The sequence below is a fragment of the Rhinolophus hipposideros genome, assembly GCF_964194185.1.
Source record: "Rhinolophus hipposideros genome assembly, chromosome: 21".
Lineage (NCBI taxonomy): Eukaryota > Metazoa > Chordata > Mammalia > Chiroptera > Rhinolophidae > Rhinolophus > Rhinolophus hipposideros.
The window spans coordinates 36,711,066-36,845,095 of record NC_138067.1 but is presented as its reverse complement, the minus strand read 5'-3'; the positions used below and the strand labels follow the sequence as shown (position 1 = coordinate 36,845,095).

The window sequence follows — 134,030 nt, the reverse complement described above, 5'->3', positions numbered from 1 at the left end:
GTAAAATGACTGAATTTTGGGAAACTCAGGGTAAAGGACCCACCTATTGGGTCTTTATTTTTTAAGCAGCACCCTATCCTGAGAAGAGAGTTTTTGATACTGTTGAAGTATTTCAGTGCAATTAAAGGGATTATTCCTTTGGCTTTGTACATTTTGGTTATTCTAGGTCATTGTAAATTTTTTTTAAATTTCTTTCAATGTCAATAAAATGCTCCCAAATATGACATATTCATATATGTGTTTCTAAATGTTGCTGATATTTTTTAAAAATTACTTTTATTCATCCAAGTTTATCAGAGAGATTAGAGAGGAGCGTGGTTGGAACCCAGCTCCACTGCATCAATATATGCATGTTAGTAATGTCCCCAGGTGATTCATACACATTAAAAGATGACAAGCACTGCATGTATATTGATGCTCAGCTTTGCTCACATTGGAATCATCTGATGAGCTTTAAAAAAATACTGATGCCTAGGTCCTTCTCCCAGAGATACAAGTTTAATGGATTTTGTGTGAGGCTTGGGCATTGGGATTGATAAACATGCTCCAGATAATTCTAATGTGCAGTAAAGGTTGACATGCTAAAACTCACCCCCAACCACCTGACATAATTTATGGGGTGATGGTATTTAAACTACCCAAATCACCTTAATAGGAAACCAGGTTGAGAACCATTTAGCTAAATATTGCTTCTCAAAATGTAATGTACATAAAAATCTCTTGGAGATCCTGGGCCCAATTCTATGAAATTATTCTGCAAGTTTGGGTGGACCCATGAATTTGTATTTTTTAAGTTTTTAAAAATTATAGTTGGCATACAATATTATATCAGTTTCAGGTGTACATCATAGTTATGTGACCCTTATATACCTGACAAAGTGATGACAAAAAGTCACATAACCATCTGTCGCTGTATGAAGTTATATTATTGACTATATTCTCTATGTTGTACATTACATCCCTGTGACTTACTTATTTTATAACTGGAATTTTAACCTCTTAATCCCCTTCACCTTTTTGCCTATCCTATCCCCTCCCATCCTTTAATCATTCTTTGCAGTAGATCTTCTGACAACAAATTCTCTTAGTTTTTCTTCATCTGCTTATGTGTTCATTTCACAATCATGCCTAAAAGATATTTTTTGCTGGTACAGAATTCTGGGTTGACAGTTCTTTCAGAACTTGAAAAACGTGCCACTTTCTTCTGGCCTTCATGTTTTCTGGTAAGAAATCTGTCATTCGAATCATTGTTCCTCTATAGGTAGTGTATCATTTCTAGAATTTTTTCTTGTCTTTAGTTTTCCAAAGTTTGATTGTGATGTTTCTTGGCATGAATTTCTTTGGATCTATACTGATTGGGGTTTCCTCAGTTTCTTGAATCTGTAGGCTTATGTTTATTGTCAAAGTTGGGGATTTTCTGCCATTATTTTTTTTAATGCTTTTTCAACCTCACTCTCCTTTCTTGTAGGACTCAGCATACTTTTCCTGTCTCTTGTTCATATTGGGTAATTTCTCTTGTTCCATGTTCAAGTTCACTAATATTTTCTTCTGTCCTCTCATTCTGCTCCTCAGCACATCCATTGAGTCTTTTATTTTGGTTACTGTATTTTTGCATAATGAAGGAAAAGAGTTCTCAATCCTTTATTAAAATAACTTCTCTAAAACCACAAATAGCCTATTGTACCTCAATCCCTAAGCATAGACTGAGTAACCTGCTCTCCCAATTATATTTTCCAGTTCAAAATATTCCACTTTGTTCTTTAAAATACTTTCAATTACAGTGGACATTAAATATTATAATAGTTTCAGGTGTTAGTGGTTAGACACATAATTTAAAAAGTGATTTCCCTTGACTAGTCTAGTACCCACCTGGCCTATACATAGTTATTACAATATTATTGACTGTATTCCCTATGCAGTACTTTACATCCCCTTGACTATTTCATAACAATCAATTTGTACTTAATCCCTTCATCTTTTTCATCCAGCTCCCCAACTCCCCTCCCATCTGACTACCATCAGTTTGTAATCTGTATAAATCTCATTCTGTTTTCTTTATTTTGTTCTGTAGATTCCACATAAAAGTGTGATCATATAGTATTTGTCTTTCTCTGTTTGACTTATTTCACTTACCATAATATGTTCCAGGTCCATCCATGTTGTCACAAATGGTAAGTTTTTTATTCTTTATTATGGCCGAGTAATAGTCCGTTGTATATATGTACCACATTCTTTATCAGTCATCTGTTGATGGGCACTTAGGTTGCTTCTATATCTTGGCTATTGTAAATAGCCATATCACAGGGGTGCATACATCTTTTTGAATTACTGTTTCAGATTTCTTCAGATAAATACCCAGAAGTGGAATTGCTGGGACATAAGGTAGATCTGTTTTTAATTTTTTTTAAAAACGCCTCCATACTATTTTCCATAGTGGCTCAACCAATTTGCAGTCCACTTTGCACGAGGGTTACCTTTCCCCCACATTCTCACCAACACTTGTTTGTTGATTTATTGATGATGGCCATTTTGACAGGTGTGAGATGATATCTCCTTGGGGTTTTATTTTGCATTTCTCTGAAGGTTAGTGACGTAGAACTTCTTTTCATATGTCTATTGGCTGTCTCTATGTCCTCATTGGAGAATCATCTATTCAGGTCTTCTGCCCATTTTTAAATTGGATTGTTAGTTTTTTTGGTGTTGAGTTGCATGAGTTCTTTATAAATTTTGGATATTAACTCCTTATTTGGATGTATCCTTGGTGAATATCTTTTCCATTCAATAGGTTGTCTTTTGTGTGTGGTTTCCTTTACTATGTAAAAACTTTTTCATTTAATGTAGTCCCATTTGTTTATTTTTTCTTTTGTTTCCCTTGCCCAAGGAGAGAGATCAGAAAAAAATATTTCTAAGAGCAGTATCTAAGAGTTTACTGCCTACGTTTTCTTTTAGGAGTTTTATGGTTATGGTTCTTACAGTTAAGTCTTTAATCCATTTTGAGTTTATTCTTGTATATGGTGTAAGAAGGTGGTCTAGTTTCATTTCTTTGTATGTATCTGTCCAGTTTTCCCAGCACCATTTATATTCTTGCCTCCTTTGTCATCGAGTAAATGACCATATAGGCATAGGTTTCTTTCTGAGTTCTCTATTTTGTTCCATTGACCTGTGTGTCTGTATTTATGCCAGTACCATGCTGTTTTGATCACTATAGCATTGCAGTGTAGTTTGACATCAGGTAGAGTGATATCTCCAACTTTGTTCTTCATTTGCGAGGTTGCTGTGGCTATTTGGGATCTTCTGTGGTTCCATATAAATTTTAGGATTATTTGTTTTAGTGCTGTGAAATATGCCATTGGTATTTTGATAGGGATTGCATTGAATCTACAGATTGCTTTGGGTAGTATGAACATTTTAATGATGTTAATTCCTCCTATGCACAAGCGTGGTATATGCATCCACTTATATCGTCTTCAATTTCTTTCTTCAATGTCTTATAATTTTCCAAATGCAAGTCTTTTATCTTTGGTTAAATTTATTCCTAGGTATTTTTTCATTAAATTGCAAATGGGATTGTTTTATTAATATCTATAATAATTATTAGTGTAGAAAAATGAAGCCAATTTCTGAATATAATTTTGTATCCTGCTACTTTACTGAAATCCTTTCTAAGTTGTAGTTTTTTGGGGGGAATCTTTAGGGTTCTCTCTGTATAATATGTCATCTGCAAATAATAACAGTTTTGCTTCTTCCTTTTCAATTTGGATGCCTTTTATTTTTTTGTTGTCTGCTTGCTATGACTAGGGCATGCAATACAGTGTTGAATAGAAGCAGTGAAAGTGGACATTCTTGTCTTTTTCCTGATCTTAAGGAAAACTCTTTTAGCTTTTCACCATTGAGTATGACATTAGCTGTGGGTTTGTCATGTATGGCTTTTATTATGTTGAAGTATATTCCCACTTTGCTGAGAGTTTTTGTCATAAATGGATGCTGGATTTTGTCAAATGCTCTTTCTGCATCTATTGATAAAATCATGATTTTTATTTTTCATTTTGTTTATGTGGTGTATCACATTAATTGATTTGCAGAGATTGAACTAACCTTGCATCCCAGGAGTAACTCCCACTTGATTGTGGTGTATGATCTTTTTAATATATTGCTGAATTTGGTTTGCTCATATTTTTTTGAGGATTTTTGCATCTATGTTCTACAGGGATATTGACCTACAGTTTGTTGTTGTTTTGAATGTCTTTGTCTGGTTTTGAAATCAGGATACTGGGGGCCTCCTAAAATGAGGTTAGGAGCCTTCCCTCCTCCTGAAATTTTTGGAATAACTTGAAAAGCATGTTAATTCTTTGAATGTTTGGTAAAATTCACCCGTGAAGCCATCTGGGCCAGGACTTTTGTGTGTTGGGAATTTTTTGATTGCTGATTCGATTTCATTAGTAGTAATCATTCTGTTCAGATTTTGTTTCTTCTGATTTAGTCTTGGAAGATTGTATCTTTCTAAGAGTTTATCCATTTCTTCCAGATTGTCCAATTTGTTAGCATATAATTGTATTTTCTTAAAGTCCTTTGTATTTGTGTGGTGTTAGTTGTCACTTCTCTTTCATTTCTGATATTATTGAATTGGATCTTCTGTTTTTCTTTTCTGAAGAGTCTGGTTAAAGGTTTATCAATTTTATCTTTTCAAAGAACAAACTCTTGATTTCATTGATCTTTTGTATTCCTTTTTAGACTCTATTTCACTTATTTTCTCTCCAATCTTATTTCCTTCTTTCTATTCACTTTGGGCTTTGTTTGCTGTTCTTTTTTTAGTTCCCTTACATGTAAAGTTAGATTGTCCATTTGAGATTTTTTTCTTGTTTCTTGAGGTCTTGCTATGAATTTCTCCCTGAGGACTGCTTTTGCTGTGCCCCATAGATTTGGGGTCATTGTGTTTTATTTGTCTCAAGGTATCTTTTAATTTCGTTCTTGATCTCATTGTTAACTCATTCATTGTTTAGTAGCATGTTATTAAGTCTCCATGTGTTTGTGTGTCTTTCAGTTTCTTTTCTTGTAATTGATTTCTAGTTTCATACCACATGGTTAGAGAAGATGCTTGATATGATTTCAGTCTTCTTAAGTTTATTGAGACTTGATTTGTGGCCTAACATGTGGTCGCTCTTGGAAATTGTTCCATGTGCACTTGAATGTATGTCTTGCTGCTTTTTGGTGGAATGCGCTAAAAATATCAATTAAATCCATCTGGTCTAATGTGTCATTTAAGGCTGCAGTTTCCTTGATTTTATGTGTGGAAGTTCTATCCATTGATGTTAATGGGATATTAAATTCCCCTACTATGGCTGTATTATTTTCAATCTCTCACTTTATGTTGGTTAATGTTTGCTTTATGTATTTAGGTGCTCCTGTGTTGGGTGCATAAATGTTGGTGATGGTTATATCCTCCTGTTGGATTGATCCCTTTGTCATTATCAATATCCTTTTTTGTCTCTGATTATAGCCTTTCTTTTAGTTTATTTTGTGTGATATAAATATTGCTACCTCACCTTTGTTTTCTATTTGCATGAAATATCTTTTCCCATTCTTTTACTTTCACTCTGTGTGTATCTTTCAATCTGAGGTGGTTCCCTAGTAGACAGCATGTATATGGGTCTTATTTTCTTATCCATTTAGCTACCCAGTGTCTTTTGATTGGAGCATTTAATCCATTCACATTTAAAGTGATTATTGACAGGTATTGCCTTTTTATTATTCATTATTTATGTTCTTCTCTCCCACCCCCCAAAGTCCATTTAACATTTAATACTGGTTTGGTGGTGATGAATTCCTTAGCTTTTTCTTGTCTGGGAAGCTCTTTATCTTTATCTAGCAGATAAAGATTTTAAATGATAGCTTTATTGAATAGAGTAGTCTTGGTTATAGCTCCTTGATTTTCATTACTTTGACTATTTCATTGCCAATCCCTTCTGGCCTGCAAAGTTTCTGTTGAAAAACCGTCAGTCTTATGGGAGCTCCCTTGTATGTAACTAACTGCCTTTCTCTTGCTGCTTTTAGAATTCTTTCTGTTTACCCTTTGGCATTTTAATGATGATGTATCTTGGTGTGGGCCTCTTTGTGTTCATCTTGTTTTGGGACTCTGTGCTCTTTCTGGGCTTGTATGTCTATTTATTTCATGAGGTTAGGGAAGTTTTCAGTAAAAATATTCCATCATGGCCATCCCATAGTTAAGCCTACTACAAATAAGCCACAGGTTGTGCCTTACAAATTAAAGATAAACCTGCCCTTATTCTTCTTGAAGTTAAGACAAATTTACCATTGTTCTTCTTTCCTCCTTTTCTCAGACCAAGAAACTTTCCATAGAAGCAAGAAAACACATATAAACCCTAGCCCAGAAGATGGGGGGTGGGGTTTCTCTTCCACTAGTGATTAGAGATCAGCACTCTATCTATGGGGTGGCTTTTTGTGTGTGTTTTACTCTCTGCTAAATAAACTTACTTTCACTTTAAACTCTATATTGGCTCACATTTAAATTCTTTCCTATGTGAAGCCAAGAACCTTCTTGGCCTCAAGGCTTGAGTCCCCATTCTGGGGGATTCGTCTTGCCAGCATCAATACCACTACACAACTATTAGAATGCCTAAAATCCAGAACACTGACAACACCAAGTACTGGCGAGAATGTGGAGCAACAGGAGCTCTCATACATTGCTGGTGGAAATGCAAAATGGGACAGCCACTTTAGAAGACATTTTGGCAGTTTCTTATAAAAGTAAATTCGCTCTTACCATACAATCCAGCAATCACTACTTGGCATTTACCCAAATGAGTTGAAAAGCATGTCCACACAAAAAAACTGCACATAAATGTTTATAGCAAGTTTATTCACAATTGTCAAAACTTGAGAAGCAACCAAGATGTCGTTCAGTAGGTGAATGGAGAAATAAACTGCAGTACATCTGGACAATGGAATATTATTCAGGGATAGAAAGAAACAAGCTATGAAGCCATGAAAAGACCTAGAGGAAACTTAAATGTATATTACTAAGTGAAAGAAGCCAATCTGAGAAAGCTATATACTACATGATTCTAACCATGACATCATGAAAAAGGCAAAACTATGGGGACTATAAAAGATCAGTGGTTGCCAAGTTGGAGGTGAGAAAGGAATGAAAAAGTGGAGTACAGAAGATTTTTTAGGGTAGTGAAAACACTGTATGATACTAAAATGGTGGATACATGTCATTATACATTTGTCCAAACCCATAGATTGTACAACACAAAGAGTGAACCCTAATGTAAATTATGGACTTTGCGTGGTTATGATGTGTGTAGGTTTATTAACTGTTACAAATTACCACTCTGATGAAGGATGTTGATAATGGGGAAGGCTATACATATGTGGGGAGAAGGGGTATATAGGAAATCTCTGCACCTTTTAATTTTGCTGTGAACCTACAACTGCTCTAAAAAAATAGTCTTTAAAAAATTTACCTGTGTTTTTTAAAAACATTTTTAATTGTGAAATTTTTCAAATATACAAAGGAGAGCAATAAACAAGAACATAATCATCACCTGTGTTTAATGATCATTCACATAGTGCCATATTTGATTTATGTATATTTTGTTGAACTACTTTAAATTAGATATGATGGCATTTTAGCTCTAAATATTTCAGGTTACATCTCTAAAAATGGCACCTGACAAAATTGCACCACACCTAACTAAATTAATAATAAGTCCTTAAAATAATTTAATATCCAGTCTATATTCAATTGTAACTAATAATTGAACAATTAAATATGATTTAGGGCTGTAGAAAGTTCTATGATATGCATAACTTAGCCATGCATTCATTGTAGGGTACCAGTTTAGAGCAGGATTATTGCAAACACTCTTGCCAGTTCTTATAGTCTTGGGATTCTAGTCCAGGGGTTCTTAACACTTAGGGGTTTGTTACAGACTGAATGTTTCTATGTCCCCAAAATTCCTATGTTGAAATCTAATCCCTAATATGTATTTGGAGTTGAGACTTTTGGGAGGTAATTAGGTTATAAGGATAGAGCCTTCGTGAATGGGATTGGTGCCTTTATAAGGTGAGGAAGGGACCAAGCATGGTTCTCTTTGGACCATGTTGAGGATACAAGAAGTTGCCAGTCTGCAACCTGGAAGAGGGTTCCGCACCAGAACCTAGCCATGTTAGCTGGAGGCTGGAGACTTCCAGCCTCCAGAACACTGAGAAATAAATGTTTAAACTACCCAGTTTATGTTGCTTTGTTAAGCATCACGAGCTAAGACAGGGGTTATATATTTCTTTGGGAATCTAAGTCAAATTTTGGATCTGATCCTTAGAAAAAACATATACTAGGCCCCAATATGCAATACCAAACATACAACTAAGAATTCAGCGGCCCCTGAGAACCTGTCCATGGAATCCCCAAACTTCAAATCAAGGAGATCAACTCATTTGTGACTTGTAACTGTCCACTGGGCAACATGACACCCTGATGAACGGAAAGCTGATAAGGCTGACCCAGAGTTGCTTATACATGGTCATTACCCAAACTTCAACTTTAAACTGGACCGTTTAGGAACAACAAACCCTGTGTTTCATCTCCTGTCAATTCCCTGCCCGGTTGACCCACATCCCTGTGCTAAAGACCACAATCACAAACCTTTTAAATTCCTCCTAAAGCAGATGGCCTGTCAGGTCTCAGCACTATCTCCTCTCTAGCCTTAGAAACTAGGAGGTAGGTAATGTTACTGTATTGTACCATATTGAAGATACATTGGTTAGAAAAAAGGCATCCCAATTTTGGAAATGTTAAAATGCAAAGAGAATGTTTCAGTCTCACAGCCCTACAGACTCAGCTGCTGCTAAACAGCTGCTGCATCTACCACCCTCCAAACTGACCTTCAAATCCTAGGGACCCTTCCCCAGTTTCCTCTAATCTTGAAACTAAAGGGTTAATATCAGATCTAGCAGGGGGCTTTCAAGGCCTTGCTCCATCTCTGGCCTCTCTTTCTGGCTGGCCAGTGCCAGTGCCTCATAGGCTGGTAAATATTCCACAAGACACCACAGGTTGCAAAGCTTTCCAATTCCCTCCAGCACATAGAGTTCTGCATCATCAGGGCTGTGCAGAGCCCTGAGTTCCGTGGATGTGTAGAATAATTTTTGAGTAAAAACATGAAAAGAGGGTGGGGAGGGCAGGGATATAAATAGTGGGAATTAGGCAATTTCAGATCACCCCCTGGAATAGGAGGAATTGAGAACCAATTGCCTAGTGAAGTCTGTTAGACAAAAGCAAACTTTAGACAAAATGTTGAACATGTCGTGAAAAACGAGGAAAATACCAACTCATGTAGGCCATGGCTTTAAGGCTTAACTGGTACAAACTTCTTCCTTCAGCCTACTCCGTTGGGGAGTACAGAGTCCTGGAGGTCTGGAGAAGGAAAAAGGAGACGAGGCTCCGGGTCTGTTTTGCAGCTTCCCAACATACATGATTCCAAACTCATTCTTGCTTCTTTTCTGGCCCCTGATACACATGAAGAGTTTCAGCCTCCCAAAACTCCCCAAAGCTGGAATGGAGTCACTCAGACACCAAGGAGCTGGTTGCATCCCTGTCAAAATGGCTGCATTTTGCCCCAGAACTTGACTTAGGCTCCAGGGGAGTTTTCTCTCCTGGGGGGGGGGGGGGAGGAGGGAGAAGGCAGATAGACACCAGAGATGCTCAAGGATTTTGTTTAAATCACCTTAATAATTCTAATAGCAATAGTGACAATAATTCTAGCAATTAGGTAAGAACTTTGTATATATTGTATACATTGTCAAAAAAGGAAAAACTAAAAATGTAAAGCAACAGTGCAATGTTAAGTATTTTTTCTCACTTTACAGATGATGGAAACAAAGAGGTTAAGGTAGCTCATCCAGTCACGTAGTTTATAAGTGAGAGCCCAGAGTAGAATTTAAGTTTCTCTGACTCCAAAACTAGCCCTCTTTGAGTAAGACAATGCAGCTTTGAGAAGAATATGCTCCAGCTGTCTTCTCTATATGTTATGTGGAGTCCCATTCTCATTACAAGACCAAGTCTGCAATTCAGGAGAATCTCTCTGGGCTTGGAACATTCCAACTGAGAGGCAAATTCCTGTCTAAGGACATTTCCCCATAGAGTCTCTAAGGCTGGTAGGGGAAAGGAAGAAGCAGAAGGGATTCACAGCTGTAGACATCAGAGATCCTAGAAAATGTCGGGCCTGGAGAGCCACTATCATACTCCACAAACAGATACTGACATCTCTGCTTGAGTCCACCTTTAAGCGAGGGACCAGAGGGAAGAGGAATCAGACATGAAGGCTCAGGCCTTCCCTCCACTGAAGCCAGATTTTCAGATATTCACCCTATCCTACTTTGGCAAAGTTAGCCACTATGTGAGGCACAGAAAGAAAATGCTCCTATTCATAAACACAATGGAATCACCGGGTTACTAAGGGTTACCCCAGCGGCAGCCACACAAAAGCGGTCACACACTCACATTGGCACAGTCACAACGGCCACAACAATCTCGCCTTAGTCTCTCTGTTACACACATACACACACACACACACACACACACACACACACACATAGAGGCTCGAAGGTGCAGCCTAGAAGACACACCACCGGACAGATGCACGCAGACCTGACAAATCGGACACGCATGGGTCCTAGCCCGCCCCTGAGCACTAACACGCAGCCCCGGGCAGAGACCGACAGACAGCCCCCCTTTGGCCCACAGAGGCTGGCCCCTCAGGAGCATCATGCCGCACCACCCACTGCTCGGGAATCGACACACACTCGGGGGCCCACACACACATACCCCGCCGCGTCACCCTAAGAAAGGCTGTGACGTCACAATACTGAGTGGGGCCGCATGGTGCCCTGGGGGGCAGGGGAACGGCTGTGATCTCTCCGGCGCGAAGGACTCTGGGGTTGGTAGTTCAGGAGAGAGAAACCCGTGCTTCCAGGGCAGTAACGCTCGAGGGGCGCGCCCGCTACCCCTGAGCCACAGCGCCGCCCCGCCCCTCCCCTCGCTCCAACGGGAGGAACTGGCGCTGAAGTCCCAAACGATTTTCTTGCACTGAGAAGAAGCACTGCGGGGAGTGAGGGGCGGACGGCACCAAAGTCAGGATGAAAGGAATGAGCTCCGTAGAATGGGGGAGGGAGGATTCTAGATCCCCCCTCCCCATTGGCAGAACACGAAGGTGCTGTAGTCAGGAAGCCGCAGAGGTGGGAGGATCTTCCTGGAAAAGGAGCCCTTTTGTGATGATTGTCCAAGGGGACCAACAAGCCAAGGAGCCCGAAGTTCATGTTAATTCTGACAGCTCATTGCGTTATAACCTGGCTTAGAGCTGGAATATAAACTTTCGGAGGTTCCGTTTTCCTGGTATCACTGTTTGTCTCAGACCAAGCAGAGCAGGAGGAAAAGACTTGTGACAGCTGTGGAAACAATGAACATGTCTGTCGTCTTGGAGGAGGCGGAAATCCCATCTCCCAAGTGAGAAACCATGATGCAGGTGCAGTCTTTCATGGGTGCTGGGCTCCTGGAAGATTGATGGAGGGAAGCATCCTGGGGGCTTCCAGCACAGGACCCACCAACCTTTACACCAGGTGCCACACAAGGCAAGTTAATGGCTTCCTATGACCAGCACCCACTATATGCCCAACTTTTCTGTAAGAATTGAGGATATTCAATCTATATCTTGGGACCAGAATAAGCTAAATACTTGGATGGGTGGGAGGGGAAGGAGAGAAACCCATTTTTAGTACAAAGACACAAATAGGTTAAAAGTAAAAAGATGGGGAAAGATATGCTATGCTACGACTTATTAAAAGAAAGCCAGAGTGGGCATATTAATACCAGACAAAGATTTGGGAGCAAAGAATATTACTAGGGACAAAGAAGGTCATTTTGTAAGGATAAGGGGATCAATTAATTCAGAGTACATAACAATCCAAATACTTATGAATTTAATGCAGTAGCTTCAAAACTTACATAAAGCAAAAACTGACATAACCGAAGAAGAGAAACAGACAAATTTATAATTGTAGCCAGAGACATAAAAACCCCTCTCTTGAAATAATTAGTGATAGTAGACTTAAACAAATTAATGCAACAGAAAACGAAATGCATGAATGTACCAAATACATCTGGTAATTTAGTATATGCTAAGGGTGACATTTCAAATAAGGGGGAAAAGATGAATTATTTGTAAATGGTGATAAGAAATCGAGTAGCCATATGGGGTAAAATTAGATTCTTACACAAAAAAAATTTAAATGTAAAAAAATGAAAGCACAAAAGTAAGAGAAATCAGGAAATTTAAAAAATTATCTCAAGATACAGAAGGCCTTTCAAACATGAATCAAAACTCATCAGCCTTAAAAAAAATACTGGTAAGTTAGATGACAATGAAAAAGTCAACAATAAAAATCAATTTTAAATGGCAAAAGAGGACCATAAGTAAATTCAAACACAAATAGTAAACTGGAAAAAAATATTTGGAAATCACATCATAAAGTGCTAATTTTCCTGCAAGATAAGTAAAAGATCACTTTCCAATTGAATATTGAGCGAGAAATACAGTTCAAAGAAAGCAAGCTCAAACTCATTCACAATAAAAAAGCAAATTAAAACTATACTGGCATATCATTTTCCACCTATTATACTGATAAAGATCCAATAGTTTAATGGCTTGACCTAATAGATGAGAAATTTATACCCCCACAACTCAGAATTCATATACTTTTTGAATACACATGTAATAGTTATGAAAATTGATCACATATGAGGCTATAAAGGAAGCCACATTCAATTCCAAAAAATTAATATAAACGTCTGATGACAATGAAATAGCATTAGAAACAATAACAAAAATGACAGCCAAGACTTTGGAGTTAAAGAACACGTAAGGTAAATTACAATACATGTAGAAATGAATAACAATTAAAACACTAAATGTCCAAAATGTAGGACACAACTTATGTAGTAAAGGAAAATGTATAGCTTTATGTTCATTAATCAATAAAAACAAAAAACTAAATTCTCAATTCAAAAATGTAGAGTATGAGGGACACAGCACACTTAAACAAAAAATAATTTATAAAGAGCAGAAATCCATAAAGAATTAGGAGAAATATGAGAAAAGGATCACACCAAGAGATAGGTTTTTTTTTTAAAAGATCAACAATCAGTAAGTTATGTAAACCTATGTCTGATAAAGCTGATAAAAAAGAGCAAAGGTGCAAATAAGCTGATTAGAAAGAGCAAAGATGCAAATAAGAAAATAAGTAGAAAATCCAATGAAGTTACAATAAAAGAATCTTGTGAATGGCTATTGCAAACAAATTTGACAACCTAAAACAAAATGAATACATTTCTAAAAAACAAAATGCCACCATTGGCACAAGAAACAGAAAATCTGAATAAACCTAATAAATTGAAATGGTATAAAAATATCCCCTCAAAAAAAAAAAAAAAGAAAAAGAAAAAAGCCTAAAGCCTGGATGGATTTACAAGTACATTTTAACTAAACTTTTATGAATGGACTTGATGACCTATTTGATAAGAGATGAACAGGGTAAGAAAAAAAACACTTGATAGAAAGGATTCCAAATAACTGAGAAGTATATGGCGATATGCTCCAACTCACTAGTAGTCAACAATAATAATGCAAACTAAAACATGCAAGAAAGAGAGTATCAAGTGTTCACAAGGATGTAGAAAGAGGTGCTGCTGGTGTGAGTGTATAAACAGTTGTAGCCATTCTAGAAAGTAGTCTAATTGTACCTAGTGAAATTGTGCAAAAAACACTTTGTATGATATTCTAGGGTAAATATCCTAATCTAGTTGAGGTGCACAGTGGGACACATACTAAGATGTTCTTTATGGCAGCTAGGAGCTGTATCCATGACCACGGGAGTAAACAAATAAAAAGTAGTAAATACATATGTGTACTATAGATTATTATGCAAATGTTACAAGTGATGAGTAACATTAGAGCCCTGTACACAGAGGAACATGATAGATCTAAAAAATGGTGCTGAGTAAAAAAAAATGACACTTTTATAGCATAATACCATTCATGTCAATTTCAAACACACACCTATAACTTATTTGAAAAAGATATATAGGTATACACACATTTAAGGATGTGTACCAAACATAACTGTGTACATGTCTGTGGAGCCTAGGAATTGGGAATCATGGGGGAAAGAACCAGGAAATGCGTGTTGAACTAAACAATTTTTATAATGTAGTATGAATTGAGGTCCAAAAACCTAAATGCAAATCTACAAAACCAAGAGTCATACCCTTCCTGGTGTCTATCTTAATAGTAGGCAGAGTCCTAGCAACCTCAAATATCCAAACACAGGGAGTTCTTGGAGACTCTGTAACTACTGTTCCCACTCCAGGATCAGAGAAAAGGGCTGGGAACACAGCTGTTTTGGACTCGATACACCAGGAGGCAGGACGTAGGCTGAATTTACAATTCTGTCTCACACAAACAGCTTGCTCTCAGGTATGCAATGCAATGTCCTGCTTGATTTCATCATTAACAATTGCCATATTATCTCAAGTAATCCTCACAGAAACCTGAAAAGCTGGAATTATTTCATATTTTATAGATAACTAAACTGAGCCTGAAAGAAGTATAATTACCTTTTATGGTTTTCCTAATGAAAAGAGCTGATATCCACATGAAGGTCTAACACCTATACTTGTGCTGATAACCAAAAGAACGGATACTTCCACTGCTCCTTTTATAAGAATATGTCAGGAATTACCATGCAAACTACCTTTAAGAAAGCTGAACAGGAAGGTGACTCGTTCCCTAGCCACTAAATTACCCTCACCTCATCACTTCAAGGAATCTGCTTTTCTCCACTATATAATCTATTGTCTCCCTGTCTTGAGGTTTGTGAATAAAGTAGAAATAACTTTGTAGTGTACAGCAAATTAATACACTAAGTAGGAACTTGAAATCTTGTTCTAACAAGGAAATATCTTTTTTTAGATATCTTTCAAAGGGGCCCAATCACAACGGTGCAATTCTGCCCAAAATTCATGTGGAGCCCTAACATTCAAAGATAGTAACTACTAAAAGGGTACATGACTCAGTCGAGATTTTAATTGTATATTACACAAAATTTTGCATTGTTTTGGCTCAGGAAGAGATGTCTGAAATACTTTTAAAAAGAAAGAAAACCTTCTGTAGGAAGAAGAGTACACATGGAATCCTAATGCATCTGAAGAAGTGGATCCACATTTCCTTTTAACTCATTTACATCAATTGAAGCAACTTTAAATGAAAATTAATTTAAGTGGTCATTTCTAAACTTCAGTTATTGAAATAATGCTTCACAAGTCCTGAAACAACTTAAAGTTTTATAAAAGGTAATTAATATATGCTCCTTATTTAAAGCGAGCTCTACCATGAAGTTGGGCCATCTTTTTCTTCTTGGGCAACAGGAATGACAGAAAATAGAAAACATAGTATATAAGGAAAATGCAGTCTTACTTTAGTGTCTTTGGTAGGGCCCCCATGTCTACCTAGGAAGACCTTTTACTGAGAAAAATTATTTCCTTTCTTAAAAGGGAAACTTCTATTTCTGGTTTCATATCCTCTTTCAAATATCTGTGCTTGTTTTCTCCCTTCCTAAATTCTTTGGAAGGTAGCTAACTTCATGTCTTATGGAAAGAAACACTGAGGATGAGTCTGGAACATCCTATTATTGCCAGAAAATAAGGAAGCTTGCAAAGAGGGCAGCGCTGAAGGGAGCAAGGAGTTAGCTTAAAGTGGCCACTCGCTGCTAAGTTCTATTTGAGTATCAAAAATATATACATTGTAATGAATTGAAATGTGTTAAGATTGTAAAAGGCCATGAATTCATAAGACTAAAAAGAAAAATGTTAAAATGCAATACATAAATACATAGGCATAATAAAATGAGAATTTAGTAAGTACAAAGTGTACACACACACACACACACACACGAAATTCCTTTCCATAAGGCATAGAAATGTGTGTGTGTGTGTGTGTGTGTGTGTGTGTGTGTGTGTAGTTAATAGACAGATCTCTTATCTGTCCCAGGTATTTAGTCAAAAGCCAACTTGGAAAGAGAACTTCCCTGCTACACAAGCTAAAAATATCAACCTGGTCCCCTACCTCTTCCTTCATCTTTTTCTCCTTAGAATTTACGCTTTTACATAGTATATATGTTATCTATATACATCTATCTATCTATCTATCTATCTATCTATCTATCTATCTATCTATCTATCTATCTATCTACATTTCTATCGCCTGCCTTCCTCATTAGAAATCAGCTCTATAAAGGCAGGGTGTTTTGTTTTTTTTATTCACTACTTTTATCTCCAATTTCCAGATTAGAACAAAGCCTGGCACACAGTAGGCATTCAATACAAAAATTTTAAGTAAAACATACACAAACACAAACCTTCTGCTTAATGAAGAATAAATTTTAAAAACTCTTAAATATGACAAGCAAAAATTAAATAAACTGTAACAAGGCAGAAAGATATGTTCAGCATAATAACCAAATTTAAAAAAGGAATCCAAAGGTTCATTACCCATTGAGTACAACCAACAAAGTGGAAAGGGTTTCACCAGTATGTTCTAAATTAACTGAACAGACTCAGACCCTCATCTCTTAGGACAGAAAATCTCTAGATGATCCTAATATCTATGTATCAGATATTAATAAACCATGAGTTTTTAATAATGCTAAAAGGTCAAGTCAATATATCACAACAAGACAATGGATTGTATAGTTGCAAATAAGCAAAATTTAGTACCACATTGTGAGGAGAAATACCAGATTGTAAAGTACAAACACCTGTGCTAAAGTCATGGGTGTAAAAGATTTTATCAACATTACAAATGAAGTTTAATTGTAAAAACAGAATCAATGGCTTGGGTTTGTCACCTTGGAGGAAGAAATCAGGTGCATATGTAGATCAAGAATCAGTTAATGAGTAACTCAGACTGTTCAACTATCTGAGTGATCATTCTTTTTCCTTGAGGCCTGGTAAGTTTACTGTAACCTTGGCAGCTTCCCGAAATAAGTTATTACTCAACCCTTAGAAAGTATTAAAATAAGTATTCCTATACGTCCAGAAAATATAAGAAAGAAAAAATAAATGACATGAATTTAGCTTATGATATTAATATATTTTAGGTTAGATGTAATATGTTTGACAGTATTTCATAACTATTACATTTGTTTGGTTCTGTTCAAGGTTTGAAGTATTCAATTACACTAAATCTGTAGTTTGAGTTGTTTAAAGGGAATTTGTCTTAAGACTTAAGAAAAAATAATTTTCAGATTTTGTTAGATATAAATATGAATTGACAAAGAAATTATGAAAGCAGTCATTATTTTGTTCCATGCACATATATAAATCCTTCACTCGTTCCTAATTCATTTGTTCTCATGTTTTTATAGATACTGTCCAAACAATACCAAAGATTCTAACTGGTCCTAACTGTTCAAGGTAGTTATGTTTCCATATCATCAAGGTTTACCTCCCAATATCCACTCATAAAATAGGAATACTGTATACTGCCCCACACCCTCATGTTCCTCCTTACTCTGAAGAATGGTAATGATTTATTCTCTAAAAATTTTAGGGTCCAACTTCTTTATTTTTACCATTAGTTGAAAATGGCTCATTCTGTCTGCCAGCTTGTCTTTATCTGATATCTCTAGTTCCAAAGAAGTTATCCATAAACTTCTTAAAACAAGTTTATAACCCATCCACAAAAGTTCTCATTAACAATTTTATCTTATTATATTCTATCACAAAATATGTTAGAACCCACACTGAAAGCAGAAAATCAACTAATTCTTTTAAAATGAAGAGCCAGTCATTAAACCAATGGATCCATTCTCTTAGTTTGCCATTCTTTCTTTGAAGCCCTATGGTAAGTCACTGCCACAAATGATTTTAATTCTTTATGAGAAAACCTGTTAAGGAGTTTTACTAGGTGAATTTTTAAAAATCTATCCATATTGTGAACACTAAATTAATTTTTAGCAACAAAATGAAGCAACTCTCTGCTTTATGAAGGCTGTATTCAACTTTCATACATTTGTTATATTATAAGGTTTCTCCTTAGGATAATTATGCCATATTAAAAATCAAGGCTTCTTCACATATAGCAAACATAGGGTGTATGAGTCAGGACTCTAATTCCAACAGGTAAAAATCCAATTAACTAAAACAAAAAAAGGAAATTTATTGGACACAAAAATGAAAAATTAAAGGATGGTGTAGATTTCAGGCATGCTGGATCAAGGAAACCAAACAATTTCATCAGATTTCTGTCTCTCATCTCCATTTTCCTGTGTTGGATTTTTCTTGGGAAGGCTTTCCTCATGTAATAGCAAAAACAAAACAACCAACCAAACCAAACAAAACAAACAAAAAAACCCAAGAAACAAAACTGCTGGTGAGTTTTTAATCTTACTAAATCCTTGAAACTTGCAATTCCAGAAAAATAAATCTTACTGCCCATAACAATACCCACACCTTCTCATGGCTCTATTGGTCTAGACAGGACCATTTGCAATCACCTTATTAATCACTAGGTTGAGGGACATAACTGGCCAACCGATGACCAATTCACTGTTCTCCCTGTTCATTAGTTTCATCAGAATCATATGTATTGAGGGTGAGTCTCAAATGAGGGTAGAACAGATCACACAGTAACAGATGTCTACTACTCAGGCTGTTTCAAATAAGGGATGCCCATGAACTAATGGCTTTTCCATAAGTACTATATTCATAGAATTACTAAGCAAAGAATTCACAGATATTTATTTAATAAGGATTGAATGGTGACTGTTTTCTTATCCTTGTTATAATCAGAGAGTTTCTCTATTATGAATTTTCTGATGTCGTCTAAGGGCTGAGGCACAACTAAAATTATTCCCACATTCATTACAGTTATAGAGTTTTTCTCCAACATGAATTCTCTGGTGTAGCCTAAGGGACAAGATCTGATGGAAAGCCTTCCCACATTCATTACATTCATAAGGTTTCTCCCCAGTATGAATTCTCTGATGTTGATTAAGGTATGAGCCACAACTGAACGCCTTCCCACATTTGTTACATTCATAGGGCTTCTCTCCTGCATGACTTCTCTTATGATGAATTAGAACCAAAGCATCACTGAAGGCTTTCCCACATTTACTACATTCAAAAGGTCTCTCTCCAGTATGAATTCTATGATGTCGATTAAGTTGTGAGTCAGTCCTGAAAAACTTCCCACATTTGATGCACTCATAGGGTTTTTCTCCCGTATGAATTCTCTGATGTTGGTTAAGGTGTGAGCGATAGCCAAAGGTCTTCCCACATTCATTACATTTAAAAGGTTTCTCTCCTGTATGAATTCTTTGATGCAGAGTAAGGGCTATGCGTCTGCTGAAGGCTTTTCCACATTGATTACATTCATAGGGTTTCTCTCCAGTGTGAATTCTCTGATGTTGATTAAGATGTGCACTCTGTCTGAAGGCTTTGTTACATTCCTTACATTCATATGGTTTCTCTCCTGTGTGAATTCTCTGATGTTCAACAAGGAAGGCATAACGGCTAAAGGCCTTCCCACATTCATTGCATGCAAAGGGTTTCTCTCCAGTGTGGATTCTCTGATGCTGAGCAAGGTGTGCACTCTGTCTAAAAGCTTTGTTGCATTCCTTACATTCATATGGTTTATCTCCAATGTGAGTTCTCTGATGTTCACTGTGAAAGAAGTCATGGCTAAAGGCCTTCCCACAGTCATTGCATGAATATGATTTCTCTCCACTGTGAATTCTCTGAGGTTGAGTAAAGAATGAGTAACAGCTAAAGGAACCACCACATTCATCGTATCCATGGGGTAATTTTCCAAAATGACTTGTTTGATGTTGAGTAAGTAATGAGTGGAAACTTAAGAGATTTGAAAAATCATTACATTCATAACGTTTTACCTCAGGAGGAATTCCTATATCTTTACTATGGTGTGTACTCTGGTTGAATTCTTCACATTCATTACCTATCAAAGATTCCTTCTCAACATGTTGTCTCTTATGTTCAATTAGGACTGAACTGTGGGGGAACATTTTATCATAAATATCAAATTTATGTACTTGCTGTACTGTGGGAACTCTCTGTTGTGTTAAAAGTACTGACTTCAAGAGAACACTTCTCTCAGAATAATTATATTTATTGTCTGTTTTCACAGAAGAGATTTCCTTAAGACTTGTCACTTGTCTGAAATGCCTCTCTTGATTTCCATGACGCTGCTTAAATTCACCCTCATATTTCCAAGCTTCTCTGAAATTGGAGCATTCAAGGTCATGACTTGTAAGTCTTTTCATTACCATCCTCTGGGAAATTTCCTCTTCATCAATGTACCATGTTGGAGATAATTCCTTAATTTCATACCACGACTCCCAGTCTGAAAAATATCAAGAAAGCAAATGTCTCCTTTTTCCCTTTGCAAGGAAAAAGAAAACTATTATAGAAGAAACTGAAGAATTTAATTGGGAGAATGAGGGAAGAAAATACCTGGTTCTGACATCTCTCAAATACAGTCATATAATATGAACAAAATACAAAAAAAGCACAAAGAATAAAGAGAGCTCATGGAGAAAGGTATGTGTGTTGGTGATGAGGAGGAGGTGATTGGGGAAACACAGTAAATATAAGGCATCAAGATGCAGGCAAAGCAAAATGCCAAGAAGATAAAGAATTGGAGACAACTGATTAGATCACAATCACCGTTTTCCTGCCTCTAATCTTTCAAGTCTCCAGTCCTATCCTGCACTATGCAGTCCTATTCATAAGACTAAAGCTCCAATGAGGGCTGGGATTGATATTTACTTCTTTTTCTTCTTCCTGTTGCATTTAGTGCCTAGTACAATGGCAGCATTTGGTTGAATGAATGCTGAAAGAATGCTCAACAACTTCTAAAATTGTATTAGGGACCAGAGGAAAGAAAATTTTTTTCTCAGTGTCTAGAAGGAATCTGGAGGTCAGCTTTTCTCAACGTTGAGAGAAAAATTATGCCTACAGATACATACTTGATACTTTCAGAAGAGAATACTGGTTGAGATAAAATAGAAAGAAAATTATTGTTTAAAAGAATCTCAAAAGGGGAAAATGAGAAAGTCCTTTTAATGTCACATGACAATAATCAGCTAATATATTCAACTATATAGAACCTACTACTAGAACAACTAGTAGAGGGGAAAAATTCTGAGACACAGATCCTTCTCCCTTTTTAAACTTTAAGGAGAAAAATAAAACTTCTGTGTACGTAAATTCAATATGGCACATAAAGAATGATTAGTTAACATGAGACTGATTATTAGTAGTATAAATGTCAGAAAAACAGATCAAAACTCTCTAGCTTAGTTAAGGAGTAATTCCTGGAGAATGTGAGCTTAATTTTCAAGGCTTTGATAAGACTTCCAAAATATAGTACTTATTTCAGTGATGGAATCATTTTCATGTTTTAATATGCTTAAGGATTATTTTAGAACTCCACATGTTAGCATTTTGGGGTTAATTAGATGCATCTTTTCTATAATTGCTTCCCATCTGTTGTAAACAAAGGTGCCTCCACATTAGATCAGTACAGAATAGAAAAGCAAACAACGTATTATGCATCTCTATCTTTCTTCTTTCTAATACAGCCTTTACTTCAAGGAAAGACCCCACCCCTACCAGTTCCTCCTATACACAGCTGTGGATTTTCTCTTCCTTGGGCCCCTATCTCAACCCAGGCCTGAGAGGGCTTTGCTTATTTATCCTCTGTTATGTCCACACTGTTGTTCTTTCTTTCTGCAGAAGTACAACTACTTCTGTTCCCTCACCCACTCTCCTACGACCTCTTCTGTATCCATCACTCAAGGCCACTACATTCCCTCTTACCAAGAATAAATCTTTTCTCTACTCCAGGCAAACGGCAGCTTTACACAATACCTAATACAATGCTGAGCAAAAGGAGTCTGATGGGAGAAGACTACAGACATTTCCAATATGAGGTTATTCTGAGGTGTCTGCAGCTCCAACCACTCCCTCTTCTCCCCTCCCCCCAAAAAAAGAGATATTCTGGACTTAGGTAGATAACTATTATAGGAAAAGGAACTCCACATGGGTTATTTCCAGGGGAAACTATAGAGCAGGAAATAAGTATAGTATATGTAGAAGGCATATTCACTATGATTGGAGTAGAGAATACTTAGAAGTCAATGGTTTCATGATGACATTCAGCAAAAGAAAAAAGATAATTCTCCCTTATCAGTAACTGAGAGGAAAAGGGAAGTTATGGATTCAGGCAGAATGGAAGAGAGCTAAATGGGCATCCATGCTGCACAGTGGAAACACAGGATTTGGGATCAGACAAAGGTAGATTTGAATCCTAACTATATCTAGCTAGCCATTTACACTAGCTTTAACAAACTGTTTAACCTATCTCTTGAGCCTCAGTTTCCTAGCAAGCAAAATGAGATGACCTTGCAAGTATGGTATAAAAATAAGGAATAATATATTTATAACATACCTAGCAGTGTTTAGCTCATTATAGATATTCGGTGATACTTATCATAAAATATAACACACTAATGTATACTCATTAAGTATTTCTTATTCCTATACCATTAATAGGCTCAGATATTATTACATTTGATTATGTAATAGGTGGATGTGATATCTACCATATCATGGGATTGTGAAATAAGCTGATGGTCAAGTGGCAAGACCAAGATTGAGAGAGGTAAACCCTGTGGGGTTAAAACGTACCCAGGCAATGTGTTAGATATTAGAGATATGTAATTTCCAACTGATTATAATCTGTCAATGGATGGAAGTTATAAATAAAAGTATGATCAACTCTGGAATCCAATCAGAACTACATAGTAAATAGGCTTATGTATAATGTTGGAAGAGGGAAAGGTCTTACTAGACTATGGACTTAAGTTTCCCATATGCTCAACTGGTGAGCGGTAGATAAAATGGTAGATACACTGATGAAGTAAATCATCTCCTGGTATGAAGCCCAGGAGATGTGAGTGGGAAGTCTCAGAAAAAAAGACAACACCTATGGGGGAAGTCGTGTTTTTGTTTTGTTTTGTTTTTAGTGAAGTATAGTTTATACAATATTATATTAGTTTCAGGTATGTACACATAGTGATTCAACATTTATATTTCTTATGATGTGATCACCAAAATAAGTCCAGTAACTAGGAACTATCTGTCATCAAATAATGTTATTAGGATAATATTGACTATTTTCTCTATTTTTTTTAATAACTGGAGATTTGTACCTTATGGGGATATCTTAAGAAGGTGGGAGTTTCCTGCTAATGCCCAGAAATGTGCCAATGAATAACCTGACCAATGACACACAGACTTACAGATCTGATCTCCTTTTGTAAAAGACTGTATAGAGCTATGCTTCCCAATAAGGCAGTCACTAACCACATATGGCAATTTAATTAAAATAAAAAATTTTGAAATTCAGTTTCACAGTCACACCTAGCCATATTTTAAGTGATCAAGAGCAAAACATGGCTAGTGGCTACTGTATTGTAAAGCACAGATATAATTTCTATCACCACAGAATGTTTTATTAGACAGCACTGGATAGAGATCCAGATTAGTATGATAAAGATCGTATGGTTGAATGAAGAAAAGACAGAAAAATAGGGATAGGAGCCAGTTAAAGGGAGAGAGAAACAGAATACAGCTTTGGACAGAGAAAAAGAACCGGCTTCAGAACTATCTTATACATCTCAGAGAATCTCCTGGGTTTCAGACCAGGAGATGATTTACTTCATTAGTATGAGGTTGGACAATTAAGTTCACAAACTCATCCTAGAAAAAGTGCTACATACCTCATTGCAAATATCACTAAGGTGACCTTTGAAGTGCTCCCCTTGGGAAGCTACGCACAAATGTCAGCACTAGTCTGCCCTGCAAAGCAATTTTTTAACTCTCTTTCTGGAATGACCATCAGAGCTGTCATCGTATTACCCTTGACGTCCTGAATGTCATCAAAAAATCTTCCTTTCAATATTTCCTTTATCTTTGGGTAAGGAAAGAAGTCATCGGGGGCCAGATCAGGTGAGTAGGGAGGGTGTTCTAATACAGTTATTTGTTTCCTGGCTAAAAACTCCCTCACAGACAGTGCCATGTGAGCTGGTGCATTGTCGTGATGCAAGAGTCATGAATTGTTGGCAAAAAGTTCAGGTTATCTAACTTTTCCAAGCAGCGTTTTCAGCACTTCCAAATAGTAAACTTGCTTAACTGTTTGTCCAGCTGGTACAAATTCATAATGAATAATCCCTCTGATATCAAAAAAAGGTTAGCAACAGCGGTGCAACAGGTTCGCGAACTTAATTGTCAGACCTTGTATATTTACCATTTTATCTACTGCTCACCAGTTAAGCATATGGGAATCTAGGTCCACAGTCTAGTAAGACCTTTTCCTCTTTCATATGCTGAAGAATATGAAAGTGAAGAAAGGCACCTGGATTTAGTCAAAGTAGAGGGGAAGAAGTCAGATTGCAAATGGTAAGGCAATGGAAGACAATATGAAGTAAAAGCAATGAGTGAAGATTACAATTGGTATATAATTGGAAGACAGAAGGGAGTATGGTATACAGGAACACTAAAAAGGTCCTATAAAATGTTATGAAATTATTTTAAAGAAAATTCAAATAAAAAATATAACTGCACCAAATGAAAAGTATATGTATGTATGCCTGTTTACTCCCAGTTAGTTTATATCAGGTCAATCATAATTCCATGAAGGTTTTATTTCTGAACTTATAAAATTATTTTAAAGAATGTATGGGAAAAATGATCAATAATATAAAAGAAAATTCTGAGGAAAGAAAGAAGTTTCTAGGACCATTAATATGATCTAAGCCTTGCATTTTATACCTTCCTTCCTTAAAATCTCTGTGAAAGGTCTGAACCAGGATGATTTGTAAAATTCTCTATCATTGTGGGGAAATGACAAGAAAAACATACAGAAGCATAAAAAAACTTACAGGAGGCAGAGAAGAACCCAGCAAAGAGGAACATGAAGTGCCCCCTATTGTTACAGCAGCAATAGGAAAGTAATATAGAAATCAAACTGGTACAACCTTTCTGGAGGGAATGCACTTAATCAGCAATCCTACATCTAGGAATCTACGTTGGAAATACAGCCTCAACAATACAAAAATACCTATGTATAAGGCTACTTATTGCAGCATTGTTTGTAATTGTAAATTATTACAAACAAACTGATGTGTAATGTCCACACATCAGAGAGTAGTTGAATATACCTTGATAACATCCAAATAATGGACTATTTTGCAGCTGTTAAAAAAATGAAAAGCCTCCCCATTAACCAATATGGAGTGATTTCCTATATATACAGTTAAGTGAAAAAGCAAATATGCAAAGAGTATCTGTGGTATGCTACTCTTCATGTAGTATACAAGAAGATACAGGAAACTACATATATATCTCCTAGTTTGTGCAAGAGACACATAAAAAGGACAAACTTGAAAATAAAGAGATTGGTAATCTACAAGGGGTAGGTAAGAAACGGGTAGGAAGAAGTAGGGAATACAAACAGGATAGTAGGGATGAGAAGGGAACAACACTTTTCTAAGGATGTATTTTTTGAAGAGCTCTGATTTTATTTTTTATATAGATAGCGACGTTTCAGATACCCAAAAGAAAAATAATTCAAACCAATCAGAGTGTGTGGTAGGAACACAAAATAGAATATAAACAGTAACAAATGAACCTAAAAGAAATAACCTAAGTAACTTTGTAAAATAGTATTTTGACTAAATACTGCAAGACCACAGACAAAGAAAAGAATCAATAATGTAATCTAGTTAGTAAATTTGTTTCTCACAGATAAATAGATTAGAAATTCTGAAATTGCTTTATGTGAATATTAAAATTTAGCAAATAAGTAAATATATTGTTTCTCATTGTCATAAAAAGAAATTACAAATAAGTAAAGGAGGAAGGCTATTAATACAATAAACCCTGTGGAGCAGGACTAGAATCAGGGTATCAATATAAACTGATAGTTTTAATATATATAAAGACAGAGGCAGAAATAAATATAGAAGTGTTTGTGTATGTGTTATTATACATACATTTATTTTCCAGCTCAATCTGTGGTGAGGGCCTAGAAGCAATGGCATCCCAGTAGCATTGAGCCCGACTAACACCCGGACCTTGGTTTCTAAACATCATTTCCCAATAAAACGAACCAGGACTCCTTGGACAAGTGGTTCATTCAAGGCCAGGGTATGGATAACAAGATGAATCTGGGACACCTGGAACCATAAAGGAAGGATGTGCTTAAAAAATGGATGGGGGCATGTCAAAAGGTCAAAGGAACCAACTTGAAGGAGATCCCAATGATCAAAGCTGGAAGAATCTGAGTAACAAAATGATTCATTGGATTTACCTCACAGAAAAAATAAAAATTCATGGTTCCATAAACATAAAGAAATAACTGAGTGTATAACTAAACGGGAGTGAAGGAACTCCCCTACAGAACAACCCTAAGTAATACATGTAAAGAAAAGAGGGAAATGGAAAAATCAACATTAGGTCAAGATTATGGTACTAACTGTTGCACACAAAATTTAATGAGCCAATGGATACTAAAATTAGTGGAAAAAAGTTTTACAAGAAACTGAATTGTTTCAAAGTATCTCCCCCAAGATATTTCTTAATTACAAATAGAAAAACACTAATTGTACAATGGAGAAACAAGGCAGACACCACCTTCACCAAGTAATCAAAGTTAACATCATAAATATAAGACATATATCAATAATATGAATCCCTTGGTATATGCACTGAGAACGATACATTATTTCTGCGGCACTCTTTTCAAAAAATGCACTACCTCAATCTAATCATGAGAAAACATCAGATAAACCCAAATTCAGTGGAAGCAGATATAATGTGCCATTTCTCCAGAGTAAAGCATATTTGAAGACTGGGAACTTCTCCCAGAAGATTAAATCAACAGATCACCTAATGTGTCTAATTGTCTTAAGAGATTTATGTAATTGATGGGGAGTTGGGAATTGAGTAAGGAATATGTATGTAAAAAAAAGAATTTAAAAAAAACAGACAAAATCCCCAGATAATTATTAACTACAGGCAAAATAAAAAGTTGTACAAAAAAAATAATCTTGGTATATGTACAGCATTTCTATGACTAGTACTTAATAGCTATAATAATGTAAACACTAAACTGTGATTCAATCAAAATTATGATTTTGGTGAGACTGAGATGGGGGGATGAGAAGAGAGAGAGAGAGAGAACGCGTGTGTGTGTATGAGTGTGTGTGTGTGCGCGCGCGCGTGTGTTGGCTTCAGGATAAAAAAAATACTAAATTCTTATTTTCTTGGTGAGGAGATACTGGATATGGACTAAACTTGAAGAAACAAGAACTAGCAATATAAACATATTTATTAGAAACATGAAGGAAACACCAAAAGAAACTACAAAAGAAAAGCAAGTGGACCCCTTTAAGGAGAGGGAAACTGGAAAGCAGGGTAAGAGACTGCCTTTTTTCTTTTTTAAGGAATAAGCCTCATAAAACTGCTTGACTCTTTAAACAATGTGCATGTACAACTTTGACAGTAACTTTCATAAAAATAAAAACTCTAAAAAGACATCTATAAATGTATACAATTCAGACTATAAATGGGAAAGAACAGCATGGAATGACAGGGATTCAGGGAATAGGTATAAGTATAATCTAATAGAAATAGGAAGGAAAAGGCCAAGGTGTAGGTGAGGTTTCCTTCTGAACCCAGGGCAGCCTCTTCATGACCACTTTGGCTGACACCTTACAACAGCCCTCCCTGCCTGGTTCCCAGTCACTCACCTGTATATGGATCATCTGACATCTCTCTCTCCACCATCCAAGGTTCCTTCCCTTGCTCCAATAAGGAGATCATGTTGGGCTTAGAAATGGAGAGTCCTGTTTACAGGAGAAGAAAAATGAGAGCAAGACAGACAGATATAATATGCTTTAGCTGTTTCAGGACTCATACTCAATCTCTTGGTCAGTAGGCAAGAAAACATTAGAGGAAGGTCGAGAGAATGGAATGATGCTTGTATGGAAGATAAAGCTTCTTCCATAGCAGTGGCTGTCAAAGTGCTAGAGCAGAAGCACCATCACCTAGGAACTTGTCAGAAATGCATATTCTCAGGCCCTAACCCAGACCTACTGGATTAGAAACCACAGTGGTTCTCAAACTTTCATAGGCATCAGAATCATTTGGAGGGCTCATTAAAACCCAGGCCTATTCTCAGAATTTCTGATTCTGAATGGTCTACAGTGGGACCCCACAATTTGCAATTTAACAAATTCTCATGCCATACTGATGCTGCTATTCCAAACCATCATTCTACAGCAAAGGAAGCTACTGATTTCTAACTCTATAAAACTATTTCAAATCATTTCCTGGAAACAGGAAGTAGAAATTCAGCTAAGCACTTAAGATGCCCTAGATATTCCCAATGGAGGAAGCAAAAACACCCCAGAGGGTAGGTTTTGAATTATGGAGGAAAGACATCCTTACCAAGGCATACCAAGTTCCTGTAGTTCTCCAACATGACATCTCTGTATAAATCCTTCTGAGATGGGTCCAGCCATTCCCACTCTTCTTGGGAAAAATCTAGAGCCACATCCCTAAAGGTCACCAATCCCTGAAATTTAAAAAAAAAAAATCTTGCTTGCCAAGTGCTCCCATATGATCCTAGCAAAAAAATTTTGCCAGAGTTCAAAGCTCTAAGTGGTCCAAGGAAAATAATTATTGGGGAACAACAAGTACATGACCAGGTTTGTCAAATATTTTGAGAGAAAAAGAAAATATCAGAAACAGACTCACCTCTTGAAAATTATACATTTTTTTAAATGAAAGAGAAAGGGCATATACACAGATAAAAAATTAACTTATAACATGAAACATGAGTTTTATAAGATGAAAGTACATGAGCAAAGGCTAATTTTTATGTTACATATACTAAATATCAAGACATTCTTATAGGGAGAATTCCTTTATATTCCCTGAACTGGGATATCAGATGACTCAGAATAATGAAGGAAGGCCTTGAATTGGGCTTTAACAAAATGGTATGGTCTGAGATTTAGACTCTATATGTAAGGAAAAACTTCCAGGAATGTATCTTGAAGAAATAATGAAGTGTATGTGAAGAGTATACAGAATTTTCACTGGAAGGTTATATAAAAAGTCTGAAAAAAAGTACATGTCCAATAATAAGAGTTTAAGCGATGCAACTGAACTATAAGCTGTATGAGAGAAAGGGTATATATTTTATTAGGTCATGTATATCCAGTGTCTATTACAAAACTGTCATATTATAAACACTTAGGAAATATTTGCCACTTGAATAAATGGTGAAGTTTCCTATGATACATCCACACAAAGAGTACTCAACGCTTAAAAATGACAGAGTTCCATTTTGCAGAGAATGGTCTCATTTTTTATTAAAAACAATAAAATATCAAATATGATTTTTCTATATAGTAAAAATATCGATGAATGTGGCTAGAGGAAAAAAAGCACACAACTACATAGTGTTGTGTAACTTCCATGTGCCCCTCGACACTTCTCTGTCAGTTGGGTTAAGCCACATAGAAGATATGGGAGGGAGGTAAGCGAGATACATTTATTTCCCTGGATCCCTCCTTGCAGCACTACCCTGTGTGATCTCTGTCTTTCAGTCACAGGTCACAGTGGCTGTCAGGGGCCCTCTCCACTCAGATATCTCTGTCTCTGGATTCAGGCCTAAACTTAGTAAAGGAGCTCAGCTGTTAGCACTACCCTCTGTAGTTTCTCTACATACAGAGGGGGCCAAAAAAATGTATACACACCTTAAGAAAGGAAAAAACCTATTAAAATTGTAATACTCAATATATGAGTATACCAATAACAAAAGATGAATACAAGTCACGCTTGACTTCTGCAATTACAAGAGATGCTCAAAGTGGTTACCATCAGCGTCCAGACACTTCTGATTGCAGTGAACTACTGCTTGAGCAATGTTGACCAAAGTGTCCACTTGTATACATTTTTTTGGCACACCTGGTACTTTTAAATAGTCCCCTTTTGAGTTTCTTGCCAGAATCCTGACTGATAAACATGTTGATCCAATGTACTTCTAGTACATGGCCAAAAAGCCCACCAAAAGCACCACTATGCAACTCTACTACACTTCCTTAATAGTGCACTCTCCTACTCCCCCATGACTATTTCATACCTTCTCTCTCTCTCTCTCAAATCATCACTAACTCCTTCCCTGTTCTCACTTTGAACTTCCTCATCGTCTAGCCCACCACATGTATTTACTGACTTGTAACTCATTTTTCTGCTTTCCTTCTGTTACTACAGATAAAACTCTAGGCTTCCTGTCTAAGACCAATCCCCCCATTTGTCTATACAAGGACATTGTCACCTCTCTCTCTCGCAAATGTCAGGGAGCTATCAGATATCTTCCTTGTATTACTAGTATTTTCTCACTTTACTGGATTATTCGTATCAATATATAAACTGATGCAATATCTTCCTCTTATAGATACACATATAAATTCCCTTCCATAATCTCACTCTAGCTATTGTCCCATTTCTCTATTCCTCTTAATAACAAAATTCTTCCAGAGTTGTTTAAATCAGTAATGTCCAACAGAAATACCATGTGAGCCAAGTGTGTAATTTAAACTTTTCAGTAGACACATTAAAAAATAAATATAAGTTAATTTAATATTTTTAATTTAACCCAATATAGCTGTTATTTCAATACAAAATTATTAATGCTTTACATTCTTTTTTGTACTGAATCTTCAAAATCTGGTATGTATTTTATATTCATAGCACATCTCAATTCAGAGTAGTCATATGTGGTTACTGGGTAGATTATTGGACAGCACAGGTCTAGACTCATTGTCTCTATTCTTACTTTTTTCACCTTCTGTTGTCTCTGGAATCTACTGCGATGATGCTTTCATACCAACCACTCTAAAAAGTAGCTCTTTTCAAGGGTATCAGTAGCTTCCATGTTACCAAGTCCAGTGGCCAGTTCTCAGTCTTCATCTTCCTTAATCTCTGTCAGACGATTTAACTCAGTTGATTATCACCTCCTTGAAAGATTTTCTACTCTTGACTTCCAGGACCCATACGCTTCTGGTTTTCCTTCCACATTAAGTCCTTCTCAGTCTCTTTTGCTGGTTCCTCCTCTTCTTGTCAGCCCCTAAATGATGAATGCCCTAAACTCAGTCCTTGGACCCCTTTCCTATCTACATTCACTACAATCTCAAGATCATCTCATCTTGTCCTCTGGCTTTAAATACACTAATGCCTCTCAAATTCCTATCTCTAGTCCTGAACTCCAGATATATAATCAACATTCCACTTGGATATCCAACATGTCTCTCAAACTTAATGTACCTAGAACTCAATTCTTGATTCCCATCTCACCCCACCTAGTTTTCACATCTCAGTAAAAGGCATGACCATTTATACAGTTGCCCAGGTCAAAAAAATCTTTGTAGTCATCCATGATTTCTTTCTTCCTCTCACATTTCACAACCAAATCCCTGATCGAATCCCTTATTTTCTATTTCCAATATATACCCAGAATCTCTCCAGCTCCAACGCCACCACCAAGATCCAAACAGCTATCACCTTCCACCTGGATTACTGCAGTACTTTCCTGAATGGCCTTCCTGCTTCCACGCTTACCACCCTTACTTCTCTTTTCCTTTCAAAACAGAAATCAAACATATCCCCAACACTCCAATGGCTCACCTTCTCCCTTAGAACAAAACTCAAAGTTCTGATCATGACTTTCAAGGGCCTATATAACTTGTTCCCCAGCTACTCCTATGACCTCACAGTGCTCATTTGTCTCCAAGGATACTGGCTCATTGTTATTCCTGAAACACATCAAATGTGCTTCCACCATAGTAACTTCATACATGCTATTGCTCCTACTTTTAAAGCTCTTTCCCAGATCTTCACAAAATTTACTCCCTACTTTCACTGAGGTATTTCTTTGCTTAAATACCACTTCCTCAGAGAGGCCATCCTTGATCTTCCTATTTAATAAGGCACTCAGTAATCACTCTATCCTTTGTGTCACTTGCATTCATCTCCAATACAACAAATCATGACCCATCTAAAGAGAAGAGATCTGTTTCATCACACATTTGAGCACAACACTGAGCAAAAGAGATATTAAGTGTTTTCTGGAAGGATTATAAGAACAAATGGTGGAGAGAGAGAAGTGGATAGAGTGCTCACTGGACTGACTATATGTGACTTTCTCTGTAGTTCAAAGTCCTGAAAAAAGAGGTGGAATTTCTGGAAACAAAGTGAAAACATCAACTTACCTGGGAAATGGATTTACAAAGTCCAACAGCCATTCCTCCTTCCTTCAATTTTCTCTTTTGGAGAACAAAGTCCTGAAAAGGGAGAGTTAAGGAAGAAAAAATGGCAGACCAACCCTATGTTGCTGATCTGAGACTTACAAAGACAGAAACCATTGCCCCTTTAGGGTCCCCATTGCCTCAGTCCTACCCCCTCCAAGATCTGAGCAAAAGGCCAAAGCTGATCTTAACTACTTAAATCCTGACTGATAGTAAGAACACATAGCCTGAATGCAACAAAATCTAAAGTCCATCCTATGGTCAAAAAGGCAATTTATGATCTGGGCCTGGCTGCCATGTAGACCTCATTTCCTCCCCTTCTCACCCTTGGTCACCCCACTCCAGGCATCCAGATTTCCTTATAGATCCACAACCACTGTGTGCACTCCTGCAAGGGAGTTGCCTTTGTTTTTCCTTCTGCCTGGACATGGCTCACTCTCTCTCTCCATTCCTATCTGTGCTCAGTTATCAACACATCAGAGGGACTTCCCTCTGAAGAGAACCTCCCTTCCAGTCTCTTATTCCTTATCCTGGTTTACTTTTCTTCTTAGCATTTAACACCACCAAACATGTTATTTATTTTTTCCCCTGTTTACTGTTGTCTTCCTGATCAATAGTGTAAGATCTAAAAGAGCTAGGATTTGTTAGGTTCATTGGTGCGAGAATAATGCCAGAACCATTGCAGGTGCTCAAAAAATATGTGATAAATCTTACCGAGCCTCCTGTAATATATATAGTGATGTTACACATGTTGTACGTATCTTTATCTTATTTAATCTTCACAAAACTGCAAAGGTAGGTGTTATTATCCCCATTTTACCAACAAGTGAAATTGAAGTTCAAAAAACTTAAACAACTAACTCAAACTCATGAGAGTCAAACTGCAGTGTGACTCAAAAGCTGATCCTCTTTCAAAAGACCATAATGTCTGAATGGGAAATATTCAAAACAACCTGAGGAATCAATGCCATATATTTCTTAGAGACGCATCTTCAGAGATGACAAATATTACCATTATTCCTCCACAGAAATGCAGCCTGAGGCAAACGGCCAAATTTTAACACTAAACCAGTAACAAACTCCACAGCCTCAAATATGTTCCTCTCAGGGCCAACATTTCATTCTGAAAACAAGGATAGTTGGGTTTGACCTAGAATTTAGGATACACGACCTCCTAATTCTGGGCTACTGCACTAGCCAACTAAGTCTCTCATAAAGTTATTTTGTTAATGCAATGTAGCTTGAAATTGTCCATAAAAACCTGTGCAACCTGAGAGGAGAATCAAAGTCTTCTCAGCATCTGGGACCCCTATAAAAGAAATGTTTTTTAAATTTCTGTTTGCAAATAGCTATGTATTCCTTGGATAATATTTTCCAAGTTTGAGATGGGCTATCAGTCTCTGAAAGAACGTGATATTAAAGACTTGGGCTTTATATACAGCTCCCAAATGAAGGCTGACTCTCCACTCCTTCATTCACTGTCTGTATGACCTTGGGCAAGTTAATCCATCTCTCAGAACCTTTCTTTCTTCACTGTTAAGATTGCATGAGCCAACTCCTGGCATAGAGAAGTGCCACCCTTGTTCCCACCTAGATTCTACATACACATTTGGAAAGGAAATGAGAACGCTTTTCTTTATTAACTGAGAAAGTCAGAACCAAAAATTTAGCTCATCAGAAAAAGAGCTACGGATCAGCCTCTCTTAGCACCAAATGTGGAAGAGTTTGACAAGAAAAATGCTATAATCTCCAAATCTGGAACCTAAGGAGAGGAAGACTGGGCTTTCCTCTTCCAGAGGCAGCCAGTTTAAGGATGGTCTCACTACCATGTCTTCAGACAGGGTCCTGTGACTCACTAAAGTACTGAAGGAAGAGACCTACATTAAGTTCCCATGTCCCAAAGGTTCCTAATCCAAGACCATGGACAATCCTCTCCAACACCCTCAGAACCCAGGGCCCCCATTTTCCACGTTAGCAATTAAAAGCAAGGACTCTGAAGCCAAACTGCCTGGGTTCAAATCCCAGTTCTGTCGCTTATTAACTGTGTGAACTTGGGCAAGTAATTTTAATTTTCCTGTGCTTCACAATCATACACTGGTCATACATACAAAAATTCTCACCCAATCACACACATATACATGGTCACACAATCACACACATAATGTCACACACATGCACAGTTGCATTAACACAAAGTGGTGATGCTACACAATTACTCCAACAGACAGTCGCACACAATCTCACACAGTTACATATCAAACAAGGTCACATATCCTGTCACAGTTATTCATACAAAATTATACCTGCAGAGATAGATCGTCATGGATACATCAGCACACCTGCTGTCACACACAAACCTTTATATCCACAAGAGGCAAGTGGTCAAACATAATCACACACACACGTCATACCCGCAGTGTCTCACAAACCCATACACAATAATACATAATTATACCTGCAGAGACAAACAGAGACACACAAACAGAGTTTTACACCAGAGACAGACAGTCAGTGGCGCACAATCACACGGCGACACACAAAAATCACTGTCACACCCACAGCCTCTCACATAGTTATATATGGTAACACACAGTCTCCCCAACAACGCCTGCCAGGTCACCATCCCTGTCTACCCGGTCCACCGCAAGCCGGTCCCTGACCGCTGGCTCTCGCGCGCAGTCAGGCCCAACTCACCTCCCAGCGCCGTGGGCTCTGGAAACCCGCCCAACTACCGGAGACCCGCGATGTCGCCTCCCAGAATCCCCAGGGGGTCGGAAAGGGGCGGAGACTGAGGCGCGCGGGACCCCTGAGCACCTCTGGGGGAACATCCAGCTGCAGGGATCTGGACGAGCCTACTCAGCTTTTCTTTCCCACTCCTCGAACCACCAGCCCCAGAAGGCTTTGCGCCGAGGCCTTCTCTGCTGAACTACATTTCCCAGAGGGGCCCAAGGCCCGTCTCTACTTTGTGCTTGCGCTACAGGCGGCTGCGGCTTTAGGTGCGGGTACCTGGAGAGTTGAGTGCGACCCTGGGCGATGCTGGGCACTGAAATGACCTTGGGCGACTGTGTGTGAGGAAACGGTGAAGATGCGCAGGTCTGTAACTGTATGCTTAGATGTGGCGGTTTTTGTGTGACTGTCGCCGCACACTTTTGTGTTTGGGCACCAGGGGGCGAAGGATTCTGTCAGTGCAGTGAGTTTCTGTATTTCATTTTAAATCACGTCCTGTGACTGGGGATCGTAGTGTGACAGATTGTGGGTCTGTCGCGCAAAGAGTGTGAGAGTAGTTGTGGGTGTATGAGACGGATTGTGGCAGCCTTTGGGCATGACCGTTTCTGTAACTGTGTTTTATACCAGAAGTCGCAGTTTACTCCTGACATGCGGTAGAACTTAGTTTCCAGTTTGGCCTTTAGGGCTGAGTCCGTGGGAGAAGTCTTTGTGTGAGACTGTCTCCAGATCTAAGTGTTCTCCGTCCCCCACGCTGTGGGGTCCCCCACGCTCCGTCTCCCCGGCCATGGTCGCGGTCACTGTTATTTTCATTTTTATATCCCTTATCTACTTGCACCTGATGTGATGTATGCACTGAAGGGTAATTAGATCCCATTTGTAATAAGATGTTCATTTGCACCAAGGCTGTTTGTAATGTATCCAGTAGCTCTGGAGTTTCTCTTGTTGCTGCTTCCACCTTTTCACTTTCCAACTTTAATTAGGGCCCAGCTTTAAGAAAACTGCTCACAGTCAGGAGGAAAAATGTGAGCCACTGAGTGATGTTAAAAAAAGCCAGAGGCCAGCTGGCCTGGGTGGTTCAGGTGGTTGGAGCGCCTCCTAACAAGGTCGCAGGTTCAGTTCCCTTATGAGCCAATGGGCTGCGCCCTCTACAGCTAAGATTGTGAACAACAGCTCTTCCTGGAGCTGAGTAGCCATGAGCAGCTGGAGGTTGGCTATGAGCTGCGATGGGCTACTGTGAGCGGCAGACTGAAGACTGGCAACTGACTGCTTCAGCCAGGGGGAGCACAAGGCTCATAATACCATCATGGGCCAGGAAGCTGTGTCCTACACAACTAGACTGACTTACACAAACTAGACTGAGAAACAACAGCTTGAACCAGAGTGAAACAAAACCAGAGAGGTGGCTGGATGGCCCAGTTGGTTAGAGCACAGAGCTCTTAACAACAGGGTTGCTGGTTGGATTTCCACATGGAATGGTGGGCTGCGCCCCCTGCAACTAAGATTGAAAACAGTGAAGGGACTTGGAGCTGAGCTGCGCCCTCCACAACTAGGTTGAAGGACAATGTCTTGAGTTGGAGCTGATGGGCCCTGGGAAAACACACTGTTTCCCAATATTCCCCAATAAAACAAATTAAAAAGAAAGAAAGCCAGAGCTGAACCGTGGAAGTGGTGCGGGGGGAGGAAGCAACAGATTTTATTCAGGAACTATTTAAGAGACTTCGTACAGAACTGGGTGTGGGGACAGAGCCAGGAGAGCAGTTTCTAGGCTCTGGATCTCACGTAGAAAGATGTTGGCTTGGGTAATAGTTGGCCACCAGCTGTAACCAGTTAGCCATTAGCCTCTAATGTAACTGCTGTGGCTACACTAGGGAGTGGGTTGGTTGACAGAAAAGAGGAGGGTGTATTGCGCATCCTGTGGAGCCTACTTCCTGTATCTCCAACCCGGCTGCCAGCGAGACTATAGAGGTATGAACCCCCCATCCATGGCTCTGTTAGTGTTCCTTTTTGGCCTTGCCACATCCTGCATTCTTATTCAGGGAGCGGGACCAGAGACCCTGCATGACAATGGGCTCAATTCCAAATACAGTAAGAACAAACGGGGAGTTGTAAGCAAGAAGCAAGGAGTGTGAGTCAGTGGATGGAAAATTACTAAGAGGAGACATCAAGGGTAGAGGGAAATTCTCACTAGACTGACCAAGATTCTTGCTGAGGGGAGGCCAGGGTGATCATATATCACCTGAATGGGTAAGAAATTCAATTAGATATTGTGAACACATATCAAGAACTCTGGCTAAACCAACTTGACAGAATTCTTGCTAAAACTGGGTGAGGCAAAAGCAAACATTGAAGCCAACAGGTTGAAGTCATGTTGAGAAAAATGTTCAGAGGAGCCCGAGTAAAGTTTGGTCAAGGAGAAAATCTTTGTCAGTGAAAGTTCCAAACAAAGCAGCATTGTTTCTCATCCTTAGGCCCTGGAAGATCTAGAAAGTGCACCCAAGTCAATATCTTGGTAAGTAGGGATATGTGGAAGCAAGGGGAAGTTCTTGAAATGAGAACCCATCCTTGGAGAATTATCTGTCTAATCCCTTCCCCACAAAGAGCCCTCTGGCTACTAGGACTGAAATGACTTGCTGTTAACTCTGTGAAATAGGTCATTGTTACTTTCAGGAGAAAGCAAGAAATTATTTTCTTAAGGCTTTACAAACATTTAATAGTTGGGTTGCTTTAATGGGGAAATTTGCTAGTTAAATATTCTTTGGATGATACTTGTGGTTTGGTACTGACAAATACATCAAACAGCTCTTCCCTGAACTTGATTATCAGGCAGGTTAGAGATCATCTTGGACATTTCATAATATTAAAGTGCTAGAAATTTGAGATACTTCATTCTTGACTGGCAAGGTAAACCTTCAGAAAAACCTGTGTGTGTGTACGACTATCTCTTCCTATGTCAGTAATTGATCATAGGAAGACTTTTTGTCCTTTATGTTTCTTATCTCAACCACCAAGTCCAATACTGGTTTGACACAGTCATCTCCAGTGGAGTAGGTCAGTGGTCCTCGAAGTATACCAACTAAGTAAGTGGTTACACTACTAAAAAATTATGGTAGGACTCTGTTCATCAGTCAAGAAGGCAGAACTACACTGGAAATTTCAAACAGAAGATTAATTATGGAAAGTTGATTACACAATGTTGAAGGACTGAAAGAGAAAAGGGGGATAAAATTGTAACTTCAGGAAGCAGCTAACACCCTGGATTTGGGGGAATAAAGGGAAAAGGTGGATTTACCAGAACCTAAGATCTCCAAAGAGGGGTCTCAGGCTGGTTGTTAACTGGGTTTGATAGTCTAGCTCTGGGAAAACAGAAAGAATCTGCAGAACAGCTATAGCGCTCCCTTGCTGCTAGAGAGATACTGAAAAACTGGGAAATAGGAAGCGAGTTCCTTCTCCCTTTCTGGCTTCCAATCTCCTTTTAATGCCTCCACTGGGCAAACTAAAACAGGAAGCCAGCTAGCAAGGGAGATTGGGAAATGTCTGTCAGAGCCCCAGCCCCAGCGTCATAGGACAGACAAAGGCATGCTTGGAGCTGAAATAATGATGGAAATAATCAGCACATGATTCTTTTTAAATTTACTGGAAAGTAAATTAATTTATATACTTTTACAAGTTCATAAAATTTTTCTTCACAGTGTGACCATGTTCTTATAAAAGAATCCTATTAGATGACCAAAAAATGGTGCATATCTACTAATGATGTCTTAATAACAAAGCAATACAAATTCTGAAATAGCTTTCGTCTAGTTTAATATGCAGTTATTTGGATGAACTCATATTTTTACCTATTTTGTTGTAATTTATATAATAAATATACATTTTCCCAACTTTGTTATTATATAAATATTTCATGGTGAACCACTAATTGCCCCCATGACTTCATAGTGTGAGAATCATGGTATGTGATTTTTTTTTTTGTAAACTATTATCTACATTAGTTATTTCTTTTTTTCAATTGAGGTACAATTGACATGTGACATTATATTAGTCTCAGGTGTGTAACATAATGATTCAATACTTGTATATATTGCAAAATGACCACCACAATAAGTCTAGTTGATGTCTAGAATCATACATAGTTACAAAAATTTTTTTCTTGTGAAGAGAGCTCCATAACAACTTTTAAATATGCAATACAGTATTATTAACTATTGTCACCATGCTATACCTTACATCCCCATGACTTATTTATTTTGTAACTGAAAGTTTGTACCTTTTGACCCCCTTAACCCATTTTGCCCACACCCCACACCCTCTCCTCTGGCAACCATTAGTCGGTTTTCTGTATCTATGATCTTGGTTCCATAAGTTACTTCATATTTGAAGGCAGCAGTTCTTGTCTGAATTGAGAATGAAGTAAAGCTGAAAGTAAAGAAACCAAGAATGATTTCTTCTCTGTCATGGGCCCTGAGGCCTAATCCCCGTGAAGCCCAAAATGCCAACTAGGTTTTCCTGACTTGGCTTTCCTTTAACTGTTTCTTTTTTTAATGGTTTTTCTGAAGGGAGGCAAATAGCAATGGTCATTTTTTTATGTGCAGACTGTGTTATCTATTTTCAGCCACCACCATTTCCTTCATTATATGTAATACAAATTTCTCCATGTATCGTAAGAATGAAAACCATTTCAGATCTGCACCATGGGCTGGTTGGTAGGTGCTGCCAGTCAAAGCCACACCTGGTGGATTTTCTGTGCTCTGTGGCCTAGGCCCTTCCCTCCTTCCTAGCATGTCTCCCTGTTGTGCTGATGCTCTAGGGCTTGCTTTTCTTCAACATTTCTACTGATGTTGGGAGATGGGTTCCCAGAAAGTGACAGATAAAAGGAAACTTGGAGAGAACAGGTGCTGGTTCAGCACCTGTTCATTTTGCTGTAACAGGAGGGGTTGAGATGGAGATGATCCAAAGATGAGGGTTTTTTGTTTTGGCCAAAAAATAAAATGAGGACAAAATATATTAATTATAAAAGTGTACTACAGAAAATAATGTGGTGTAGTTGCTAACTTAGCCCCTTCACAGTTGCCTTCACTGTTGCATAATTGTGAATGGTCAAAAGCTTTAGTTTTAGGCACATTTTGCAAAGTTTTTACCAAGAAAAAAATGTTCCATGACTTTAGAGCACTTCCAATTATTTGGGTTATTTTGGCATTTATTAACTCTGCTAGTGAAAGCTGCTTAAAGGGAGGCAGGGGCCTATTACAAGTTCTGTGTAAGCCCTGTATGCATTTGAGCAAAGATACAACTTAAGGCTAGCTGCCCCCAATTACGGTTAAGCCAGTTGGGTGGACCTACACCTGTACCCTTTTAAATCCCCCATTGTTTGGTTGCCCAAATCTAAATAAATACTTTTGCTAATAGATAATTGTTCTTTTACTGAGACATAATCTTTACCTATGGAAAGTATTTTGAAAACTTACTTTACACAGCAATCTTATAGCCATTGAAACTAACCTTTTATCAATAAAGCACTATTGTTTAGATGTTTTAAAAAAAAGATGTGGTACATATATACAATGGAATATTACTCAGCAATAAGAAATACTTCCATTTTCAAATAATGGATGTATTGTGAGATTATTATGCTAAGTGAAGTAAGTCAGACAGAAAAAGTCAAGAACAATATGATTTCACTCATATGTGGGATATAAAACTGAAAGCAACAAATGAACAACAAACAAACAAACAAACAAAAACTCATACACAGACAACAGTTTAGTGGTTACTAGAGGGAAAGGGGAGGGGGGAAGGTAGAAAAGGGTAAAGGAAGTCAAATATATGGTGATGGAAAGAGATTTGACTTTGGGTGGTGAACACATGGCTAAAAACTCCCTCACAGACAATGCCATGTGAGCTGAGGCATTGTCATGATGCAAGAGCCATGAATTGTTGGTGAAAAGTTCAGGTTATCTAATTTTTTCACACAGCCTTTTCAGCACTTCCAAATAGTAAACTTAGTTAACTGTCCAGTTGGTACAAATTCATAATGAATAATTCCTCTGATATCAAAAAAGCTTAGCAACATCATTGCAACAAGTTCACGAACTTAATTGTCAGACCTTGTATTTCTCTCAGCATTGATAGAAAAAGCTGACCAAAAAATCAGCAAGTATTTAGAGGAATCACATGGAATCACGATTAACAAACTTGACTTGATTGACACATCTACAACACTACACACAAGTACACTTAGAACATTTTCAATACTGACCATATTTCTAAGCCATTAAATACATATAAAAAAGTTTTCTAATTGAAACTATCCAGAATATACTTTCTGATTACAGTGGACTTAAGCTAGAAATCAATAACAAGAAGATGACTGGTAAATCTCAAATGCTTTTAATTTAAACAATACTTAAAAAAAACATAGATTTCCATAAAAGGAAAACAAGATAAATTGGATCTCATTAAAATTTAAAGCTTATGTTTTGAAAAAACCCTCTCATGAGGACAAAAATACAAGCTACAGACTATATTTACAAACCACATATCTGACAAAGAACTTGTTTTTAGAATATATAAAGAACTCTCAAAACTCAACAGTAAAATGAAGACATGAAAAAAATATTTCATTTAAAATAATATACACATAGAAAATAAGCATATAAAAATATATCTATAATTAACACCATGAGCTCTTAGGGAAATGCAAATTAAACCACTGTAAGAAATTGCTACACATATATCAGAATGGATAAAATAAAAAAATAATGATAACAGTAAATGGTGGAGAGGATGTGGAGAACTGGTAGGAAAGTTGTATAGTACATCCACTCTTGAAAATAGTTTGGCAGTTTTATATAAAACTAAAAAATTCACTTACTATATGACCCAGCAAATGCTTGTGCATTTATCACATGAAAACTATGTTCACATGAAATCTGTGCATGAATGTTCATATTAGCTTTATTCATTATAGCCAAAACTTGTCCTTATGTGGAAGAATAGTTAAAAAATTTTTAGTACATTCATACCATGGACTACTACTACTCAACAATAAAAAGAATCTACTATTGGTACATGCAACAATTTGGATGGATCTTAAGGCAATTATGCTGAGCTTTTTAAAAAAAAAGCCAATAACAAAAGGTTACATACTGTATGATTCCATTTATATAACATTCTTGAAATTTTAAAAAATTATTAAAATGGTGAACAGATTAATGGTTGCCAGGGCTTGAGGGTGTGGGAAAGGGTAGCTATGGCTATAAAGTGGTACATAAGGTAGATTTATGGTGTTTAACCAATTTTGTATCTTGTGGTGGTGACTACATGAAATTTACACATTTGATAAATTACATAGAACTATTACATGCACAGAAATGAGTGTAAGACTGGTGAAATCTGAGTAAGTTCTGTGGATTGTACCAATGTCAATTTCATGGTCTGATATTGTACTAGTTATGCAAAATGTTACCATTGAGGGAAACTGAGTGAAGAATACATGGGACCGTCCAATACATTTATTTGCAACTTAATGTGAATCTATAATTATTTCAAAATATTTCTGTAAAAGCATAGATCAAAGAAAAATATTACCATTGAATTTATAAAATTATTTAAACTAAATGATAATCAAAATAAAATATAAACTGATGGGCTGAGGTAAAGTTTACAGAAAAATTTATAGTCATAAATACACATATTAGAAAATAAAGTGAAAATCAATATAAGAATTTATCTCTAAATTTTTGGAAAAATTGCAGCAAATTAAGCCCAAACATGAGTGAGAAAATAATAAAAATAGAAAAATAAAAGAGAAAACACCCACACACAATGGAGAGTATCAAGAAAGTAAGAAGTCATTCTTTCAAAAGATTAATAAACCACTACAAAGATTAATCAAGGAAAAAGAGAAGGCACAAATAACCAAGATCAGGAATATAATAAGCAATATGATGCAGATTTTAGAAAGTAAGATTATACCTACTGATCTGAAGGGATGTAGAAGTTAGACTGTTGCTTAAGCAAAGCAAATTAGAGGAAATAATGCATAGCTTGGTGCCATTTTAAAAGTTGAATAAAGACAAATCAGATATGTGTGTAATGCTGATATGAGCAAGGAGAAAGGTGTGAAAAAATAAATAAGCTTTGTTGAAATTGTCGGTAGGTCTGAAAGAATTGGGTGGGGGCATGATATTTATTTATATATCTTTTTCTTTGTTTAGTAGTTATGGTAAGCTATATTACTGTTGTAATTTTGGTAGAGGAATATAATAAAAGATATAGTTAAAATGCATACATACAAGGAAAAAACAAAAGTTCTATTTCTGACAGCTCTTATTCAAATACTAAAATAAAAGTAGAAACAAAGCCAGTGCTGAAATTCCAGATACTTTCTTTTTACACTTCAATTCTCAAAGATATTTCTCCCTTAGAAAACTGGTTTTCTCAAATGTTTTTAATGATGCAATTTAACATGTATCAGTTTTTTTCTGTAAAAGTTACCATAATTCTACGTTTTAAGAAAATATCTCTCATAGGACCTGATTGGAATTTGGGGTGGGGTTAGTTATAGCAGAAGGAAAGACTTATGAGATCTTTGGTGAGAGGCATTTCCTTCTGCAGAGCAGGACGAGTCTCCCACAGACACACTAGAGACTTTCTATAGGGCCTAATATTAGAGATATGGGAAAGCTCCTAATGCAAAATACTTAGCTATCTACAAAAATCTAAACTTTTCTTTTTATTCATGTATTTTTTTAAAAGATTTTATTGGGGAAGGGGAACAGGACTTTATTGGGGAACAGTGTGTACTGCCAGGACTTTTTTCCAAGTCAAGTTGTTGTCCTTTCAATCTTAGTTGTGGAGGGTGCCGTTCAGGTTCAAGTTGTTGTCCTTTCAGTCTTAGTTGTGGAGGGTGCAGCTCAGCTCCAGGTCCAGTTGCCGTTGCTAGTTGCAGGGGGCGCAGCCCACTATCCCTTGCAGGACTTGAGGAGTTGAACCGGCAACCTTGCGGTTGAGAGCCCACTGGCCCATGTGGGAATCGAACCGGCAGCCTTCGGAGTTAGGAGTATGGCGCTCTAACCACCTGAGCCACCAGGCCCTATTCATGTATTTTTAATCAAGTAACCATTTCCCAGATATATTTATTTCTCACAAATGTATATTACAATAAGGAGGAAAATGAGTTTCTTGGTCAAATTACTTTGTGACATGCTGTAATATACAAGTTGAACTCGGGTTTGTTGATGGCTACTTCTGGACTGTTTATTCTACTTCATTGACCTATTTGCCTATCGTTAGACAACACCACAGTATTCATTGCCTCATCATAGTTTTATAGCAAGTCTTGTATTCAGATACTACAACTCCTTCGATTTGTTCTTTCTCAATACTGATTTTGGCTATTCTACATCTTTGGATTTCTGTACGAATTTTAGAATAATTTAATCAATTATAAAATAGAAAGAATGATGGTATTTTGATTGGGATGGCATTGAATCTATAGATAAATTTGGAGAAATTTTATTAAAGATATTGAATTTTCCAACCCACAGCCATGGTATCTTCATTTTTTAAAGATCTTGTCTAACTTCTCTCAGCAATGTTTTAGTTGTCCATGTAAACACTTTTAATATCTTTTATTAAACATATTCCTAAGTATCTTGTTTTTTATAAAAAGTATTTTGTCTCATTTTACACTTGTACATTGCTAACACAAAGGTATACATTTATGGTCAATTGATTTTTTTATAAAAGTGCCAAAGCAACTCAATTGAGGAGATGATAGTCTTTTTTAACAAAAAGTGCTAAGACAACTTAATATCTATGTGAGGGGGGAAAATGAACCTCAACCTATACATATCACACACAAATATTTATTCTTAGTGAGTCATTCACTAAAGTAAAAGAGAAGACTATCAAGCATCTGGAAGAAAACAGCATTTTCTATTCATCTTAAATCACTGAGCTCTACTTAGTTTTCTGTTAAAGAAACATCTGTGTGATGTTAGTCCTTTGGCAGTTATTGACTCGTTTTATGACCAAACATGTGGTCTATCATATTGTTTCCTGTATAACTGAAAAACAAGTGTATTTTGTGATTATTGAAAGTACCATTAAATTAGGTATAGTTGGTTGATACTATTGGCTTTTCATTTGGAGCACTTCCAGATTCTAATCCATCTAGAAAGTCCTAAAGATCATTTTTACGTTCTACTAATTTCTCTCTCTGCAAAGTCTCATCATCTGTCAGGCCTACTTCTTTATCCACCCATACCCATATCCATACTCACACCCATACCACATACTGCACTCAGGTATGGAAGGGCACACAGCAACCTGTTAACCTATGAAGGGCTTATTTCTATCAGGAATTCAGTTCAAGTCTTCCTTGCCTCCACCACTCTTAGATAGCACCATAGCAAAGTATGATTTCTATCTTGTCAAGGTTTTTCTTGCTATCATGGGAATAAAAGCCTTTCATATTCTTTTACATTCTAATTGCAATGAAAGTTGAAGTTCTGTTCTTGTTTTAATAACTTCCTTCCCACTTCCCACTATATCCTTATACTAAAAAGCATGGCAATGATTGGCTTTGTTGACTGTTTTAATGACTCCTCAGGTGAGAAGCAGACAAGGTATAAAATGGATGAATGCAGTGATATTTCAGCAGGTAGAATAACTCTTAAGTTTATTTATAAAATATATCCCATTCTGTCAAGTACTGCTAAGAAAAAAGGATGCATCTGAAGATCTTGGTTGGGGCTTGATAATATATTTTCATTAATAGTGCTTTAGTTACTTGAACTCTAGAAATACCATGTGAATTGTATTGTATTCTAAGAATCCCTTCTTTCCAAATCTATTTGGTTTCTAAATTCAGATACTAAGGAATACTATGTTATCTAAATCAATGTGATTTCCAAGTTTCAAACTAAGTAGCAAGTTTGGTTAAGTACGTATATTTATCAAAAATATTTTGTTCCTAAATTCAGATTGTGACAAATATTTGTTTTCTTTCAATTGATTACTATATTTGATTTGCTAATTTATAACATCACATAACTGATTCTGGACAGACCCTTGAACAATGATGGGATTAGGGATCCTGATCCCTGCAATATAACTGCATATAACTTTTGACTCTCCCAAAACTTAACTACAGTTGGCCCTTCCTATCTGTGGATTCAACCAATTGTGGATCAAAAATACTGTTAAGAATCCATGGTTGATAATGCGAAAATACTATTTTCAATCCACAATTGGTTGAATCTGCAGATTAGAAACCCCGTAGTTACAAAGAGCTGACTGTATTTATTGAAAAAAAAATTGCATGTAAGTGGACCCATGCAGTTCACACCCATGATGTTCAAGGGTCAGCTGTATTATCTTTTTCTGTGTTCTCCTCGTACATTTTAATATTAGGGTTATGATGAATTCATAAAAACAGGTAACTTGCTAACTTATATCTCAGTCGGTCTTGGAAGAGTTGCTAAAACATTTCATAGATTTAGCCTATACATGTACCTAGTCTGATGGCTTCTTTAGTGTAGCTGTGTGACATTTAAAGTATTTTTAAGTCTAATTTTCAAATGCTCATTTTGGAGGGGAATTATTAAGATTTCGCAATTGTCAATTCAATTTCTTTATAAAAAATCACACTTTCCAGATTTTCAGATGTTATAAAAAGTCTATAGTACTAACTTATAAATTTTGAGATAAAATTCATATACCTTTATAATTATCCTTTTAAAGTATACTGTTCAGTATACTTTATACTGTTCAGGTTTTTAGTATATTCACAAAGTTATGCAACCTACATCACTAATCCCAGAGCATTTTTATCATTGCAAAATATAGTCCTTTTAAATTTAAGTATGTTGTCATCTCAATCTCATTCACAACGCTGTTTGTCATCCTTACTTACCTGATCACTAGTTTGCCCACTTTTTTTGTCAAATAATCAAATTTTCTATTTTACTTTCACTTATTTCTAAATTTTGTTAACTAATAATGAATGCCTTTCCACTACCTATGCTTTAGATTTATTTTTGTTTGTTTTAGTTCATTGGTTTTTATTAATTATCTTTCTAGTATTTTAATATATGAATGCATATTGGATTATAAAACTTCCAATACAACTCTGCCACTCTCAGGGTTTTCAATTGTGTTCTGATTCTCATTCAGATCTAACTATTGTGTATATTACGGATTTGGTTCCTTACCCCATGTTGATCAAGAGGGGACACTGAATTAATATTCAGATATTTGATGACTATCTTACTGTCATTCTGGTCAAATAATCTGGCCTGAATATTTTCTGCTGTGGTGTGGGGGGGGAGTGATTATTAGGAAAAATATCATCTTTTCCGACTTTTTTGACAGCTGTGCTTTCAACCATCCGTCGTTATAACCACAGGGTTTCAGACTGGTATTAATCTTTGTGCAGCATAAAAGATGAAGTCTGAATGGAGACTACACACACATACTTTTTCTTTTCCTTTTAAAATTCCATGCTGTTGGTGATGGAAAGAGAACTGATTCTAGACGGTAAACACACAATATGATATATAGATGATGTATTTCAGAATTGTACATCTGAAATCTGTGTAACTTTACTAACAACTGTCATCCCAATAAACTTTAATAAAACCTGCATGCTGAATAATGAGTGATGGGAAAAGCTTTCCTATACTCATTACACTCAGTTTTCTTTTTTTCTTTAGAATTCTTTGATTTAGACAAAGGTAAACAACATGGTCAAAATCCTTGCCACAAATAATAATGAAGATAATTATGAAAATGAGTATATCAATAATAGTGGACAACTTTTACTAAGCATTTACTATCTGATAAAAATAGTTGATACTTTAAATTTATTCATTCATTAAATCCTCACAATTATATTTACTAATTATATTTATTAATTATAGAGCATAATTATATTTACTAATACATAGAAAATAAAATGCCACTAACATCTATAAGTAAAAAGTAAAAAAATATTTGAAAGGGTAAGTGACACTTTGATAACAAAAGTTAATTACCTTTCTAGTATGAAGTTGGGGTTAGGGTTGATGAAAAGGAACAAAAGAGTTTACAAGGAGAAAACGGATAATTTCAGCAATTAAAATACATATCTTAAAAGAAAAAACAAGCATCCAAAAATAAATTTGGGTCATAGTAATCAGGGCAGATTTTAGAACTGCAAACATTTAGATACAACTGTAACATGAATAACATCACTTTAAAAAGTCATTAAATATGTCATTAAAATAAAATCTATATTTATTGAAATGGCAATCATATTTTTGGCACGATAAAAGCAGGTGAAAGTACAATATGCATAACATGACTACACTTTCTTTAAAACAAAGTCTAAAAGGATTTGTTCTACCAATTTGAGAATAGTCATCTATAGTTGGTATGATTACAATTAACATCAGCTTTTTAGTTTCTGGCTTTTTTTGTTGTATAATAAGAAAATATACATTTGTGAAACAAAAATTAATACTATAAAATTATTCTATAAGGAATTAAAAAATACAAGGTCACACAATTTAAAGTGTGATATCGAATCAGAAGAAAAAAATAGCCCTTGAACACAAGCAAATATAAAGAATATAATGTTTTCACCAAGAAGGTAGAACAAAATAATGGGGAAGGAAAGAACTATTGAACCACTGCCATTAGTACAATATTGAGGAAGGAGTAAATGTCAATTTAGAATCTGAATTCATAACAGAATGAAATGCATTGGAATTAAAAATATATGCAAAATAACACAAGAAACAAAAATAGTGAAAGAAGGTAATTATCAAACATGAATTTTGTTTAAAATATTAGGGTGACAAGAGCTTTAACTTTTGTTATTCATCAGTATGAATTCCCTGATGACGAATGAGATCTGAGCCACTACTAAATGCCTTCCCACATTTACAGTTATAGGGCTTTTCACCAGTATGAATTCTCTGATGGCGAGTAAGGTTTGAGCATTTATTAAAGGCCTTTCCACATTCAGTACATTCATATGGTTTTTCATCTGTATGAATTCTCTGATGTTGAAAAAGTTGTGAGTTCTGAGTGAAGGCTTTTCCACATTCAAGACATTCAAAGGGTTTCTCACCAGCGTGAATTCTCTGATGTTGACGAAGTTGTGAGCTCTGAGTAAAAGCCTTCCCACATTCCTTACAATCATAGGGTTTCTCCCCAGTGTGAATTCTCTGATGATTAGTAAGTGCTGAGCCACTGCTAAAGGCTTTGCCACATTCCTTGCACTCATAGGGTTTCTCACCAGTATGAATTCTCTGATGCTGAACAAGCTTTGAGCTCTGAGTAAAAGCTTTGCCACATTCCTTACATTCATAGGGTTTCTCACCTGTATGAATTCTTGCATGTTGAAAAAGTTGTGAGCTCTTAGTAAAGGCTTTCCCACATACTTTACATTCATAGGGTTTTTCACCAGTGTGAATTCTCTGATGGTCAATAAGATTTGAGCAATAACTAAAGGCCTTCCCACATTCCTTACATTCATAGGGTTTCTTACCAGTGTGAATTCTCTGATGTTGAGAAAGATATGAGCTGCAACTGAAGGCCTTTCCACATTCATTACATTCAAAGGGCTTTTCACCAGTATGTATTTTCAGATGTCGAGTAACATGTGAGCCACAACTAAAGAATTTCCCACACTCCTTACATTCATAAGATTTTTCACCAATATGAATTCTCTGATGTTGAATAAATTGTGAATTCTGACTAAAGACTTTTCCACATTTCTTACATTCATAGGGTTTCTCTTCATTATTAATTATTTGATGTAGAGTAAAGAATGTCTGATGAATAAATGTGGGCATGTATCCGTGAGTGGGTATTTCTTGGCTGAAATGCCCATTTTGATACCCCAGTTGTCTTTCAAAGTGGCTTCCATATTCCAAAACATCTCTAAAATTGGAGTACTCAAGGCCATACATTGTAAGTCCCATTATATCCCTTTGGCATGACTCTATTTCATAAACTTCCTTCTTCAGAGATAATAACTTGGTTTCACACATTGACTCCAAATCTGAAAGAAAATAAAATGGTAAATATTCTTTCTGCCCCATTTGTGAAGTTAAACTTTTATAACAGAAATGGAAAACTTAAAGTGAAAATATCTGGTAGTAAATGACATTCAGTTCTCAAGTATATCTGTTTAATCTGGAAAATGGACAAGAAATGCATAGAAATTGATGAGATAGTCATGTGCCCCATAATGATGTTTCGGTCAACTACGGACCACATATGCAATGGTGGTCCCACAAGATTATAAAGGAACTGAAAAATTTTTATTGCCTAGTGACATCCTAGCTGTCCTGAGGTCGTAATGCAATGCATTACTTGTTGTCACACAGCAGCCTAGCAGACTGTCCCCCACGTCTTTCCTTGTGGAAAGAAAAGTCTGTGAGACTGTGCCTTTTTGGGACGTTATTTATCTCAATGTTTTATACCTCATGTCGCTCTGTCTGGTCCCCAAAAGATGGTTTGCAATGACGAGTAAGATTCCCCACGGGGGGAACAACTCAAGCCAGGCGGAACCGAGTGGGGACCCCCAATGAGCTGCCTTAGGAGATCCGGAAAGAAGCCTTGCCTCCCCTTCCCGGCTGCCTGGGAAAAGCCATTGCTGACTCTGGCTTTCCTCTCTCACCTGGTAGTGAGAGAAGTCATGAGGGCAATAAAGATCAGCTCTCTCCACTTATCTCAACAGAACTGTTACAAGGTGAGAGACTTGCCCCCCAGAGAGATGCATATCTCACCTAAGTCATCACAAGACTTTCTGCTCCAGCTGCTTGGGGACAAAGATAATTGGTTTGATTCACTTTTGTGAAAAAATGTACGAGATTCAAAAGACCGTGGAATAGATAATGCTAATTCCTTATGTGAATATCAATAAAAGCCACCAGATGGCCCGATTCAAGGCTCCAGTCTTTGTTCAGGCTGTGAGACCCCCTGGCCTTCTGATTTTTAACTGCATCAAGTCTCTGCTTCTTTCTTTCTTAAAACTTAACCCAAAGCCGCCCCTTCTCATTCCCTCACTGCCCATCTTGCGCTGGATGCGAGAATTACTCATGTGTTTGTTGTGATGCTGGTATAAACAAACCTAGTGGGCTACCAGTTGTATAAAAGTATAGCATATACAATCACAGTAGTAGGCTATGCCATCTAGGTTTGTGCAAGTATACTCTATGATATTCCCACAATGATGAAATCACCTAATGAAGCATTTCTCAAAATGATGTATCCCTGTTAAGCAGTGCAAGACTGAATAATGCAGAAAGCAGAAGGAAGAGACTATGGAAATAGGAAACCACAATCATTCTCAAATACTGATGTGGATAAGAATCATCTAGAAAGGTTGGTAGATATACAATGCTTAGGCATATGAAAAAATAAGTAGTTTTACATACATCTATATAAGCACGCATGCATGAAACAGAGTGTATGATCACACCATATGTATTACAAAAAGTGGATAATTTTCTGACCTCCATTAAAGGCCTCCTGAGAGGAATAAATCCACATTGGGGAAGATTCTTGGTCTCTGTGATATAATAAAAAATAATTTTGGTCTTTTTGCCAGGTTCCTAACAGAGTCTCAAAAACTCTTGGAATTTCCTGAGTGATAGGAATGTTTTCGTTATGTTAGTGAGGTCACCCAGTGGGTCCCTAGACAGCTTTGGGATGGGGACTGGTTACCAGAAAGACCAAGCATGTGATTAGAGGATTAGGATTTTCAGCTACTCAACCTCTGGGGAGGGGAGAGAGGCCAGAGATTGAGTGGTCAATGACTTAATCAATCGTGCCAATGTAATTAAAACACAATAAAAACTCGAAACACCAAAGCTCAGTGGAGCTTTCTGGTTGGTGAACACACTGAAATGCTGAGAGTGATACATTTTGACTCCATAGGGAGAAGGTATGGAACGTCTGCATCTTGAAGACTACCAGACCTCAGCCTAATATGTACCCTTTATAGTAAAAATGGAATTTTGTGATGCTGATCTTAGGAGGAAAGAGAGACTTGCTCATGTAGCACTGTGAGGAGTGGCACCTAAAAGTTTAAGGCAGACAGAAAGAAAAATAAGACAGTACAAAATACTGCAATGGAAGATTACAGGAACCAACTCTGACAGTTACTCACTACATGTTCCTAGGCAATTATTTAACCTTTCCAAATCCCCATTTCTTTATCTGTAAAAGGGACATAAACCTTAACTCATGATTACTGGAAGGGAAAATGTATGTAATTATCTTTGAACAAAGTGTTCAGTATTTGATAGGTATTATTAAGAAAGAACTCTTACCAAAAATAGGGATTTTAAGCAAATTAAATGGCTTGAAGACATCAAAATGGAGCCTATTAAAACATCTCCAGCCAGAAACAGGGAATTCATTCCAGCATTAATTTTTTCTCCTACCTCTATATGATCTTTCAGCAGCTTTCATCTAGTTAAGCTGCTAACTAACTTTTAAAACTATCTTCTTCTATCTTCACTGCTAATGCCCTCTTCAAACCAGAATCATCTCTTACTCAGATCACTGAAGTAGCTTCCTAACCCAGTCTCCCCACCAAGTTTCACCCTCTTTAATATATTCAGGGACCAAAATGTCACTTGGCCTGGCCTTCCCCTACTCAAAATCTATACTCCTCATAATCACCAGCAAAGCCTGAATAATGTGCTTCCTACCTGTCTAACCTCGACTCACATTCCACTCTCCCTTGCTCATGGAGCCCAGCAACACTGGCTTTCTTCAAACACCAAACTTTCCCCCTTAGAAGGGCCTTTACAGGGGTTCTCCCCTCTGTCTGGAGTTGTCTTCTTTAACATATTAAATAGTAAGACCTAGCAGTGAGCCTAGTACTACAGTAATTATGAAAAAGGGATGAGCATAAATGACATTTTAATATGTTGATTTCCATTCATGTCAAAGTCATAGAACGGATACTACTGTGGTTTGTTGTATACACCATAATTGGAAGAAATGCTAAATTTCAATCAGAGGTTACTAAATATAAAGATGCATTTTTTCTTCTCATCCAAGTTCATGGACTCCCCAAATTCTATCCAAAGGAATTCAAAATTAGCAACCTGAGTTTGAGTGTTTCTTTAAAAACAGGATGTCACTCCTCTGCTCAAATCATCTCATTCAGAACAAAATGACTCTACATCTATCTCATTCAGAACAGAATTCAAAGCCTATACCTAGCCCCACAAAATCCAAAATCATCTGCAAATACTCCCTCCCTTCTACCTGTACCTAGCACACAAACACACATATATCCTGCTACTTTGGTAATCTCCTCTCACACAATTCCCTCTTTGCTCATTGTGCTCCAGCCACAATAGTAGGCACCAAACAGCTCCTAACTCAGGGACTTTGTTCTTCCTGTTCCTTTTGCCTCAATATCTTTTACCAGATATTAACATTACTTCCTCACTTCCTCATCAGAGAGGCCTTCTCTAAACCTTCCTTCATAGCACTTATCAGCATCTGACATTATGAAGAGCAGAGCTTTGAATGTTTTGTTCAATACTATAATCCCAGCTCCTGGACCAATGCTTAGTACATAGTAGTGCTCAGTAAGTCCTCTTCTGGTTCTCCTCCTCTCTCCCAAATCTCTTCTCTGCCACCTCTTCCTTAACAATATAGACACAGACCATTTTGTTTTTTCCAACATTGCCTCTATACATGGTACCTACAATTACTTGAAAGGCTCCATCTACTATTTCAATATGGATTAATTCCACTTCTGCATATTTAGCCCCTGACTTTATGCCAAGATTCTTGGCTGATTCTCTCTTTTACTAGATTCTACTTTGCAGAAGTTATTTATGGATATATTTTAGCAGCACTTTTTGTTCTTAATAGCTGACATAATCAGCAAACTGTAGCAACTGGCAGACGACCTTGCACAAATTAGGTAATCAAGAATTTTGGATAAAGGAAGAATGCACAACCAACTGATAAAAAAAGTCATCAGCTGGCAGCTATAATAAAGACCATTACTTGGAGGGGAGAAGCAGTGCAGATACATGCATGCATGAGTGTACACACATGCATACTGTTTTGCGGGTGGTAGTAGAAAACATTTAGATGAGTCTAAGAGGAAGAAAAGCTAGCAGGGAACTGGATCTTAAACATAGTGAAGGGCACCTTGTACTTGAAATCAAGTGGTATGCTGGAGAAGAATAATAGAAAGAATACGGGAAGTAATAGAAAGAATAGAATAGTAAGAAAGGGAAGAAGTGAAACACGTCATGTGTGAACTCAAGCTAAAAGGACTTAGTAGTTTTGCCCATAAGCCTAGGGTTTTGATAGGAGCCTCCAAGATAAGATCTCTAAGGTACTGCTTCTTCACTGATCAGCTGAGTTATTACCTGTAATGCCCCGCTTTGTCCAATTATTTCTCACTCACCTGAACACAGGCCTCTTGTCAGCTCTCTGCCAACCATCCAGGGCTCTTTCCCTTGTTCCAGTAAGGAGATAACTTGAGGCTTAGGAATGTAAAGTCCTGCTCACAAGAAAAGATATGAAACATGGGTATGCTGTGGGTAAATCAGATCCAGAAATAATATCCAGTCCCTTGATAATCAAGGAAGAGATGCCACTACAGGAACACCCAAAGAAAAAAGAAGATGAAGCTTCAGCCATCACCACCTGGAGCTGCCCATTTCCCACTCTTCCTGTTCATTTCAGCTCCAACCATTTATTTGGGAATAGGAAGCAGAAATGTAGCTGGTAACTCAAAAGGCAGCAGAGAAATTTACTATGGAAGAAACAGACATTCCAGAGAACTCTAAATTACTGGTATAGACGCCCTTACCCATTGACAGCAGATTGCTGTAGTTCTCCAACATCACATCTCTGTACAAGGCCCTCTGAGCTGGACCCAGACATTCCCACTCCTCCTGAGAGAAGTCTACAGCCACATCCCTGAACATCACTGATTCCTGAAACAATAAACATATATATACTTGTGTAATAAAAGAAATACTTCAGAGACTATTGCACTTGTATTGAGGGGTAAAGCAAACAAGCAATTATACTGAAGTCACTGAGAATCAGAATCTTTGGATTTCAGAAACAGATGCAAGAGTAACAGGTTTATTTTATATTAAAAAACAAACAAATTCCTGATTTGTTCCACTGAAAAGGCCTAAGTAGCAGTGAGGAGCATTCCTAGAGCCTAGATTGTAGTCTCTAAGTGCCGTATTCAAATAAAAGGAACCAAGGTTCTTTGGGAAAAGAGAGGATTTCAGGATTGAGTCAGAAATTCTAAGGATGAATTTGAACGTTCTGTTGTATCAGAAAGCAAGAAAGCTATCGAAAATTACTGGAATCAGGTTAAAAGGACTCAGGAGCCAACCGGAAGAGCCTCCCACTGGCTAAAAATGGTATAATTTGAGGATCAAATATAATGGGCTGATCAGATCAAAAATAAAATCCATGAGCTCATTAACAACACTGAATAAAAAACTACTTGATTACTTTTGTAGAATTCTAAGAAACGAATCATTAGTTTAAAAACTGGTAAATAAAGGAAAAGGATCAAACATTGTTTTCCTATACAAACTGTTTTCAGGTAACCAAACAATTGCTAGAAGATTCACTTAACAGATAGTATTCCACCTAATCTATGAAGAAGAATGACAGAATCAAAATATCATTTTGTAACCTTTAATCAATTAATAAATATAGGCAATAATTGTCAATGGTGGCTAACATTACAAAAAGAAAGAGAACCAGATATAATGTACATCCTAATGGAATTACACATCACCACCTATGAAATATTCTCCACACACAAAAAAATCCCAACTGAATCTAATCAAGCTTCTAGACCTAACCACCGATTTTCAGAAAACACTTAAATGATACTGCAGTGATGTAATCAGTAAAATCCAAACTGGACAAATTAATCAGATTTTTCTTTTCTAACAACAACAAAACTGCACAAGAAGAAAAGAGATGGAGAAGGTACCTACAAATAAGAGACTTGAGAAGCGTATCAATCAATTGCTGTGAATAGTCCTTATTTGGATTCTAATTCAAATAAATTATTTTAAAAATTAGAGAATTACGGACATTTTAATACTGACTGTACATTAGCGATATTAACAAATTATTATTATTATTATTATCATTATTTTTAAACTTTTATTTAAGTGTGTTTATCCAGGACCCATCAGCTCCAAGCCAAGTAGTTGTTTCAATCTAATTGTGGAGGGCATAGCTCACACCGGCCCACGCAGGGATCAAATTAGCGACCCTGGTGTTACAAGCATCACGCTCTAACCAATTGAGCTAACCAGATCCCCAACAAATTATTTTTAATTGTTTTAGATGCAATATGGCATAATGGTTGTTTTCTTTTAAAAATAATCTATCTTATAGATATACATGGTAATTTGTATTTGCTTCAAAATAATCCTGTGTGTGGGAGTGAGGGTAGGGGACTGTACAAAGAAGAAACAGGTAGCTGTAGAGATGAAACAAGATTGAATCTGAGTTGATAATTATTGAAGCTGAATGGTGATTATATGGTAGTTCATAAGGCTACTCTACTTTTCTGTGCCTGGAATTTATTTCAATGAAGTTTTTTTAAGGTGGAGTGGTAGAGAACAGTTGCAATAGAATATTTTCAAGGTCTCAAGCATGTAAAACATTGATTTAAACAAAATTGTGCTATAACTGTTGTGGGGAAAGGAAGCAGAGTGTGATATAGAAAATCTAAATTCACACATACCTTACAAAGAAATAATAAAATGTTTAAAAATTGATAAATCAAGAAATAGCAATATAGGAATGTTAATTTAAAACATGGATAAATTCCACTGGAATCAGCTAAGAGATAGAAGGGTGTCTGTCTTTAGGGAGAAGCATGAAGTGGTGGGTCAGGGCCCCACTCTTAGTACTCCATGAATTTATTTTTTTAACATGCAAAATTTTAACAAATACATTTTAAAACAGCAGTATCTCTAAAACAGCATCTGATTTAAGTTTCTCATAAATTCTAGTTCACTCTTGTGACTTGCTGTTATAAGAAAAACTTCCTATTAATAATATTTTAATAATTATTTTTCTGATGCCAGAATTTTCAGGGAAGATTTAAAAGGTTTTTCTGAGCTCTGATAGTATGATCTCAACAATTTATAAATTGGCTGAATTCACTGTACTCATCCATTATCTCTATTTTTATTTCTGATAAAGAAAACTGGTGATTCATACAGAAATTCCTCACGACCCACACTTCCTGTTCAACCTCATATTAGACTTCTCTCCTGAATGCCCTAAACAGATTTGCAGAGATCTGTCTGTGTCAGCTACCAATCCCACAATCCTCCAAGCCTCAAAAGCCAGGAGATCTTGCAACAATCTACCATATACCATCCTATTACTGAAGAATACTGATCTGTAGAGATATTCTTGGCTTTTCCATGTTTGTTCCCAGCTAAGCAACTCATACCTCCACTGTCCAGACATGATAAATTCATTCTACAAACCTACTCTTGTTTCCTGTAAGAGAATGCATTTCCTCTCCATCATAGTTCCTGGGAGAGAGCTGAGAAAAGAGATGCTCAATTATTTACTGAATGAAAATATTAATCCTGGGTCAAAAGAAGAGGGGCACTTAGGAGTGGTAGAGGATTATCGGACTATAATGAGAGGAAATGAGGGAAGGGGAACCCTGATAGCCAGAGCCTTTAGAAAGGAAAGCAAATGCTCACATGCCCAAAAAATTAAAATTAAAATTAAATTTCTTAAACAGAACAATGTCAGGAAGGTAAGAAAAACATCAACTCACCTGGGCCATGGCTTTCAGTATTGCTGATTTTCAGTCCTCCTCAAAGCTGTTCTGAAAAAGGATACTGTTCTGAGAAGGCAGGCCTAGGGAAGCAAAGAAATGCTCTAGAAACAACAGCTCTCAGACTGACCAAGTAAAACTACCTCCGTTTCCCTTGGTCTTATAATATAACTCTAGTTAGTGGGAGTATGGAATAAATCCTACTCCTTCCCCAAGGCCAGAAACCCCAGGCTTTAGCTGCAGGAAGATAGATAGATCCTGGCTAGTGAATTCAAAGGAATACAGACTCAGATTTCCTCTCCTTCACCCAAGCAACCCAGTTTCCTGCCTCAGCCAAGTGATTCAGGCCAGATCTTGCCCCATTCCAGTGATATTGTTGCTCTGAACCCAAGGCATAGCTCCTATGACCTGCCCTAAGCAGATCCCTCCTCTGCAGTCCTCAGGTCCCCAAGCCAGATTCAGCCAAATGGTACCCTTTGGCCGGGAACACAGTACTCTCTGATGAGAACTAAAGACTTCCCTAATTAAGTATTCTCATTTTCCAAGTCCAAGAAAGTCAGTCAACTCCCCCCACCACACACACATACCCACACCCCGACAGAGGCATTCCTTATTCTTACTCCTTAACTTTGTTTTGCAAAAAAACCAAAAAACGAAAAAAAATTAACTTTGCTTATCTGTTTGCGGTATGGAAACCAATCAAAATGTCAACTTTTCTAGCTTTGTGTATATGTGTATAAATCTCTTTTTTCTATAACTTCAATGCTTTCTTTTGTTACACATAAATATATAATCAATTATTTTATTTTGGTATAAGATCATTTTGTAAAAGACGATGGTATAAGATTATCAACTAAGGGGCCGGCCCGGTGGCTCAGACGGTTAGAGCTCCATGCTCTTAATTCCGAAGGCTGCTGGTTTGATTACCACATGGGCCAGTGGGCTCTCAACCACAAGGTTGCCAGTTCGATTCTTCGAGTCCCGCAAGGGATGGTGGCCAGCGCCCCTGCAACTAAGATTGAACACGGCACCTTGAGCTGGGCTGCCGCTGAGCTCCCGGATGGCTCAGTTGGTTGGAGCGCAGGCTCTCAACCACAAGGTTGCCGGTGGGCGCTGCGCCCCTTGCAACTAGCAACAGGACCTGGAGCTGAGCTGTGCTTGCCACAACTAAAACTGAAAGGACAACAACTTGACTTGGAAAAAGAAAGTCCTGGAAGTACACACTGTTCCCCAATAAAGTCCTGTTCCCCTTCCCTAATAAAATCTTTAAAAAAAAAGATTATCAACTGTAATTTTATTTTATGATGTAACATATGAATTATAAATCCTACTTAATTTTTCCCCCAGAGGGGGCTACCCAGGTGTACCAAAATCACTTACACATAATATGTGTGATGACACTGCAGGCCATGCAACACTTAAAACACATACAATGTCCAATAAAGAAACGGTTACAAAATAAAAATCTTATTAAAAAATAAATTTACATGTCTAATGATGTATAAAAAGAGGCACAACATAGTGATCGCTGGCTCAGGGTCTAAGGAACTTATACTGTGCAACCAAGTCCCAAGAATTAATTGAAAAATCAGCCTTAAAGCTAGTCTGTAGTTTTGTTTTATTTTTCTCAAATCTGACTTGGTAATTTGTGTCCTATCTCCTTTTTTTTATTTATTTAAGTTTTGCTAGAAATTTATCAATTTTATTAATCCCTAAAATAAACTTTTGGCTTTGTTAATTCTCTCTATTGTATATTCATTTTATGTTCCAATATACATAAATTTATATTTGAGCTCTTATTCTTATTATTTCCTATTTTTTACTTTCTTTGGGTTTGAGTATACTTTTCCTTAACTTCTTGAAATGAATACATAGATCAGTAATTTTTCAGCATTTTTCTTTATTAGCATATGCATGTACGGCTACATATTTTCTTCAGGTTCAGCTTTAGTAACACTCCACCTTTTGATGTTATATTTTCAGTATTATTCAGTTCAAAATATTTTTAACTTTCATTGCAATTTCTTCTTTGATTCACCACTTATTTATAAATACATTGCTTAAGTTCCAAATATTGGAATATTTCTAACTATGTTTTTGTTATTGACTTCTAGCTGAATTCCACTGTGGTCAGAAACCCTAAAATATTATTTCAATCCTTTGAAATGTACTGAAATTCCCTTGATGGTCCAGCATATGATCAACTTGGATAAATGTCTCATTTGCATCTGAAAATAATATATACTGTAGTTGTAAGGTACACTGTCCTATGTATGTCAATCAGTCACATTTGTCAATCACATTGTTCAAATATTATATAGTTTACGAGGTTTATATTGATTGTTCTATCAGCTATTTAGAAAAGTGCTAACAACCCCTCACTATGACTATGATTTGTCTACTAATTTTTTTAGTTCTGTCAAATATATTTGAAGTCACTTTATGAAGGTATGTACATTTAGAACTATAATAATTTGTTGGTAGACTAACCTTTTTATTATGAATTATTGTTTTTTATCTTTAGTAGAGCTTGTCATAAAGTTTACTCTCATACAATGAAGTCAGGAGTGCAAATTGATACAACCATTTAGGAAAACTGTCAGTATACATTTGAATACATGCATAACCTATGACACAGAAATTTCACTCCTAGGGATATACCCAACAGAAATGCATTCATATGTGCACCAAAAGATATGTACAAGTATGTTCATAGCAGCCTTATTCATAATAGCCCCGATCGGAAAACAACTCAAATGCCAATCAATAATGGAATAAATAAATTGTAATATATTCATGATAGAATTTTAAACAATAATGAAAGACCTACAACTACATGAAGCAATATGGATGAATGTTGCGTATTATACTACATAATATTATTTATTATACAATGTATTCATGTTACATGTGAAATTTAACTTTGAGCAAAAGAAGTCAAGCACAAAAGAGGAGATATTGTGTGATTCTATTTAAATAAAATTCAAGAACAGGTAAAATTAACCTATGGCTATAGAAGACAGAAGAATGGTTATCTTTGGGAGAGGTGGGTAGTGAGTAGATGGGAAAAGAATCAGGCTTCTGGAATGCTGGGAGTGTTCTACTTCCTGATCTGATTTGAGCTCTGGTTAAATGAATATGCTCATTTTATAAAATTCATCAAGACATATACTTTGATTTCTGTACTTTTGAGAATGTATGTTATACTTTTAAAACCGTATTATACTAGATATGATCAAATAATACGGTGAATGTTTAAATTTTAAAGAATTGTTATAGTAAAAGACACATTGCCATTAATCCCCCTCAAAATATTCCCCCTCACTTCGAACACAATCATCCCATTGTTCTTGTGCCACTTTCTTTTTTTTTTTTTTTGGTTTTTGAGAGCCCACTGGCCCATGTGGGAATCGAACCGGCAGCCTTCGGAGTTAGGAGCATAGAGCTCTAACCACCTGCGCCACCCGGCCGGCCCCTCTTGTGCCACTTTCTGAAGCACTTCTGGAAGTCCTCTGTCATGAGTTTCTTTAGTTGCACTGCTGTGGCTGCCTCAATGTCTTCAATCGATTCAAAACATTTATCTTTCGGGGAGGGCAGATAGCTCAGTTGGTTAGAGCACGAGCTCTTAACAACACAGTTGCATGTTCGATTTCCACATGCGCCAGGGGGCTGTTCCATCCACAACTAGATTGAAGACAACGAGCTGCTGCTGAGCTGCCGGATGGCTCAGTCGGTTAGAGTGCATGCTCTTAACGAGGTTCGTGGTTCAATTCCCACATGAGATGGTGGGCTGCACACCCCTTGCAACTAAGATTGAAAATGGCAACTGGATTTGGAGGTGAGCTGCACCCTCCACAACTAGATTGAAGGACGACTTGACTTGGAGCTGATGGGCCCTGGAAAAACACACTGTTCCCCAATATTCCCCCCCAAAAAAAACCACACACACCAAAAAACATTTACCTTTCATGGTCATTTTGACTTTGGGGAGGAGCCAGAAGTTGCATAGTGCCAGATCCGGTGAATAAAGTGGATGAGGACATAATGTAATGTTTTTATTTGACAGAAATTGCCATACAAGAAGCAATGTGTGACAGCCTTTCCATTGAGATCACAAAATACAGTGAATGCTGCTGCTGAGTACCATCCAACAGAAAGGAAGGGATCTTCAATATAGGAAGCAGTGCGTCCAATCTTAGTAATACTGTGTGACAAGTTTCAACTTGTTTGGTGCCGTCAGTCAGGTGTGAGCTATGGTTGAGAGAAGGTGTGTTTTAAAGTGTGTCATAAATCATCCTCCATCATGACAACGCTCCATGTCACACGTCACTTCTGTTAGGGCAATTTCTGTCAAATAAAAAAACATTACAGTGTGTCCTCATCCACCTTATTCACCGGGTCTGACATCGTGCAACTTCTGGCTCTTCTCCAAGTCAAAATGATTCAGGACATGGAGGCAACCATGACAGCGCAACTAAAGACACTCCCGAAAGAGGACTTACAGCACTAGTTCAGAAAGTGGCAAGAACAATGAGATAAGTGTGTTTGAAGCAAGGGGGAGTATTTTGAGGACAATTAATGACAATGTGTCTTTTACTACAATAAATTTTTTTAAATTTAAACATTCGCTGTAGGTTTTGATCAGACCTTGAATACCATTATTCAGCAGATTCATCAAAAATTAAAATATCAAGTAACCAAGTATTAGAAAAAATACAGGACGACTATGTTTATAAACTGCTGGTAGGAATTAACTGGTACAACCACACTGAAAATCGATTTGGCAATATTAAGAAATTAGAAGATACACACATATTCTACAGACCAACAATTCCATTCATATGTTTATAACCTAGGAAAGCATCCATATGTGCACCAGGATACTTATAAAAATACATTCAGGGCAGTCCTTTCAAAGGAGCCAAAAACTGGAAACCAATGTCCAAACTACAGTTATATGTAACAACTCACAACAAGGGGGATCCTATGAAATATAGTACTACATAAGAAAAGCAAGACTCAAAATAACATTACACAGCACAATTTCATTTCTATAAAGTTAAAAGGCAAAACTAAACTACGTCGTTTAGGGATGGGTAGATGTGTAACTATTCTTTGAAAAAAAAAAAATTCCCACAAAAGTCAGGATAAGGATTACCTGAAGTGGTGAAGAGAATAGGTTTTTTTTCCTGTGGGCAGGACTAACGGGTTTCTGGAGTGTTGATGCAAGTTTTTGTTATATATAGTTTCCCTTTATCGTTACTTCTTAAACTACATGTTTATATTTTAAACACTTTAATGTATGTATGTAATATTCAGGAATTTTTTTAAAAGAATGAAAAAGAAACTATATAATAGGTGCAAATAATTTTTAGTGAAAACATAGCTACGCAATGGTACATGCTATAAGAGTCCAATCTGGAAATAATGTATGTTATATATGCACAGGAAACTTATTAGAAGGAAATAGATGAAAATATTGACTGGTTATGCTGTTTGTAACTTCCCATTTTCCAAATTCTTTAAAATAATCATGTTTCATGCGTGTGTGTGTGCACGCCCACATGTTTAAAAAGAAGTGAAAACTTAGTACACAGGAGTAACAGCAATTTTCTAAATCAATTTGTGAACATTATGTAGAAGGAAATGAGAAAGTATACTGGGATCTGTGTGTCCACCCCCAGGGCTTCCCATTTTTTCCTGAATGGAAATATGTAGGAACCAGGTGACTTAATGAATCTATGTTAAACATGACCATCCAGGAGAAAGAAAGTACAAAGAAAACCCCAGCACACCTTGTATTTGGATTGGTTGGCATCCATTCCTCCTTCTTCTGGGGACCTCTCTGAGAAGCAGAGCTAAGGAAAGAGAAAGGAATCATGAAATGCCAGGTCTTTCTTGTGGCCCAGTCTCACCAGATCAAAGGTAGCTCTGGATCCACACCTACTATCCGTGGAGAAGAGGGATGGAGAGAGGTCAGGGCAGTCTAGGCTGTCGTGAGCATTCCTGGTGTCAAAGGGGGAAAGGTCAGTTGTCCAAGACCAAAATTTGTTCTGACCTCACACATCAACCACTGGGGCACACAAACTGTCACCCTGGTACAATTACAGGCACCCTCCAACTGCACACATAGCGGTACGAACAGTTACATCATCATGCTCACACATTCTCACAGTCACAGACAGCCAGTACACTTAGTGCTGCTAACATTCACATAACCACAATCACACACACGCAGCCCTCAGATAACAGTGACGGCCACATAATCACAGATTCTCAACCCCTGCTCCCCACCTCCCAACACACTCCATGTCACACAAAGTTACACGGATACACACAATCACAGTCCCAACAGGGGACTCGGTCACACTGACACGTACAGTGCCAACGAGGATATCCAACGAGGATATCCCCAGATAACACCTGCACAGAGTTCCGCGCATGGTCAGTCATAATGACACACCCACCACAGGGACATACAATCACCCCCCGCACAAACAGCGCCGCAGAGTCACATAAGGTCACAATCGTACACATGAAATCCTACACTTCTTGCTCCGTCCTCCTGGCCCGAGACTCCGGACCCGCCTGAACCGTCCCTTCAAATCCTCAGGGACGCACCTGAGGAGACTAGTCCGAGGCCCCAAGACCGAGATCACTCACCTTGCACTTTCCCCCTTCCCTGGAGGCCCAGGGCCCAACAACCCGATGGCCGGGAGGAGGGGGATTGTTTAACCGGGGCCCTCTGGGAAATGTAGTCCCGAGTCGATCCGTTTAGATAAGATGGCGCCCGGTTCTCCGATTTCCCGCTACCGCACAGTCTGGGCTAAGCCGACAGCCCTGCTCTACTCTCCGAATCGCTAACAGGAGTCTTTGTGATCCATATGCAGGGTCGGAGTGAGTGTCCCACACGAGGAGATCCCACTCCCTGGAGACAAGCTTCCTCCATAGACCCGACCAATCCCAGGGAGTCGTATGTTCCCTGAAAATTGGAAAAAGAGAGCCAGATTCGCGCCGGAAATTGATTAGAGCCGCAGGAACTTCTGGGAAATGTAGTCTAGAGGCGGAAAGGGTGAGGCGGCCACCGAAGTGGGAGATTGACTTAGATGACATTCTGCGTTGATCTTTTCGCACAGGGGTGAGCGGAGCTGTGCCGGAGAGTCTCCTAGCGATTATAGCTCACTCTGCGAATACGCGGGACTGACTAAATCGCCATTTTGGCTTTCGTCAGTGGATGAGCGTTGGCGGCGAGGGTGGGGGAGTGGGGGTGGGGGTAGAGGGCAGTATGGAATGCTCAGAGCGGAAACCTGGGAGTCTCAGATCGGAATTCAACCAGGAAAACTGAGGGAAAGTACACCCGGAGCCCAGAATGGAGCTGATGGGGGCGGGTTGTCTGGAAGGTCAATTTTATTCAAAAAATAATTAGGGAAAACTTAAGGAAGTGCAAGGTGGTGTATACTGAAAACTAACACATAGCTGAAAAAAATTAAAGATCTCAAAAAGTGAAAAGATTTCCCATTTATGTACTGGAAGACGTAATATTGTTGAGATAGCAATACTGTCCAAACTGATCTACGAGTTCAACACAATCCTTATTAAAAATTTCAGCATGATTTTGAGAGGAATTGACAAACTGATGCTAACATTCATATGGACTGAAAGGGACCAGATAAACAAAGTAGTAATCCCAATGAAAAACAAAGTTGAAGGACTCACAATTTCTGATTTCAAAATTTACCACAAAGCTATAATAATAAATGTAATGTATTCCTGGCATAAGGATAGACATCTAGCCTTGAGAGTGCAGAAATAAGCCCTTACACTTACAGTCCATTGATTTTCAACAAGAGTGCCGTAATAGGTGCTACATCACCTGGGAAAATCCTGGCTGCTGGGCTGCTTGCCCCACTCCACAGGCTGGGGAAGCTTTTTTGCCCTGGCTGTGGGTCCTCAATGGCTGGCCCAGGAAATGTTTGCTGGTGAGTGGTAATCCAAGACCTGCACTGCACCATCTCTTGGGCAGCTCTCAGGAACCTGCAGGCCTGAGATGGGTGGTGACTGGCTGTGTTGTTCTCAGGGCATTTCTGCAGGGTGGTAATGGGCCCAGCACCAGTGTGGGAGCTGAGACTGCATAGACTTTGTAAAAACCACCAGCCACATCTCATGACTCCCTGGGACTCCATTACACCCAACTAGTGGTGCATCTCCAAGGACACTCTCAACGCGAGGTCAACTAGTCCAGCAAGCATACCTAAGGAGGCTTTTTTAACAGCTGGGCCTTACGGGCTGTCGGGGGATGGCAATAGGCCTAGGGAACCCTGGGTCTTTTGCTAAGCTACCACAGGCCCGCTATTGGTGGCAACCAGCCTTTGTTCCTGGCAAGGCCAACCCTACATGCCTCCAGGTCAAGCATAGGCAGCAGCCAAACACATATAGCTTTGTGGCTTCTACCATGTAGCTGCGGGCCACTAACAGGCAAAGCTGAAATTGGCCTGCAAAGGAGCCCCTTCCAAGAGACACCAGAAACAACATACCCAGAGGCAAGCTTCAGACAACACCAGAGTACTACCTGCTCAGCCCCACAAGTGGCATAGCCAAAGGGGAGTCTTAACAGGCACAAGATATCATGTGGGCAAAGCCTCCTCTGAGGGGTCAGCCCCCACATAGCAGTACAGACATTGTGGGTGTAGCCAATCCTCACAGTCAGTCAGCATGGGAGTCAATCCCATCCACTCATGGGTCAAAAGCAATCAAGGTCCAACTATAACAGGAGTACACACACAGCACACTCAAGGGCCACTCCTGGAACACATGCACAGGAGATCAGGGAAACTGCACCATTGGACCACTCAGGACACATACTACATAAGGATATCCAACAAAGACTGAAAGAAATAGGAGGTCTACCTAATACATAGAAGCAAACACAGAGTAGCAGCCAGAATGAGGAAACAAACAAACAAACAAACAGAATGTCCCAAATAAAAGCAGAGGAGAAACCTCCAGAAATAGAACTAAATGAAACGGAGGCAACGAACCAACCAGACACAGAGTTTAAAACACTGATTATACCGTGTTTCCCTGAAAATAAGACTTAGCTGGACCATCAGCTGTAATGCGTCTTTTGGAGCAAAAAATAATATAAGACCCCATGTTATATTATATTATACTGGGTCTTATATTAAAATAAGACCGGGTCTTATATTAATTTTTTGCTCCGAAAGATGCATTAGAGCTGATGGTCCAGCTAGGTCTTATTTTTGAGGAAACATGGTAAGAATGCTTAAAAATTTTAGTGAGAATTTCAACAAAGAGATAGCAAGCATAAAAAAGGACATAGAAACCATAAAAAGGAACCAGTCAGAAATACAGAATACAATAACTGAAATGAAGACTACATTAGAAGGCATCAACAGCAAATTAGATGAAGAATAGGATCGAATCAGCAATTTAGAAGACAAGGTAGCAGAATACACCCAATAAGAACAACAAAAAGAAAAAGAATAAAAAACAATGAAGATAGTGTAAGGGACCTGTGGGACAACATCAAGCATAACAACATTTGAATCAGAGGGAGCACGGGATCGAGAATCTATTTGAAGTAATGACTGAAAATTTCACTAACCTGGCAAAGCTAAGGAAGTGCAGAGTCCCAAACAAGATGAACCCAAACAGGCCCACACCAAGACACATCACAGTTAAAATGGTAAAGTTTAAAGACAAAGAGAGAATCCTAAAAGCATCAATAGACAGACAATTAGTTATTTACAAGGGAGCTCCCATAAAACTATCAGCTGATTTCTCAACAGAGACATTGCAGGCCAGAAATGAGTGGCAGGAAATATTCAAAGTGATGAAAACCAAGGGCCTACAACCTAGACTACTCTACCCAGTAAGGCTATCATTTAAAATTGAAGATGAGAAAAAGTTTCCCAGACAAGAAAAAGCTAAAGGAATTCATTACCACTAAGCCAGTATTACAAGAAATGTTAAAAGGACTTCTTTAAAAAGAAGAAAGGAGAAAACAAGCAAATAAAGATGAAAAATATGAATAGTACAATGGCAATAACTATGTACTATCAATAATCATTTTAAATGTAAATGGATTAACTGCTCCAATCAAAAGACAGAGGGTAGCTAAATGGATAAGAAAACAAGACCCATGTATATGCTGTCTACAAGAGATCCACTTCAGATTGAAAGACACACACAGACTGAAAGTAAAGAGATGGAAAAAGATATTTCATGCAAATGGAAATGACAAAAAATCTGGGGGAGCAAAACTTGTATCAAAATATACTTTAAAATGAAGACTGTAATAAGAGATAAAGAAGAACATTACATAACAATAAAGGGATCAATCCAGCAAGAGGGCATCATCCTAGTAAACATTTATTCACCCAACAAAGGAGCACCTAAATGTATAAAGCAAATATTGACTGACATAAAGGCAGAAATCAACAGTAACATAATTGCACTAGGAGACTTTAACACCCCACTGACACCAATGGATATATCTTCCAGACAGAAAATCAACACAGTAACAGTGGCCTTAAATGACGCACTAGACCACATAAATTTAATTGATATTTTTTTCACCACCATAATCAAATTTATAAAAATATGGAACGCTTCACAAATTTGCAAGTCATCCTTGCGTAGGGGCCATGCTAATCTTCTCTGTATCGTTCTAATTTTAGTATATGTGCTGCCAAAGCGAGCACTTAATTGATATTTTTAGAGTGTTTTACCCCAAAGTAGCAGAATATACATTCTTTTCAAGAGCACATGAAACATTTTCCAAGGTAAACCACATGATAGGTCACAAAACAAATCTCAAGAAATTGAAGAAGTTTAAAATCATATCTTCTCTGACAACAGTGGTATGAAACTAGAAATCAACTACAAGAACAAAACTGAAACAAACAGGTGGAGACTGAATAACATGCTACTAAATAATGAATGGGTCACCAATGAGATCAAGGAACAAATCAAGAGATACCTTAAGGCAAACAAAAATAAAAACAATGACCCGAAATCTATGGGACACAGCAAAAGCAGTCCTGAAAGGGAAATTCGTAGCAATGTAGGCCTACCTAAAGAAATAAGAAAAATCTCAAATCAGCAGTCTATCTTTACACCCAAATGAACAGGAAAAAGTACAGCAAACAAATCCCAAGTAGGTATAAGGAAGAAAATAATAAAGATCAGAGCAGAAATGAATGAAAAACAGTCTTAAAAAAATACAAAAGATCAATGAAATCAAGAGCTGTTTTTTTGAAAAGATAAACAAAATTAACAAACCTTTAACCAGACTCATCAAGAAAAAAAGAGAGAAGTCCCAAACAAAATCAGAAATGAAAGAGAAGTGACAACCAACACCACAGAAATACAAAAATATTTAAGAAAATACTACAAGCAACTATATGTCAAAAAATTGGACAATCTGGAATAAATGGCTAAATTCCTAGAAGTATATACTCTTCCAAGACTGAATCAAGAAGAAACAGAAAATCTGAACAGACAGATTACTAACAATGAAATTGATTCTGTAATCAACAAGCTCCCGACAAACAAAAGTCCTGGACCAGAGGACTTCATGGGTGAATTTTACCAACCATTCAAAAAAGAATTAGCACCTATCCTTCTCAAACTATTTCAAAAAATTCATGAGGAGGAAAAGTTCCTCAGCTCATTTTATGAGGCCACAATTACCCTGATTCTAAAACCAAAGACAAAACAAAGGCCAATAACCCTGATGAACATATAGACTCAACAATCCTCAACAAAATATTAGCAAACCAAATTCAGCAATACCTTAGAAAAGATCATACAGCACGATCAAGTGGGATTTATACCTGGGATGCAAGATTGGGTCAATATCTGCAAATCAATTAATGTGATACACCACATAAACAAAATGAAAGATAAAAATCATGTGATCATATCAATAGATCAAAGGGGAAAAAAGCATTTGACAAAATCCAGCATCCATCTATCATAAAAACTCTCAGCAAAGTGGGAATAGAGGGAACATACCTTAACATAATAAGGGCCATATACAACAAAACCACAGGCAATATTATACTCAAAGGGAAAAAGCTATAAGTGTACTTCTTAAGATTAGGACCAAGATAAGGATGCCCACTTTCACCACTTTCATTCAACATAGTACCAGAAGTCCTAGTTACAGAAATCAGACAAGAAAAAGGAATAAAAGGCATCCAAATTGGAAAAAAATGTAAAACTGTCATTATTTGCAGATGACATGATACTATATATAGAAAACCCCAAAGAGTCCACCAAAAACACGTATAACTGATAAATGAATTTATTAAAGTAGCAGGATACAAAATTAATGTTCAGAAATTGGCTGCATTTTTATGCACCCATAATAAACTCTCAGAAAGAGAAATTAAGAAAACAACCACATTTACAATTGCATCAAAAAAAGGTAAAGTACCTAGGAATAAATTTATCCAAGGGTATACTCTGAAAACTATAAGACCCTGGAAAAAGAAATTGAAAAAGATACAAATGAATGGAAGCATATACTGTGGTCATGGATAGGAAGAATTAACATTGTTAAAATGACCATAAGCAATCGATAGATTCAATGTGACTCAAAATACCAATGACATTTTTCATAGCACTAGAACAAATAGTCCTAAAATTTATATGGAACCACAAAAGACTCTGAATAGCCACAGCAATCTTAAGAAAGAAGCACAAAATTGGAAGTATTACACTACCTGTGATACTGAAATAAAAGCAGCATAGTACTGGCATAAAAACAGAGACATAGATCAGTGGAATAGACTAGAGAGCCCAGAAATAAACCCATGCCTATATTGTCACTTAATCTATGACAAAGTAGGCAAGAACATACACTGGAATAAAGACCGTGTATTCAATAAATGGTGTTGGGAAAACTGGACAGATACATGCACACGCACGCAAAAAAAAAAAAAAGGAAAAAAAAAGAAAAGAAAACAAAGAAAGAAAGAAAAGAAAAAATAAAACCAGACCACCTTCTTACACTATATCCAACAATAAACTCAAAATGGATTAAAGACTTAAGTGTAAGAACCAAAACTATAAAACTCCTAGAAAAAAACATAGGCAGTAAAATCTCTAACATTACCGTATTTTTTTCTCATTTACCTCGTCAGGCAAGAGAAACAAACAAATTAAACAAATGGGACTATGTCAAACTAAAAAGCTTTTGCACAGCAAAGGAAACCATCAACAAAACGAAAAGATAGCCTACTGAATGGGGGAAGATATTCGCCAAAGATACATCTGATAAAGGGTTAATATCCAAAATTTATGAAGAACTCATATAACTCAACAAACACACACACAAAATCCAGTTAAAAAATGGATAGAAGACCTGAATAAACATTTCTCCAAAGAGTACATACAGATGGTCAACACACATATGAAAGATGCTTGATGTTATTAATCATCAGAAAAATGTAAATTAAAATCACAATGAGATATCACTTCACAAGTATCAGAATGGCCACCATCAATTAATCTATAAACAACAAGTGTTGGCGAAGGTGTGGAGTAAAGAGAACCCTTGTACACTGCTAGTGGGATTGCAAATTGGTGCAGCCACTATGGAAAATGGTGTGGAGCATTCCTTAAAAAATTAAAAATAAAATTGCCTTATGACCCAGCAATTTCACTACTGGGTATTTCCCCAAAGAAATCCTAAACACTAGCTCAAAAAGATATATGCACCTCTATGTTCATTGCAGCACTATTTACAATAGTGAAGATATGGAAGCAACCCGAGTGCCCATCAATAGACTACTGGATAAAGAAGTGGCATATATATACAATGGAATATTACTCAGCCATTAAAAAGAATGAAATCTTGGGCCGGCCCAGTGGCTAAGGCGGTTAGAGCTCTGTGCTCCTAACTCTGAAGGCTACCAGTTCGATTCCCACATGGGCCAGTGGGCTCTCAACCACAAGGTTGCCAGTTTGATTCCTGGAGTCCCTCAAGGGATGGTGGCAGTGCCCCCTGCAACTAAAATTGAACACGGCACCTTGAGCTGAGCTGCCGCTGAGCTCCCGGATATCTCAGTTGATTGGAACACGGCCTCTCAACCACAAGGTTGCTGGTTTCGACTCCCGCAAGGGATGGTGGACTGCGCCTCCTGCAACTAGCAACAGCAACTGGACCTGGTGCTGAGCTGCGCCCTCCACAACTAAGACTGAAAGGACAACAACTTGAGTTGGAAAGAAGTCTTGGAAGTACACACTGTTCCCCAATAAAGTACTGCTCCCTTTCCCCAATAAAATCTTAAAAAAAAAAAGAATGAAATCTTACCATTTTAAACCATATTGATGGACATAGAGGGTAATATGCTAAATGAAATAAGGTACATTGAGGAAGACAAATACCATATGATCTCACTTATATGTGGAATCTAATGAACAAAACAAACAAAACATAAACAGTCTTATAGATACAGAAAACAAAGAGATGGCTGCCAGAAGGGAGGGGGCTTGGTGACCTGGGTGAAAAATTTGAAGGTATTAAGAAACACAAATTGGTAATTACAAAATAGTCATGGGGATATAAATTACAGTATAGAGAATATTGTCAATAATGTTGCAACAACTATGTGTAGTGCCAGGTAGATACCAGACTAATCAGGGGAATCACTGCCTAACTTATGTAAATGTCTAACCACTGCTCTGTACACCTGAAACTAATATAAAATAATATTGTATGTCACCTGTAACTAAAAAAAATGAATAAATTTTTTTTTTTTTTAGATTTTCCTTTATTGGGGTGGGGAGCAGGACTTTATTGGGAACAGTGTGTCCTTCCAGGACTTTTTTCCAAGTCAAGTTGTTGTCCTTTCAGTCTTAGTTGTGGAGGGCGCAGCTCAGCTGCAGGTCCAGTTGCCGTTGCTAGTTGCAGGGGGCACAGCCCACCATCCCTTGCGGGACTCGAGGAATTGAACTGGCAACCTTGTGGTTGAGAGCCCACTGGCCCATGTGGGAATCGAACCAGCAGCCTTCGGAGTTAGGAGCATGGAGCTCTAACCGCCTGAACCACCGGGCCGGCCCAAAAATGAATAAATTTTTAAAATCAACCCATCTGAGACAAACATTTTCAACATATTAGTGATCAGGGAAATATAAATCAAGATAACATAGTTTTATATTTGTTTGGCAAAACTACAAATTTATGTATGAATTACTCCCATAATTAGGTCGTGTTCTATGTTTATCTGTCCCAGTTTATAGCTTGTATTTACTGACATTTAATGAACAAACAAACATCCTTATTTTAATATAGCCAAATTTATCAATCTTTTATATTTTTGTTTTCTGTTTAAGAAATCTTTCTATTACCACAAGATATAAAAAATATTTGCTGATATTTTTTATGAACAGTTTTAAAGTTATGTTTTTGACACTTGAATCATTAATCCATTTAGGGCTGGTTTTTGCGTATATTGCCAGTTCCATTTCTTTCATGTTTTTTGGCTTATCCAAGTTTTTCTTCTTCTTGTGGCGGTTTCTTCATCTATGTTTTCCTAGAAAACTTTTTATTTTATTAAGGATTTCAAACTTATTACTCAAAATAACCATAGAATTCTCTTGAGTTAAAAAATTTTCTCTCTGTAGTAATGTCCCTTTTTCTTTCCAATGTTGTTGACTTGTATCTTCTCTATTTTCTTAAGAATGATTTCACTCTTATAGACAACCAGCTCATGTTTTTATTATCTCTATTAGGGTTTTCTGTTACATATTTTATTCTCTGGGAGTATTTGATAGGACTTTAGTAGATTGTGATTGAATTAAAGCTTAATTTGGTTTCCCTCTTTCTAGTATCCTAATAAATATATTTTAGGTTATAATTTATTCTGGGTATCACTTTGGCCCATTCTTTAGATTTTTAATATATAGTACAACTATTTTCCTCTTCATTCTAAATACTTTGCAATATCCATTGTTTTGTTGTCCTTAACCCAAGGGTTATTCAGGTATGATGTAGTCTGAGAATATGATATATGTAATATGAGTCTGGGGGATTTATCATTTGTTTTATAGCCTACTTTATAGAGAATTTTTATAAGTGCTCCATGTATGTCTGAATAAAATGTTCATTCTCTGGTTAAAAAGAAAAATAAAGTGTAAAATATACAATATATCAAGCAAGTCATTTGTTATCCCAATATAGCCTTACAATCTACCTTTCTTCTTTGATCTGTTTCTGAGAGATGGGTTTGTTTCTGTGATTGTGAAATCCTCAAATTTTCCATTTCGTCAGTTTTTGTTGTATGTATTTCAGAACTATATTGTTATGTATATGTTATTAGTGTTATATGTTCTTGGTAGTTACATCTTAGTAAAATATGGAATAGCTTTGGTAATACAGTTAGTTTTGAAATCTGTATTATCTAGTACTATCAACACACTTGCTTTCTTGTTGATAATATTTCCTTGTAAATAACTTTTAAATTATTTTCATTCCAAGTTCAATTTTTACTGGGAAATTTTCATACAAATACTAAAGGAGAACATTATGATGAACTCTATGTACCCATCACCTGCTTCAACATTTATCAACATTCTTTATTCTTGTTTTATCCAATCTACCCCTCTTCAGTGGAGTTTTTTAAAGATTATATTTCACCCATAAATAGTTCCAGATAAATCCCTTTAAGAAAAGTCTTCTTTTTAAGCTTAATTACATTACCAACATTAAAAGTGATTCTTAGGCCTCTGGTAAAAATGTATGTTCACTAATGGACTTCCACAGATTTTTCCTTAGACCAGACTTTTGGAGAAGAGAGAGAACCAGCAGTAAGATTACAACCCTCTAACTGGCCCCATTTTTAAGTTGAATCGCAGAAGGGGGGCATAACTGGTCTGAACATGCTCAGCACGCACATGTCAGAGCCTAGGTCTAGTTTCCTCAAAACATCTTCCCCACCTGCTAGTAGGATTGAAGCAAGAGTTTCAGTAAGTCATAGACCTCCTACCACTTTCAGGTCGAAGAACTTCTTGGCAGAGGCAATATTTAAGCTAAGTTATTGAACAATGTTTAGAAGTTCACCAAGTTAAAAGAATTGTCTTTACAACCCTCCCACTTACAGCCCCCTAAAAAGGAGGTGTGGGGGAAGATTGGCAGCTCCAGAATTTCCATATAGGAGAAGCAAAGGGAAGAGTCAGAGACTGGACTTGTCTCCGTTTACATAGTATGGACATTGTTATTAGATTTCAATTTACACATAAATAAAAATAGCAACTTCACTTAGGTGCTTTTTGTTACACGTTGGCCATATTAAAAATAATTATTTTTATTATTTCTTCCTACTATTGTTTTACTTAAGGTTGTTAGGGTGGAGACTAATGGAGATTAATGGGGATTGAAGCGTCCATTGCTTCCACCAGCCCTTCAGAAGGTGACACCGTCCTCAGCTTGTATCTTTCAGGAGAGGCTTTCTGCCCTATTTCCCCTGGTGATCTTTCCCCATGAAAGGATGAACCACCCTTCCTGCAACAGACTGCTCATTCTCATATCTCTCTGGGCAGTTTATCCCAGGAGCGGACTCACATCCGACCTCTCCACATTTTCCCTGAGTGGTTTCTCCAAAAAAGCGGATTGTACCATTCTGATTTCTCCTCTCATCTCGGGGTGATTTCTCCCAGGATCCAGCCAAGACACACATAGGACGTCTATCCTGCCTTTGTGATTTTTCCTTCATGGCTCCCCTCTCCCCGGTGGTTTCTCCCAGCAGATAATTGCTCTCGGCATAGTCCAGTATACCGAGGGGAAATTTAGCTTTTCTAAGTATAATATAGAGCGCCGGACCTCATAGTCAACACCTCCTCCCTCTCGGAAGCCTGCCTAGACAAAGGCCACGCTCCTGCATTCTATGCAACAAACCCTGCCTCACTTTATGAAAACCGGCAGGAGGCCTAGTCCTTTGCTATACGGAATGGACAAGCTTCCAAGATGGCGTTCCACATGGAGAAGCACTGTCTGGGAGTCGCCATGTTCTCCGACAGCACCTACTACGGAAACCGCAATGTCTCAATGTCCAGAACAATGTATCGGAGCCGTGTTGATTGTTGGCTGAACGCAACTTTCAAGTTAATTCAGAGCATGCGCCCTACCAACAGTCCATAAGAGGCGGTGCTAGAGGCTGGACCGGAAGTGGAAGTGGCCTTAGACGTTTTTTCATTGCTGGAGTCTGGAGCATCACCACGTTTTAATCCCGTGAGGTCTCTAAGGTGATTTGGGTTGGTCGTGATTAGTGATAGCAGAGGGTCGGTGATTGGAGCGTGGGAAGGCGGGGGCAGGCAGTGCTGTCCGTGGAGTTAGTGATGGTGGTTTCTGGGGTCAGTGAATGAAGGCTCTGTCGCGTCCGTTGCTGTGTGTCTGTGAGGCATCTCTCGCGTCAGTGATGGGGATCTTTGACATGAGTGTGGGATTTGTGGGCTCAGTGATGGGAGTCTGTGGTCAATTACTGAGGGCTTGTGGGGTCAGGTATGGGAGTCTGTGGGGTGTATGATGAGCTTGCTTTTAAAACATTCACGAGCTTTGGCGTGTAGCGTTTTGCTCAAACCTAAGTGTTATTTTTTTTTACATTTCAGTTATTTTTTCTTTGACTCATGAGTTAGTTAGAAGTGCCTCTCTATTTCAAATAATTCCTCTGGGTAATGCTGGAGTTTAAAAATTGCTTTATGGCCTAGTTCACGGTCAGTTTTCATAAAAATCACATCTAGTACATAAATAGCAATGTTCTCTAATTACTAATTGTATCGTTTCATATATATATATATATATATATATATATATATATCCTCACAGATTATTTTGTCTACTTAATTACAGAGAAAGGTAAACTCACTGGAAAGGTGATTTGTCCACTGTCCTTCCGTTGTTCCTGCTTTATATTTTTGAAACTATTATTAGGAACAATTATGTGTATTTTTAATAATAGATATGACTAAATTACTCAAAGGATATTACAGTAAACCAAGTTCACACCAACGATTTATAAAAGAGCCCATTTTCTCAAATGCTTTCCAGCACTGGATATTGGTTTTTCTTTTTATTTTTTTATTTTAAGGTTTTACAGTTCTGAAGGGAAATTATATCTCATGCCTCCAATGCATTTTCCTGTTAGCAAAGTTGGCATCTTCTAGTTAATTGCCATCCTTTTCTGTGAATTTTCATATTCTTTGTTTAGCTTTTTCTGGGCTTTTTTTTTTTTCTTTAACATTAGAGATTACCTGTAATCACATATTGAAAAGTTATATATATGTATCTTCATTTTCATTTCTCAGGTGTATTTTAACATAGGAAATATCATGTAATCAGAAATATTTGGTTTTTGTTTTATAGCTTTTGGATTTTCTCTCATATGTAATAAGGTCCCTCCCACCCCAACACAATATCACACAAACATATACTACTAAAACTTACTTCAATATTTCTTTGGGGGTTTTAACTACATATACTTAAATGTTTAGTCTTGCTGGAATTCAGTCTAATGTATAGTGTGTGATGGAGTTCTAGTTGTTTTTATTCCAGGTGGGTGGCCAATTACGTCAGTGCCAATTACTCGGTGAATGTCTAATGCACATTCAATTGAGTGCCACTTTTGTCATATATATATATATATATATATATATATATATATATACACACACACACACACACACACACATATATACGTACACATATGTATATATATAGATCAATACTGTCTGGTCTTTTTATCTGTTTTGATTACATTGTTTTTTATATTAAGTTTTTAATATCTAATAGTGATTGGTAATTGCTGATATTTATTGCACGCTTCTTGTGTGCCAGGTAGATGTTGAGTTCTTTACAAACATAATCTCATTTAATTTTCATAAGTGTGAAATAGGCACTTCCATCCTCATTTTGAAACAAACTGAAACAACTTCTTCATATTCTCATAGCTGAAAGGCAGCAGAGCTACCATTCAAATCTTCAGTACTATCACTCCATATCATGGTTATTCCCATATTTTACTATGCCTAATACTTATCACAGGTTTTGCTAAACTTTATATTCTCTACTACACTGGTTCATAAAGTGTGGTCCCTGGGCCAGCAGCATGAGTACCGTGTTTCCCCGAAAATAAGACCTAGCCGGACAATCAGCTCTAATGCGTCTTTTGGAGCAAAAATTAATATGACCCGATATTATATTACATTATATTATATTATACCTGGTCTTATATATTATATAAGACCGGGTCTTATATTACAGTAAAATGAGACCAGGTCTTATATTAGTTTTTGCTCCAAAAGACGCATTAGAGCTGATTGTCCTGCTAGGTCTTATTTTCGGGGAAATATGGTAGCACCTGGGCACTAGTTAGAAATGCAAATTCTTGGTCCCTACTGTGGTTTCATTGTTTGTTGTCCCCCCTCCCCATTCATATGTTGAAATACTACCGTAACCTACAAAAGTATGATATTAGGAGGTGGGGCCTTTGGGAGGTGATTAGGTCATGAGGTGGAGTCCTCATGAATGAGATTAGTATTCTTATAAAAGACATCCCACAGAGCTCCCTAGCCCTTCCATCATGTGAAGATATAGTGAGAAGATGCTGGCTAAGAACCAGGAAGAGGGCCATCACCAAAATGCAGACATACTGGCTCCTTGATCTTGGACTTCTTAGCCTCCAGAACTGTAAGCAATAAATTTCTGTTTTTTATACACTACCCACTCTGTGGTGTTTTGTTACAGGAGCCTGAATGGACTGATATAGGTCCTACCCTAGACCTGCTGAATCAGAAAATGCTGGAGTGAGGATGAGAATATTTAACTGTATTTTTAACAAGCCCTCCAGGTGATTCAAATGCTCACTCAAGTTTGAGAACCATTGCTCTGTGATGTCTAGCTTGGAACTACACCTTGGTGCCTAGGAAATGTTGACATGACGAATGTTGAATGACTGACCATGTAAACATTGTCTTTTCCAGGTTTCTTGATGTTTCTGGGCAAGATCTTCCTCCGGATTCCACCCCACCTCTCCCCAGTAGCTCTGCTTGAGATCACAGATGTCCACCAAGCATTAGGATCCTGAGAGAATAAAGGATGAGACCCAGCATGACCATGCCAGCTAATTGGACCTCTCCCCAGAAATCCCTGGCCCTGGCTCCAGAGGAGCATGGCAACTCATGTGAGGTGAGGAGCCCCTGGGCTTGCCCTGGAGATGGCAATTCATCCCAAGGGCAGATATCTCTTATCTGACCCCAGAGCCTTGGCAGAGGTAGATGGGCCACAGGAAGCAGCCAGACTCTCCTATTGCCCCTGAAACAAATCTTGATCTTTCTGCCAAGAATGTGCAACACATGGGTACATTCCATATTTAGAGGCCAACTGTGTGACAGTGGAGATGTGGAATGTCAAGGAAAAACTGCTTCTCTCTACATAAATAGTTCACTTTTTTTGGGGGGTGTATTTCTGTTTTTCAGATGTTGTTCTCCTTTTTTTTTTTCCTCTCTACTATTTTCTATTTCTTTGCTACTCTTCTTTCTGGTAAACTTTACCAACTTTCTCTGGTAGCCCCTCTAGTTAGTTTCTCATTACTACTATCAGTTTTAATTTTGTAAAACTAGTTTGTTTTGTAAATATTTCTTTTTATTAGCATCCTTATTTTCTGGATATAATCTTATTTCTTATCTCTCTGAAGATAATTGTGATAGCTTTTAGGAATAGTTTAATTTTTTGAATAGATATATACATTTCATTCATAAATTTTAAAAATATAAAGTAATACAGTGAAAAATATTAAGTGAATGCATTGCAGGGGAAAGATGGGACTGTGGTTTGCCCACCTCTGTCCCATGCTTGCCCAAGTAGCCCTCATAAAGATAACCAATTTTATTAGTTTTCTTTGATTGCGTAGTTTCCTTATGCAGTAAAACAATTATAATTTTTTATTCTTTCCATTTCACAAAAAAAATGGCTTACTAGACACACTATTGCACATCATTTCTTTAATGTTAGGTAAAATACAGTACATAACATGACAACACAGTAGTGGACATTCTTGTCATGTTTTCCCTTTATATTGTACGTATAAGAAGTAGTGGAATTTCAGTTGATGCTTGAACTTAAAGGCAGTGAGTCTCTAAACCTCAGTGAACTGCCACTTCTCTTGCAGTTGAGCAATTCTGTGATTGGGTATCTTAATAATTTTTATTTAGAAGAAAGGAATAATGGTGTGAGACGAAGTATAATTGGCAAAGAAGCAGCAGTTACTTGCGTTAGCCAGAATGAGGGTATGTTTGGCCACTTTTGTGGTTTAAACAACATTCTGACTTTTGTCTGTGCTCAGACATGATTGCAGAGTGGTCTTGGTTTTTGCCTTGTACCATGGTGGTCAGAGAATGGTCTTGTATGATGATGGTGTTCTTTGTTTTCATGTTACAGGAGAACCCCATGATCTAGCTGTTCTTGCCTGTCCAGCTCCTAATCCTGAGGCCTGATAGTGCTAGGCCAAATCTCAGCTGCCAGGGGCTGCTTTTTTCTTCATTTAAAAATAAGGGAATGGAAAATACTGACTCAGAAACAAAAACCAAAGCATATCTAGGGCTGTAAGTTTAGGATCAGATCAAAAAGAATTTAAGATGACAAACATCCAAAGGGATGAAGAGAGATGGTTCAAACTTACAAAAGTAATAATATACAAAGAATTTTAAAAGTTGTCAACATTTATTTAACATATCTTTGAATTATATTAAATAAAAATGCCCAGAAATTGTTAAATATAACATTGACCATTTTATCAACTACTCTCAGTAAAACTTACTGATCCAAGCAAACAAAAAATATAAAACTTTGCTATAATATTAATTCTATTCTGTGACCAAGAACATTAAATTAGAAATAAAAAGTAAAAGGCTTTTGCACAACATTATGAATAAACTTAATGCCACCGAACTGTACATTTTAAAATGGTTAAAATGGTAAATTTTATGTTACGTATATTTTACCACAGTTAAACTATTTTGCTATTTTTATATATAATTTTTCAGCTAGGTATACCTTTAGCAAATATTTTTTTATTTTTCAACTACAGTTGACATTCAATATTATTATTGTACATCATAGTGATTAGATATTTATATAACTTATGAAGTGTTCCCCCCAATAAGTCACTAGACATACTTGACATTATACATATTTATTACAATATTATTGACTGTGTTCCCTATGCTGTACTTTATATCTCTGTGACTATTTTGTAACTGCCAGTTTGTACTTTGTACTTCTTAATCCATTCAACTTTTTCATTCAGCCTGTTAGCCCCCTTCCCATCTGGCAACTATCAGTTTATTCTTTGTATCTCTGAGTTTGTTTCTTTGTAGTATGAGTTTGTTTCTGTTTTGTTTGTTCATTTATTTTGTTTTTTAGATTCCACATATAAGTGAAATCATACAGTATTTGTCTTTGTCTGACTTCACTTAGCATAATATTCTCTAGGTGCATCCATATGGCCGAAATGGTAAGATTTCATTCTTTTTTATGGCTGAGTAGTATTCCATTGTATATATGCACTACGTCTTCTTTATCCAGTTATCTATTGATGGACACAAGTTACTTCCATGTGTTGGCTATTGGAAATAATGCTGCAGTGAACATAGGGATACATGTAACTTTTCAAATTAGTGTTTTGGATGTCTTAGGATAAATACCCAGAAGTGGGATTGCTGGATCAGATGGTAGTTCTATTTTTAATTTTTTGAGAAACCTCCATACTGTTTTCTACAGTGGCTGCACCAATTTGCAATCCCAATTACAGTGCATGTGGGTTCCCTTTTTTCCACATTCTCAGCTACAATTATTTGTTGATTTATTGATGATAGCCATTCTGACACCTGTCAGGTGATAATCTCATTGTGGTTTTAATTTGTATTTCTCTGATGATAACTGACGTGAGCATCTTCTTGTATGTCTATTGGCCATCTGTATGTCCTCTTTGGAAAAATGTCTGTTTGGGTCCTCTGCCCCCTCTGTCCTTTTTTTTTTTTTTTTTTTTTTAAGATTTTATTGGGGAAGGGGAACAGGACTTTATTGGGGAATAGTGTGCACCTCCAGGACTTTTTCCAAGTCAAGTTGTTGTCCTTTCAATCTTAGTCGTGGAAAGTGCAGCTCAGCTCCAGGTTCAGTTGCCGTTGTTAGTTGCAGGGGGCGCAGCCCACCATCCTTTGCAGGAGTCGATGAATCAAACTGGCAACCTTGTGGTTGAGAGCCCACTGGCTCATGTGGGAATTGAACCGGCAGCCTTTGGAGTTAGGAGCACGGAGCTCCAACCACCTGAGCCACCGGGCCGGCCCCTCCTCTGCCCATTTTTTAATTGAAGTTTTTGTTTTTTTATGTTAAATTGTATAAGTTCCATTTATAGTATTTTGGATATTAACCCTTTATTGGATATAACTAGTGAATGTTTATCTCTTCTCATTCAGTAGGTTGTCTTCTTGTTGATGATTTCCTTTGCTGTACAAAAAGTTTTTAATTTAATGTAGTCCCATTTGTTTATTATTATATTTTTGTTTCTCTTGCCTGGGGAGACATATCCCCAAAAAATATTACTAAGGACAGTGTCAGAGAGTTTATTGCCTATGTTTTCTTCTAAGAGTTTTATGAATCTTACATTAAGTTTTTAATCCATTTTGAGTTTATTCTTGTATATGGTGTAAGAAAGTGGTCTAGTTTCATTTTTTGCATATATTTGTCCAGTTTTCTCAACACCATTAAAAAGACTGTCTTTACCCCATTGTATATTCCAACCTCTTTTCTAATAGATTAATTGACCATATTGGCATGGGTTAATTTCTGGGTTCGCTATTTTGTTCCATTGATCTATATGCCTGTTTTTATCCTAGTACCTGCTATTTTGATTACTGCAGTTTAGTTTGTAGTATAGTTTGATAGCAATGTGATACCTCCAACTTTGTCTCTCTTTCTCAAGATTGGTTTGGCTATTTGGGGCCTTTTGTGGTTCCATATAAATTTTAGGATTATTTGTTCTAGTTCTGTGAGAAATGCCATTGGTTTTTTGATAGGCATTGAATCTTGCTTGGGTAGATTGCTTGGGTAGTATAGACATTTTAACAATGTTAGTTCTTCCTATCCAAGAGCATGGTATATGCTTCCATTTCTTTTTGTCTTCAGTTTCTTTCTCAGTGTCTTATAATTTTCTGAGTACAGGTCTTTTACCTTCTTAGTTAAATTTATTTCTAGGTATTTTTTTTTTTTTGGTTGCAATTGTAGATAGGATTGTTTTCTTAATTTCTCTTTTTGGTAGTTCTTATCGGTATATAAAAGTGCAGCTGATTTCTGACATTAATTTTGTATCCTGCTATTTGACTGAATTCATTTATCAGTTTTGATAGTTTTGGGGTGGACTCCTTAGGGTTCTATATATGTAATATTATGTCTTCTGCAATTAATTATAGCTTTACTTCTTCCGTTCCAATTTGGATACCTTTTATTTCTTTTTCTTGTCTGGTTGCTGTAGCTAGGAAAAATATATATATATATTTTAAAGTAAAAGGTCAGCAAAAAGAAACCCCCATATCTGAAAACCTTAAAATTTTTTTCTACATAAATATTCTTTAAAGGGAAAATCATAAAGATCTTACAAAATTCTTTTGAGTTGAATTTTAATAAGTAATGTACTGCATTTTAACATTTGTGGGTAAAGCTAAACTATAGAGGGAAAAAAAATATAGATTTAAAGGTCTTTCAAGGAATTCTGGAAATTAAAAATAAAAGTCCTAAGGTATGAGTTACACTTTTAACTGAAGAAGTTAGAAAATGAACCCAATAAATATAACATTTAAGACTAAAAAAAGATAAGGAAGAAATCAGTCACATAGAGAACAAAATTAAATGATAAAGATGTTTGTCAGAAGCACAAGCTGATTCTATGTGGTGAGGATCGAGAAAAAGGAGTAAGATATACATAAAGTATGTAACAAAACAGGAGAGACAGTTATTGCTATATCAAAGATTAAAACAATCATGAATGAATGTTATTTAAAATCATATGCAAGAACATGGAAACTGAAACAAAGAAAAAATTCGTATCAAAATAGGTAAATAAAAATGGTTCAAACCCTTGAATAAATTAAAATGTTGATCAAACACTTAATAACAGTCAAAAATGGTGGAAAATGTCATGTGGTTTTACAGTTGATCTTTATGCCAAAGTTTTGGGTAAAAGATGACGTCTAAAATTATTCCTAACCTTGTTTTTGATGTTTGTTTTGATTACAGTGTTAACTTTCATGCCCAAACCGGTCAAGGACAGTGAAAGAACTGAAAATTATGAACACAGATTCAGAAGTCAAATGTATTAACTAACTGTATTCAAGAGTAAACGAAAACAACAGCCAAATAGGGTTTGTCATAGGGACACATGTGAAGCAGACAGTTTTCTCTTTCAGCAGTCTACTCCAAAGTCAAAGAAGTCAAAATTAAAATAGTAAAATATCCTGCAAAGAAATAATAAAAATACTATGTATCAGAAGGTATGATACACAACAAAACAGTGATCAAAAATAATTTAGAAAAATAGTTTATCTCATTGAAGTAAATTTAAAAACCTAGGTGAAATGGAAGAATTTCTAGGAACATATTAATTACATTTCCCACTCAATCTTTAATTACCGTTTACCACATTTCTCTTCTAGGTGTTAAGATTTTTACTTTAAAAAATCTGCTTTTAAGTAAAATTAGGATTACAGCTCTGGAGAGATTTATTTACATTGATTTTCTGATTTTTGGAATATTAAGTTTTTGTGTGTGTGTGCAAATTTTATGTTTAACATTTTTAAATGTTACATAGGCACTTGAATGTTTCCGAGATACAGAATTTATCATCTTATCAATAAGATATGTCATATACTTAATGAGGTTTATACGTGTGTCTTCTTTTTCATTCTTCATTCCTTGGACCTGAGAGATATTATTTAAAGTTTCTCATTCCAGAAGTTGGGTTGCTGGTTTGTTCTATATCTCAATAAACCAGTTTTAGTCTTGAGAAAAGTTCAGTTCATTAAACAGTTGTGTCTCATTTTAGGAGGCAGTGTTGCTGGTGGTCTCCCAAAGTTAAGCCTGTGGTGCAAGCCATCAGGTATTTATTTAGTAGGAAGCATCTCTATGGGAAAGAAAAGAAAAGAAAAGGTTAATCCCAGTCTCAGTCTCTGAGTTTTGAAGGCAGGCAATCAAGAAGATTTCTAGATGTTTTTTTTGAATCATCTTCAGATGGAGTGAAGGCCGGCAGTTATAGTCTGATAAATTCTCCTGGTCTGTAGTTTGAATGTCTCTGATGATCTTTCTGCAGTAGGCACGAAGATTGTCCACAGATAAGCTGTTGTGATGACTTCTCTGAAGTCTATATCATGTTGTCCGACTTTAGCTTGCATGGCGTTGGGAAAAGGGCAGTTTTAGTTCTCAGTGACTCCAAGTCAGGATGGGAAAATGAAAATGTTTGCAAGGTTGCAGCCAAATATTTAAGGAAACTAGAAAACTGTAGAATCCAGTCCAGTTTATAGATAGAAAATTTTAAAAACTCAAAAGACAATCAACAGCACTATAATCGAGTATCCAAATGTGTGTTATAGTTTCTATTGAATCACTCTAAAATCACTCCCATTTTTATCAAAGCTAGCCAAATTAAGACTTATTTGCAAAATAAGTCTAATTTCAATAAAATTGGCCTGATTATTTGTATAAGTCCAGCAAGAATAGTAATTAATCACATAGACTCTTTTAAGTCTGCTTTGCTGGAATTTTTCATAAGGAATCTTCAGATTGAACTTAAAAAGACCTCTGAAGGCTGAAGACCAGAAAAGCCAAGGAAAGGACTTGCTATCAGCCATTGCCTGCAATACCTGTAGGTTTGAGTGAGTTCCTTCTCAAGGCCCCCAAAATATCCTGAGGTTCTTTCTATGCATTGCCCAGGAAGCAGCCTTCATAATTTACCTTGCAAGACTGCTATGAACCATGTAAACAAGGTACCAGGTGGTTTTCCTAGGGAGTTTTATTGGCTTCCAAAATCAATCTTAATTCCTTATAGCTAGTCAACGCCTTGGTAATAAACCCAGTTTTTAATTGTGTCCTGTTATAAGAACAGATTCTTACTGAACTTTTGCAGGTAACCATATTACCATAAAAATAATAATACTCATTGAGAGTTTCCAAATACTGGAGGGATCAGGTAGAGAGAAACAAATTAATGTTCCAATACTGCTTGCAAAAGTAATTTACCAAATTGCTAAGCCATAGGTAGTTTAAGAGAAACACATTTTATTTTATCTGGAAAGCAAAGGATTAAAAAGTCAGCAATTTAAAGTGAAAATGTCATAAAAGTTGTAACGATTTTCATCAGTTCATTCAGTCCTAAGTACTTAAACTTATTCTGCTGGGATTCAGTTTTTCCATTAGTTCTCTCCACCTTGCCTGGTAATTGAGGTTGATAGGGTCAGTGATAATTCCAAAAAGTTTTCAAGGCTGTCCATCAAGGCTCATATGGTTTGCTCAGTGAAATTGATAACTAGAGATTTTGGAAGGTATACACCATGTGGGAAACACATTTTCTAACACTTTCTTTGCCATCGTAAGGACTCAGCCTTGTGGCAGGGAAAGCTTCCACTCATTCAGAAAACATGCATACAAAAACAAGAACACATTGATAACCCATACTAAGTGGCAGTTAAGTCGAGATTAAATGTACTGTGGTGGGTGAAGGAATGCAAAAACAAAAAATGCCAGGGAGTGAGGAAGAACCAAGAGGCTGTCTTGAGTTTTCTATAGCCCTGAATATTCATTTAATTTACAGTGTTTCCATGTTACAAGAACATATCAGGATGGCAAAAGTCTGGCAATTGGGGGCCATTCTACAAAAACAGAATGGACTTAAACCATATGTGGCACAATCTGATACTCAGGTTCAGTCCTTTCAGTATGTTCCTCAGTTTTGATGACAGACATTTTATGTCAGGATGACTCAGATTTCCAGGAACTTTACATATATTTCTGGAACACTTACATACTTAACACAAATACAACATAAAGACGGATCAATGTTATTTATTACTTGACAATGCTCCCCATGTAATTTCAACACACCAAAATAAGCCTAATTAGTTTAATATTTCTCTTTTGTAAGGAAAGAAAACAGATCTTTTGAAGTATTCCAGGGGCCCTTCTGAAATATCTCAAAGTTATTCCCAGGTCAAGACTCAATTTGTAATTTAAATCTTGGGGAGTTTAGTCAAAATATATCAAAAGGTTTAGATTTGACTAAATAGGATCAAAACACAAAAACAAGTTTAGATAATTGTTTGCAAAACTTAGTTCTTACTATTGAGATTCCATTTTCTTAAGTAATGAAGGACCTGATTAAGACAACATAAACAGAAAATTTTTTTGATAAAACAGAATCTTTGCTTTCTACGTAGGCAGAAAACTTTTTCACAGTAGCAGTGGCAGATCAATGGTCTTTTTTAGCAGAGAGAGAAAACCTCTGATTTTGCATCAGCTTACTTTTGATATTTAAATTCACTTACTTGATTAAATTTATATTCAGCTTGACCACACATAAAATTTCCTCAAGATTCCTTTTCCACATACTTTTTACAACTTTCTGTGTCCCTTTTAGTACACATACTTTTTCTCTCACCCATTCAGAAATAATCAGGATAATATTACTTCACTTCCCTTAACGAAAACACATCTTCATATCTCACACCTTTTTTAGCCAAAACATATCTTATATTCTTTGTATACACAGTTGTTTTCCCTATTATTATTAATTTCTATAGCTTTAATTATATACATTAGAATTCTCAAGCTTAAAAAAAACACCTTAGTTTCTAGTGAAATCTAAGCAGTAAACAATCGTGAACTCTGTTATACCAGTATTCTTTTAGACTGATACATTTAGGAACTTACCATTATTTCTAGAAATATGTATATATTTCCTTATAGCAGAAAATTTTTTTAATGTGGCACAAGACATGTTTACTGATAGAACCAAATATCTTTACTTCCTCCATAATAAAAAGCAACAAGGAGATAAACTATGTTCAATAATTAATGTTTCATTATTTTATCTTATTTGGAATGATCTAGGCATTCAATGAATATCCATCATTTAATTTTGCTGAAAATACCATTTTTAAGCCCACATGTTACTGGCATTAGGGTTCTTGGATTCCCCACGAGAGAAATCAAAAGGAAACCCCAGAAAAATTTCGAGACAGATTTTAGTAAGCTTATGCTCTAGCACAGGGGAGACAGCACCGAGGAAAGGAAGGTTCTTCAAACTGGCTCGGGGCCTGCCTCTATTTGGCTACGTTTATAAGCTGGGGACAAAGCAGGTTGGTGAGAAGGTGGGCTTTTTTAGCAGGAGCCACATGCATGGGCTCCTGTAATTATCTCGAAAGGTGAAGCTTATGAGTCCCAAAAGGGGTAGACCTGAGATTTAAAAAGACTAATGGCAGTGCTTTTGGCCAAAGTATTTAAAGAGTTCCTAGAAATTTTTCCAGTTGAATCTTAATATTGCCATCAGTACATTCAACTAAACCCGAAGATTGAGCATGGCCAGCACAGTGAAAATAGTGTAGAACTGGCCAAATAGCACAGATTTGTAGCACTTGTCCAGTAAAATGGGTTCCTCAATCACTGGAGTTCGAGAGGAGTTCCCAAGTAGGAATAATCTCTAATAGGACTTTAGCCACTGTACAGGCATTAGCTTGTCTACAAGAGAAAGCTTCAGTCCGGCAAGCAAACATACATATCATGACTAAAACATATTTGTATCCATAAGATGGGGGGAGCTGTATGAATCTATTTGCCAAACCTCAAATGGTCCATTAGGCAATTTAAAATGTCCAGGGCCAGTGTGAACTGGCTTCCCTGGATTGTCCTTCAGACAGGTGAGACACATAAGGTAGGCATTTTTTGCAGCATGGTTAATATCTCACCACTTATATTGATTCATGCATGCTATCATTTTGTCAGTGGACCAATAGTATAATGTATATACAGTAGTCAGCAGTGGAAATTTTAGAGTTTCTGGTAGGACTGGATTGTTATTTATTCTGAACCCGAGCTTTCTCATATCAAACCTACAGTTGTTGGATTTCCAATCTTCTTTTTTTTTTCCCAAAGCAATTGTTGGGTTTCTCTGACCAATTTTTCTAAATTATCAACTGGGGAAACATCTCTTTGGACCATGATGGAGGTTTGACTGTTGCTGATGCCTTTTAGGGCACCATTCTTAGCAGAAATGTCAGCAAGGTGATTTCTTTTAGCTTCCAGAGAGTCAAGTTTAGCATGTCCTGGAATCTTAATAATAGCTAAAGCATGAGGTAAAAGTATAGCATTCAATAATTCCTGAATATACAGACAATTTTTTAATTTTGTCTTCGTTAGAAGTAAGGAAACCACTTGCTTCCATAGCATTCCAAAGTCATGAACTACTCCAAAGGCATATCTATTATAAGTATAAATGCTGGCAGGTTAAACCTTTGCTAAAATGCAAGCTCAAGTGAGGGCATATAATTCAGCCTGCTGTGCTGAAGTAGCCAAAGGCAAAGATGCTGCCTCGATGACTTCAAAAGGGGGTGCAATAGTCCAACCACAAGAGTAATTACCATTTTCAGTTTTTAAGTATGAACCATCTGTAAACCACGAGAAACCAGCTTTACCCAGGAGTCTCCTGCACATCATCACGAGGAGTCAGGAGGTGATCTGTCAGTGTGAAGCAGTCATGAGGGACTTCATCAGTCTCAAAAGGGAGAAAAGTAGCTGGATTAAAGTTATTACAATATGAGAGTTTTACATGAGAAGGATTTCATAGGAAGTAAGGCAGCGAACTGAAAGACGCTAGGTGTGTTGAGATTCAGGAGAGCTACTGCGTGAGGTACAAAGATGGTTAGAGGGGATCCTGTGACAGTTTCCTCTGTGGCCTTAACCAAGAGGGCAGTAACCAAGAGGCTCTAAGGCAAGAGGGGGTATTCGTGAGCCACAGAGTCCAGTTGCTGACTGTAGTATCCTAGGGCTTTATATTGATCCCCATGTTCTTGAGTGAGTACCCCAAGGGCATTCCCTTTTCAAGCACAGAAAGGAGAAAGGGAATCTGATAGTTAGGATGCCCAAGACAATGTGAATTTATTAAACTCTAGGAGGGATATCTTGTTGTGGAGAGTGCCATTCAGCTTCAAGTTGTTGTCCTTTCAGTCTTAGTTGTGGAGGGCGCAGCTCAGCTCCAGGTCCAGTTGCCGTTGCTAGTTGCAGGGGGCGTAGCCCACCATCCCTTGCAGGAGTCGAACCGGCAACCTTGTGGTTGAGAGGATGCGCTCCAACCAACTGAGCCATCCGGGAGCTCAACGGCAGCTCAGCTCGAGGTGCCATGTTCAATCTTAGTTGCAGGGGGCACCATCCCTTGGGGGACTCGAGGAGTTGAACCATCAACCTTGTGGTTGAGAGTCCACTGGCCCATTGAACCGGCAACCTTCGGAGTTAGGAGCATGGAACTCTAACCACCTGAGCCACCAGGTCGGCCCTATACTTATCTTCTTCACTGGAAACAATTGAGCAACCTTAATGATTATTGTCTAGAACCATTATTTTGTTAGGAGTTGCAAAACGGTGATAGTCTAATTCTATCCTAACTTCATTTATTATCTATCCTAACTTCTAATTCTGTCCTAACTTCATTTATTAGAATCATTCTATAAGGAATTTTTTCTAATTATTTATTTGGTTGTCAAGCAATACAAATCCTATAGAAAAAAATTAATATAAACCTTAATTACTTACAGTAAAAAAATCCATACTTGTTTGATCAAACCATTTTTCCCATAACCATCTTGTTGACACATCACGCAGATTTCTTTTTATTTACATAGAGCTATTTGCTGTTCCCCAAACTCATGTGTTTTCCTATCCCCACATCTTTGCTTTTGTTTTATCTAGGAAATGACCTCCTTCTCTCCCCATTCTGTATTAAACTTCTCAACTTTCAGCTTATATTCCTCAAGTAATATAAACTTACTCCCCCATGGAGAATGTACAGTTGGCCCTTGAACAACACAGGTTTGACTGCATGAGTCAACTTATACGCAGATTTTTTCAATAAATACTGTAAATATACGAGTATTTTCTCTTCATTATGATTTTCTTAACATTTTTTTCTCTAGCTTTATTGTAAGACTATATTATATAATACACATAACATGTATTTATCAACTATTTATGTTAACAGTAAGGCCTCTGATTAACACTAATCTATGAGTAGTTAAATTTGGGGGAGTCAGAAGTTATACGTGTATTTTCAATTGAGTGGTAGACCGGCGCCCCTAGCCCCCATGTTGTTCAAGGGTCAACTGTATTTTTTCTTTTTTGGTCCCTCAGTTTTGTTTTTAACATTTTACTAAACGGTGTCTTCTTTTTCTCTTCTTCTGAAACTTAGGTCTTGTTTATTTTCCAAGTCTTTTAAGTTGCAATAAGATTACAAACATGAATAATTCACTTTTGTTTTCTCAAAACTGGCCTAATGGCTTGTTCTAAATTGCTCAGAAACTACTCACAGGTTGTTCATCTAGTTACTAGAAGACTAAAAGAAACTCTATTCAGTTTTCAGTTTTGAAAAATGAGTAATTGACTGATGATTAAGTGTAGAAAAAATAGCAGAAATTCTTTATTGGATTTCTTTCTTCCACAAAATATTATGTAAAACTAGATGTTTAATATGCATTCTATGTGAGAAACCATTTTTTAAAAGTTCTTGGATTACACAGGTATATGCATTTGTGAAAACTTCAAATGATACACCGAGAATGTGCATTTCATTAAATCTTACCTAATAAAGGGTAAACAAATATTATATTTTAGTTAATGATTTGCATTCTGAACTATCTAGTAAGAAGTGTACTGGTCTACAGTTTATTTTGAAATGCACAAAACATTAAGATGGATTGATGGATGGATAAAAGGATGGGTAAATGTGTAATAAAACAAGTAGAGTAAAATGTTAGTGATGGATCCTAAGTAGTGGGTATACAGGTTTTCACTATATAATTTTTTAAAGTTTTTTGTATGTTGTTGTTAAATCTTTATAATAACGTGTTAGGGAAATTGGGGTGGGGGGATTTTTTTAAAGAGAGGGTAAATTAACCAAACCCAAGTTCCATATTCCTAAATGTAGTCTCTCCATCCCCCAAAGCTAACTATTCACATTGAAAAGGAATGTGCTCTTACAGCGATCAGTGTCCTTCAGAGATGTGGCTGTAGATTTCAGCAGAGAGGAGTGGCAGCATCTAGACCTTGCTCAGAAAAACCTGTACCGGGATGTGATGCTGGAGACCTACAGCCATCTGCTCTCAGTTGGTAAGCACAGACACCTGGGTATCTGAGGGTAGGCCACACTGAGTTTCCATTCTCAGTTGCTAAATGCTGTGAGACGTCTGAAATATGTAATGGTTTTCTCCTTGATTTGTCTAGGATTCTTTAACCCTTTTGGGCACTCTGAATATTACTCTGTTCCCAGAGATATATGATTACTTTCCTGAAGAACAAAGCATCATTCAACAAGACTTTATTGATTGAACTCTGAAACACAACTAGCTGGACCCAGTCCTTTACCATTTCTCATGAACAGGGTATCAAGTTCCTGAACCAGAGGTTTTCATGGTGGAGCACGGAAAGAAGTCATGGACATTGCAGGATGAGAGCCCACATCAGAGCTGTTCAGGTAAGTGTGCCCAGATGGGAGACAGCAGAGTAAATCTCAGTTGTCTTGAGAAAGATTAGTATTTTTGAAATGCTATGAAGATGACTCTTCTTGAAGGTTCTAAATCTTTTGTATTGCTTGAGGACCCTTGACAGTGTCCTCTCAAATAACTAAATGCCTTCTACATGAATGCCTTTGTCATTTCTGTCTCATTTCTTGGCTTTTTGGATTTTGGATCATGTACCAGTCTGCCTAATTAAAGATTTTCTTTTTCTCTTGGTTATGCTCCTTTTTTCTAAGATTCTTTTTCTTTCTTCCTTCCCCATTGTCCAAGATTCTTTCTTTATACATTCAGGCATTCATGGATGTGCTTTCTTTAAAAAGTACTATATGTTGCACACTCTCACTTCTGTTAGTCTTCCTTCCTTCCTTCCTCTGTCTCTTTCCTCACTGTGAGATGCCTCTGAACTTTACCTCCGACCAGACTCTCTTCCTTTTTTCTCCGTAGGAACTGACATGGGATTTCTTACTGTTCCATTCCCCATGTCTTTTATCTAACCAATGACTTAGGGTTCACTGTCATTTTAGAAGTACCTTTCTGACATTTCTTGTCAGTGTTGTTTGAGTATCTTCACAGTGTCTGGGGGTGTATATGCCTGGTTGGCAGATTTTTGTAATTGTTTTGTTTCTGTACTTCATATGACTGGTTTGAGTTTAATCATGATCCTTATTTTGGATATATTATCATCATCAGTCTGGGTAAGGATTCTCTTTTTATTTGATTTTTCAATCTTTTCTTTCTTATCTCCATACCCATCTCACTTTCCACCACAGGCAATTACTTTGTATGATGGAAATATTTTTTTATTCATGCATATTCTTTTAAAATTTAAAGTGACTTTGGGTATGTATTATTAGTTTATATAAATGTTATAACACTATCTTGTTCTTTCCTTAATTTTTCCACATCTGTCCATGGTACAATATTCATAAAGTTTATTTCCTCTAACTGCTGAATTGTATCCCAGAATGTTTCCTATCACCACTATAACCAGCCTCCTCATCCGATGATTCACCCTCATCCTTTTCTGTGTTCAACCTGGATGAGCCATATGATCGTCCCTTCTAGCCTTTGCTAGCTGCTCTGTGAACTGCAATTATCTCTTCATTCTCCTTTGAGAAGGAGAGTTTGGGTTTCGAACCTCCTAGCAGGGAATTTCTGAGAAAGCTTCTTTCTACATTGACAGGGAGGGGAGGTGATGCCACAAGTGATGTTATGTTGTATTTTATTCTAGAAAAATTGTGGCAGATTGGTGACCAGATAGAAAGCCATCAGCAAAGAGGAAACAGATATTTAAGAGATGGTGCTTTCATCAAGGAAATAATGAGTACAAAGAGGGATTATGACTATAAGGACAGTAGAAAAATAATTCATGTAAGCCAAAACATTCCTTCCCCAAAAAGACCCCATCAATGTGACTCATTTGGAAATGCTTTGAAGGATAATTTAGATTTATACAGTCATAATAGAAACAATGAGTCAAAGAACATTCATAAGATTACCGAATATGGTAAAATTTCTTCTTATACTGACCAGGAGTGTACTCCAACAGGAGAGAAATTATGGGACCATAATCAATGTGGAAAAATCCTAAGCTATAAACTAGCACCCTCTCAACATCAGAAAATTCATACAGTAGAGAAATCTCACAAATGTACTGAACTTGGAAAGATCTTCACCCAGAAGTCACAACTCAAGGTACATTTGAAAGCTCATACAGGAGAAAAACTCTATGTATGTATTGACTGTGGGAAGGCTTTTGTACAGAAGCCAGAGTTTATTATACATCAGAGAACCCATACCCGAGAGAAGCCCTACAAGTGCAATGAATGTGGAAAAGCCTTTTTCCAAGTATCTTCTCTCTTCAGGCATCAGAAAATTCATACAGGAGAAAAGCTCTATGAATGCCATCAATGTGGGAAAGGCTTCTCTTACAACTCAGATCTCAGTATACATCAGAAAATTCATACTGGAGAGAGACACCATGAATGCAGTGATTGTGGCAAAGCATTCACACAGAAGTCCACACTAAAGATGCATCAGAAAATTCATACAGGTGAGAGATCCTATATATGTATTGAATGTGGACAGGCCTTTATCCAGAAGACACACTTGATTGCACACCGAAGAATTCATACTGGAGAAAAGCCATATGAATGCAATAACTGTGGGAAGTCCTTCATTTCCAAGTCACAACTCCAGGTGCATCAACGAATTCACACAAGAATGAAACCCTTTATGTGTCCTGAATATGGGAAGGTCTTTAATAATAGTCCCAACCTCATTACACATAAGAAAGTTCAAGTTAGAGAGAAATCTTCTATATGTACTGAATGCGGTAAGGCCTTTACATACAGGTCAGAGTTGATTATACATCAGAGAATTCACACTGGAGAAAAACCTTATGAATGCAGTGACTGTGGAAAAGCCTTCACTCAGAAGTCAGCACTCACTGTGCATCAGAGAATTCATACAGGAAAAAAATCATATGTCTGCATGAAGTGTGGGCTAGCCTTCATTCAGAAGGCACACTTGATGGCACATCAGATAATTCATACGGGAGAGAAACCTCATAAATGTCACTGTGGGAAATCCTTTACTTCCAAGTCACAACTCCATGTGCATAGACGAATTCACACTGGAGAAAAACCCTATATGTGCACTAAATGTGGGAAGGCATTCACCAACAGATCAAATCTCATTACACATCAGAAAACTCACACAGGAGAGAAATCCTATATATGTCCTAAGTGTGGAAAGGCCTTTACACAAAGGTCAGACTTGATTACCCATCAGAGGATTCATACTGGAGAGAAACCTTATGAATGCAATACCTGTGGAAAAGCCTTTACCCAGAAGTCACACCTCAATATACACCAGAAAATTCACACTGGAGAGAGACAGTATGAATGCCAAGAATGTGGGAAAGCCTTCAACCAGAAATCAATACTCATTGTGCATCAGAAAATTCATACAGGAGAAAAACCCTATGTATGTACTGAGTGTGGAAGAGCCTTCATCCGGAAGTCAAATTTCATTACTCATCAGAGAATTCATACTGGAGAGAAACCTTATGAATGCTGTGATTGTGGGAAATCCTTTACCTCCAAATCTCAACTCTTGGTGCATCAACCAATTCACACAGGAGAAAAACCATATGTGTGTGCGGTGTGTGGGAAAGCCTTTAGTGGCAGGTCAAATCTCAGTAAACACCAGAAAACTCATACTGGAGAAAAGCCCTACATCTGTTCTGAATGTGGCAAGACTTTCAGACAGAAATCAGAGTTGATTATACATCATAGAATTCATACTGGAGAGAAACCTTATGAATGCAGTGACTGTGGCAAATCTTTTACTAAGAAATCACAGCTCCAAGTGCATCAGCGAATTCACACAGGAGAAAAACCTTATGTGTGTTCTGAGTGTGGAAAGGCTTTTACTGACAGGTCAAATTTGAATAAACACCAGACAACACACACTGGAGACAAACCTTATAAGTGTGTAGTCTGTGGGAAAGGCTTCGTCCAGAAATCAGTGCTCAACGTGCATCAGAGTATTCACACTTGAGAGAACTGTGTGAGAAAATCTCAGTGAGATCAGTTCTGATTGTACATTATTGAATTCATGCAGCAGAAAAATGTGCACATAATCCTAAGTAGAAATGCCCCATCAGGATGTAACATTACTGTTTAGAAGAGGACCTCTGAGAGGGCCCTGACTGAGGGGAGTCACCAGCCTCATTAAACCTTGAGGCATTCATACTGAGAAGGAACTTTTTCAATTTGATACATTAAAAGAGGCCTCAAAAATATGGAACACTGTTACCAAATTCTGGATAGGAAAGATTATGTTAAATCATGTTGACAGTAATCTATTTTTTACTGTGGAATAGGTGAAGTGCCAACAAGTTAAATGGTGGAACAACATAACATCTACCATAGTAACAAACCCTAAGTTCTGTGAGATGTTTGTTGCAAAACACATTGTCTAACAAACTTTTGAGTGTTTTTCATTCTTGTGTTGAATCTAAGATGGTTGTGCTACCGAATCCCCCATCAAGTATTTCTATAAAGAAAGAGATACCACAATAAAATAATACTTTATATGTACAAACACAAACCTCAGCGTGTATGTTGATTCCCCATTATCCTCCAGCATCCTCACTTGTAAACTCCCCGTTAGCCACTAGTAGAGTGTCTTCGACCCTCATGAGTCCCCAGCACATTGTCTTCTGACTCCCATAATTGCATTATAATGGTCCATGAGTGCTAAACACTATGTGTGTTGACTGCCATAATCTCCCAGACAGTACTTACCTACCTGTGTTTAGTTCTCAGTGTAGTGCCTTGTGAATTCCCACTACCCTCAGGAAAGCTTCTGAGGTAAAAATTTTCTGGTCTCCTTAGTCAGCTCTTCATCCCAGCCCCCTCTTTTCTGTCACAGTTCTTCTAGCTCATTCACCTTCCTTAATGCCCTGACCTTCATAATCATAAGAAGAAATCAATCACATGTTAAAACAAACCCTAACATACCTTCACTGTCTTCTCTGTGTGTATCTTTATGCTCCACATGTGCTCCACAAGGACCTTCTCCCCCATGTGCCTCAAACACATCAGTTTAGATCCTGACCCCGGGCCTTTGCATTTGCATTGCCCTCTTCAAAGAGCATAGCTCCTCATTGTATCTGGTTTGCTCCTTCATATCCTCTTCCAATGGCACCTCTACACAGAGACCTTCCCTCCCTGCCTGGTTTGAAATTCCAACCCCACCCTTCCTCCTTTATCCTTCTCTAAAGCACTTACTGCCATGATGTTCTGTATATTTCACTTATTTGTTTTATGCCTCCCACACTAGAATGTTTTTCCCTGTTTTGTTCACCACTATGAGTCTAGACCCATGCCCGACATACACCAGGCATTCCATAAATGCACACTGTGAAGTGTTGACTCTACTCATCCCATGACTTCCCTTTGATTCTTTTATACTGTAGCATAAGAAATGCTCCAATGGGGAGAACCAAGTTGCCTAACACACCAGGCTTTTTCACCTCCATTCTTTACCTGGGCTGCACCTCCTTCCAGGCCCTAAAGCTGTAACATTGTAAACCTTTTGGCCTGATACCAACCTGTTTAAAGAAGGGAAAACTGAGGCACAGGAAATTCCATATAGATGCTTCGTGTTTGAGGATTCCCTGCCATATTAATATTATGTCCTGATACTTTAATTACCCCTCTAGCAGCATGGCTCTTGTGTCCCCCTCCGTTACTTGTCCATCACAATAATAGTGACCAGTTATCTTTCATTACCCTTTTTAGAAATGTCCATAACTATCCCCAACGCAGCATGTGGTGATGCCCCCAGTACCCTCTCTGAACTCTGATGTGTACCATTAACCTGTTTCCCTCCCCCTAAGTAAGGACGAAGACTAGTAACACACCATAAACTCCACATTACCTGTGTGCATTTTGGAGTCTCCACTACCCTCTACCATAGGACCCTCATAAACAACCAGCACAATATCTTTTGATTCCCATTACCCACTAACACAGTATGTGTGACTCCTCCATTAAATCCTAGTAGTATCTACTATTTCCTATTGGCTGCCTCTAACACAATGGATGCTGATTCCCCATTGCCCACATTTCTTCCTGAGACCCTTCAGTGTGGGTACTGCAATGTCTCCAGCACTGCTTCTCCACATCTGCACTATTTGCATGGACAGGAGCCCTGGAGGATGGAGGAGGGATGAGGTCCTAGCCTTATAGACCCCTTCAGGGAATTGTTGGCTTGGAGTGGTCTGGAGGACCTAGGGGCCCCAGGAGACCACAAGCTGACCTTCCCATTTACTATATGAGGAGGGATGCAAGCAGAATACAGAAAGTTGTGGATATGGATTGAAATTCTGGTTCCAACATTGACCTGCTGAGGGACTCTGGGCCAGCCCAGCAACTTCCCCATGGGCTTAATTGCCTTACCTGTAAAATGGAATTGCGGAGCATTAAGTGACTTCATATGGGTCACATGAAGGGAGCAGGGCTGGTGGAGACCAACAATGGTATTCTGTTGTTGATAATAGTAGTAGTTATAAATTGACACAAACATCTGACCAGGCTGCATGGCTGTGCCCAAATCTCACAAAGGGAAACACTATAAATTACTTTCAGTTATTTCTTCTGTATTTATTATAACAATATTATAGTAATGATATGTCTAAAAGTCAGATTTCTTGAGACAATTTATGTACATTAACATTTACCCTTTTCAGTATACAGTTTTGTGAATTTGGACAAACACAAACACATACACTGAAGTAATTAAGACAAAGAACTGTTCCTTCATTACTCTAAATTCCCTCCTGTCCCTTTTTAAGTCAATTCCTCTTCCCACTTCCAGACCCCTTGGAGTCACTGATCTGAGCTGTTTCCTCTCTCTATAGTTTTGCCCTTTCCACAATGTCACATGAATGTGTGTGTACCCATATATTTGTAAGTATGTATGTATCCCCTTTTGAGTCTGACTTCTTTCACTTAATATGCTGTATTCGAGATTTATCCATATGGTTGTATGAGATACAAATGTAAAATAAGCTGATGTAAAGACACTCAGCATCATTAGTCATCAGGAAAATGCAAATTAAAACTATGATGAGATACCACTCCACACCTATTAGAATGGCTTTGGGCATACTTGTCAGAGCACAATGAGCAGGTCTATAGGTTAGGTTTTGGGGTGGGCAAGACCCTGTTGAGGTACAACTGGGGTGGGACAGGGCATGCTGGGGCAGAGTGAGTGGGCTCTTTTGGAATCACTTTGGAGGTGACTGTGGTATTTCAGAATCATGGCTAAAAAATTAAAAACATAGTACCAAAAGTTGGCAAGGATGCAGAGCAATGGAAACTTTCATGCATTGCTTGTGGGAAGGTAAAATGGTATATACACTCCGGACACAAGATTGGCAAGTTCTCATGAAGTTAACCTAGCAATGCCACTCCTAGGGCAGCTGAGCACTCAGACCCTCTGTCTGCATTTGTGAGGCCATTACAGCCCCAGTCTTGGGTCAGACATCTAGCTTCTGGGGAAGGTCTGCCCCTGTCTGCATACTATTGCCCCTCCATACTGTTGCCCTAGAGAAATAAAAATTTATGTATGTAACTGAATGTTCACTGAAACTGTGTATAAGTTCCAGAAGACTGGAGACTACCCAAATGTCCATCAGTGGGTGAATAAACAAATTGCAGTACATCTATACAATGGAATACTAGTACTCAGCCATAAGAAGGCTGATTTATGACACCATAAACAAATGATTTATTGACACAGCTACAACATAGATGAATCTCAAAAGTGTTGTGTTTTATGTGGTAATTCAAATTATATTTGATAAAACATTATTAGATATTATAAATACAAATATATTTGTATGTTTATATGTGCACAGTATTATATACTATAGTAGTACTATTTATATTTATATAGCACATCATAATATTGTATGTTCCTTATAATAAAATGTTTCTATTATATGTACTGTATGATTACATATTAGATTATGTTATTTATATTTTTTTTAATTAAAGTTTATTGGGGTGACAATTGTTAGCAAAGTTACATAGATTTCAGGTGTACAATTCTGTAACACATCATCTGTATATCACATTGTGTGTTTACCACCCAGAGTCAGTTCCATTTCCATCACTATATATTGGAATTTTTATATTTTTGTATATCAGACTTTCACATAACAGTTATTTGTGTTTTTCCATGTTTACATTTCATGTTTATAGTGTAAAATTATAACTATAATAAAAGAGAGCATAGAAGAGCCTGCAGTTGTAGCTGGTCCATGTTTTTATTATTTATCAACAAGTTCAGTTCTGGCTATTTTAAAAATGATTTTAATATGTATAAATTTCTAAAAATTACTTATCTTATTAAAGTATAGTTTACATACAATATTACATTAATTTCAGGTATACAACAGTGATTAGATATTTATATACCTTAAAATATGATCACCATGGTAAGTCTAGTATCCATCCGTCGCTGTATAAGTTAGTACAATATTATATTCTCTGGGCTTTACATTATATCCCCTGACTTATTTATTTTATAACTGGAAGTTTGTATTTCTTATTCCCTTTTACCTTTTCCCCTCTGGCAGCCATCAGTTTGTTCTCTGTGTCTATGAGTCTGTTTATCTTTCGTTTGTTGTTTTGTTTTTTAGATTCCATGTATAGGTAAAATCATACAGTATTTGTCTTTCTGTGTCTGACATATTTCTCTTAGCATAATATCTTCTAGGTCCATCCATAGTGTTGCAGATGGCAAGATTTCCTTTTTTATGGCTGAATAATATTCTGTTGTGTGTATTGTGTCTGTGTACACACACACACACACACACACACACACACACACACACACCCCATATCTTCATCCTTTCATCTATCGATGGAAACCTAAGTTGCTTCCATATCTTGTCTATTGTAAATAGTGCTGCGAATAACGGGTGCATATATCTTTTTGAATTAGTGTTTTCATTTTCTTTGAATTAATGTCCACGAGTGGAATTGCTGGATTCTATTAATTTCTTGAGGAAACTCCATACTGTTTTCCATAGTGTCTACACTGATTTACAATCCCACCAACAATGCATGAACGATCCCATTTCTCCACATCCTCACTAACACTTGATATTTGTTGACTTTTCTATAATAGCCATGCAGACAGGTGTGAGGCGATATCCTGTTGTGATTTTGATTTGCATTTCCCTGATGATTAGTGATGTTAAGCATCTTTTCATGTCTGTTGGCCATCAGTATGTCTTCAGAAAAATGTCTATTTAGGTCCTCTGCCCACTTTTTAATCTAAGTGTTGTGGGGGTTTTTTTTATGTTGAATTGTATGACTTCTTTATACACTGGATATAAACCCCCTTATCACAAATACCACTCTCAAATATCCTCTCCCCTTAACTAGGTTGACTTTTCATTTTGTTGATGGTTTTTTTCATTGTGCAAAAGCTTTTTAGTTTGACATAGTCCCATTTATCTTTGCTTTTGTAAACATTGTCCAGGGACACATATCAAAAAGAAAATTGCTAATGCCAATGTAATTGAGTTTACTGCCTAAGTTTTCTTCTAAGAGTTTCAGATCTTATATTTAGGTATTTCATACATTTTGAATATATTTGTGTATATTGTGTAAGAAAGTGGTCCAAAATTATCACAACTATGGTGGTGACAATGGCCTGACAGAGAATTGCAGTCCATGTCCCAAGTGCCTATCAGTGGTATATGCCTGAGCTTGGCCTACCAGAACTTCATCTTCTGGTTCTCTTTGTACTGAGAAGTGATTCCAGGGGGTTGTACCTTGGAGGATGAGGGTTGCTGCTAAGAAAATGCTCTTAATTTTTTTTTCCACCCTGTCTATTAGCCCCTCAACCTTAGGTTGGCACACTGCTTAGGTTGGCATACATTTCCTCTTGTGGTTTTCAATATGATATTATTGATTGTGATCCCGCTAAGGGCTCTTAGTGCTGGTTATTAAAGAAAACTAGATCCTTTTCATGTTCATCACCACTTTACAGGTGACAATTATCTGACGGGGAGAATTTTAGTCATTGACAATTATCTGGGGAGAATTTTAGTCGTTGACCCATGTGCCCACCCCTGGGACATGCCTTAAATGGGACTCGACACAGTTGTCATCAGAGTCCAGACCCCAGCACTTCACCTCCAGGTGCTCCTGATGGTCTCCTCTAAGACACACACACAGTGCCTTGCCTGAAAGCCAACACACTTTTTCCTACAGTGTTGGAGTCATGTCTTCTCTCCAGACACCCCTGACTGCCACCCCGAAACACCACACACCCAGTCATAGCTAATTGCCTCACCCAACAAAGTCTGGGTCACTCCCTAATGGAACCACGTGGCTCCCACTAGGGCATGTTTGCCAGCTGGTTCTACCAAGGCCTTATTTCTTCCTAGACAAAACACAGTCTCACATCATGTTTTGAATCTTGCCTTCCAGTAGGTGGAAAACCATTGTTAAGACAGAAGACTGAGAAAGATTTTGCTCAATGAATATGACACACTTGTCTAGGCAAGGCACCTAGAGAACAAAGAATCCACTGGGTAGGCAAATCCCACCCATGCTTATCTCACCCACTTCTATGGACCTCGGCTTTCAACTCCAAAATGCTGGGCTCTGGGAAGGATGGAGAAGAGCATTGAGGGGAGGGGACGGGGAGAAGAGTAGATCGCACTCCCATCTTTCTCTTCTCAGGTCCAGAGTTTGTAGACTGCTGGGTCTCTGCCACCACCACCACTGCTTCCTCCTTTGCTGTGGTGGCAGCCTGATGTGCTGGAGAAATGCTGGCACACAGTGCACTGCGTTGGACTCAAATCCAGACTGGGATGGTTGGGAATATCAGAGGAAAGGGAGAGATGAAATTTTGTGAGGCGGGGTGGTAGGGAGGTGGGGTGAGGAGGAATGTGGGGTAGGGTCTGGCAGTGAAATTTCCCAGTTCCACTGGAAGTAATGGTGTGCACCAAGTGTCAGAGATCTTCCTGATATTTAACTGCCACATATGGATGTGGGACCAGCCCATTTTGCATCTCTGCCCCTCCTAGCAGTATCGACATGGATTCTTCTGTACATCCTTAGTTATAGGACTCTGTTCGGCTAGACTTCAGGGGATTCTCAATGATGGTTGTTCTATACTTTAGTTGTAATTTTGATGTGGTTGGGAGAGGAGGCGAGCACAGCATTTACCTACTCCACCGTCTTGACCATATGCTCATGCAAATTGTTTTTCCACTATATATAAGGTGTTGTTTTTCTTACTGCTTTCAAGATCTTTTTCTGTGTTTTTAATTTTCAGAAGTTTAACTATGATGTGTCTTTGTGTGGATTTATTTATTCTATCTGGTGTTTTTTCACCTTCTTGAATTTGTAGGTCTATGTGTTATTTTAAATGAAATTTGGGATGTGTTCAACTATTAATTATTTCGAGCAATTAATACTTTTAATTACTATTAATTACTATTTAATTAATTAAAAGTTTAATTACTATTAATTACTATTTAATTAATTAAAAGTTTAATTACTATTAATTACTCTAATTAGCCTCTCCTTTTCCTCCTCCTTTCTAAGACATCGAGGATAAGAATGTTAGGTCTTTTATTGCCGTGTCACAGATTCCAGAGGTTCTGATCTTTTTCTACAGTCTGTTTTCTCTCTGTTGTTGAGATTGGGTAATCTGTAATGCTCTGTCTTCAAGTTCATCGATATTTTTTCCCCCTCCCTTATCCCCTGCATTCTTCTGTTTAGCCCAGCCATTGAGTTTTTAAATTTGGTGATTGCATTTTTTAGTTTTAAAATTTCCATTTGGCTCTTCTTTGTATCTTCTATTTATTTGCTCAGACTTTCTATTTTTCATTTCATTTTTTTTCCTATGTGCTCATTAAAGCATTTTTATGATGGCTGCTTTAAAATTTTTGTCAGATAATCTAATGTTTGTTATTTCAGCTTTTACATCTATTGATTGTCTTTTTTCATTTAGTGATTTGTTTTAGTATATTCAGAATTGAACAACCATAACCATAATCTAATTTTAGAACTTTTTAAAACACTCCCAAAAGAAACTCCATACACATTACAATTATTCCATTTTCCTGCTCCTTTCATCCCAATCCAGCCCCAGGCAATCACTAATTTTCTTTCTGTCTCTGTGGATTTGCCTGTTCTGGACATTTCACATAAATGGAATCATATAATATGAAATTTTTCATGATTGGCTTCTTTTACTTTGCATAATATTTTCAAGGTTCACTCATATTGTGGCACATACCAGTACTTCATTCTTTTTTATTGACAAATAATATTCCATGGTGTGGATATACCACATTTTGTCATAATTTATTAATTGGTGGACATTTAGGTTGTTACTATTTTTGTATTAATTTTGTATTTTCCTGAGAGTCTCTAATTATTTCAAAATGAAAATTGAAAACTGAAAATGTGATTTTCAGCCAGTATTGAAAAATCTCTCTGGCCTAGAACTATTTACATTCAAATTGGTCAACATGAATAGAATAAAAGCAACATATAGAACTAAGGGAGTATCCCAAAGTTTGAATACTATGGAACCTAAAATCTCTATCATTTACTATGTTGTATCTCACAAATTTTCTGTTATTTCACATTATATTTCATATTATTTCTTGTTATGAACGTATGCGTCATTAAAGGGTTTACATGGGAACACTGGTTTTTGTTATTTTATTTTCTTCCTTACTTTGAGTTATTAACATAATTAAAGTTAATATGCTTGAATTCACTGGAAACCTGTTTGTTTATGATATCTTTTTATATTTTACATATTACTGTTGCCTGCAAACTATAATTCTTTCCCATTTTTGTATGTTTTGGTATCTTAATATTTAAAGCTTATCTTTAAAGTCTATATTTATCTACATCTATATCTATATAGATACATATATATTTAAGCTTTTGAGTCTCTACTGGTAATTAAGATTTCCTCCTCAAGGCCTGGTTTGTACATGCATTCACTTAGGAAGATTTTGTTATTGCTATTTGTATTAGTTACCTATTGTGTAAAAAAAAAATTGCTTCAAAATGTAGTACCTTAAAACAACACTTATTATGTCACAGTTTTCGTGGGTCGAGAATGCACGCATGATTTAGCTGGGGAACTCAGACTCAGGTCTCTCACAAGGATGCAATCAAGGTTTTAGCCAAGGCTGCAGTCATATCAAGGCTTAGATAGAGAAAGACCCACTTCTGAGCTCATTCGTATGACTGTTGACAGGCTTCAATCTTTGCTAGCTATTGGCTGGAAACATCAGTTCCTTGCCACATAGGCTTCCCAAAGGGTCTGCTCACAACACTGCAGCTTGCTTCCCTAGAGCAAGAGCTGAGAGGTAGACAGAGGGAGGAATGCAGAAGTCACAGTCCTTTTGCAGCTTAATCTCAGAAGTGATACCCAATCTTTATTGCTGTATTGTGTAATTGAATGTCAGTACTCAGGTCCAGCTCACACTCAAGAGGAAGGGATTACACAGGGTGTAAATACTAAGAGTTGGGGATAATTAGGAAATATTTGAAAGATGATCTATCACTATTATTGATTTACTTTCCAATAGGTTAATATTCTTCTTAAATTTATATGCACACACATGTTAAGTAGGGATTCCATTGATTATTTTTGTGTGAGGATGTTAGTTGTTAAGAATCATTTATCATCCATAAACCAACATCCTTTTTGGCCTTCCAGTTTATGATCACATTTTCCCCATCTATATTATTTAATACTTCTAAATATATTTGATCTTTTTCTAAGTAGCCAAAATTGTACCTCATTCTAGTTACTGACTCACTTGCCAAAAGGATGATCATGTCTGTGTTTACCATCATGTGCAGATGCTGTTTCTGTATATACTGCTTTTTACAATGGACGTGAGAGGTATAAAGCCACAAAATGATTCATGTACAGTTGATCCTTGAACAACACAAGTTTGAACTGCATGGGTCCACTTATATATGGATATTTTTCAATAAATACTATAAATATATTTTCTCTACCTTATGATTTTCTTAATAACATTTTCTGTAGCTCACTTTAATGTAAGAATACAGTATATAATACATATAATATGCAAAATATATGTATCAACTATGTTATCAGTAAGGCTTCTAGTCAGCAATAGACTAGTAGTAGTTAAGTTTTGGGGGAGTCAAAAGTTATATATGGATTTGCAACTGTGTGGGATCTGCACCTCCAACCCCCATCTTGTTCAAGGGTCAACTATAGTTGATTAATGGCAAGAGATGCAGTTTAAGGACCAGGTATATAAAAATATTAGTTTCTCTAATATTATAAAAAATGAAGTTTCTCTCCATTCCTTCCATTCTGTTTAACAACTGGATGTTACCTCTTTAATATACTGTCTTCAGATTCACATTTTCCCTATAAAGTAGAAGATACAAAACTGAATCTTCCTATTGATGATCAAAAAAATAATGAATGACAGTTAGCAAAAATTAACTTAATTCCAGGAAACAGGATTTCAATTCAAGAAAATAATGAAAGTTTCTGGACAACTGTACAGTCCAATTGTAGACACAGAATGGAGGATTGAGAGACTTTAATTGAATGTTTGAACAATTTTAAAAAATCATCTAGGTATGGACATTTAACATCTGTTGGAATATCTCTAAAAACTAGTAACAGGTACAAAGAAAACCAGTTAAATCTTTAATAAACAAAAACGTATCTAAGAAATGTACTTGGATTCAATTAAAATAATTTACATAATTAGTATATAAATGCCACAGGTTAACTTGAACTAATAATTGAGATATAACTATATTTGGAGATGGTCATGGAGATAAAAGATGAATTTTTTTTTTGGTTTAAACAAAGAATACACAGAACATTTTTATTACTAAAGACATATATATTTTTTAATTTTATTGGGGAATAGTGTGTTTCTCCAGGGCCCATCAGCTCCAAGTCATTGTCCTTCAATCTAGTTGTGGAGGGCACAGCTCACCATACCATGCGGAAATTAAACCGGCAACCTTGTTGAGATCTCGTGCTCTAACCAACTGAGCCATCCGGCCACCCCTCCAGAGGCTCAGTGGCAGCTTGTTGTCTTCAATCTAATTGTGGAGGGCGCAGCCCACTGGCCCATGTGGGAATCGAATTGGCAACCCTGTTGTCCAGAGCTCATGCTCTAACCAACTGAGCCATCCGGCTGCCCCCTAAAGATATTTTTAACTACTAAAATGAGACTGGTTGTTTAACTAAAAGTTATTTTAAAAAACTTTTATTATCTAAGAATGATTTAAGACATTATTGAACTCATCCAATATTTCATCTAGATGCGGAGCTAAATCCATAGAGGAATATTGCAAGTGTAGTTATGGAAGAAAATAAAGTGCCCCCCTCTGTTTTGTTTTATAAAGTTCTATTAATTTCCACTTTCTGATTACATATTCCTATAAATTTATCACTCATTAATAATGATAATCTTACCAACGCTTTTCCAATGTTTATTGTGACTGTAATTATTTTATTCACCTAACTCTCATAGCACCGCATTCCTGAGGGAACACTTAATAGCCAAGATGTGGGTCACCAAATTCCCAACCCACAAACACAGTACCTACAGAAAGTGTCGATGTAAGAAACATCCAAACCTATAGAAAATTTTTGAGTATTTTAGCCAAATTGATGACAATTGCCGGGAAACAAAATCTCAATGGATTGAGAAAAAGCTCCCAAGAACAGTAGGTTTGCAATTTATTTTATACATTAGAATAAAAGATGTAATAAAAGATGTAAGAACGAAATCCATTGGTGGTGGGTTAAGGGAGCGGGAGAAAGCAAAGCAGGGAAATCTCTGGGACTGGATAAAAAGTAAAATGAAGAGACACTTATTTTACACTGGTGGGTACAGGATAGTTAATAATTAACATTTACAGTACATAGAGATGGTATGTGGGGAACAAAGAGGGGTTCTGTGGTCTCAAGCTCTGGTACTGACGTTGTGCCCTGAGGTGTCTGGAAAAGATTATTCTATCATTTCAAAGGTATGTTATGTAGATGCTAAAAGACAATAGACAGGTTCTCTTAAGGTTACTATTGACCTTTGTCATATCCCGCTATGACTCGCTTTTAGTTACGAATTTTGAATTTTTATGTTCTGACCATCCTATGTGGTTACTTTTGAAACCAGAGGGCAACTGAGTCCACGGCTCAAGCTGCCTGCGCCGCTCAGCCAATAGACCAATATAGGAGTTGGGCTACAAGATAAAGCACTTATTGTCAGCACCAGTGATCTGAGAAGGCAACAGGTTAACACCTTCAAAAACTGACTTAACGTTCTCAGATTGGTTTAGCATATTTAAGGGAAAATCTGGGCATTTCTCCAGAGGCTAACAGTGACAGTTTTGGGGGTCTGCATGGAATCTTCCCTCTGGTAATGTGGTTCTCCAGTGGCCTCAGCAACTCAGGAGCAATGATGGGAGTAGCCTGGAGAGAATGCTAGACCACAGAGATTGTGATCAATAAGCCTAAGAGTATTAATCATACGTTTCAGGGTAATTTTCTAAAACAGGGAACTGGGACAGGGGATATTCCGAGCTCAAGCTGCAGGGGGATGATCTATTGCTAAGTTACAGGTAGGTCAAGGAAAGGTGAGGCCTGGGACGTTGTGAGGCCTCTACTGTGGGGATCCCAACCAGGCCCTGCTTCACTTTCGGACTCTGAAGGCCAGTCATGCAGGCCTCCTCTGAGCTTGTCAGGTTTAGTATGTGGCTTTTTCATCCACAAAAGCAAGAACCAGAACCGCCAACGTATCAAAACTGTTAAGACAGGGGCTTGTGATGGTGACACGAAATGTCCTATTTTGAGATTTGGATCTATGGTATAATGTGATTTAACAAGTGTAATTTAGCTTGGGACTTTTTGAAAGCTTTATTTTCTTTCTTTGCATCTTGATAATTCTGCTGCCTATACATTTACTATGCAGACCAGTTTCAATGTTTCTATTTACTTCTGCCCAGTGCTGGCACTGTGACTTGGGAAAGGTTTTGCATCTATATGGGATCCACTCCTGGCTCCAACTTAATCTACATACATCCTGGTTAGAAAATATAAAACTTGAGACCAAACAAAGACGCGATGCAGCAGAGTCTGCCCAGCCAACCCTTCTCTTACTTTAATAAATCTTCCTTATATATTTCTACCTGACTCGTGAATGCTTTCACAGCCCACAAGCGAGCAGACACAACAAAAACCATCCCAGAAATAACACGCAATGCGGCTATAGAAGAGGAAAAATTTTACCTCTACCCATCTTAGGTTCTCAGCTGGGGCTGCTTAACAAAAAGACAGGTTAAGAAGAGAAAAACAATTTATTAACGCTATGCACACACCATATGGGCGAAACCTTAACAAGAGTAACTCAAGGTGGTGCCTTCTAACTCGTTTATATAGCATCTTTGACAAAAACAACAAATAAAAACAAATTTATAGAGAAATGACAGGATAAAAAAGCAGTTTTAGGCTTCTAAGGATGGCAAACTGGGTGGAAACTAAGGGAGTAAAGTTTATTTGCAGATTCCTTTAGTGCCATCTATACTCGTATGCTGTCTAGAGCTGTCTCCAGTAAAGAATTTCTATTGTCTTTAGGCAGAAATGGGGAAGTAGTGAGAGCTTTTCCTGCCCATGATGCTTCTAAATTGCCTTCAGCTCAATATAATTTTTATGTTAAAGAGGCATATTTTGGGGTGACATACTCTGGCTTCCTTTAGGGCCCAGCCATCTTCACAGATACACACAATCTCAGGCACTTCACAAAGGAAGCCACAAACCGCTCAGACCCTAGTGAACCCCAACCGTCAGAGTCAGGGCATAAGCCTGATTAACCTTTTGTTGCACCACCCAGCACCCAAAGAACAGCACACACGCAGGAAACAGCTCCAAGCACCAAAACACAACCCCGTGCACAATCACATACTCAGGCACACAGGGCACCACGTCAGTCCCTCAGCACAGGCCACACGGAACATGCGAGCAGCACTGGGCATTACAGTCAGGTTCACCGTTACAAGCCTAAGATCTGGACAACGGGCTCCAACCTCTTCATAACAGTTCCCCTTCCCTCCCGTCCCTCAGCGGGTGAGACCCAAGGGAATCCTGGGACCCCTGAGGATTCCAGGGTTCACCCCCCTTTCCCGAGCCCCCGCGAGCGCCTGCGCACTCTGGGCAGAAAAGGCAACTCCCAGGAGCCCCAGTGCTTGGCTCTTGGGGGCGGGGGCGGGGCGGTTCTCGGCTTTTACGGGGCCTGCAGCCGAGAATCGAGTGAAAAAAACAGGAATATACACCTTTTCTTATTTTTGGACTACAGTTCCAACAGCGGAGCACATCCGGATTACCCCGGATAGCACCGATCATTCACAGGCTCACTTTTACAGGCCTGTGTGAAAGGAACTGGGCACCGCGGCTGTTCCGGAACCCCGTTTCTCCGCTGGGCCCGCCTGCATCCCTACCCGAGGAGGGGGGTGAGGGGGCGGCGGACACAGCTCCCGGGGTCCTGCGCGCTTGCGCACTCGGGACGAGACAGGCACTCGCCGGATCCCGCGCCGCAGACTTGAGGGCTGGGCGCTCTCGGGATCCCTGAGCGCCCTGGGTACAGTAAGGACGGCGGTGGTCCGGGCTTTTCTGAAGGAAACCAGCGTGGAACGGACCAGGATTTGCCGCCCGGAACGGAGGTGGGTCCCGGAGCCTCAGGCCACTGCGTTTTCTCTGGAATGAGGGATTGCTTCAGTCTCGAGACCGGGAGGGCGCGGGGTAAAGCTCGCGTGGCGGCAACTGGGTGCTGGGCAGGGTTTGTGGGTGCGGCCTGTTCTGCGATGCGAGACCCTGAGGCCCTGCGCACCTCGGTAAACGCGTCAGTTACCTAGGCCCGGCTGTAAGAAAAGGCACAAAAGGGGAGGTGGAGCTCCGTAATGAAGGTCCCTGGCAAAACTCTGGAACTAGCTTGGGGGCGGGCCTCTGGGGCCTAGGAGGACCCGCTGGACCGGGGGAGATGCGGTGGGCCGACACCACCCCTCCGCAAAGCGGAGCTGGGCAACTGCGGTGTCCGAACTACAGCTGCGAACTCGGACACGGGTGACTGCGGACCTTCTCCCGTCTCCCTCTCCTGTCGATTTGTGCATGCAGGCGGGAGGTAGTGAGGGTCGAGGGGCCATGGAAGGTGGTGGGTTTTGACCGAGTCAAAATCCTGGGGTGTAATGAACCTTGTTTGCCTCCCTAGTCCTGCCAGTCTCCAGAGAAGGCCTTTGAAGTGAAACGAATTGCTGCTGCGTCTCTAAAAGCCAGGTTCTGTGTGAATTTGTGCTGCTTCTTTGTTTCTGTGAAATGTATTTGATTTTCAGGACGGGACTCTGAAACGTCCTGCTTAAGGATATTCTACTCTTTGATTTGGGCCTTAGGATTTCCCTGCCTAGTCAATGGCAGGGACCTAATTCTTAGGTTTCTTTTTCTAGTGTCCACTTAATGCCTTTCTACAGGTAGTCAACTATGTGCTATATATTCATTTCCTCTGAGCACTCCTTTTCCTAAGGAGTTTGTTATGTCGATGTAAGTCCATACCTGTAGAATTTTCTAAGAGTTTGAGTCAAACTGACAACGACATGTGCTGGGGAGCGAGTTCTCAGATGCTCCAGACAATAGCAGTTTTGCAGCTTTTTTTATGAATTCGAAATTAAGGAGGGAATTTACAAGATTAAGAGGAGGTGGGAGAAAGCAAGGTGAGGATTGGGTTACAGAATAGTTAAAAAGATTGTATGCTCTCTTGAGAGTGGTTACAGTTTATTTTAAAGATGTGTTAATCTAGAGGCACAGAAAGGGACAGGGCTTGCTTATAGCAAAGATGAACCTTTTACTAAAAAGTTACATGACTGGGCATGACCATTCACCATGACCTGTCCAGTTAGGAATTTATGATAAGAACACCCTGTGAGGTTACCCCTTTTTCCCCCCACAGCTTATTTTCGACAAATAAAAAATTGTATATATTTAGGGTGTAAAACATGATGCTTTATGTATGTATATATTGTGGAATGGAATGATACCACACTCAGACTAAATAACATTTTCATCACCTCCCATTGTTACCATTTCTTTTTTTGATGTGAGAATACTTAAGGTCTACTCTCATCAAAGTATATAATACATTATTATCAGTAGCAAACATGTTGTACATTAAATCTTCAGGATTACTCATCTTAGAACTAAAAGTTTGTAGCATGAGTTTGTTTTGAATATGTCTTTGGTAGAGAGGTGTATACTAGCAGTGGTTAAGAATTTTGAACCTAGATTAAGAGAGTTTGAATCCTGACTGCCACTTAAATCTGAATGTGAGCAATCTTTCTGTGTTGCAGTTTCACCTGTAAAATCTGAATTATAATACAGTCATAGGCCATTAGGTGATTTTGTTGTGCAAACATCTCAGAGGGCTCTTACACAAACCTATATGGTGTAGCCTACTATACACTTCGGCTATATGATTCAGCCTATTGGCCTGTAAAGTAGGCAAAATAATTTTTCCTCTACCCTTCTGGGGCTGAGACATCCCTTTAATAAAAGACAGATTAACAAGGGAAATACAAAAGTTTAATAACATGTATATACTGTGTATATATGGGACACACCCAGGAAAACTGAATAACTTGCCAAAGTGGCTAAAGCCACACAACCTTGAATACCATCTTCAGCAAAAGACAAAAGATGTTAGGGGGAGTCAGTTCTTCCAGGTTGCCTGGAAAGCATAATAAGCATGTGTAAGGGTCTTCTGCAGATTTAAGTCTTTGTTTTCTGCCTTAGTTTTTAGAGATAACACCCATACAAATGGAGATTTCCCTTACAAATGTAAATGTCTTTTACAAAGGGTAACCTCTAGATTTTCAGAGCTTCTTCCATGTTTGCTGTTTCTTAAAATTAACCAGGCCTTAAATAATTCTTATGCCAGATAGACATATTTTGGGGTGACAAATTCCGTTCTTCTACAACTCTTAGGACACAAACCTGTACAGCATGTTACTGTACTGACTACTGTAGACAGTTATAACACAACGGTAGGTATTTGTGTAATGCTTTGCATATGACATAATAGTTACGTCCGATGTCACTTGGTGATAGGAATTTTTCAACTCCATTATAATCTATTGGACCACCACTGTATATGCAGTCCTTCATTGACTGAAATGTCATTATGTATGACTAGTATATATACCCCATGGTTGTTTTGAAGATTATCTGAATTAATATCTGTAAAGTTCTTAAAAGAGTATCTGGCACATTAGAAAAGTACTTAATCAATATTAGCTATTGCTATTAAATGATAATTCTTAGTTATTCCCTGTCACTTTCTGTAGTCTGAAGAGTAATGAAAATGTGAATTATGATGGATGCTTGCAAGCAGGAAAATGAATCAATTTCTCAAGGGGACCAGAATAGGAATTTTTAACATGAAGTGTCTTTGGATGCTGTTATGTGGGTTTTCAGGACAAAAATCTCTTAAGATTATATCCAGAATTGTTGTATATATTTGTCAGTGGGTAATCTGTGGGGGAAGAAGTCTCTCATTTCATGATATTGTCAAAATTGTATATGACCCAACAAGATTGATTCTCACTGGCTTAGAACCTAAGTTTGGAATAATCTTTTACAAAATTACTATCTAGCAATATGGAAATGGTCAAGTAAATCACACTCCATTCATGTGATGGAATGTTATGTGATAATAAAAATTATACTTATAAACAGTCATAAGAAAAAGGTATATAATGTAATATTGAGAACTATTTATTGTTGTGAATAAAAATCTTTAAGAAATTGTAAAGTTACATATGTATCTTGAGCATTAAGATAAGGATTTATATGATACTTTGTAAGGATTTAATTGTTTATTTATTGGAACCCACGAAGGATAAACCCAAATTATTGAGCAGGTGCTGTGAAATAAGCATTTGTTTTTGTCTGTTGTGCATGCTATCTCCTAATCACTTTGGAAATACCATGAATAGCATTGTGATCCTTCACAGAAGGATCTGAGGGTTTTGATGAGATATAATATTCAAGCTGGTAGGTATTGTTTTTTTCAGTCACACTGATTTCCCTGTTGTTACCACTTATGCAGGCCTATATAAACACAGTTTTCTTAATGATTATAAGGTATTCCTTCCTTCCGATGCATTAACTAAGGAGCTCTGAGGCAGTTCTGTTAAGGCTTCACATTCTTTCTTCAGCTCTGGCTTCTGTGGACTCTGCTTCTCCAGTGAATGACCCTTGAGGAAAACTGACCAGTTCTTGCAACTTTAAAATCATGGCTAATGTAAGTTGGTGTTTCTCTCTTTGAAATGCTTTTATTGTTTTCAGGTTATGTGAACATTCTCATTAGTTATCCTGAAACTTCCTAACAGAGCCCCATCTAGCAGCTTCTCCCCAGTCTCTCCCATTCTAGTGGGGGATGGAGCCCAGCAGCCCAGACCCCTCCTGAGTGCCCCTCTTTTCCATCCAATGTCCATGTGTAAAGTGACCAAATTCTTCAGCATCTCCTGTATGTTCAGCCTTTGTCTAGAGCAGAGATAAAGCAGAAATGAAGTCCCTAGAGGGAGATACTTGATCTGAGACTCTCAGGACCAGAGAGCACTTTAAAGCAGCGCTGTGCAAAAGAATTATAATGTGAACCACATAGGTAATTTAAAATTTTCTAGTAGTCACATAAAAGTACTGTAGAATTAGTGCCTCCTTTGTGCAGTAGGCAGCATGTCAGTCTCATAAACATGAACATATATAAAGTTAGGTATCCCACAGTACCTAACTGTGGGGGGAGTTTTATCTATAGCAGTGGTGGGCAAACAGACTATAACTTGTGAGCCAGTTTCATCCCATGGCCTGTTTTTGTATAGCCTATGACCTAATTACATTTTGAAAGAATTGTTTAAAAAGAGAAGGGAAAATGGAAGAAAATGTAACAGAGACCATATGTGGCATGTAAAGCCTAAAGTAAATATTTCTGGCCCTTTACAGAAATAAATAATTTTACAAATAACACCTGGGTTTGTCCTTTCAGGATTTGGTGATATTCAGAGATGTGGCTGTAGACTTTTCTCAGGAAGAGTGGGAATGCCTGAACTCATATCAGAGGAATTTGTACAGAGATGTGATATTAGAGAACTATAGCAACTTGGTGTCAGTGGGTAAGCTTATCTGTGTTAAATCATTTAGAAATCCACAGGACTGAATTTCAGGGCTGTCTTTCTAAAGATTAGCCGAATATCTGCTTTGTAGTTTGGGAATAGGCACCTTCAGCTATTAAGCTGTAAAATAGCACCTTCAACTTCCCCCATAATTTAGTGATCATTACATCTTCCTTTGCCTTTTCTGTAATTGCTTCTCTTTAATAACAGCTGGATGTAAATTCTTAGACACTCAAAGCAAAACCATTGTCAAAGAAATCTGGTTTCATACTGCCATAGAAGGTCTATTTACCTGCTAACTCACCTGTGCTGTGAGGAGGAAGACAGAGGTGTCTGGCTCTACATACCTATTGAAAAAGCTTATGCAATGAATGTGATGGATTGAATCAGCTGTTAAAACTCAGGTGAACACATTGAATTTACTACAACAGACATACTATCTTTTAATTAATTTATGATTTAATTGATTTATTAAACTTTGCATTGAACATTGGGTAAATATCCTGGCAAGAAACTAATTATTTTCCTCTTAGCCAAATATTAAAAAAAATAGCAAAAGGAGTATCTAATAAACATATATAGTGCCTACAAAGTACTAGGGACTCATCCAAGCACTTTGTTTATTAAATCAAACTTTACAATAATACTATGGGTAGATATTATTTTATTAGTCCCTTTTTACAACTGACAAAACTGAGGCCTTAGTGATCTAGGTGACAGGCAGGATTTGCAAACAGTGCTCTCAGTCATTAACTTCCTCTCAAGAGACAGCCTGTGTGAGTTTAAATTAAAATAAGATGATGTTCCTACCTCTCTTCTTGGTAGTCCTTGTGATCCGGAAGTAACTCTAATATGAATGTTTTTCAGTCCTATTACTCTTTGTTCTGAGGCTTGATCAAGTAAATACTTTCTTTATTGTGCTCCCCCCATGTAGGATGTTCCATTTCTAAGCCACATGTGATTACCCTAATAGAGCAAGGGAAAGAACCCTGGATGGTTGTGAGGGATGAGAAGAAGAGATGGAGTCTAGGTGAGTAAGTGCTAATCAGGCCAAGGTAAGCCATTGTGACATGGCACAGTCCTGCTGGTTGGGAAGGAAACACCCCTTAGATGTCGATTATGAAGAAAAGACCTGAAATGCGGGAAGAAAATTTAGATCTTAGCATGAGCTTCCACAGAAATTTCACCTACGCTTCCATTTACCACTTGTTTCTTCACTCATATTTCCCTCCCATTTCTTCATTGCCCTCTTTTCTTGGTGTTTACATTGTAGTATGAAAGTCATGTAATAAACAAATGGATTACCAAATAGCACAAAGTAATTAAGTATTATGAACAAAAGTGAATAGGGTAAAAATAGGGAGAATTATGATGGGAGAATGGGGTAATTTTAGATAGGGTAGCCAGGGAAGAGGAACCAATTGGAAGAGACTAAGCAGTCAAAGGTGGAACCGTTTGAGCATCTATCTACGTAACTGCAATGTTTTACAACACATAAAATATACTTAATTCCATAAATTCTCAATGATACCAACAGCAAATTGTTCACCCCTGGGAACTATTAGAGAATGAACTTATTTGGAAAACATACATTTAAAAGAAAAGAAGCATTTATCCTGTCTTCCTTACTATAAGAACAATTTTCATAGTAAGGAATGTTTCTCTTAATAAAAGTATTCAGTGAATAAATGAAGAATGTAGAATTAGAATATTAGCATTTTGGAACCTATAATGAACTATTGGATCTAGGCATTGAATATCAGTGCTGATAGCATCATAAAAGCAGAGACAATCAAACATATTACTTCTAATGTAAGGACACAGTATCACCTAGGAAGTAACTTTGCTAACAAAATTGGTACTAAGTCTGATCAAGCTTCTAAAGCCAATTACCAATTTATGGGAAGATGATAGAGGAACATGTTCTACTATACTTTGGGAATATAGTCAGCAACATTCAGAATATGGGAAAAGCTACACTGCCAAAAACAGTTTCTTCAACAAATAAATTGCAAGGGAAATCAAAAGGTAGCAGGAAAACTTCTAGATTAAAAGAGATGTACAAGATATGCCAACCAGTTGTGCTCTATGGACTTTGGATCAATTATGATTTTTAAATTGTTTAAAAGTTTACATATGAGATAGTTGGAAGTATGATTTTCATTGATACTAAGAACTATTTTTTTTCAAATTTGCTTCAAATAATGTGAGCAGAATAGGCCAGGATTGGGATTGGGTTGATGATTGTTGAGGTTGGGTCATAGGTACAATGACGTTTATTATACTTTTCTGTTTGTTTTTTTCAGACAGAAATGTTTGAAACGCTCTTATAATAACGTTTTGTTTTATTTTAAAGTTATTGGAAGATAAAAACTAAATGAGAGGTACGGCAGTGGTGAAAATAAATGCAAACAATTCTTTGGGATAATTTTGTGTTAAAAGCAGACATAGGATATAGGAAATGTATTTTAAGATATGAGGAATTAGATCATGTTTATAGGCTGAAGGGAATGATTTCAAAGAGAGGAAAACTGATGGAGTAGAGAGAGAGGATAATTTTGTAAGCAATGACCTTCAATAGATGGGAAAGAGTAGGAGCCTATTTATGAAGGAAAATTATGTGTATGGTAAGAATACGAACATAGGTTGGTTGGATAATCTGGTGAAGAGGAGAATTGTATTTTTCTTAAAATTGCTTCTGATTCCTTGGTGAAATAAAGCAGCAAGATCACCAGCAGAATGTGAGGCTTATTCAGTATTTTATTGGAGTTTAGTGTGGTCTATATAGTATTTGGTCAGTTTTGATCCTCAGAAGTACAATTCTATGGTCATAGGTTTTAACGTTTACACGTCTCTGGATAATTAACCCTAGTGTTAATATGATTAAAACCGCTCCTGTCATAAATATTTCGTGAACCATATAATCTTGTATCAGAAAAGAAAAAGTGATTAAAGACATTATACCTCAGGAAACTAATTTTATGACCAGGTAATTTGCTTCTCATTCTCTTTTTAATTAAAGCTGATACCCTGAAAATGGAAATAACATTTCTCCTTTTATATTGATCTAAGATAGGCTAATATTTTGGTTTCACGTTAGTGGTGTTCACTAGAGTAAAGCCCTTGATTCAATTGAATCCAAGTAAGTATTTGGTTTATTGATTTTTAAGTAGTTAAATATTTTACATATATCTTAAAAGTTGTAACATTAAAATTTTCTACCATAGGTTAATCTTTTGATGTTTAGCCCAGCCTTTTGTTTCAGTGTAGGTCCAGCCAATGCTTTCTTGATTAAATCACACGTTTAATGCATAAGCTATTATTTCCTCTTCCAATGTATTTAAAATAGAACGTGAACCGAGAGATACTCGTGAAGTAGCCTAAGTGCAGAGTTCTTGAGTTTTTATGTTTTCCATTAATCTTTACTATTTTCTCAGCCATGCCTACTTTGATAACAATGTCACGTGCATCTGTAGCCAGTACTTTAAAAACAATCAACTTAGTTTTCGTAGAAAAATCATTGTGTTTTAATTGCTTGCAGTGATAAATATTGGCATAAACAAATTTGGGAACAAATATGACTGACTTTTTATTACAGTTCAGCTGTTTATTTTATAGAATAATCTCCTAGATGAGAATTGTCAACATGGCAAGCAAGGTCTTGATCTGGCATGTCACTTAAGTTGAGGGGGCTATATATGAGAATCTCAGTTCACTATATCCACGCTGGGAATTTTTTGTTTTTAATGAAAACCTTCACATATTATAGGATTTATTTTGATAGGAAAATTGTGTTCTTATGTCATTTCATGCAATCAGTTACAAGAGCTACTAAAACATAAGATAACATTATGATAGAGAATATGTTATTTTTCAAAATCATGAATAACATTCCTAAATAACAAGGGGAAATGGAGGAGAAGTTTTATGTGAACTACCTCTATAAATTTTGATAAAAATTATTCTATTTCAGTTTTTCTGTATTGCCTCAAAAGCACAATCATTTATAAAAATGTTTCTTTTTTTAAAAAAAGATTTTTATTAAAATACAGCTAACATACAGTATTATATTAGTTTCAGGTGTACATCATAGTTATTCAGTACCCACCTGGCACTATATATAGTTATTACCATATTATTGATTATATTCCCTATGTTAAAGAAGTGATCACCACGATAAGTCCAGCAACCATCTGATACCGTACCACGCCATCACAATATTACTGACTATATTCCCTGTGCTGTGTATTATATCCCCAAGACTTATTTGTTTTATACCTGGAATTTGAGCTTCTTATTCCTTTAATCTTCCCCCCTTTTTAATTTTTCAGCTAAAGTTGACATGTAATATTATTTTATATTAATTTCATGTGTATAGCATAGTTACACATTTATATAATTTACGACGTGATCCCCCTAACTAATACCCACCTGGCACTATAATAGCTATTACCATATTACTGATTATATTCCCTATGCTTTACTTTACCATCCCCATGACTATTTTGTAACTACCAATTTGTATTTCTTAATCCCTTTACTTTTTTTCACTTGTCCTCAACACCCTCACCCATCTATCACCCCAATAGATCTATTACCCATCTGACACCGTACATAGTTATTACAATATTATTGACTATATTCCTTTTGCTATACCCTACATCCCCATGATTACTGTGTAACAACCAATTGTACCTCTTAATCCCTTCCCCTTTTCACCCACTCCCAGCCCCTCCCCCCCAATCTGGCAACCATCAAGATATTCTCTGTAGCTATGAATTACTGTTTCATTTGATTATGTGTTCTTTAGATTCCACTTATAAGTGAAATCATATGACATTTGTCTTTCACTATCTGACTTAATGCCACTCAGCATAATACCTTCTAGGTCCATCCATTTTGTCACAGATGGCAATATTTCTTTCTTTTTCACAGCTGAGTAATGATTCCACTGTATATAGGTACCACCTCTTTATCCATTCATCCATTCAGGGACACCCAGGCTGCCTCCAGATCTTAGCCTTTGTAAAAATGTTGCAGTGAACATAGAGATGGACACATCCCCTGAAAGTAGCGTTTGGGGTTTCTTTGGATAAATACTCAGAAGTGAGATTACTGGGTCCTTCCTTGTCTCTTGTTATAGCCTTTGTTTTAAAGTCTATTTTGCCTGGTATAAGTATTGCTACCCCAGCTTTTTTTGTTTTTTCATTTCCATTTTCATGAAATACCTTTTTCCCTACTATTACTGTCAGTCTGTGTGTTTCTTTCGATCTGAAGTGAGTCTCTTATAGGCATCATATGTAAGGGTTTTGTTCTCTTATCCATTCACCTACCCTATCTTTTGATTGGAGCATTTAATCCATTTACATTGAAAGTAATTGTTGATAGATATGTAGTTATCATTTTATTATTTGTATTTTTGATTTTTAAAAATTCTGTCTTAAAGAAGTCCCTCTAAGATTCCTTATAATACTGGTTTGGCGGTGATGAACTCTCAGCTTTTTCTTGTCTGGCAAGCTCTTTATCTGTCTTTCGATTTTAAATGATAGCCTTGCTGGGTAAAGTACTCTTGGTTTTAGGTGTTTGATTTTCATCACTTTGTGTATTTTGTGTCAATCCCCTTTGGCCTGCAAAGTTTGTTGAGAAATTAGTTGGCAATCTTATGGGAGTTCCCTTATAAGTTAGTAGGTGCCTTTCTCTTGTTGCTTTTAGGATTTTCTCTTTATCTTTAAACTTTGCCATTTTATTTTATTTTATTTTATTTTATTTTATTTTATTTTATTTTATTTTATTTTATTTTATTTTATTTTATTTTATTTTATTTTATTTTATTTTATTTTATTTTTTTGTTGAGAGCCCACTGGCCCATGTGGGAATCGAACCGGCAGCCTTCGGAGTTAGGAGCATGGAGCTCTAACCGCCTGAGCCACCGGGCCGGCCCCACCGTTTTAATTTTAATATGTATTGGCGTGGGCCTGTTTGGGTTCATTCTGTTTGGGACTCTCTGCTCTTCCTGGGCTTTTATGTCTATTTCCTTTACGAGGTTTGGAAAGTTTTCAGTCATTTCTTCAAAAAGGTTCTCAATTCCTTGTTTTTTCTCTTCTTCTGGTACCCCTATGATGCTGATATTGTTATGCTTGATGTTGACCCAGAGGTCTGTTAAACTATTCTCATATTTTTGGACTATTTTTCCTTTTGCTGTTCCAATTGGGTGTTTTTTTGCTACTTTGTTTTCCAAATCGCTGACTCGATCCTCTGCTACATTTAGTCTGATGGTGATTCCTTTTAGTGCATTTATCATTTCAGTTATTCTTCACTACGGACTGGTTCTTCTTTACGGTTTCTATGTCCACTTTTATGCTTGCTGTCTCTTTGTTGAAGTTCTCACTAAGTTCCTTGAACATACTTATAACCAGTGTTTTGAACTGCATCTCTGGTAGGTTGTTTGCCTCCATTTTGTTTAGTTCTTTTCCTGGAGTTTTTTCCTATTCTTTCATTTGGGATATGTTTCTTTGTTTCCTCATTTTGGCTGCCTCTCTGTGTTTGTTTCTATGTATTAGGTAGATCTGCGTCTCCCAGTCTTGCCAGGTGGCCTTAGGTAATAGGACCTGTGGGACCTAGTGGCACAGTCTCCCTGGTCACCTGTGCTGGGTGCTCCAAGAGTGTCCCTTGTGTGGGTTGTTGTGTGCCTTCCTGTTAGTTGAGCCTTGATTGCTATTGGCACAACAGTAGGTGGGATTGACCCTCGGAGTGATTGGTTGTAAGGACTGGTGATGACTACAGTAAAAAGCTCTTGTGCTGGGGCTGACCCTACAAGAGAAGGATTTGCTTTAGCAGGGCTGATTGGCTGTGGGGTTTGGCCACATCCACAGATTACTGGCTGCTGTGTGGAGGGCTTAGCTCATGGAGCGGAATTTGCCCTAGCGGGCTCTGGTGCCTGTTGAGACTGCCATTTGGGTAGGCTGCTTGTGGGGCTAATTGGGTGGTACTCTGCTGTGGTCTGAAGCCAGCCTCCAAGTATGTTGGTTCTGGGGCCTCTTGGGAAGGGCCCAGTTTCAGGCCCATGTCAGCCACTGACTGTGACTACCTGGTAGGCACTACAAAGTGATCCATGGTTATTCACTGCCTGTGCTGGACCTGGAGGCACATGGGAGAGGTTACACTGTGAACCAAGGATAGCTGGCACTAGTACCAGGGCTGGGGTAGCTTCACAAAAAGCCAGGACACCTCTAGACCTGCTGCCAGCTGCTGGCTCCTGGAAGGTTCAGCCACTGATAAATCCTCCTGTGGTAAGAAATTGGGTGTGGTAGGGTCCCAGTGAGTCATCAGGGTGACGCGAGCAGAGCTCACCAGACCAATTCAGATTCAGATTTGGCGATGGTTGTGGAGGGAGGGCTCAACACAGGAAAGATTGTGCCCACCTCCTGGCTGCATGGGAGAAGGACCCCACAAAGGGAAAATGGTAACTATCCCTATAGTCCTCACCACCCAGTAGGTACACAGCTCAGTTTTTCCCTGTATGTCTCCAGTGTCCCCCCAAGTCACTGTTCCTGTGTTGGAGCCCAGGGTGAGTACATGCGAACAAGTCTGTGCATGGACCCTTTAAGAGGATGTCTGGGTTTCCTGCAGCCTTCTGTCCTACCTGGATATTCGGAATCCCCACTGTTTTTAACAGCCAGATGTTGTGGGGGCTCTTCTTCCAGGCTGGGGAACCTGGTGTGGGGCTGGGGTCCGTCACTCCTTTGTGGGAACCTCTGTGACTGAGATAGCCCTCCCGATTTTCAACCATCACACGGAGGTTTAGGACCAGCCCTTTTCTTGTCTCTGCCCCTCCCACCACTCTCAACATGGTTTCTTCTTTATATCCTTAGTTATAAAGCTTCTGTTCAGCTAGACTTAGATGGTTTTCCAGGTTGATTGTTCTATAATTTAGTTGTAATTTTAGTGTGTTCTCAGGATGAGACAAGCACAGCGTATATCTACTCCATCATCTTGGATCTCCACTTATAGGATAAGTTTTATAACTTGTTTGTTTATTATGAGTGATTATGGACATTTTGTTCTAAGTTTATTTATATCTATATTTATTTTGTACATTGTTCACTTCCTTTATTCCATTAATTTTTTTCATTGTTTAATTTTTTTGCCAATTTGTATGGACTTTTGTACTGTGACCACTTTCTCATTTTTCTTACAAATATTTTCACTTTTTATTTTGATTTTTACAGACTTTTCTTTTAGATTATTTGCATTTATTTATTTACTTATTTTATTTACTTTTTATTTATTTATTTATTTTTTTTAAGAAGGGCACAGGTCACAGTTGCCCATGTGGGGATCGAACTGGCAACCTTGATGTTATTAGCACCACGCTCTAACCAACTGACCTAACCGGCCACCACCCTGGCTTTAAATTTTTAATTTGCAAATAAAGCCTTTAAGAATATTTTTTATGCCTTTATAGCTGCCTCCTCCTTTACTACTGTTATGACTATTTAGCTAATTTCGGGTCACTTTACATATCATTTGTATCATATTTGTCTTAATGAGGCCTTGAATTGACTTTTTCCCAAAAATTTTTACAAAATTGCTATAGCTTTGTATTGCTTACTTGGGTGGGGAGATACAAACAGATAGACAGATGGGGGCACAGAGAAAAGGAGAGAGGGAGGGAGGAAGACAGGCATAGGTTTCCTATGCCATTCATTTACCTGTCTCTGTTCACATTTCATCCACATTGTTTAAATCATTGTTGCCTTTAAATGTCTTTTTAATATATCCTTTTAAAGTAAACTTATTGAAGTGTAAATACAAAAATACAGAAATTGTAAGTATGCAGCTCACTGAATTTTCCCAAAGTAATCACACTCATATAATTAGATTCAGATTCAGAAACAGAGCTTTGCTAGTATGTCAGAAGCTCCCTCCCTCCTCCTAGTCATTCTTTCCCACAAAAGTTAACCACTGTACTGACTTTTAACAACTCCATAGATTAGTCTTACGGTTTTCTGGCTTTATGAAAAATGGAGTCATACAATATATATGTCTGGCTTTGTTTACTCACCATTATGTTTTTAATTTGATTCATGTTGTGTGTGCTTATAGATTATTAATTCTCATTGCTGGACAGTTATGTGTTGTATCAATGTCATAATTTACTTAGCCATTCTTCTGTTGATGAATGCTCAGATTCTTTTCAGTTTGAGCGTATTAAAAATATGCCTGTATTATGAGTTGAAAGTACCTTTTTCCTTTTGAAAAGTATTGAACTTTTATTGTAAAATTTTTGAGAAAACATAAATTTGAGGAAAACCTCTCTTTGCTCACAATTTTATTAGCATGTTACTATGGTATAAGGCTGTTGCTTTGCCTGACAGATCACTGAAATAACTCTCTAGGAAGTACCCAAATGGCATTGGCTATGAGGACTTTAAAGAAAAATATGAAAGAAAAGAACAGGTGGAATATGTGTTACATAAATATGTATAGTTATATAAACTCAAATGAAGATAAGTAAGTAGAACTTCTCATTACCTTGGTTGTGAAAGTGGGAGAAAGTTCACTCGTGACTATGTAAAGTAGAGAATGAGCAGTAGTGGAGATATTTGTAAGTGAAAGAACAGATACAATTGGAAAGATAATCACATGTAAAGAAATCACCATTTTCCATTTATATATTTGATTGAGATAGTTCAGATGTACTTTTGTTTCCCATCTTTATAGGAAGTGATAAAAAAAACTAATTAGTGTAAGAAGGTGTAAGATTGAAGGGAAGGCAACATATTCAATAACTGTTACCTGATTATGAGAATTTAATAAACAATTACTATATCTTATGGGTTTGTTATTCAGTTATAATTGAAAGATTGTCTTTGCCCTTGGGGAGGTTTATGGTAAGAAAATAAAAGAATGAAAACTGGAAAAATTAATGAATATGTAACATGAATATTTGAAATTGGAAAAAGTGTTAAGCAAGGAACAAGTTATTTGGATATAAAAGAAAGGATATGAATTAGATGAGGTCAGCAGGGATGATTTTTCTGATTTTTAACATGATAACAAAAGGATGGAAGAAACCCAACCATATGGATAACCCAAATCAGCATTCCTGGGAGATCTAATAGCCAGTGAAAAGCTCTAAGAAATGGAAAGATCGTGACATTCTAGAAGCTAAAAGGAGGCGGTTTGATAAGGACATAGGGAGCAAAGTAGACAGTCAATGGTTTGAAATGATATGGTAAATAAAGTCCATGTTATTCATAGTAAGATGTTTCTGCTTCATTTTAATTGAAAAAAATCATTAAAAAGTTCAAGTAGAAATTCTCAAACTTTGATCTGCATCCAAATAATTTGGTGTTAACGTTTTCTTTATTCCCCTTAGCTTTCTTTAAAATATGTGATTATTTTAGAGTTTTTTAGCCCGTTACCTTTACCTGGACTTCATTTTCTGTTTTTTGTTTGTTTGTTTTTTCTGTCATAAAGTTTTTATTTGCTTATTTGTTTACTTTTTCTAGAATAAGAAAATAGCATGCATTTATCTTGTTTTCTTTCAGATTTGGAATCCAGATATGACATTAAAAAGTTATCTCAAAAGGATATTTATGAAATGAATTTATCTCAGTGGGAGATAATGGAAAACATTAGAAGTTATAGCCTGGAAGACTCCTTTTTCAGAAAAGACTGTGAATATAAAAAGTTTGAGGGACAAAAGGGTCCTCAAAAGGGATATTTCAGGCAAGTGAAAAAAGCCACCTCTGAAAAAAGGCCCACTTACAGAAAACTCAAATCTCTTACTTTATATCAGAGAATTCATAATAGAGAGAAACCCTATGAATGTGGGGAATGTGGAAAGGCTTTTAGAGTACGCCAACAACTTACTTTCCATCAGAGAATTCATACTGGTGAGAAACCCTATGAATGTAAAGAATGTGGAAAAGCCTTTAGACAGTGTGCCCATCTTAGTCGACATCAGAGAATTCATATTTCGGACAAACTCCTTGAATGTAAAAAATGTGGAAAGATCTTTACATGTAGTGCAGATCTTCGAGTACATCAGAGAATTCATATTGGTGAGAAGCCTTATGAATGTAAGGAATGTGGGAAGTCCTTTAGAGTGCGCGGACAACTTAATCTCCATCAAAGGATTCATACTGGTGAGAAACCCTATGAATGTAAGGAATGTGGGAAGACCTTTAGACAGTATGCACACCTTACTCGACATCAAAGACTTAATATTGCTGAGAAGTGCTATGAGTGTAAAGAATGTGGACAGGCTTTTCTGTGTAGTACAGGCCTTAGAATACATCACAAACTTCATACTGGTGAAAAACCCTATGAATGTAAGGAATGTGGGAAGGCCTTCAGAGTACGGCAACAACTAACACTCCATCAGAGAATTCATACTGGAGAGAAACCCTATGATTGTAAAGACTGTGGGAAGACCTTTAGTCGTGGCTATCATCTAACTCTCCATCAAAGAATTCATACCGGTGAGAAACCTTATGAATGTAAAGAATGTCAGAAGTTTTTTCGTCGTTACTCAGAACTTATTTCACATCAGGGTATTCACATTGGAGAGAAACCCTATGACTGTAAGGAATGTGGGAAAGCATTTAGACTGTTCTCACAACTTACTCAACACCAGAGTATTCATTTTGGTGAGAAACCTTATAAATGTAAGGAATGTGAGAAGACTTTTAGGCTGCTCTCACAACTTACTCAACATCAGAGTATTCATACTGGTGAGAAACCCTATGACTGTAAGGAATGTGGAAAGGCCTTTAGACTTCATTCATCACTAATTCAACATCAGAGAATTCATTCTGGTGAGAAACCATACAATTGTAAGGAATGTAAGAAGGCCTTTCGCCAACACTCACACCTTACTTACCATCAGCGAATTCATAATATAACTAAATAATTATAAGAAAGCCTTCCATTGTGAATTTTGTGTTAAGGAGCATTGGAAAATAAATTCTAGAGAAAAAGTTTTTGAATGTAGGGATCCCTTTTACTTCATGCTGACAACTACAGAGATTTTATTTAAAAGAAAGAATGTGTTCATGAATATGTAGAAGTCTTTCATCACCATTGAAACCATGTTAAACTTTATAAAATTCATTCTAGAAAGAAATTCTCTTAAAAGAGTGAATGTGGAAAAGCTTTTGATCTTACCTATTTTCACCTCTGTTCATTGTAAACCTATGTATACAATGTATACCATTGTATACCTATGGAGCTATACTGGCTCCTTCTGAAAATTGGTAAGTCAAAGGAAAGAAAAGTCATTTAGCCTGCATTTTCTGTATGAACTGTATTGCAACAACTAGAAGTTGATGAGGTAAAGTTCTTTAGTGGAGAATTTTGCAACACATAATGAAATTATGGAACTAGGCAAGATTCTCAGAGTTTAAGAACAGTAGGTGAAAGGTTGATATGCACGTCATGATGAATTTCATAGTGAACAGATCAGGTTGACATATGAACCCACTGGTCAGTTTTAACCTCATCAAAAATAGGACAAAACATTTTGTTCCTCCTAATGAGGTAAAATATGACACATCTTGCCAAAAAATATTGAACCTGAATCTAGTTAAGCATCAAGATCTAACTACCAGTTTAGAGAAAATTCAGGGAATAGAAGAACAAGTTGCATGATGCAAAAAGAAGCAATTAAATCTAAAATACGGATAATTCTACAAGAGGAATGGCCCGGCTTCTCAACCAATAAAATAGCACTGAAAAAAGGGGAAGTGGAACTCTTGTATATTGAAGTCTTAAGAAATGTGTGAATCAAATGATATGAATGAGTGGTTCTTATTTAGATCACAAGGTGAGAAAAAAACATTTTTATGACAATTGGGAAAAGGGGAATGTTGACAGTATTAGATAATGTTAAGAAATGTTTTTGTTAAGTGATAATAGCATTGTGGTTATGTAAAAATCTCTTAGAGATAAGTTATGACATTGATACACATAAGATGATAATGTCTGGAATTTCCTTTAAAATGCTCATGGAAAAGAAAAAAGGATAACAAGTTTGTCAAAATGGTGTTTAGATGAGTTTTGGATACATGGTTTTTGTTTGTTTATTTGGCTTTTGCTATTTTCTCTACTTTTTTTTTTATTGGGGAATGTTGGGGAACAGGGTGTTTCTCCAGGGCGCAGCTCAGCTCCAAGTCCAGTCACTGTTTTCAATCTTAGTTGCAGGGGGTGCAGCCCACCACCATCCCATGCGGGAGTTGAACTGGCAACCTTTTTGTTAAGAGCTTGTGCTCTAACCAGCTGAGCCATCTAGCCACCCCTCTACTTTTATGTCTTTAAAGTTTTCCATGATGTTCTTTTAAAGATAAAATTATGAAATTATAACCAGTTTGAAATGAATGGTTTTTTAAAAAATGCCTACATACCAAAACATGTTGCCAAACCCCTAAACACAGGGATATTAAATATGCTATAATGTATTTGGGAAATTAAGAATGCGGGTCCAGATTTTATCTGGTTCACCTATTGCTATATCTGTTACAGTGCCTGTCCCATAGTACTTCATATATTTAAAGAACAAGTAAAAAAAGCAATTACCACTAAATTTGGAGATTAATGGAATAGACCTGCATTGTCTGATAAGGTGGTTGCTAGCAACATGTTGAGCACTGGAACCTGAGCTATTGAAAACTGAAGTGTGGCTAGTTCAAATTAAAACAATGTTAAGTGTAAAATATACAAGGTTTTGAAGACTCAGTTCTATAAAGAAGAATGTATTGTATCAATTTCTCAAAGCATTTCTCTGCTGTGATTGAGAAGCAGTGGATTGCATCATTACATAATCCAGAACCCAGTTTAAGTGTGTTTCTGCTTCCACGTACATACACGTTTGCATACCACGGTCTTGGTTCCACCCTGAGTCATGAGGTGTTTTTGTTCTTCATAAAAGGTGGCTTGTGTTTACAGCAAGTAGTTTTCACAGACTGATTTTAGCGTTTAGACATTTTGGGATCCAAAGGCCCTTTTTCATTTTGTACGGTTTCTAGTTCAAATTTGCTTCAAATCTATCTTGTTCAAAGTGCTTCAAATAATACAATTCTCTTAAAAACTGTATTTTCTACAAATTTTATTAGGGTTCACTCAATTAGACACAAGTTCAACAGGCTCTTCTCTGTATTGGGTTCCCTATGAGGCTGCTATCTGAAAATAACTTTAAAAATTCTTAGAAGTCCTGCTGTTTCACACAGGAAGGATTAAAGTTGGCTCCATGTTTACCCTGAAACTGCATTTTCATGACAGAACCATACATTTGATTTTTCCCCCTTTTCTCAGACCCTTTATAACTTTGAGGACCTTTTGCTACCTGGAAACACTGTCATGGAACCCTCTATATTTCCTTGAAGTTCTAGAAATATGTACTAGTCGATATAATGAATATACAATGTGATTTTTTTTTTTTACTCTGTTAATATGGTGGATTACCTTCATGGATTTTCAAATAGTGATCAAGCCTTACATCACTGGCATAAAACTCCATTTGTTTGTAGTGTATACAGTTGACTCTTGAGCAACATGGGGGTTAAGTGTGCTGACCCCATATTAGTTGGAAATCTGTATATAACTTTTGACCCTTGTCCCCAAATTTTACTAATAGCTAAATGTTGACTGGAAGCCTTACCGATAGCATAAAAAGTTGATTAACAGATTATGTATATTATATGTATTCTGTATTACAATAAATAAGGTAGAAAAAAGTGTGATTAAGAAATCATAAAATACATTTACAGTACTGGACTATATTTAGTGATATCATACGTTTACATGGTTAGTTTGCAAGATGAGTTATCTGTCAGTACCTACATATTGTCTTATAGGATACAAAACACCATAGATGTTACACGTTATTAACATTAGACATCAAAAATGAAAAGATGTGAAAAAATTCATTTATTTACAGGTTTAACAATTCATGCATTGATAAAAAAGAAGCAGCAATGTGATTGCATCATGGAAGCCTAGCCTATACACGAGTGAATCCAAAAATTTTTATGGCATACATCTTTACAGTCATTTATAATATTGGAAATGTTACATTATTTTAAAAACTACTTACCTGTGGTGATAGGCTGATACAGTTTCTCCAATTTTGAGAGGTATACTGTATGGTAATGTAATTATTTGTAAGAAAAGTTATAAAACAGAAAGCTATCAATTTTATATTAAATATCACTCACCTTGTGCCTATGTAAAGATAGGCTATTGCAATTCACTTCAAGTCTTGCACAGCACATTCTACACGATGCATACTTAGGCAACAATACCACAAAGATGTCTCATACAGTTAGTAGATTTTTCACACAAAGACACACAAGAAATTATTTACTATTAAATGGATTGTAAAGGTCTTCATCCTTGTCTTCATGTTCATTGGGCTGAGGAGGTGTTGATCTCGCTGTCTCAGGTGACAGAAGTGGAAGGAGAGGCAGGCTCGGTGTAACCTAAGGAAATTATTCGTAATTTCTGACTTTGTTTTACATTTCTCTGAAAATGTTTCTATATGAAACCAATCCTTCCACCATTTGCTTTAGTTTCAGTGCCCATATCATAGAAGGGTCCATGTCATAAAAAAAGTCAAAAGCAGTCTTGAATAATCAGAACTCTTCTGCCAAATTGTCTAATGTCAATTTGTTTTCTGGCTCTGCTACATCTTTCTCAGCGTCTGGAGCTGGTTCTCCAGCACTCATGTCCAAGTCATCTTTTGTTAATTCCTCTGGTGTGTCTATTAGCACTTGAATTTCTCCAAGACCCATATCTTGAAACACTTCCCCCCCCACACACACTTTTTTTCCCCTGCCACATTCACAGGCTCTTTCATGATTTCCTTTATTGGCTCTGTTGTAAACCCTGTGAAGTCATGCACAACATCTGGACACAGCTTCCTGCAGCAAGAATTTATTATTTCAGGTTTTATGGCTTCATGGCTTTATACCAACAAGGATGGCATTTCCAGACTTCCATAATGTTCTCTCTATTGGGGTTCTTTAGTGTTGATAATCCTTCCCATAGAGTACCATGTGTAATGAGCCTTAAAGGTCTTTTTGACCTGATCTAGACGCTGAATTAGAGACTTTAGGGGCAAGCAGACCACTTTGATGCCTTTCGTGTTGAACTCATGGGATTCTTGGTGGCCAGGAGCATTGCCCAGTAAATAAAATAATTTTAAAAGGCAGTTCCTTACTGGCAAGGTACTTCCTGACTTCAGGGACAAAACATTAGTGGAACCAATTCAGAAAAAAGCGTTCTCATTGTCCAGGCTTTCTTGTACAACCAAAAGACTGGCAGCTTTAAGTTGTCATATAAGGTCAGACAATTAAGGTCACAAACTCATCCTAGAAAAAGAGCTACATATCTCATTGCTGAATATCACTGCGGTCACCTTTTCAGTGCTCCCTTTGGGAAGCTATGCACCTACCCCAGCACATAGTCCACCCTTGGATGCAATTTTGGAACTCTTTCTGGAATGGCCATCAGAGCTGTCGTCGTATTACCCTTGATATCCTGAATGTCATCAAAATGTCTTCCTTTCAATATTTCCTTTATCTTCAGGTAAAGAAAGAAGTCATTGGGGGCCAGATCAGGTGAGTAGGGAGGGTGTTCCAATACAGTTATTTGTTTACTAGCTAAAAACTCCCTCACAGACAGTGCCATGTGAGCTGGTGCATTGTCGTGATGCAAGAGCCATGAATTGGCGAAAAGTTCAGGTTTTCTAACTTTTTCATGCAGCTTTTTCAGCAGTTGCAAATAGTAAATTTGGTCCAGTTGGTACAAATTCATAATGAATAATTCCTCATATCAAAAAAGGTTAGCTACATCATTGAAACAAAGTTTGTGAACTTAATTGTCATAACTCGTATAATGACTGTTTTCTTGAATCATATTAGAGTCTATCGGTATGCCTTTCTTATAGCAATACTGGACCCACATAAAAGCTGCATTTTCAATGAGATAAAAAGAAATTTTGCAAAAAGTGTTAGTTTTTTGTGTCTGATGGCATAGCTGCAACAACGGCTCCACTAATTTCCTTTAATTCTTTTACAGTGGTCCTTGAGCTATCCATTTATCTTGAAGTATTGGACAACCGCAGATGCTGATCTTAGTCTATAATATATATAAAACAATTCAACTTTATCCTTTAATGTCATGACTTTGCTTTTTGAGAGCACTTCCATCACTTTGTGGCACTTTGTATGGTCCCATAGAGTTATTCAAGGTTTACGGTATTGCATTAACATGAAAAATACACAAGGACTGCAAGAGCACTTTTACTGCAAATTGCAATTTATGAACTCATTTAGGTTAGCATCACATGGTGATTTAAATGGATACAACATTTGAGCTCACAATAGCAACAGGAGGTGGCTATGAAATTATTACAGTAATATAGTACACACTACAGTTAATTTTATGCATTTATGATTTAATACTGCCTCTTAACATTTGTTTGCATTTCCACTGCAAGTGGCTCTGGGTATAGTCTGTAAGTGTGCCTAAGTTTTGATAAATTTTAACTTAAAAATAGGTTTGTGTATATTGTATGGTAGTAAATGATCAAATAGACTAGTATCTACATATATTTTATGCATTCATGACAAACCTAACTCTCTTAAATTTTTTTTGATATTTGTAGGCTACATGACTAGCCTGTGAATTTTTTTCAAATTGTTGCAAATCTCTAAAAAATTTCCCAATATATTGAAAAAAAATCCATGCGTAAGGCGACTCGCACAGTTCAAAACCATTTTGTTCAAGGGTCAACTACTTTTAAAATATAAATTTCTGGATTTGCTGTGGTTGCTATGATTTGCTAATACTCTGTTGAGGATTTTTGCATCTATATTTGTGAAAGATACTGGTCTATAGTTTTCTTCTGTCTCATTTTGGGTGCAGGATGATGGTAGCCTTATAAAATGAATTTGGAAGTATTGCCTCTTTTTAGTTTCTGGAAGAGGTAGTGTATAATCAGTGTTAATTATTCTTTAAGGGTTTGGTAAAATTCTCCAGTGAAACCATTAGGCCTCACAATGGACTGAATGTTTTTCCTCAAAATTGAAGTGTTGGCATCCTACCCCCCAATATATTAGGGGTGAGTCCCCTTGGAGGTAATTAGGTCTTGAGGGTGGAGACCTCCTGAAGGGGATTAGTACCCTTACAAAAAGGACCCCAGAAAGCTCTCTCACCCTTTTTTGCCATGTGACAATACAACAAGAAGATGGTAGATTTTAACCTGGAAGAGGGTTCTCACCAGAAACTGA

General features: G+C 37.3%; 4 protein-coding genes across 12 annotated transcripts; 2 read left to right on the top strand and 2 right to left on the bottom strand.

Annotated features, from left to right (window-relative positions):
* Window positions 1-16,367: 16,367 nt before the first annotated feature.
* ZNF527 (zinc finger protein 527) lies at window positions 16,368-35,423 on the bottom strand. 2 transcript variants are annotated; one of them, XM_081031958.1, is made up of 5 exons: window positions 35,227-35,423; window positions 32,497-32,568; window positions 28,667-28,793; window positions 27,967-28,062; window positions 16,368-20,492 (listed from the first exon to the last, which is right to left on the bottom strand). In XM_081031958.1, the coding sequence occupies exons 2-5, from the start codon at window positions 32,527-32,529 to the stop codon at window positions 18,919-18,921; spliced, it is 1,830 nt and encodes a 609-aa protein (XP_080888084.1). In that variant the 5' UTR covers window positions 32,530-32,568; window positions 35,227-35,423; the 3' UTR covers window positions 16,368-18,918. The 2 variants fall into 2 exon arrangements, with proteins under 2 accessions (XP_080888084.1, XP_080888085.1); XM_081031959.1 differs by lacking the exon at window positions 35,227-35,423 and adding an exon at window positions 33,699-33,841 and having other exon boundaries at window positions 16,375-20,492.
* Window positions 35,424-35,539: 116 nt separating this feature from the next.
* Window positions 35,540-101,437, top strand: LOC308490644 (uncharacterized protein). 3 transcript variants are annotated; one of them, XM_081033187.1, is made up of 5 exons: window positions 35,540-35,625; window positions 79,103-79,307; window positions 92,408-92,534; window positions 92,806-92,898; window positions 94,173-101,437. In XM_081033187.1, the coding sequence occupies exons 2-5, from the start codon at window positions 79,218-79,220 to the stop codon at window positions 96,503-96,505; spliced, it is 2,643 nt and encodes an 880-aa protein (XP_080889313.1). In that variant the 5' UTR covers window positions 35,540-35,625; window positions 79,103-79,217; the 3' UTR covers window positions 96,506-101,437. The 3 variants fall into 3 exon arrangements, with proteins under 3 accessions (XP_080889313.1, XP_080889314.1, XP_080889315.1); XM_081033188.1 differs by lacking the exon at window positions 35,540-35,625 and adding an exon at window positions 76,262-76,369; XM_081033189.1 differs by lacking the exon at window positions 35,540-35,625 and adding an exon at window positions 76,277-76,369 and having other exon boundaries at window positions 94,491-101,437.
* Window positions 48,525-65,123, bottom strand: ZNF383 (zinc finger protein 383). Of its 3 annotated transcripts, XM_081032129.1 has the most exons (7): window positions 64,760-64,893; window positions 63,892-63,954; window positions 58,097-58,179; window positions 55,115-55,241; window positions 54,707-54,802; window positions 51,774-51,829; window positions 48,525-50,314 (listed from the first exon to the last, which is right to left on the bottom strand). In XM_081032129.1, exons 6-7 carry the CDS (start codon window positions 51,808-51,810, stop codon window positions 49,122-49,124), a joined length of 1,230 nt encoding a protein of 409 aa, XP_080888255.1. In that variant the 5' UTR covers window positions 51,811-51,829; window positions 54,707-54,802; window positions 55,115-55,241; window positions 58,097-58,179; window positions 63,892-63,954; window positions 64,760-64,893; the 3' UTR covers window positions 48,525-49,121. The 3 variants fall into 3 exon arrangements, with proteins under 3 accessions (XP_080888255.1, XP_080888253.1, XP_080888254.1); XM_081032127.1 differs by lacking the exon at window positions 51,774-51,829 and having other exon boundaries at window positions 64,760-65,123; XM_081032128.1 differs by lacking the exon at window positions 51,774-51,829 and having other exon boundaries at window positions 58,097-58,147.
* A 9,338-nt stretch (window positions 101,438-110,775) lies between the features above and the next one.
* ZFP30 (ZFP30 zinc finger protein) lies at window positions 110,776-131,117 on the top strand. Of its 4 annotated transcripts, XM_081032344.1 has the most exons (6): window positions 110,810-111,240; window positions 111,786-111,850; window positions 114,781-114,866; window positions 115,608-115,734; window positions 116,669-116,764; window positions 126,288-131,117. In XM_081032344.1, the coding sequence occupies exons 3-6, from the start codon at window positions 114,858-114,860 to the stop codon at window positions 127,652-127,654; spliced, it is 1,599 nt and encodes a 532-aa protein (XP_080888470.1). In that variant the 5' UTR covers window positions 110,810-111,240; window positions 111,786-111,850; window positions 114,781-114,857; the 3' UTR covers window positions 127,655-131,117. The 4 variants fall into 4 exon arrangements, with proteins under 4 accessions (XP_080888469.1, XP_080888470.1, XP_080888471.1 ...); XM_081032343.1 differs by lacking the exon at window positions 111,786-111,850 and having other exon boundaries at window positions 110,776-111,240; XM_081032345.1 differs by lacking the exons at window positions 110,810-111,240; window positions 111,786-111,850 and having other exon boundaries at window positions 114,771-114,866.
* The last annotated feature ends 2,913 nt before the right edge of the window (window positions 131,118-134,030 follow it).

Bases quoted from the DNA above. Each gene is read 5' to 3' on its own strand.
- ZNF527 (XM_081031958.1), bottom strand. From the start codon at position 32,529: ATGGCTGTTGGACTTTGTAAATCCATTTCCCAG. The intron at 28,794-32,496 runs GTAAGTTGATGT...TTTAAATTTCAG, and splicing joins TTTGTAAATCCATTTCCCAG to GGATTGGTGACCTTTAGGGA. The intron at 20,493-27,966 runs GTGAGTGACTGG...GATATTTTTCAG, and splicing joins GTCAGATGATCCATATACAG to ACTGGGAGTCGTGGTATGAA.
- ZFP30 (XM_081032343.1), top strand. The intron at 115,735-116,668 runs GTAAGCTTATCT...CCCCCCATGTAG, and splicing joins TAGCAACTTGGTGTCAGTGG to GATGTTCCATTTCTAAGCCA. The intron at 116,765-126,287 runs GTGAGTAAGTGC...GTTTTCTTTCAG, and splicing joins GAAGAAGAGATGGAGTCTAG to ATTTGGAATCCAGATATGAC.
- LOC308490644 (XM_081033187.1), top strand. From the start codon at position 79,218: ATGAGACCCAGCATGACCATGCCAGCTAATTGGACCTCTCCCCAGAAA. The intron at 79,308-92,407 runs GTGAGGAGCCCC...GTGCTCTTACAG, and splicing joins AGCATGGCAACTCATGTGAG to CGATCAGTGTCCTTCAGAGA. The intron at 92,535-92,805 runs GTAAGCACAGAC...TCTCATGAACAG, and splicing joins CAGCCATCTGCTCTCAGTTG to GGTATCAAGTTCCTGAACCA.
- ZNF383 (XM_081032127.1), bottom strand. The intron at 54,803-55,114 runs GTAAGGGCGTCT...TCTTGTGAGCAG, and splicing joins CAGCAATCTGCTGTCAATGG to GACTTTACATTCCTAAGCCT. The intron at 50,315-54,706 runs GTGAGTGAGAAA...ATTTTCTTTCAG, and splicing joins GACAAGAGGCCTGTGTTCAG to ATTTGGAGTCAATGTGTGAA.